The sequence below is a fragment of the Gigantopelta aegis genome, chromosome 8 (genome assembly GCF_016097555.1).
Source record: "Gigantopelta aegis isolate Gae_Host chromosome 8, Gae_host_genome, whole genome shotgun sequence".
NCBI classification, from domain to species: Eukaryota; Metazoa; Mollusca; class Gastropoda; order Neomphalida; family Peltospiridae; genus Gigantopelta; species Gigantopelta aegis.
In genome coordinates this window covers 51,897,125-52,041,303 of record NC_054706.1, presented here as the reverse complement: position 1 = coordinate 52,041,303, position 144,179 = coordinate 51,897,125, and the positions used below count along the sequence as shown (strand labels likewise).

Genomic DNA, 144,179 nt, shown 5'->3' with positions numbered 1-144,179 from the left:
TATAATTGCAAATATTCCAAAACCGTCATCAGCGGTTAACGAAGTACTATGCATGTAGTGTCATATAGCTCAAAGGGGTATACGCTTTCATTGACAAATGGTCTATATTTGGAGGATGGATAATGAACTATATATAATATATAAATATAGATTATTGCAAGAGTGGGAGTGCCATACCGAATTTATGAAACACGTTTGGGAACTGTTTTATTCTTCCGAGCGATAGCGAAGGGCATACAACAATTCCCAAGTGAGTTTCATAAATTTCATATGGCACTTCAGCGAGTGTTATAATAATTTATTTATTATCAACAAACTGTGATTTACATATGGTTGTAATCCCTTCACAATCGGTGTTATTAAACATTCTGAGCCGTCAATTACAGAGAAGCTGAATAATGTCAATTTAACAGCAACGACTGCCGCAAGCTTGCACCTGCCAAAGCAACCATAGTGACGTCAGAAGTGTGCCATAGCAGTGTTTGCAATATATTATGACCCATCCCATAAAGTAAGCGTGGGAAGATACGATATTTATGTAACTGTTTACTGTAGACCATGTGGGTAATATAGATAAACATACATACATACATACATACATACATACATACATGCATGGCAACGGCATGGGACAATTTGTGAGGCCAGAAAGGATTTAATTATCCCCTGCGCCAGTGCGTTAATATATATGTATGTAACAGTCAACCTCGACAAACGTACAATATACAGATATTCATACATCAATACATACAGTGCGTTAATATCTATGCATATAATAGTCACACCTGACATACATACAGTATATAGATATCCATACAGCAATACATACTAGCCAGTGCCAGGTTTGCCCACTGTTTCATGCACGTGAGTGAGATCAACCGCGTAGCGTGTAGGCCCCATGCATATGGTTGAGCTAAAAAGCACTCTGTTTAAGGATGTCTCGATAGCTCAGAACGTATCGTGGCAAGCCTGCGAAGTTGCGGGCAATTCGGCGCCACAGTTTCGAGTCCCAGCAACGGCATCAGACAATTTGTGATGCACGGCAGGATTTAATTATCCTCTACGCCAGTGCGTTAATATCCATGTATGTAATAGTCAAACCTGACATACCTACAATATATAGATACATGTAGTCATACAGCATACTTTTTATGGATGCCTCAATGGCTCAGTGCGCATCGTGGTTGATCTGCGGTTTGACGGCGATTCGGTGCCACAGGTTCGAGTCCCAGCAACGGCATGGGGCAATTTGTGAGGCCAGAAAGGATTTAATTATCCCTTGCGCCAGTGCGTTAATATATATGTATGTAAAAGTCAACCTCGACATACATACAATATATAGATATTCATACATCAATACATACATACATACATACATGAATAGAAACCCTTTTTAATAAATAAATAAACTATAGCTAATCTTTAATTCTTGTCATTAAAGTCACTGACTCTAGTGTTGGAAGTATATACCGTTTCTCTTTCAAATAAACTTCGTTTTGAGCTAGTGTAAACACCAGGACTATCAAATAAAAAACATTGAAATTATCCAAATTGATAATTTAAACCCAAATTATCAATAGTGTCTAACTTAATGGAAAAAAGCTGCAATATTCAACAATATTTTACATTGCCTAAAAATGAAACTGTTCCAATGTATTTACTCTATGAGGATAATTTAAAAAAAAAACCCACCCCAACAAATAGAAAATAAACTAAACTAAAATAATAATAATAATTGATACATAATATGTACCAGGATAATTTACAGGAGGGTTGTATAAATAACAATTCATATCAACGTATAAAATATAATGCCTAAATACTAGAGAGTCGGTGCCTTTAAATCTACGAAAATGTACTACGTCATATTTACTTCATAAACCCAAACAGTTTTATACTCACTTCTTAATCGTGAGCTGCAGCAAATTGCCCGCCGTTAGGATCAGTTCCTGACCTTCCGAATGACTCAAGTTGATTGCGTTGGTGTTGCCAATTTTCACGATGACGTCACCGTGGCCGAGTGCGCTAGCTGCCACGCTCCCGGGGGTAACCTAAAACGACCAAAGAAAATCAAAGGTCAGCGTCCGTAATGTACTCAAGTCACTGCCGAGGCTCAGAGGGTTGCTGTTACCAGGTGTGCGAAATTCAGGCTCTACAATTTCCGTAGATTTACCGAGATTACACGGAAGTATCACGGAGGAGTACTGTCAGATAAGAGCCATCATTAGAAGGACGTAAGTAGCATTGTTGAGAGGAACATGATATGGTAACAGCAGAGAGGTAATCTTGGGGGACCAAGTCCTTGCATTTTATCGGTAAATTAAGTTTGGATTAAGAGCAGTTTTAGAAATAACAAGGAGAAGGAAAGGAATGTTAGGTTAACGACACCTCAGTACATTGTTTTATTCAACATCTACTGGTATTATAGGTGCCAATGACATGGTAAATGGAATTGATGACGCAATGGTGAAGCCAACACGTTAAATGTCTGGTTCATGCAGGTTTGGGTTCCAAACGCCGACTTCAACCCTAGCGTTCACGGGTCGTGTTTAAATCTTAACTGGATATAAAAAATTAAAATAATTTAAAAGGATTAAAAAAATGAATGAATGAATGAATGAATGAATATGGTAATTATTGCATTTGATTTGTAGTATCTGAAAAAAGTGCTCATATTTCCTAATTACTGGCCTTATTATTGTGATGCTATTTGGCACAGGGATGTATTTATCTAGACCGAGCAGGCACGTTCGCTAGACTAGTTTACGTGCTTCACGTTAAACCAAAATAACCACACCAGTAACCAGTCAAATAGTTCGCGAACATAAAGTGTCACTCGCTGTCTCTGAATACAAGACAAACGTTACCTATATTCTATCACATGTAAATCTGCACAAAAACTACAGCAAAACCAACGTATATTGTTCACAAGACACGTCCCTTCATTACAAATCCTTCTGATTCCTGCTACGGTTTTCGAGTATTTTGTTTCCACCTTCGACAACGAGGATGGATATAATATATTTACACAGTATCCATTTCGCCTTTAGTCATCTTCTGTACGAGCTAGGCTCAGCTACAATGTGTATATCTGGCTGTGGAAATTCATCATTAGTCAGCTATTCCCAGTTTTCACACTGGAATCAAAACAACAGCAGCAGCAGCAAAATTAATTCATTTCGTGCTTATATCCAATTAAGGTTCAAGCACGCTGTCCTGGGTACACATCTCAGCTATCTGGGCTGTCTGTCCAGGACAGTGGGTTAGTTGTTAATTGTTAGTGGTTAGTGAGAGAGAAGAGGGTGTAGTGGCATTACACCTACCCACTGAGCCTTTAAGAACTCGCTCTGGGTTGGAGCCGGTACCGGGCTGCGAACCCTGTACCTACCAGCCTGTAGTACGATGGCTTAACCACTGCGCCACCGAGGCCGGCAGCAGCAGCAACAACGACAAAATAAACAAAACAACAATAATAAAACGAACAAAACTACCAGAACACCAACAACAATAATATGAAGAAAACAAAACAAAGAAAACAGCAGCAGCAACAACAGCAGCAGCAACAACAACTACAATTGTTATATTTTATTATTTATTAAGTATAATCATTTGTTTGGTATGTTCACCTTTCTTATGTAGTTCGTACCATATATATTCTGTTTAGATTATATTTGTAACATCGTATTGCATTGATAACCATGCAGGGGGTGGATATAGCGCAGTGGTAAGCGTTCGCTTGGTGCGCGGTCGGTTTTGGATCGATCCCCGTTAGTGGCCCATTGGGTTATTTCTCGTTCCATGACGAGTATATCAAAGGCTGTGGTATGTGTTATCCTGTCTGTGGGATGCTGCAAATAAAGGATCCCTCGCTACTAATGGAAAAATGTAGCGGGTTTCCTCTCTATGACTGTGTCAAAATGACCATATGTTTGACATCCAATAGCCGATGATTAATACATCAATGTGCTCTAGTGGTGTCGTTAAAGAAAACAAACTTTGATAACCATGGAATGCATTTAGTACATTTTAGCCTACGGCTGATTACAGATTAGGCATAATAAATAAATTGATTGATTGAATAACAGCAATAGAACCAGTAACAAGCACAGTAACACATAAATTATGTTAGATTTTTTAAAGACCTGTCAGTGTTTTATTACAATTTAATTGATTATTTTTTAAAAATAGATATGGATTGACTTTATTTTTGGGGTCGTTATCATTTAATAAATTTGATAAGACAAGCTACGTGCATACAAAATGTCTATGAGAGAACAAGAAAACATAGATATGTAATTTGCAATTAATATTTCAACCTTCCCTTCTTATTATTGATTTTCTTATTTATTAATGTCTTAATAATTAAAATGGTGAGTTCTAGCTGAAACAAATTCATTGCCTGTATATATCGGTGTTGAAATGCTGAAACATAATCTTTCTAAATGAAATTTTGTGTGAGAAGGGGAATTCTCTTCAGCTGATTTTACTTATATATATTAAACTTGTTAATTCATTTTGTTGTTGGTTTGGCAGCCAAAATCTACCTATAGTTAAACTCCCATCCATTCACACATCCGTTAATCCACCCTCTACCAGATCATCCATCGTCTACATTAACATCCATCCGTCTACATGACCACCCACCATCCATCACATCATCCATCCATCCATTCATACACACATCGAGCAATAGATCCACACATCCATCCATTCTTCAAATCATTCATCCATCTATCCATCAAATCATCTATTCATCCGTCCTGTGAATCCACCAATCCATTCATCCATATATCCATCTATCCATCCATAGATTCATACACCATCCATCCATTCATCAAATTATTTTTCCATCCATTCATCCATCATTCAATCATCCATCCATCAATCCATCCACCCATCATTCGTGCATCCATCCATCCATCCTTCAATCCATCCATCCATCCATCCATCCATACATCCAATCATCTCCCATCCATCCAATCATCCATCCATCAATCCATCTATCCATCCATCCATCCATCCATCTATCTAACCAACCGGCCAGCCACATAATCCGTCCGTCCATCTTTGTTTTTTGGAACCTTAGATTTTCCGTGGCCAAAATCTCAAATCTCAGCAAGTTATTTAGTTTCTGATTCTGATTGATGAACGCGTCTGGGTTATCTGTAGCTCTGAATAAGAAGCAGCGTTTTTGTCTGTTTAAAGCACGACAGGTGAGTACGACGAATCCAGAAGGAAACTGGCTGTCTGTTGTACTTAGCTAATCAACGTACCTCGACCATAAACCACAACTAGCGTTTACCACCTGTCCAGTGAACATGGGTTTTATTCACTCGTGGTTAAAATCAGTGTAAATCAACCAATGTCCTAAATTCTCATAAGCCTTAAAACATTTTATAAAAATCAAGCATACTTTTGGTTCCTATTCTCAAAATATAGTTTGTAGAATGCGAAATCACCTTTAGTTCTATGGATGAATGCATGCAGGCATGGATAAATGAATGAACGAATGAATAAATACATACATGGTTTAATGAATGAATTAATGTTTGACACGCGCAAAATATTATTGTCAGTGGAAAAATAATAAATTAATTCATGTTTAATTGTTTTTTGTCTTAAAAATTTAGAGAGCTTAAGTTGTTAAATGACGTCCATTAAAGATGCGTTTTTGGTACCATAATCCATTTATTTAAAGTACAAATAAAATAGTTCTAGACTCTAGAGTTCTCAAGGCCATATTTCAGATTTCACGTTTATTATGGTTTTCATGTGTTTGCCGATGGGACGCCGTCGGTCACCAACGTTTTTTCATTTGGATTTTCTACAATTGGTAAAGTTTGTTCAATCTCAAGGCGCTCTAAGATGGATCTGGCAACACTAACCTATGTGTTCTGCTGTCTGTGAGTCTGTACCACAGGGACATTCATCGGTATTGGGAAATCTTGAGTCTAGAGAGGACAGAGGAGACAGCATTGCCGATGATTACTTGTGCTCTGTCCAGGGTTCCTAAGTCATCCTGATTACATTTTGCAACCTCGTATGGGTATTCCAGCTGGTGTTGAAGTGATTCCTTTTAATGGGTTTGACTTCCCGGCATATTGCTGACTTTTGTTTCCTTCTTTTACTTGTCTACCTAATTTTGCATTTCTTGGCACGCGACAATTGGATGGTATGCAATAAATAATCCTGCTTGTTCTGTTGACTAGCTCTTGGAATTCACTCTACTGTACAACACGATTTATTCATTGTCTTTGGTTAGAAGTATCTGTAGCAGCGATCTACAGTGTGACCATGAAGCAAGTTCAAATCATGTCTTTTGCAGTATTTCCATTTGGATATTGGCACTAAACCTATGACAATTCCGAATAGTGTGAACTTTGAATAACCTTGTTATAATGGTAAGTCTAATATCTAACTAATGTATTATCGGCCTTGGTATATTAGTTATTTCGAACTAGTTCTTAACAAAAATACTTTCTAACAAGAAAAAAAAGAAAAGAACGAGGAGCAGGTGATGCGACAATGGAGAGAAGGAAAATGGAAGACTAGGAGAAAATAAGAAAAATAAGTAGACGGAGGCGGAAGAAGAGAACGGAGAGCAAATAGTGAAGCGAAAAGAAGAAGTAAGGGAAATATATGAAGATAAAGGATGAACAGAAGAACACCATGAAGAATTAATTAATATATAATGAGACTCGAACATGAAAAATGTATTGGCCATTGTGTGTCAAAAAACGTATGCATATGAAAGAAGAAGAGAAAAAAGAAGACGAAGAAAAGAAAAAGAAGAAGAAGTTGACCAACAACAACAACAACAACAATAACAAAATCAACAACAATAACAACGCTCAAGGTCTTTCTTTTTTTAAAACCTATTATCTAAAGACATCGGATAAATGTCAAACAGTGTAGCATTCAACATGTTATTAGTGAGTGACACTGGCCACTCTCTCTATCAATCAGTTAGGAGGTAGAGAAAATGTTAGCAAAACAAGCGAAACGGATCCAAACAACTCCTGCCTGGCTTTTCCAGACGCGTCCAATATTGAATAACGCTTGGCCAACTTTGTAAGAAGAAGAAGCAGTAGAAATCTGTTCTGTAGTGTACACGTTTGCCTCATTTGCTTCTCGTTCTGGGGCGAGTTGCACATGTTGGTGTATTGCGTGTCTGTATTACATAAACTCAGAAACACACGGTAAACAATCGTGGCGTGACGCACGCAGAACTTATCATACGTTGTCTGCAAAGAAATTTCAACATACCAAGTCTTTATTTATAAATAAAACAATCTGGTTAAAGTGCGTGCTCTTGCGGCGGATACAGAGGAATCTAAAATAGCCATAAAGGTATTCTAAAACCCTGTAAACCCGCACCCCCAACCCTCTATGTTTTTTCTTTCCGGAAGATTTAATCTTAGGAAGTATTAATTTTCATCTATGTAGACACTTTCTACAACCGTTGATTAAACAGTGTGTCATGAAACTAAAGTTTAGCCATACCTAGCCAGTGTGCGGGGGCACAGAAAATAAAAAGTGATCTTACATGTTATAATACTTTACCTTGATTTTAACCGCACCCCCCCCCCCCCCCCCCCCCCCCCTCACACACGCACTCCGGTTATGAGCTAGGAATACTTTTTGTTCCGTAGATGTAAGTCTAAACTGGGACTGGGACTTTAACTCCAAATACACCCACACACACCACACACACACACACACACACACACACCACACACACACATATACCACACACACACACACCACACACACACACACACACCACACACACATACCACACCCACACACACATACACACAGACACACACACACACCACACCTACACATACACCACACACACAGACACACACACACACACACACACCACACACACACACCACACACACAGACACAAACACACACACAGACACACACACACAGACACACAGACACACACACAAACACATACACACACACAGACACAGACATGCACACATACACACACACACAGACACACACACACACAGTCACACACACAGACATAGACACACAGACACAGACACAGACACACACACACAGACACACACACATATATATACACACACACACACACACAGACAGACACACACACACACAGCACACACACACACACACACATACAGACACACAGACACACACAGACACACACACACACACACACACACACACACACCACTAAAAACCCGCAGTATTTTACTAATCGAATGTAATGAGTCATAATTATGTTTTCCTGTACTAAAAGTATTCCAAACGCTCGTGTTGTTAAAAATAACAAAAAGAGACAGTTCTGTGTTTTGCGCTCATCCGTACCAAAAATGGGTCTGTAAATTTAAATGACATTCGTAGTATAGGAAGCTGGTTTACTATACTAAGGCCAAAAAAAAAGTTTAACAATTTGGTACTATTGCATTATACTTGAACCCCAAGCAACATTCATTAACATGACAATTACGCATTTTATTTTGTATTGAAAATCTCCTGACAAAATATGATGATTCATCAGTTCAATCCAGTGTTTGATTTGACATTAAAAGTACCGAGGTTTCTTTTATTTAAGCACACTTACCAAATTGCTAAACCTTTTTATCTTAGTGTGTATTCAAGAACATCTATGTGAATGTTTACAAATGCATCGGAATGTTGCTATTACTCAGACAACTAGATATGGCGGTCTGTGTGCACTGCTGGAGGTTTTTTTAATGAGAAAATTGCAGCGAGTTTTACTTCTAATACCATTTGTGAAATACATATTACTTTCAACAAAGTCTTTGCTGAAAGGACTGCTTTGTTGCGGAGCTGTTCAGTGTTTAGATTTGCTCAATATTCATTACTGCAGATGTAGGTTCCCTACACTTGCAGTCGAGATAGATATGCCATGATCCGGCATTTCAGAAGTCCAAAGATGTCGCCATGAGATTGGACGACTGTAATCGTCTGTTATGAGACTAGCATTAACGACTTGATAAGCAGACGACTGTCGAAAACGCCGCCTGGTGCTCTTCTCAGACTATCAAATGTCACGACGGAATTGGCCAACTAGACAGTTGCGATGTAATTCCCCAACTCCCGACGGGTACGCTATGTTTAACAACTAATCGGTCGTAGGTGTTGAATCGAGTTTTTAAAAAAGTGTTCAGACTAGCCGTCCCCCCTCCTGACCCGGACTTCTTAGTCACTGGCGAAGTCAGAGGTTAAGCCCGAGACAGGCGTGTTCGAAACCTTCGTGGTATATGGTTATGGCGCTCTCTCTCTCTCTCTCTCTCTCTCTCTCTCTCTCTCTCTCTCTCTCTCTCTCTCTCTCTCTCTCTCTCTCTCTCTCTCTCTCACTCAACCTGGTTGTAGAATTAATTGGTCTATATAAACTTGGATTTTTTCCCCCGTAACACCCAATACATCAAATGCCGATCTACAGGTTCTATCCTGACTTTGGGAAGTTTCATTGTTCTGTCTGTCCCTCTTTGTCTGTCTGTCTGTCTGTCTGTCTGCCTGCCTGCCTGCCTGCCTGCCTGCCTGCCTGTCTCTCTGTGTCGGCCCCTCTCTCTTTCGCCACTCCCCCTCTCTCTGTAGTCTCCTCTCTGTGTCGCCGCCACCACCTCTCTCTCTCTCTCTCTCTCTCTCTCTCTCTCTCTCTCTCTCTCTCTCTCTCTCTCTCTCTCTCTCTCTCTCTCTCTCTCTCTCTCTTGACTGGACAGTCGTAGGAATCAAAGAGATCGGCGAGTTGGCCAACTCCGTCGTGACAGTTGGTAGTCTGAGTCTTGCATTACAAACACTATAATAATAACAATTCGTCTGTCCGGTTTCGTAACTATAGTTTCTCCCTAACCCCTTCTATTCGTGATTTAATAAGGATAATTTATCATGCAATAATACGACAGCTGACTAAATATGTCTTATTGCAGGCAGACATTTTACTTCAGCTTTTCCCCACTATAAGATACCAAATATAGCATACAAACAATATTATATAAGATAAATTCTTTATGGAGTTATAAATAGTTGGAATTACCATTTAATCACAAACGTTTTCTAATATATTTATTGCGGGGGTTGTATTCGGATAGTTTTTTTTTTTTTGTACTATTATTTTAATAAATCTTTCAAATTGCTCACAGCCACTTTGTTCAGAGAGAGAGAGAGAGAGAGAGAGAGAGAGAGAGAGAGAGAGAGAGAGAGAGAGAGAGAGAGAGAGAGATCCTAACAAAAAACACCGACTACGTCATAGTTAACAACCAAAAACACAAACACAAACAATATCAATAACAAAACAAAAACCCCACCCCCACCACCCAAAAAAGAAAAAAAGAAAGAAAAAAGAACAACAAACAAACAACATCAAACCTCAAAATATACCCCCACCTCACCCACAAATATAAAAGCCACCCCTAAAACAACGCATTAGTTTACTAACTAGTCGAAAGTAATGAATAATAATTTTCCTGTACTACAAATATTCCAGACACACGCACTGTTCACATTAAATGCATGCATGTTACACATCAAGGACAAAATAAGAATCATTGGAAAAACAAACGTATATGTCATTCTTAAAAAAACCCAAACATATTTAAAGGGACATACCCTAGTTTTTAAACACTAAGGTATATGTTTTACTATTACAGCCATTTTTTGATAACCGAAATCATACTTTACTTAAATTTTATTGTTTAGTTTATCCATTTCCGTACTTTCGAAGTGTTTTTGGTCATCCTGGTATATTTTAATATCACAAAATGCATTTCTCATATTTTAAAAAACGCGCGTGCGTCTGAGAAGTAACAGTTATGGAGTTGGAATTTTAGTCTATTTTTAGAGGTTATTTCACCATTTCAAAGTCACAGACTCGTGTTTCACTCAGTTGTAACTTTATCCAAATGTGTTACAGGTTTGTAGATGAAATAAACTTAATGTTAATTTTGACGGGTTAAAACTAGGGTCTGTCCCTTTAAGAATTTCAAAAGATAAAATACTGACATCTGTATATTGACTAGACTAAATGCGTATTAGAAAGAAAAAAAACCCGTCTAAAATGTATAGCTGCAGAGGATGGAAAGTATTTTCCAAACATCTATTATTATATATACTGATTCAGCATATAAAACATAATACTAGTACTCTCGATCTCGATCTATATCCATATCCCATAATCAGATTTTGTGTGGAGTTCGGAGGATGTCCCCGGGTTAGGCGTGCCTTACATTTTAATAGATAAGCAATGTGCCAAGAATTTGTCCTAGTTGAAGCTTAAAAACAGTCATATCTAATATCTGTGACTAACAAAAACCCGTAAACAAGAGATTCTGAATACTGGATATTTCAGAATACTGAAGATGACATTGATGCTTGCGCCCTGATTATCTGGGCCCTCGATATACGCCCCATTACCCAACTGTTCACTTTAACATAACTATTATCAGGTTGTGTTAGTCTTATTTAATGCTGTATAATAAGTTAACCATTTCAGTTAGTGTGTACATGAGATACAAATTTCCCTGTTACACAAACTGCACGAACGTGGCGTGGTGCCAAACAGAAGGTTTCCAAGCCGCCGAGCTGCGATTCCAATCAGGTCATAACAAAACGATAAGAAAGAAAAGGGAAAAAAAAAGAAAGAAGCGAAAACACTGCCGCGTTGTAATGTGGTGGTTGTTTTAAAGTGCCTTGACTGGGTTCATAAATAGTGTATACACAGAAATATGCTACCTGATATTAATCTTCTTAAGTTGATTTGTGAAAACAGGGGCGGATCTAAAATGACTATTACTCTGGGATAGGGCATATTATGCTGTCGCAAATAAAGTTTGCTTTGTTTAACATAACTTGAGGATATCATTATTAATATCGGCTATTGAATGTCAGACCTTTGTTAATTCTGTTAATTTATATCTTCTTAAAGGAAACCCTCTGTCTATTTTTTTCCATTAACAGTAAGGGATCTTGTATATTCAGTTTCCCACAGACCAGTCGTGAAGCAGAGACGGGGATAAGAAAACACAAATCAGAGAATGGGACCACCGAGGAGATTTGATCCTAAGACACAGGCACCTCAGGCGAGCGCTTCACCGACAGAGATAAATCACACTGTGAAATAACCAATATTCTAAACAGAAATATGACCTGAGTTTGCTATTATAAGATGTTTTTTAAAACTAATAGAGCCTTTTGAAAGACTTAGAGTACATATTAGATAGATAATAACTAGTTAACGACGTAGGATATGGGCTTCATCCTGTAAAGGTAAGAATGCAGTCCATACAAATTAAGGGGGAAAGTTGTTATTCCTGTTATTTCACCTACATTGTACGACAACCTAGAGGTCAAATTAGCGATTTTGTAGTGTAGATATTCATGTGATGTCACACGCATAATAACTTTGCATTAATCGTTCATTATAATCTGTCAATAGAAACAGTGGTTGCAGGATAAATATATTTTCTTGCTTAGAAAATCAGTGTCTGTACACACTAAGTGTTTCTGGTCGTCTTAAAATTCGTAGCAAGTCTAAATGAATTTTACCTCCTGTTGTATAAACATTGATATATTACGAAGTAAAATGAAGTTCAAGACATCACCAACATTAGGACGAGTCGACCAAAAACACATTGGACGCACACAGATACATGTATGCTGAACAAGAACAATATAATATTATATATTAATGTAAAAACTACTATTTTAGTCGTTGAAAACGATCTGTTAGTCAGAAACTTGATACAATCTTTACAAGAAACATTCTGTAGTCATAGTGGGTGTGGAAGAGAGAAAAATATGGTTTTTCCACAGGCTCCCGTCGGTTCTACATCTGCCAATAACATATGCTGATAGATATCAGGGCTGTTCTAAAAAACAAAGGAAATATGTGTGTAAAGCGATATTTTACTGTATGTTCACAATTAAATACATAGCTGGTGATGATTCACGGGATGCAGCAAACAACGCTGGCATGCAGATCTTACTATGAAACAAGAGTACCGGTGAGTTACACGATACACCCGTCATGAGTTTGACTGAAAACCATAGATATTAATGAATATGTTACGGGTATGATTCAATTCTAATTATGTGAAATGTTTGCAACGGGATGGATGAACGGTTTGTTTTGGACCAACTACTGATGATACTGTATCCATTGGAGAAGGTGCTGTCTGATTAATGAAGTTATTGTTCTTTATTAGAAAGGGAAATTTTGTTTAGCATTTTCTTCAAAGGCCGAACAAGATTTTCCTATGATGTTCAGAATATAGACAAATTATTTGATTTATTTGTAACACAGTGACCTAGTAATTGTAGGTGACACACCACCATCCCAAGTTGTTCCTACATGTGAGGTTTGATGACCCTATATGGATCTATATGCAACATATTGTCCGGACAAGGATTTACTGTTATGTACAGTAGACCGTGAAAAATAGGTCACAGTGACCAAGTAACAGTACGCGACACGCCGTCATCACAAGTTGTTTCTACATGTGAGGTTTGATGGTCCTGTATGCATATGTATGCAAAATATGGTCCGGACAAGAATTTACTGTAATGTGCAGTAGACCGTGAAAGGTAGGTCACAGTGACCTAGTAATAGTACGCAACACACCGCCATCCCAAGTTGTTCCTACATGTGAGGTTTGATGGCCCTGTATGGATCTGTATGCAAGATATGGTCTGGACACGGATTTACTGTTATGTGCAGTAGACCGTGAAAATAGGTCACAGTGACTTAGTAATAATATGCGACACCCCGCCATCCCAAGTTGTTCCTACATGTGAGGTTTTATGGTCCTGTATGCATCTCTGTGCAAGATATGGTACGGACAAGAAAAGGTTAACAGACGGACGGACGGACGGTCGGACGGACAACGCCATACCATAATACGACCCATTATATACAGGCGTATACAGAGTGGGTAGAGGTGCCATGTTAATGAAAAATAATGGTAAAAACGGATACTTTTGCATTAAAAGGGTGGAGGTGTAGGATCTTTGGATCAGAAATCGGCTCGTATGGGGACTATTTCAAGAACCACTAATCTGTAAGTACAGGCTAAACGCCCGTTTCGTGACCCATATACAGATACCTGCTGCATGTAACACAGGAAATACTTCTGGAATCGATCTGGAATTGTTTACCACTGAAATAATTCACTACAAGACGTGTTTACAACAACCACTCCAACAGAGTATTGCTGCTTTGCATCAAAACATAAAAACGAGACGAGAGCTGTAAAGGTGTAACCGAACAACACAATTCCACCATCCTACTCGAACAAATGTCGACTAGGACAAATCATACTTTCTGCGGCGCAAATTTATTTTTGCGGACATTTTCTGTATTAAATTTAAGATATAACACGTACACACAAATGTAGATACGGTGAAACCAAAATCAACATGATGTCACCAATGGGTGGAAGGGGTCTGACATTAAATCGAGCTATTCATAGAGAAGATTCTTGACCTGCAACCTGTCCACATTTGAGGGAAGGGTAGGTGACGGGGAAGGGTGCTCTTTACATAGGCGTCATAAGAAAAGTTTGTTTTGTTTAACGACACCACTAGAGCAAATTGATATATTAACCATCGGCTATTGGATGTCAGACATTTGGTAATTTTGACATATATTCTTAGAGAAGAAAACCCGCTACATTAGTAGCAAGGGATCTTTTATATGCACCACCCCACAGACAGGATCGCACATGCTACGGCCATATGATATACCAGTCATGGTGCACTGGCTGGAACGAGAAATAGCCCAATGGGCCCACCGACGGGCATCGATCCTAGATCGACCACGCATCAAGCGAGCGCTTTACCACTAGGCTACGTCCCGCCCCTAGCCGTCATAAGACTGCTGGGCCGATTATATATTAATTCGCCTTTCAAATGGGAAGGGTGGGTAAACTTCTCAGTAGAATGTCAGTGCCTCCTGCCTCCCCACTTCTGACGCTTTTTGTTTCAGGCAATCAACACGAATTGACCTTCATCCATACACGTTAAAAGGACCTGGCCAAATACTACCCAGGGATGTCTTTCCACTGAAAAGATACCACCAGTGTTGGTAGAATTACTGAAAGGACATTAAAAATAACTCCAGCAGGATGACCTGAATAGTTACAGAGCAATGCCAGCCAAGTCAATACCGCATCCTCAAACGTGCGTTAACAAAACTAATCGCTAAATCCTCGTGACCGAATTGTGATACGAAAATATATTTTCTAAAAGCCTGAGCCGAGTGCAGGCAGACGGCCTCAGACCACAATTAATTTCGCTATATGTTTCTATATAGCCTTAGTGGCTATAACATTTTTATTAATATCAGCAGGCCCGTGAAGTTTTGTATGTACCTTTGCTTGCATGGGGGACACATATCCTGAAAAGGACAACCCCTGTTGTCCAGCTCTTTCTCCCAGCATATTGGTTTAAACAGACCCACCCTCTAAACCAGGCCGGAGTACACCCATTTTACACAAAAAGCACTACTTTTGCATGGGCCGGAATTACCACAAACAAGTCTTCAATGTCAGCAAGTTACACATGTTTACAAACTACATGCTATCCCCTGTCAGTTCAGTCAAACAGTTGCCACTTCATAGCTGTCTGCCATGAAATAATCACAGTCAAACAGCAGACTACTTGCGCGGTCAAATTTCCGGATTTTGGACAACCAAATGGGAAGATAACTGTAATCTGAGGCCAGACCAAGCAGGAAAACGGTCTCTAGGCTGGTTTATGCGCTCCACGTTAAACCAAATGACATAATCGGAGACCAGTTAATTTGTTCGCGAACGTTGGCGTCGGTCGTTGTCGCTGAACACTCAGCTGGGTTCCATAAAATCTGCAACGGACGCAGATCGATACACACCGACTCAGACCATCTGCGACTGTATTCCCATAAAGATATAAAAAGAAAGAAAGAAATGTTTTATTTAACGACGCACTCAACACAGTTTATTTACGGTTATATGGCGTCAGACATATGGTTAAGGACCACACATATTTTGAGAGAAAACCCGCTGTCGCCACTACATGGGCTACTCTTTCCGATTAGCAGCAAAGGATCTTTTATTTGCGCTTCCCACAGGCAGGATAGCACAAGCCATGGCCTTTGTTGAACCAGTTATGGATCACTGGTCGGTGCAAGTGGTTTACACCTACCCAATGAGCCTTGCGGCGCACTCACTCAGGGTTTGGAGTCGGTATCTGGATTAAAAATCCCATGCCTCGACTGGGATCCGAACCCAGTACCTACCAGCCTGTAGACCGATGGCCTAACCACTACGCCACCGAGGCCGGTCCCCATAAAGATGTCTTTCATCTACATCGGTTAAGAGCTACAATTCGGCAAACAAAGTCAACATTACTCAAATAGCTCCATTTCGTTTTGATGAAACGTTCCAAATTATACGCCAAGTTACCTCATGAAAACTACGCTATTTTTTTATACTTTGGATCTAATCATGCGCCCATGACAGGCGTGCGCTACAACAGCTTGCTCTGAATGTGCACGTTCAACCCTATGACCTGACCTGCACTAGTCTTCGTCGATAGAGCAACCTGCGACTGGTTTTATGAAAACCAGGCTAAGTCATAAGTCATAGTACCCATATCAGGGATTTGATAATTATAAGAAGAGAAAATAAGTAACTGGTAAACTTATTAAATTATAAAATGGCAATATTACCACTTCATAGAAAGTCTAGCTTAGAAACGTTTATGAAGCGACTCTAGACTTCAGAAGAGTTTCCAAATTTTACATGCTGCTTGTACTAATGCCACTATAAATATTAAAGCCTTTAATCTGACTCTTAAATGTTTTTACTTTATTTTTTATGTTATTTATTTTTAAAGCATGAAGCCAGATTAAGAATATGTTGATAAACTGCGGGAACTCTTCTTTTGCCAGGAGTTAAAAACGATTTCCAGTTGCTAAATCTGGAAACTGTGTGTATCCATATCTAAAATAGCATTCATTTATCTTCATGTTATTTTTTCATTCAACCCTGGAATCTGGCTTTCGTGATACAGAGTAGAAGATTTTTCAAGTTTTATTTCCAGTATTAACTGCACTTTAAAAACATTCAAGTTGGTTGGAGATGTAAACGATGTAATTGAAATGAAACACAAACTTTAATATTGAACTATAAGCCACTTCCTGTTGGTGCCAACATATTTAACATAATATTAAAGATTGAGCAGATCATGGATACATCTTCCACTTGGGGTGTGGTTGGCTGTAGAATTTAATCCCCACCCCAATGGACCCACTGGTTTATTTTGCGAGCCAACCAATCCCCCGTGACTTGTATATCAAATACTGTACAATGATGCGATACTCATTTCAAATTAAAAGCTCAAATGATCTTTTAAAACTTGAAATCTCTATACTATTCATATATTAAAGTCAGTCTCGAGCATTTCAAATCAAATCTAATTTATTTTGCTGAAATAGTTTTATGCAAAAAAAGGCTAAAATCAGATAAAAATCACATTCCTGACTGTGGTATGTACTGTTCTGCCTGTGGGAAGTGCTGACAGGTAATAACAGTACTGAATGTTAGTCTATGCTGCAGTTAATCCATCGATTTATGCTCATAAGGTAGATCACTCTCCATCATTCTCCGTTGCAGTATTTTCCTCATATGTTTATGTTCTGACCCGTGATATTTATAATTGTGCACAGTTCTTTAATCTGTGTTTTAGTTTAACTTTTGAATTTGTACATTAATATTGATCATCACTTCATTTTCACATTTACCTTAGTTTAACATCCAATAGCCGATGATTTTCCATGCTGAGGTGTCTTTAAACATTCATTCTGAATGATTCATTCATTCATTAAAATATACATTCATTCATTCATTTATCCATTCAGTCATTCCTCTCTAGTACTGTATGTGAAATTACCAAATGTTTGACATCCAATAGCTGATGTGCTCTAATGGTGTCGTTAAACAAAACAACCTTTAACTTTAATGAATGAATGAATGAATTCATTCATTCATATATTTATGTTTGAATAATGCCAAAAAGTTGTGAAAACTTAAAGCAATCAAGAATTTGAATTTGAATTTAAAAACCCCCACATCTTTGTTCAGACAGCTAAAATAATTATATTTCGTACTCAGAACAGAGAGTTTGAACCCTTGATGATACAAGAGCAAAAAGAAAAAAAGAAAAATAAATAAACTAGTTGGCTAATATCACGTGGGTTCTTTTCTGTGTTACAATTGTCTTGAGTTTGAATCTTTGATGATACAAGTAAAAAACAAGAGAGTTGGCTAATATCATGTTGGTTCTTTTCTGTTCTTTTTTGTCTTCAGTAACACCGCGAACTTTGACATTCGCTTCTACATCTGATTCTATTAGACACGTTCCCAGTATTGCATTAACCCGTTATACGCGTGCCACTTGGCGGTGTATGTTCTTATTAATATTAAATCACGCAGGTCATTTGATACACACTTCACAACGAGAGTGGCGGCGTCCTGCACAACCATCAAAGAAACACTCCAACGTGGCCCTTGGTGGAATTAAAGAAAAACAAACAAATTGAGGAGTTGGCCTCTCTCCTCTGACTTAAGGCAAGCAGAGACTCGTATGGATGACATCTGTTTTATATAGACTTTTTGGTTATTGCAGGTTTATTCTAATGACTAGCCCTAAGGTGTGTTCTTAAAGCTACAATATCACCTCATCACCATTCAGGTTATTGCAAGTTCATTCTAACGACTACCCGAAGGTGTCTTCTTAAAGCTACAATATCACCTCATCACCATTCAGGTTATTGCAAGTTCATTTTAACGACTAACCCTAAGGTGTGTTCTTAAAGCTACAATATCACCTCATCACCATTCAGGTTATTGCAAGTTCATTCTAACGACAACCCTAAGACGTGTTCTTAAAGCTACAATATCACCTCATCACCATTCAGGTTATTGCAAGTTCATTCTAACGACTACCCGAAGGCGTGTTCTTAAAGCTACAATATCACCTCATCACCATTCAGGTTATTGCAAGTTCATTCTAACGACTATCCTAAGGTGCGTTCTTAAAGCTACAATATCACCTCATCACCATTCAGGTTATTGCAAGTTCATTCTAACGACTATCCTAAGGTGCGTTCTTAAAGCTACAATATCACCTCATCACCATTCAGGTTATTGCAAGTTCATTCTAACGACTATCCTAAGGTGCGTTCTTAAAACTACAATATCACCTCATCACCATTCAGGTTATTGCAAGTTCATTCTAACGACTATCCTAAGGTGCGTTCTTAAAGCTACAATATCACCTCATTACCATTCAGGTTATTGCAAGTTCATTCTAACGACTATCCTAAGGTGCGTTCTTAAAGCTACAATATCACCTCATCACCATTCAGGTTATTGCAAGTTCATTCTAACGACTATCCTAAGGCGTGTTCTTAAAGCTACAATATCACCTCATCACCATTCAGGTTATTGCAAGTCCATTCTAACAACTACCCGAAGGTGTCTTCTTGAAGCTACAATATCACCTCATCACCATTCAGGTTATTGCAAGTTCATTTTAACGACTATCCTAAGGTGCGTTCTTAAAGCTACAATATCACCTCATCACCATTCAGGTTATTGCAAGTTCATTCTAACGACTATCCTAAGGTGCGTTCTTAAAGCTACAATATCACCTCATCACCATTCAGGTTATTGCAAGTTCATTCTAACGACTATCCTAAGGTGCGTTCTTAAAGCTACAATATCACCTCATCACCATTCAGGTTATTGCAAGTTCATTCTAACGACTATCCTAAGACGTGTTCTTAAAGCTACAATATCACCTCATCACCATTCAGGTTATTGCAAGTCCATTCTAACGACTACCCGAAGGTGTCTTCTTAAAGCTACAATATCACCTCATCACCATTCAGGTTATTGCAAGTTCATTCTAACGACTATCCTAAGGTGCGTTCTTAAAGCTACAATATCACCTCATCACCATTCAGGTTATTGCAAGTTCATTCTAACGACTATCCTAAGGTGCGTTCTTAAAGCTACAATATCACCTCATCACCATTCAGGTTATTGCAAGTTCATTCTAACGACTATCCTAAGGTGCGTTCTTAAAGCTACAATATCACCTCATCACCATTCAGGTTATTGCAAGTTCATTCTAACGACTATCCTAAGGCGTGTTATTAAAGCTACAATATCACCTCATCACCATTCAGGTTATTGCAAGTCCATTCTAACAACTACCCGAAGGTGTCTTCTTGAAGCTACAATATCACCTCATCACCATTCAGGTTATTGCAAGTTCATTTTAACGACTATCCTAAGGTGCGTTCTTAAAGCTACAATATCACCTCATCACCATTCAGGTTATTGCAAGTTCATTCTAACGACTATCCTAAGGTGCGTTCTTAAAGCTACAATATCACCTCATCACCATTCAGGTTATTGCAAGTTCATTCTAACGACTATCCTAAGGTGCGTTCTTAAAGCTACAATATCACCTCATCACCATTCAGGTTATTGCAAGTTCATTCTAACGACTATCCTAAGGCGTGTTCTTAAAGCTACAATATCACCTCATCACCATTCAGGTTATTGCAAGTTCATTCTAACGACTATCCTAAGGCGCGTTCTTAAAGCTACAATATCACCTCATCACCATTCAGGTTATTGCAAGTTCATTCTAACGACTATCCTAAGGTGCGTTCTTAAAGCTACAATATCACCTCATCACCATTCAGGTTATTGCAAGTTCATTCTAACGACTATCCTAAGGTGCGTTCTTAAAGCTACAATATCACCTCATCACCATTCAGGTTATTGCAAGTTCATTCTAACGACTATCCTAAGATGCGTTCTTAAAGCTACAATATCACCTCATCACCATTCAGGTTATTGCAAGTTCATTCTAACGACTATCCTAAGGTGCGTTCTTAAAGCTACAATCTCACCTAACCATCATATCATATTGTTTATTAAAAAAAGTTAAAGTTGTTTTGTTGAACGACACCACTAGAGCACATTTATTTATTAACCATCGGCTATTGGATGTCAGACATTTGGTAATTTGAATATATAGTCTTAGATAGAAGACCCGATACATTTTTCCAGGAATAGTTTTTATACACCATCCCACAGACAGCATAACACATACCACGACCTTTGATATATCAGATGTGGTGCACTGGCTGGAACGAGAAATATCCTAATAGGTCCACAGACGGTGATCGATCCTAGACCGACCTCATCTCAGGCGAGCGTTTTACGTCCTGCCCCTATTATTTACTAATGCAAAACACAAACATAGCTACATTTATAATAAGAGTGTATATGTTCGCTATCAAGGTTGCACAGCACCATTTACTTTTTAATAATATATTCGATAACGCTGAGAGAGCTATGTGACTGGTATTTTTAAGAAGTACAGCCGCTTGGTAAATACCATGCAAAAACAAAAAATCAATATATTCGATAACGTTGAGAGAGCTATGTGACTGGTATTTTTAAGAAGTACAGCCGCTTGGTAAATACCATGCAAAAACAAAAAATCAATATATTCGATAACGTTGAGAAAGCTATGTGACTGGTATTTTTAAGAAGTACAGTCGCTTGGTAAATACCATGCAAAAACCAAAAATCAATATATTCGATAACGTTGAGAGAGCTATGTGACTGGTATTTTTAAGAAGTACAGTCGCTTGGTAAATACCATGCAAAAACAAAAAATCAATATAAGTTGACAATAAAAATTCTGAGTTATCCATCCATAAGCCAGAGCACCATCTCATTTTCCTTTTATGTAAGTGGTAACATACCACATGCACGGTTGTTATCATTTAGTACTAAACATAAAAAGTACCTTAAAAAAAGAAGATTATTTAAATACCACAGAGGTCATCCTATTTGTGAACAATAAAGAAAGTTTTGAAAGAGCATTTCAATATTTTGTCATTTTGTAATGAAGAACTACTTCCTAAACCGGACTACACCACCCACAGACAGGATAGTACATACCACGGCCTTTGTTATACAAAGCTGGCTGAACTTACCCTGTTAAATATTCTTATCTGACATATATATGTTTCCGAGTACGTCACATTTCCGAAAGGTATCGTGTGACCTTTCTCAAACAGTGGGATACCGTGATTATGTGATATACAATATTGGTTAACAGCCTGTTTCATTCAGTCTTGCCTTTTATTTCGCGACACTGCACTTTACGTAGAGTTCCAACATAATTTCCAGATGTACTCGGGCTATATACCAATGCCTATGACAGAGTTAAAGCAGGCAGGGCAATGTGGGAATTTTCGGTTGAATGAATAACAGAAGCCATTATGTAACCGGCAGTGGAACAGTGCAGTCTTCCGGTATCTTAATCGGACATTGCACGTGGCCACCTGGCGGTAAAGGGGAATGCACTTCGTTTGAGTCTTATCGAACCGTGTTGAACTTAAAGTACCATGGTCATAGATTGCATAATATTACTTTCTCGACAACAATTTCTGTTAATTTTTCTGTTGTAACACAATATATATTTATTTATCTATTTTATTAACATAGCTTTCATGGATGGGGAGCTACATTTACTCTTTACATTTTAACACCTCAGCACATTTTCAGTTGATAAATCTACGGTTTGTTGATGTCAAAACATACGGTATTTATGACACTTAATTTAATATGGATGAAACAAACCTTCTAATTAGCACCACTGGGTCTTTCTTTTATTTATACGCAATTCCTAAAAAACAGAGAGAGAGAGAGAGAGAGAGAGAGAGAGAGAGAGAGAGAGAGAGAGAGAGAGAGAGAGAGAGAGAGAGAGAGAGAGAGAGGAGAGAGAGAGAGAGAGAGAGAGAGAGAGAGAGAGAGAGAGAGAGAGAGAGAGAGAGAGAGAGAGAGAGAGAGAGAGAGAGAGAGAGAGAGAGAGAGAGAGAGAGATGGAAGGGGAGGGGTGGTGGTAAGTCCTGCTCATTAGTAAGCCCAAGCAAACGTTCTACCACTGAGCTACATTCCGTTCAACCAACCATTCCAAAAATGCATATTCCTTCGGGTTTTTAAAAACAACAACTGTACACTCATACTTAATGCTATTTCTGTTGGAGGAGATATACGCCTACGTGAACAAGGCGCCAAGTTCTCGAGCTGAAATTCCAACAAGTCGTACACTACACGTGCCGGTGCCGTGCACTAGAATAGCTACACAGAGGATACACACTGTTGATGTATCTTGAAATAACTGACGAGTGGTGTTGGTAAAACCTGACTTCATCAAACGACTGTTGATACTAGAGAGTGTGTGTGGCTTATTGGTCCTCAATAAATCGTACTTCGTGCAGTGTACGTACTTATAAACTACAAAACAGGCGCGTGTGCAAGAATTTTAGCAAGGGGAGGGAGCTATGTTAAGCGATGTTTATAGGGGGAAGGGTCAAGACATTAACCCATCCCCCGAACTGTGGCGGGCGATCTTTATAGCGGGAAGGGTCAAGACATGCTCCCCCAGAACTGTGGCAAGCGACGTTTATGGGGGAAGGATCAAGACATTAACCCATCCTCCGAAGTGTGGCGAGCGACGTTTATAGGGGAAGGGTCAAGACATGCTCCCCCCCCCCCGAACTGTGCCGAGAGACGTTTATAGGGGAAGGGTCAAGACATGCTCCCCCCCACCCCACCCCCCACCCCCCCGAACTGTGCCGAGCGACGTTTATAGGGGAAGGGTCAAGACATGCTCCCCCATAAAATGAAGTAAAAAAAGAAGAAAATGTTCTTGAGCGAAAAGTGAGGGTGGGATAATTTTGACCCCCGAAACCCACCCCTTGAACACGTCTCTGCTAAATTACACACGCACACACTAGCAAGTCACATCTAAGTAACTACCGTACAACAATATGTGGCATCATAATTTATATACTCAACAACTAAAAAAACGCAAATATTTTAATATATAATTATACTTTTTCATAAGAGTAATTCTGCAAACAGACTATCAACAAGAGCCTTTTAGTATTAACAAGACACTGATAATAGACCTCTTTCACATTCCCATTGCGCATGTGCGCGAAGAGTACCGTCCCTTGCCGAATTGGACGGTATCGAGGCTATATACAAATTGGGGGGCATGCTCGACAGTTGTCATGAGCGTCGTGATTAGCTTCGTAGGAGCTGTGAATCTCTAGCGACTAACGTACACATTTCGTATAAGATGTTAAAATGCCTGCGAAAAACGGTCTACTAAAGTTTAGATCGGAATGGTTTGAGACCAAAAGCAGTGAAACAGTAACTTAGACGAAGTCTCTGGAGCCGCCTGCCTGTCAAGGGTATTTTAACAACGCAAAATTAAAAGATTCATACAATAAAATTAACTTTAGTGGAATGTGTTTTTTTACTTTTAACAATTAGAATTATAGTTAAATACTCACGCGGATTTCCAGTGATGTTTAATTCTCCACATGTATCAGTAGTCAAAATTTAATCAAATATGCCTCCCCTTCCCTCTAAAACTCCCAACAAAACCTACAACTTAGCAGACGTCGGAAACCGAGTAAACGCGGCTCAAAGTTTGACATCACATGTGAACGCGGAAGTAAAAGTTGACATACTGTTTTTGTTGTTTGTTTTGAAGAATTCAGATGCTTCTTTACATGAAGATCAGTTTGAAGTAAACATATATCTGTATGTACAATAGTGTTTGGTTACTATTTTGTATTTTGAACATTGGTCGAGATCGTTAGCGATACCATCAGCACTTTGATACACATTTACAAGTACAGGGAGAAGTCCTATATACCCATATGATATGCAAGTATCACACGTTTTTATAACGTACATGATTATATATAACATAAAGTGCAGCAACTTTTCCAGAGTGGTAGACACATGCAACCCGATACGATCCTAATTTGATGTTTGGTCTAACTTATGAATATTGTATATAATTTCAGGCCCGTAGCCAGCATGATTAGCGGATGGGGGGGGGGGGGGGGGGGGAGGAATCGAAATTTCATGTAAACGGAACTCATCAAACGAGAGCGTCGAAGGCGCGGAGCCGTAGACGGGAGGGGGGGGGGGAAGGGGGTTTCCCCAGATATATATATATATATATATATATATATATATAGACCCCTTGCCAAACAATATATATATATATATATAAATATATATATATATATATATATATATATATATATATATATATATATATATATAGACCCCTTGCCAAACAATGAGATGACGCCGGTTACACTCGAGAATAATACACGAACTTTTGTTGCGAAATATACGTTAATAAGTTGCATTAAGTTGTGGTATGCATGTAAAATGGCCTGGTCACAGAGCCACGACAAGAAACCGTTTGTTTTCAGTCGTACCAATGTATTTATTATAAATGATTCATGGCATACTTCTCACATCCCACAAACAGGATAGCATACACGACGTCCTTTGATATATCATTGGCTGGGACGGGAAATAACCAGACACAAAAACTAATTGGATTCACAGGCCCGTAGCCAGGATTTTGAGGGGGGGGGGGGGGGGGAGAGACATTTTTCAAGGCGAAAACGGGTATTTTTAGTGCAATTCCTTCCAAAAAAAATTTTGTTGTCTTTCTTTATTTAGGTAACTGTTTAAGGTAGCTTACTAGTACTTGCTATTATGCAAGTCGTTGGTTTCTTTAATATTTGTGTCACATGATGCTACGTATATATAATATAGTACGCATGGCTCCATTTTATTATTGTAATTCATTCTCTTTTTTTTGTTTAGGCCAAGAACTTTTCAGTCACCCCTCTTCCGCCCTGGGCCAAACCACTGTCCTTGCCAGAGGAAGGGGCCGGCGGGAGGGGGGGGGGGGATGTTTCAAAGTTCAAGTTGTAAATGCATTGGTTTACTTCAGTCCCCATTGCCACAGACTGAATTGGCGGCGAAGTGCAGCACTCCAAACTTATCTTCCCTATTACAACTAACAAACAATCACTTGTATTCAGTAGCAGTCACAAAAAACGCAAACCAGACCTAAAACGTGTTGCATTCCAGACTTATTTAAATTTCTCTTGCAAGCTCAGTAGAGAGACAAACAAGCCCGCTAACCTCGTTTCTAGTACAAGCATGCTATTTAAGTTGGAGTTGCAGAGTTCTTGAAAGCATATAACTCTACCAGAGAAAAGTAAAGCCGGTTCGTGTTCTTTCCTACGCCACCGAATGGTATAAAGGGATTAGAATAACGTTATTGTGTCCGTCCTTTCTGCACATAAAATATTAATTCATTCATCCGTCTGTCGTCCGTCTGACCGACTGCGCAAACGCAGAGACACACAAAAACAGAGAGAGAGAGAGAGAGAGAGAGAGAGAGAGAGAGAGAGAGAGAGAGAGAGAGAGAGAGAGAGAGAGCAAAAAGGCATATAAAAAACAAGAGTAAAAAAAACCCCATCAGTTTAAACTAAAAACACCCCCCCCCCAAAAAAAAAACCCCTCACCAACAGCAACAAACAAATACCAACCAAAGCAACAATATCCCAACCCCCCCAATCCCCGAAAAAACCCCACCAAACACCCAACAAAAAACATCAACAACAAACAAGCACCACAGACGGCTTTTTAACTAAGTAAACAATAAAGTTATTAGTTTACTTCAGATACTAAGTACATCACCAGCTTTATGAAGAGAATGCTAAACGTATCTAGCGTTACCGCTTGGTGTGTGTTTGATATGTGCCTTTCTCACCATTGAAACAACTACTGTCTTGCCACACAGTTACAGTATCATTTACTAAAATGTAAAATACAAGTACAACTATAGTGTTAGAAAACCTGCCGGGTTTTGCTACCAACGATTATCGTCAATAGCTTTCTTTCATGTTTTTTAAAACTGAAATAATGCCCCAGCTATGAGTGTAAAAGTAATAATAATAATAATAATAATAATAATAATACACATGCATCATACATGTGACGCAGTTTAGCTATTATAGCTAAAGAATATCAAAGAATTATGACGTGCGATGGAAAGACAAGTAATAAGGATAATATTTCCTAAATGATAACAACAACAAAATACCTATATCAACCCACAACCACCCCCTAAAAAACAACAACAACAAAAAAAAAACCCACCAACCAACAACAAACAGACACCCCACCCCACCCAAACCTCCCAAACGTGTGACTTTCAAGTGCTTAAAATATAGTTTGATGTATGTTTTGTCAAACGTTTTTTGTTTGTTTATTTGGTTTGTTGTTGTTTTTTGTTATTTAAAATCTATTGTGACATTCCTCATTTGTTCACACAGCTGCTAGTTGTCAGTATAACCAGGATTATGACGTCAACCAACCTAACAACCGATATTTAAAAAAAAAAAAAAAAAAAAACCCCCCCCCCCCCCCAACAAAAACGGAAGTATATTGAACTACTAGAATGTGGGAGCGGGTATGTAAGACAGGTAGCACTAAACCAAATAACGTCCGGCTGGGTCAAAGTTCGAGGTGCACCGTAAAGAAATTAACACCACGAGTCCTGTGATTGGTGATAAATGTTAGTGTGTTGGTTGTGAAAAAAAAAAGTTTCATCTGAGAAACTTTTTTCAATGCAATTTCATTTCATCTAGTACCACTGTGTCAAGTAACCTTGTGCTTGAAACATGTAAAAAAAAAAGTACACAAATATTGTGCGAAACTAGGGGTGTTGTTAAAACATCTGTTTCGAGCGAAAATGAGCCATGAAAGGTACCATTTTCTTTAATTAACACTTTGAGGTAGGGGTTGCAGTACTGATATTTATGGGTCATAGTTTGGTTGATATATTGCATATAGTGTTTTAAAACACAAACGTTAACATGGTCGCCTATGGGATATTTTTTGGTATAGTACAACCTAGAGAGGCAGAGCACTCGTTTGGGTTGCAATGCAGTCATTACTTTAATCGATACCAGCAATAGGAATAGAACGATTCACCATACTTAAATGTACATTCTCAAAGTTACAAGCGCCATTCTTCGCTATTTATAGAGCAAATTGATTAATTAATCCTCGGCTACTGGATGTCAAACATATGGTAATTATGACACGTAGTCTTCAGAGGAAGCCCGCTATACCTTTTCCATTATCGTCAATGGATCTTTTACATGTGCTTTCCCATAGACAGGACAGCATATTACTTATTTATATATAAAATCGGTCCGCCAAGGGGATTCGAAGCACCACAGGCGAGCGCTCCACCGACTGAGTCAGATCCTGACCTATTTCGCTAGTTTTTCATGCTACAAATTAAAGTGACATATCCTAGTTTTTAAACACTAAGGCATATTTTTCACTATTAGAGCTGTTTTTGATAATTGAAATCAATCTTTACTTAGATTTTATTGTTTTATTGGTTCCGATCATCTTGCTGTTTTCAATATCACAAAATGCATTTTTCATATTTTTAAAAACGCATATACGTCTGAGAAGAAACTATTATGGAGTCGAGTTTTAGTCTATTGTTTTTTTAACCGTTTTCAACGTCACAAACTCTTATTTCACTCTGTTGTAACTCTATCCAAATGTGTTACATGTTTGTAGATTAACTAAACTTAGTGGCAATTTTTACGGGTTGAAACTAGATTCTGCGACTTTAAGCAACACCATACATAATATTTGCATAATTATCTCAAGATTATCCAAATTGTAATGTGTTGCCACTCGGCGTAAACAGTGGTCTTCTCCAGAATGCGTGGCGAAAAATATGAAGTTACAAAGCAAGTTTACCTCGCATATGAATTGAAATAGTCAAAATGCTGATACAATTCAAATTCAAACTGCCGTCATTCGTTAACATGTATGATACTCATATTGGACTTTGCAACAGTATAAATTTATAAATAGTAATAAATGAAAATTAATTATTTGGATATATTTTTTTTGGGCATGTAATTCAAGTTATAATCATTACATTTCACAAGACAAATTACGAAATATTTGTGTCATTTTACTACTTTAAGACTGCCCCTTTAATTAGGTGAAGTATATAAATATTTTGTTTTGCGAAATAATCGATTACTAGCGCTTTTATTCTTTACAATATTTTTATTGAATTTAATTTCCAGAAGAAAATAAGCGTATTTTAGTTAAATCCACAGTAAAGCGATTATTTTAGTTAATGCTGACAGTAGAAATCTGATTCAGTAATAGAACACCTAGATCATGTGCAATGTGTTATTTTTCGTTCTAGCCAATAGCCCACGTCTATGTTAAAGACTGTGGCATGTTCTATCCTGTATTAAGAACATGCAAATAAAATATGTTATTCAGAAGGAATAACGTACTTGAGAACAAAAGGATTCTTCCTGAATAGTATAGTAATAACAGTAAAGAAAGAAATGTTTTATTTAAAGACGCACTCAACACATTTTATTTACGGTTATATGGCGTCAGACATATGGTTAAGGACCACACAGATATTGAGAGAGGAAACCCGCTGTCGCCACTTCATGGGCTACTCTTTTCGATTAGAAGCAAGGGATATTTTATATGCACCATCCCACAGACAGGGTAGTACATACTACGGCCTTTGATATACCAGTCGTGGTGCACTGGCTGGAACGAGAAATAACCCAATGGGCCCACCGACGGTGATCGATCCCAGACCGACCGCGCATCGAGCGAGCGCTTTACCACTGGACTACGTCCCGCCCCTAGTATTAACAGTGTACACGCATTTGGCATCCATCCCAGTGTTCGCTGGCGGACAGTAACTCAGTACATGTACAAGAATATTCGCATGAACAGTTTGTTTGTTTGTTTTGTTTAACGACACCACTGGAGCACATTGATTAATTAATCATCGGCTATTGGATGTCAAACATTTGGTCATTCTGACTCGTAGTCATCAGAGGAAACCCATTTTCCCCACAGACAATGTTACATGAAAGCACATACCACGGCTTTTGTCCAGTTGTGGTGCACTGGTTATGTACTTACAGTAGGCCACGATTACTATTAAAGTGAATGTGCTCCAGTGGTGTCGTTAAATAAAACAAACTTTATCTTTCTTCTGTCGCTATCACAAACACAGTCGCAGTTACAGAGTGCTAGACAACAAATAGCCGTAGTTACTATATGCGCTGAGGTGTCGTTAAACACTAGTAGCCCAGTGGTAAGGCGCTCGCTTGATGCGCGGTCGGTTTGGGATCGATCCCCGTCGGTGGGCTCGTTGGGTTATTTCTCGCTCCAGCCAGTGCACCACGACTGGTACATCAAAGGCCGTGGTATGTACTATCCTGTCTATGGGATGGTGCATATAAAAGATCCCTTGCTGCTAATCGAAAAGAGTAGCCCATGAAGTGGCGACAGCGGGTTTCCTCTCTCAATATCTGTGTGGTCCTTAACCATATGTCCGACGCCATATAACCGTAAATAAAATGTGTTGAGTACGTCGTTAAATAAAACATTTCTTTCTTTCTTTCCTTCTGAATAACATATTTTATATGCATTTTCGTTAAATAAAACATTTCCTTCCTTCCTTCCTTTAAACACTACTTCCCTCCTTTTTATCCCCAGTAGTAGCTGATCAGAAACGTACTGGCATACCCTTGCAGTTAAACCAACATTACTAACTGTTGAAAGTACAGTAAAGTACTCTTATAACGAACCGAAAGGGGCCATGACAGCTGGTTCGTTATAGCAGTAGTTAGTTGTACACATTTGCATAAGTCTTTTTTAAAATTAATGGTATAGTGAAATAAAACGGAACTATGCAGTAGTTCGTTCTAAACATGTTCGTTGTAAGTGTAGGGCGGGATTTAGCTCAGTCGGTTGAGCACTCGCTTGAGGTGCTTGTGTCGCAGGATAAAACCACCTCGGTGGATCCATTCAACTGACTGGGATTTTTTCTCGTTCCAACCAGTGCACCACAACTGGTCAAAGGCCGTGGTATGTGCTTTCCTGTCTGTGGGAAAATGCATATAAAAGATCCCTTGCTGCATTAAGAAAAATGTAGCTGGTTTCTTCTGTCAGAAATACCAAATGTGTGACATCCAATAGCCGATAATTAATTAATGAATATGCTCTAATAGTGTTGTTAAATAAAAAAAACTTTTGTAAGTGTACTTTATTATATATATATATATATATATATATGTGTGTGTGTGTGTGTGTGTGTGTGTATATGTGTATGTGTGTGTGTATATATATATGTGTGTGTGTGTGTGTGTGTGTGTGTGTGTGCGTGCGTGTGTGTGCGTGGTATATATATATATATATATATATATATGTGTGTGTGTGTGGGGGGGGGGGGATTTACAAATTTACTGGCAGCTATTTATTTTACCATAATATTGTTATCAGCTTCGTGAATTAGTACCACTGATAGAATAGTAAACAAGACGAGTTGTTAATGTAACTGAGAAATAATAGGGACAGGCGAGAGAGTGCTTCTGAATCTCTGCCTGACCCGTTTGACCTCTAATGTCTTGGAATCTCAGAACTCACAACCTTGAAACTATCAAAAGATGCGCAGCAGACGATAAGTCACGTGATCCACCGGCATTAAGTAACTCGATAGGAGAGGAAGGTAGGAATCGCCGTGATATTTCGCATCTAACGTGTATAAGACAATTATATGAGGTGTCCACAGTATATGAGATATTATATTTAAAATAGTAAAGAAATAAAATGAAAAATTATTGGTATATTACAAACAAAAATAGATCTAAACGTCGAAAAGATCGCCATGCTTCATTATATGGTCATGCTGGATTAAAAAAAAAAAAAAAAAAAATCCTAAAAACTTTTATAACTTTTTCTTACTTACCCTTTGAACAGAAAGAGGTAGCCCGTATTCCCTACCCCCTTGAAGCCGAAATCCCCACGGTATCTCGGGACCTGATCTCTGTAACCATATCGTTTCCATGGTTAACACTCTTCCCACACCGTGTCTGGGCTCCTGGAAGTAAGATGGAAGGCGTACATTCAACTGATGAGAGAAATACAGAGAGAGAGAGAGAGAGAGAGCGCAAAGATGCTCCTCTTGTCTAAATTTAGATAATTTCGTTTCCATGCCAACAAACCCGAAGTTCTTCTGTAACTTACCATGACTGTTACCGTGTGTTGTTGTTTAAAGTGATCTCTAAAACCCACCCGGAGAGTCCCGGGGGTGAACACGAGTGATCCGAGCGTGCCCGGGTGATAGCGCCACCTATGTCGTCTGCCTTCTCCGGAGGAGAAGAAACACGATACGCCAACTGTCTTGCGGAATGAGTTATTATTATTTACCTCTACTACGGCTCGCAGGAATTAATTAGCAGAAGGATTCCAGCTACACGTTGTGCCGGTACCGATCAGGAATGATGTACAGACGTGGGATTGGTTATTGAGGTTCATATTTTGTTTAAATAACATTGCAATTGATAAAGAATTTGATATTTGTTTTACAGAAGAAGGAAAAAAGTTTCACGACTAAGCACTCAAGGACAAAAGTGTACGTTATATGTCCTACTGTATATGATTAAAAATACAAATCTGGCTTGTGACCTGCACCCCCCCCCCCATAGACACTGTGCGCCCCCCCTCCATATATCGTTCATCTGTCTTCTCTCACTCAGTCTCTTATTCTCTCTCATTATCTCTCTGACTTTCTCTCACTCTCTATTTGTCTGTCTATCGTTCTTTTTTCTCTCTCTGACTTTCTCTCACTCTCTATTTGTCTGTCTATCGTTCTTTTCTCTCTCTCTGACTTTCTCTCACTCTCTATTTGTTTGTCTATCGTTCTTTTTTCTCTCTCTGACTTTCTCTCACTCTCTATTTGTCTGTCTATCGTTCTGTTTTCTCTGTCTCTCGCTGTCTCTTTATTTCTCTTTTCCTGTGTTTCTGTTTCTGTTTCCCTCTGTCTTACGACACAGAGGAGATGTGCTAAGGCTCTGAGATTACCCATGGTTTATTCCAGTTTATAATTATAGATAACCTGCTATCATCATTCTCTTATAGAACCACTTGGAAGGGTATCAGAATTTGACATAAGAGATTTCTTACCTACCTCAGGACGCATTTTCCCGCCCACCGTATTACCCCCCCCCCCCCCCCCCCACCCGGTGACCTCTCCATCACATCTGCCTAGTAACCCTTACTAATGCCCACTCATCCATTAACGTATCCATCTACCCTCTTTCCATGCAATAATACATCCGTCCTCAAACATACAACCCCCCACCCCATCCCCCACGCCGCATACAAAGAACACCTGAATTAAAAGAACATAATTAAGCAATGCAAAGCATTTCAGTAAACCACTGCTTTGAATTAGAGTACTGTAACTCACATTAATTAAACTAGCATAAAATAAAACACACTTAAAGGGACATTCCTGAGTTTGCAGAAAGTTTTAAGATGTGATCGACTAACAGAGACTTTTTAACGATTGTAATTACATATCAAATATATTTTTTTGCATAAAATATTAGTGGCTGTATATTAAACGTGTTTCTGGTCGTTCTAATATTTGTACTAGGTTAAATTTCATTTTATTTCCTAAAATATTTTTTGTTCGAAATTATTTGAAGACAAAATCCAGTTTGGGCTTCTTACAAATATTAAGACGACCAGAAACATATTGAATATACAGACACTGATATTCTAAACAAGAAAATATATTTATCACGTAAGTTTAATCGGAGAAATATTTTATTAGTCGGAAACATCTTACAATGCAGCAAACTCAGGAATGTCCCTTTAAGCTAAACTAAACTAAAACACAATCAAAACTAAACACTACCTACCAGACAACTCACTTTAATAATTTCATTTTGATCCGGAGGCTTTACGCTAGCTTCTTCTATCTTCATCGTATTTCCTCTTCGCGGTCTTCGAATATTTCTCACGCAGTGGGGTGGTTTGACGCTTTAAATTAAATGTAGGTACACTAGTTTTATTGTCCATTCATAGGTAGACATATCTCGTAGAAATCGGAAACCACGGGTCGTCACGTGACCCAACCCCAGCCAGTTATGCGCGAACAGATTTGTCAGACAGGAAATAGTTTTGGTGTCATCTCACGAAACAGAATGTAGTAACTGAGATTAAAAGTAGATAACTCAACTGACGTGTAATGTGAGGTAGGGTCAATGAACCTCTTTAAATCCAGTTATTTCCCGTTCCAACTTGTGCTCCACGACTAGTATATCAAAAGTCACGATATGTGTCCTCCTGCATCCTGTATAATATAAGGAAATGCAAATAAGAAATAACAGATATTCAGAAAGGAGTACTGTACGAGGACGTAACGGGTTTCTTCTCTAACTAAAAAAAATACCGTAATGTTTGATACTTCATATCAGTTTTCTGGGGGCGGGTTTTAGCTCCGTCGGTTGAGCTCTCGCCTGAGGTGCTTGCGTCGCAGGATCGAACCACCTCGGTGGATCCATTCAGTTGATTGGGTTGGTTTCTTGTTCCAGCCAGTGCACCACAACTGGTCAAAGGCCGTGGTATGTGTTTCCCTGTCTGTGGGAAAGTGCATATAAAAGATCCCTTACTGGTAATGAAAACAAATGTAGCGGGTTTCCTCTGATGACTGCGTCTGAGAATTACCAAATGTTTGACATCCAGTAACCGATGATTAATTAATCAATGTGCTCTAGTAGTGTCGTTAAACAAAACAAACAAACTTAAACCGTGTTCGGAGGTGTGGTTCAACACACGCTTTTTTCCCTTACCTCGCGAAGCAACAGAGTTTTTGGTATCACACTTGAAATATGTTCATGAGTAAATGGTTAACTTCACGTCAGCTTAAACGACGAAGCAGGTTTCCAACTTGAAGTGCACTTATTGACCCATATTCAGCGAGTGCGGTTGAAGGGTGAGTAACAGTAATAGTGAATGAAACAAGACAAATGTTTGGAAGTGAGAAATATGGCTGCTCATGCATATCAGTGCGAGAGTCAAATGACTGAAAGATCACGAAGAATGAGGTATGATGCAATTTTTATATAAATAATAATATCACGCATATTTTTGTCAATTTGTGAATAAAATATTAGACTACTTAGGTGACATTTGATATGTTAGTAATCCACAATACAAAAGAAAGCAGTCATTCAAGCAAAGACACAATACGAAAAACAAAATAAAGTAAATAAAATAAACGAACAAACGAACGAACGGATGATTGAATGAATCAATGAAAAGGAGAGAGGGAAACAGTAACAAACGACACAGACAGACAGACAGACAGACAGACAGACACACACACACACACACACACACACACACACACACACACACACACACACACACACACATACATACATACATACATACATACATATATATATATATATATATATATATATATAGATATAGAGAGAGAGAGAGAGAGAGAGAGAGAGAGAGAGAGAGAGAGAGAGAGAGAGAGAGAGAGATAGAGAGGGAGGGAGACACACACAGAAACCAAACTCGCTGGGAGACAGACATGAGCAAAAAAAAAAAAAAACGATTGCCGCATTAAAACGCATTAAAAGTACTTCGCCTTCAAAAAGATCTTTTTCGCCTTGATGGAAATAAACTGACGATAATCTGCGGCAATCTACTCACTAGTATCTTATTTGTTTTGTTTATCGACACCACTAGAGAACATTGATTTATGGATTGGGGGTTCAGGAATCGAAAGCCTGCTGAAGCAAATTTTATCTTTTTTCCCCCCAATTTATTTTCCTGGGGACTCGACTCCCCCTATAAACTTCGCTCTCCATGTTCTAACCCCCACACCCTGCTAAAATTCCGGCACACTCGCCTAATTACATATTAAATATATTTTCTTGTTTAGAATATCAGTGTGTTTATCGTGCGCTATTTAAATGTATGTAGCAGTCAATCACTAAATTCATTTTACTTCGTAAGATATATATATTTTTTGTACGTACAAAATTATTGGAAGGCCAAACCTGGTTTCGAATACTACAAACACCTTGTTTATACAGACACTGATATTCTAAACAGGAAAATAGTTTTAATATGTAACTTTAGTCATTAAACTTGGATCATAACCACGTTACAACGGTAGAAAACTCGACAGTCCCAGATTGAATACCGTATCTTTGCACAATACTGATTCAAAAAACAAATTGTGACAGAGCCAAGAGGGTAAGTAGGCATAACTCACTGTTTTGTACTTTGCCTACGTAGTGAAGAGCTGATCGTGACTACTCCAATTCCAACTGGTCCCAACTCCAACTGGTCTCAACTCCAACTGGAGGAGGGTTGCCGCCGTATAAGTCTTACTAGTACAGGCGCCAACCTCACCCCCCCCCCCAAAAAAAAAAAAAAAAAAAAAAAAAAAAAACCCACAAAAAAACCCCCACCCTATCTACATACAGCCTCCATAAGTAAAAATGCGCACATATGTGTACAATAATTATATTAAAAAACCCGACATTTAAAAAAAAAAAAAAAAAAAAAAAAAAAAAAAAAAAAAAAAATACAGCGCAAATTATTTTTAGGGAGCATCAGTGCTATCGAGTTTTATTTTAGTTTGACGTAATAATTGACATATTTTAAAAAATAACTGACAGTTTCTGCAATTTTTGAAGTTTAATAGACAATAATTTGGCGAATTGTTTTGCTCACCCAGAGCTAGCCCTGGAGAATATCAACAATACATTTGTGTCCGATCACCGCTGTAATCACTGACACTGAAAGGGTATCGGGCAGTCATACCTATATGCATTCCACAACAACCATTCTCCCACCTTGAGCAGTATGTACTTCGTGGATGTCCAAGGTGCGGGACGTAGCCCAGTGGTAAAGCACTCGCTTGATGGGCGGCCGGTTTGGGATCGATCCCCGTCTGTGAGCCCATTGGGCTATTTCTCGTTCCAGCCAGTGCACCACGACTGGTATATCAAAGGCCGTGGTATGTGCTACCATGTCTGTGGGATGGTGTATATAAAAGATCCCTTGCTGCTAATCGGAAAGAGTAGCCCATTGCGTGGCGGCAGCGGGTTTCCTCTCTCATTATCTGAGTGGTCCTTAACCGTATGCCTGACGCCATATAACCGTAATTAAAATGTGTCGAGTGCGTCGTTAAATAAAACATTCCTTCCTTCGTGAATGTCCACTGTTTAGCAAAATGAAACATTGTCGGTAAACACATTAATTAGCTGAATATTTTAAGTACCGCACGATGCCCCGTAAAATACAAGGTACATAGTGAATAGGTGAATACTATCTGGAATGATCGACACACGGCTGATTTCTTCATTAAATTGATTACTAATGGGTATTCATTTTGTAAGGCAATATGACGAATTATTTATTCCTAGAATAAGAACCGTAACTGCGAAAACGCCAGAGTATTTTTTAACTATGTAATTATTTCCCTTTTAATACTAAGTATAAATATTATTCATGTCGTAAAGTAAAAATGCCAAGAATAAGAACGGTAACTCCGAATATGTTAAAGAGTGTTTTTAACTATGTAACTATTTCCCTTTAATTTTCTTTTAATAACAATAAATTTCAACTTTTAGTGACAGTTATTTTATTATGTGAATCCAGTTTGGAATATTTGCGTGGAATTTACACACACACACACACACGCACGCACGCACACACATACGCACCACGCGCACACACGCACCACATATACCATACGTACACGCACTCATGTACATACATGCGTATAATAAAATCTACCTTAATTAACTGTCTGTCTCTGTCTGTCTGTCTGTCTGTCTGTCTGTCTCTCTCTCTCTTTCTCTCTCTCTCTCTCTCTCTCTCTCTCTCTCTCTCTCTCTCTCTCTCTCTCTCCCCCCCCCCCCCCCCCCCCCCCCCGTAATGATCAGCAAATAATTGACTTTTGACTTTAAAACGTAAACATGCGATGTGATTTTAAAATATAATTACAATAAATAACTTTAATAATAATTTTTGTAAAATATGTGATTTGAATAAGAACTATTTTGTTCTGGTGCATAGATAATCTAGGCTAAGGTTATAGACGACAAGACAATCAATACGCGTGGATATACTACTATGTAAAACGTTAAAGTTGTTCATATTATGTAGGATTTCTGGGTAAAAAACCCAAAAACCCGCCTTGTTACTGGAGTAAGATATCGGCTTTATACTACTCAGGTGCATTCGCCATTGTAACCTTCACTAGATAAAGCCGATATCTTTAAAACAGTAACCAGTTATTCTCTATATTAGAGAACAATAATAAAGGGTCTTCAACAATGCAATGCAATGCAATACAAATACAATACAAAAATACAATACAATACAATACAATACAAGCTTTATTGCAACCATTGTATGAGTACACTGGTTAAGGGGACAAATTCCCATTTAATAAAAAAAGAGAAAGCAAACATATGAATTAGTTATAACAACAGTAAACCACAGAGATTGAATATACGTATAAACGATATCTGGAGTGGGGTGGTGGTGTTAGGTGGTGGGGACACGATCTCTTGTGGGTCACAGACTGCATAGTGGGTTGGTGGGAAACACAAGCAATATTGTTTTTTAACTTTTATTTATATAGATTAGGACAAACAACAGTTACATTTTCGTCTTCAAGTGGAGGTACCCCGCTCGCCACTTCCTACGAGACCGAACATCAAGATAAAAAGGTACTTTTAAACTTAAAAATAAACTTTTCGTATATTTTATTCAGGGCAGGTGGAAATACTACTGTCCTTACAAGGAGAAAGGAAGGAAGGAAATGTGTTATTTAACGACACACTCAACACGTTTTATTTACGGTTATATGGCGTCAGATATATGGTTAAGGACCACACAGATATTGAGAGAGGAAACCCGCTGTTGCCACTTTTTTTTATTAGCAGCAAGGGATCTTTTATATGTACCATCCCACAGACAGGGTAGTACATACCACGGCCTTTGTTACACCAGTTGTGGGGCAACAGACGGGCATCGATCCTAAACTGACCACGAATCAACCAAGCGCTGTACCACTTGACTACGTCCCGCCCATTTGCAAGGAAAAATGCAATCACTGAAGCTTTATTGCTTGCAGGCATGTGCTGTTGTATCTAGGCCATTTCGGAATGAATGTTGTTAATCAGATGATAATAGCTTTGCCCCAATCCATCATAGTTTGGTATCATTCCCGATTCCTAAGTCGTTGACGCGGCATTGGTAAGATTAAACATTCCCCACCCCACCCCCACTCCCATCCCCATTTGAATAAACTAACAACTTCAACTGCTTAGACCCACACAAGACACAGTTATCTCCCTTACTCTATATTATTTTTTTTCACAATGAACGACTGGATCAATGAACGAGCAAAAAAAAGAGCGGATTAACGATAGGTCAAACAGAATGAAACAATTTGCAAACGAGCCACTCAGTAAGCAAACAGCCAAGCAATAAAGACAGTCAGTCAAGCAAGCAAGCAAGCAAGCAAGCAACCAAAAATCAATCAATCAAGCAAGCAAGCAGCCAGTTTGCCATCCATCCATCCAGCCAGCCAGCCAACCAATGACTCTCCACTAGGAAGGAAATGTTTTATTTCACGACGCACTCAACACATTTTATTTACGGTTATATGGCATCGGACATATGGTTAAGGACCACACAGATATTGAGGGAGGAAACCCGCTGTCGCTACTTTATGGGCTACTCTTTTCGATTAGCAGCAAGGGCTCTTTTATATGCACCATCCCACAGACAGGATAGCACATACCACAGCCTTTGATATACCAGTCGTGGCGCACTGGCGGGGATCGATCCCAAACTGACCACGCATTGAGCGAGCTCTCTACCACTGGGCTACACCTCGCCCCTCCACTATGTGTCTGTTTTATTGTTATTACGACCTACAGCAGGGTTCGAAATTGGCAGAAATTCCCGCCGGGCATTTGGTCCGGCATGCTACAAATCCTTCCGATCCGAATCAAAACCTGCCGGACCAAATAGCCTACGATCATAGAATAAAAATTCAAAATAATTGCCCATCCAACCCGTGGTGATGTTGACGGGGAAAAAAGCCCTGGTCGGGAAGACAGTATTTCGACCTCTGCAATGTCTAGACCATCTTATTAGAAAATTGATGCTGCTACATAGACTTTTTTTCAGTTGCAAGCAAGATTATACAATACAACAGAATATAATACTATGACATCATTAGTATATCAGTCATGATACATTATAAGACTCCATCATATTATGCGGTCATGTGGGATAGAAAAAGTACACCCGAGGTGGTGAAAATTTCGACCTGGGACGAGGCTTGCCGAGTCCCATGGTCGAAATTTTCACCACCTCGGGTGTACTTTTTCTATCCCACATGACCGCATATGATGGAGTCTTTTTCTCTCATTTATTCGCTAAATAAACCATTATTTTACACGAACAGACAAAGATGGCTGAACAAGTAACTTTTTTATTTGACGTGTTTGTTTCATGTGTTAAATAATAAAATTTAACACTACAAATTAACAAGATAGCTTTTAAAATGAAGGTTTTAATAACAAAATATTAATTTAAACCTGTGTCTAATGATCACACGTCACCACCTCACATTAATATGACGTCATACATTACCAACAACGTCATGTTAAACGCAAGCGCGTAATATCCCATGTAAGATTATAAGACTCCATCATATGCGGACATGTGGGATAGAAAAAGTACACCCAAGGTGGTGAAAATTTCGACCTGGGACGAGGCTTGCCTAATAGTTTCTTTGTTTTGTTTAACGACACCACTAGAGCACATTTTTTTATTATTAATCATCGGTTATTGGATGTCAAACATTTCTCGATAGAGAGAAAACCCGCTTTTTTTTTTTTCTCCTTTAGTAGCAATACAAAATATCCAACAGACAGGATAGCACATATCAGGGCCTTAGATATACCAGTCATCGAGCACTGGCATGGAACGAGAAATAACCCATTGAGGCCACTGACGGGGATCGATCCTAGACCGACTGCGGATCAGGCGAGCACTCTTTACCACTGGGCTACTTTCCGCCCTCCGCCAGTTCAATACGATTACATTACTACACCCGTGATATACATAGGTTTCTGTCCGCCTACTCATTTGTCCATTCACCCGTCGACATTCGTGCCTTTCTTGTTAAAAACAAACTAGTATTATAGGTAGCAATATATACCAACACATGCATCGGAAACGCTGGTGGGGAGGTCGGTACCGACAACAAGTTATGGATATGCTTATGACTATAATAGCATATCATACGGTTAAAGTTTGAAGAACGCCTTAAACGTTTAATAGTACATTAAATATTAATATGAACTATGTCTGCCAATCATGACATATTAGGGGCGAGGCGTATCCCAGGGGTAAAGCGCTCGCTTGATGCGCGGGTGGACTATTTCTCGCTCCAACAGGTGCACCACGACTGGTACATCAAAGGCTATGTGCTATCCTGTCTGTGGGATGGTGCATACAAAAGATCCGTTGCTACTAATCGAAAAGAGTAGCCCATGAAGTGGCGACAGCGGATTTCCTCTCTCTCTCTCTCTATCTGTGTGATCCTTAACCATATGTCCGACGCCATGACTTGCCGTAAAGTGTTGTTTCATCCGGCCAGTAATTCAATTCCTGTAATTTAATTTGATCTAGTAACAGTGTACCGAGTACTATTATACTTTAAACATTAAAATAGGTTGTAATATTTATATCTATGGTATATATCTTGACGTAGCCCAGTGGTAAAGCGCTCGCATGATGAGCAGTCTGTTTTAGATCGATCCCCGTCGGTGGGCCCATTGGGCTATTTCTCGTTCCAGCCAATGCACAAACGACTGGTATACCAAAAAACCGTGGTATGTGCTATCCAGTCTGTGGGGGTGATGCATATAAAAGACCTCATGCTACTTTGGAAAAATGTAGCAGATTTCCTCTCTAAAAAAAATTTACGAAATGTTTGATATCCAATAGCCGATGATTAATAAATCAATGTGCTCTAGTGGTGTCATTCAACAAAACCAACTTTAATTTGATTAAAACGTTGCATGAAACAGATTTAGCCAGACATGTTAATAGTGTCGCCTGTGATAATCGATTTGTTGGTACACACCCTGTGCAGTCATTTCAATCGGTGCACAATCACTAAACAATAAATATTTTACCCTCCCCCCCCCCCCCCCACCACCCCCCTTGGCCCAAAGCCCCGTTGACTGTAACTACCCTCTCAATACTTTCCTTTTATACCGTACTGTACTCTCTGCGTTCTTCATAAATTGTTTTTGGTTTTAAAGTATCATAAAGCGTGTTATCTGTACGTCTGTATCAAGGGAATCTCAACAGAGGCTCGTTGTTTGTTTACTTTATGCAAGACCTGACCGCCTGGAAGTGAGAACCGGTGTGTTATGTTGTACTTCAAGAACGGCGCCGCACGTGTAGAAAACGCACTGATGTTAGGCTGCGTTACCACACCGCGACTTGTAGTAACGATGTGGAGAATACTCCGAGGGGTGTAGCTCAGTGGTAGAGCACTCGCCTGATGTCCGATAGCAAAGGAAAGGAATTTAATAATTATTAAAACCGGTCTCGGTGGTGTCGTAGTTAAGCCATCGGACATAAGGCTGGTAGATACAGGGTTCGCAGCCCGGCTCCCACTCAGAGCGAGCTTTAACGTCTTAATGGGTAGCCCAGATAGCTTAGGTGTGTGCCCAGGACAGCGTGCTTGAACCTTAATTGGATATAAGCACAAAAATAAGTTGAAATGATTTTTTTATTTAAATTTTAATAACAAATGATCACATTTTAAATTACGGCCATTTGATGTCTAACATGATTATTTTGACATTTAATTCAGAGGAAACCCGCTGCTGCCACATAGGCTACACTGAAACAGCAAGGGATCTTTTATATGCGAACGCTGTGCCAGATATACGATGGGTCACATAATCGATCGTCCTCTATGCACTTGTGTTTTCCACGTGGTATGTACTGTCCTGTCTAGGCCTATATCTACTGGTAAAATATCATTTGCTGCTTTATTAACAGGAGTAGCCTATGTGGCAGCAACATCTTTTCTTCTTCTTCTTCCTCTTCTCTCTCTCTCTCTCTCTCTCTCTCTCTCTCTCTCTCTCTCTCTCTCTGTCTCTCTCTATTTCTGTCTCTCTATCTGTCTCTCTTTCTCTGACTCTCTCTTTGTCTCTCTCTGTCTCTCTGTCTCTCTCGTTCTCTCTCTGTCTCTCTGTCTCTCTCTCTCTCTCTCTCTCTCTCTCTCTCTCTCTCTCTCTCTCTCTCTCTCTCTCTCTCTCTCCCTCAACTATGGAAATAACGAAATGTTTGACACCAAACAGATGTAGTTTAAGAAAAGAGTGTTCTGAAGTATCGTTAAGACTAAATATTCCTTTTTTCCCCAGCTGCATTAAAGTCGATATGCACCTAATTTTAAACAGAGCCGTTAATACTATCAACCCTGCCATTAGTGATATATGTAACGGTGTTTGTTCTGAAATTAATAGTTAAAGTTTAAAATACTTAAAGTTTGTTTTGTTTAATTACACCATTAAAGCACATTGATTTATTAATCATCGGCTATTGGATGTCAAATATTTAGTAATTTTGACTTATAGCCTTCAAAGGAAATCCGCTATGGGTTTTTGTTGTTTTTTTTGTTTTGTTTTTTGTTAGAAGCAAGGGATCTTTTATATGCACTTACTCACAGACAGAACGATCATAAATATATACCACCAGATGCAGGGCACAGGTTGGTTCGGGAAAATCAAAGAATGGGTCCATCAATTCTAAACCGACCAAGGAGGTTCGATTCTGTGATGAAAGTACGCCAGGCGAACACTCTACCGACTAAGCTAAATCCTACAATTTTGTTTCATCATTTCATTTTAACTTATTTTCGTGCTTATATCCATTTAAGGTTCCACCAAGCTGTGTCCTGGGTACACACCTCAGCTATCTGGGCTGTCTGTCCGGGATAGTGGGTTAGTTGTTAGCTGTTAGTGAAAGAGAAGAGGGTGTAGTGGTCGTACACCTACCCAATGAGTCTTTAAAACTCGCTCTGGGTGGGAGCCAGTACCGGGCTGCGAACCCAGTACCTACCAGCCTTATGTCCGATGACTCAACCACGACACCACCGAGGACGGTTTTCTTTCATCCAGTACCAGTCTTAAGTACCTATGTAGACAAAGATGTATAATTATGCGAAGTGTTTAAAAATAAGCGTTCAGTGCTTTTCATTATCTGTTATTCAGTTGAACGCCACGTTTTGAAAAAGTCATATGTTAGGTGTTTTACGTCAGTGTTTAGCAACCACTCAAGATACTAGCAATAAATAACAGATAATTGCATTCTACAGTTCAAATTAGATGATTTGAGAATATAGTTATGAAGGTAGATGTTTAAAACAGATGGCTGAGCTGTAAACAAAAAATCACCGTGTGAAGGTAAGTACTTGTAACTTGTAGACTGGAGTCGAGTTGTCCCTCAATATTAGCGCGTTCGCTTAAAGGGACAGTCCTGAGTGTGTCGCTATTGTTAAGATGTTGCGGACTACCAGAGGCGTTTCAAGGACAACACATTAGAATTAAATACATTTTCATGTATAAAATATCAGTGTCTGTATATTTAAATGTGTTTCTGATCGTCCCAGTATTGTACTAGCTGACACTTCGTTTCGTTTCCCAATATATAAATGTTTTCGTACGTACGAAATTGTTGGGAAGGAAGGAAGGAAATGTTTTATTTAACGACGCACTCAACACATTTTATTTACGGTTAAACCAAATCCAGTTTGGGCTAAATACAAATAATAGGACAACAAGAAACACTGAATATACAGACACCTATATCCTAAAGAAGGAATAATATTTAGTATGTCATTTTAGTCGTTAAAATATTACAATGGCAACAAACTCAGGACTGTCCCTTTAAGTGTGGTGTGTTTAGTTTCGATCACCTTTTGTGTCTTTTTACAACATTTATTCCTCTGTCCTAACCAGTGCTTTACAACTGATATGTATCAAAAACCGTGGTGTATGCCTTGTCTAAGACTGCGATCAGATTTATCCGTTTGCAGATTTATCCACTTTAGCAGAAGTTGTCTACTGTCCGTCAAATTTGATTTTATGAAATCAGCGAGTGCCAACAGATCTGATTTGTCTATCCCACCTTCCGCACACTTACTCCCAATCGAATTTGGCGGACGACGGATAACTTATGCGGAAGCGGATGCGGATGAAAAAGAAAAAAACCCCGAATAAATCTGACCGCGGTCTTACGAAAAGATCCCTCGCTCTTTTCTGCATGAGTAGACTATGTGACGGAAGCGGGTGTGCTTTCACTTTTGTTTCTCGGCCAAGTGTTGAAATATCCATATAGCCTAGTCGAAAACAGTTTATCATATTGTTGTTAAACATAAGTTACTTTATTAGCTACAATATTGCAGGATCGATCGATCGACCAAAAGAAAGAAAGAGAGAAATGTTTTATTTAACGACGCACTCAACACATTTTATTTACGGTTATATGGCGTCAGACATATGGTTACGGACCAGACAGATATTGAGAGAGGAAACCCGCTGTCGCCACTTCATGGGCTACTCTTATATATGCACCATCCCACAAACAGGGTAGTACATACCACGGCCTTTGATATGCCAGTCGTGGTGCACCGGCTGGAACGAGAAATAGGGTCCATACTAGTGCCGACTACTGGGATGTTAAAGACCGTTGTATGTACTATACTGTCTGTGAGAAGATGGATATAAAAAATCCTTTGTGTTTTATCGCCAGGAGCAACCTATGTGCAGGCACGGCGGAAGCAAGTGGAAACTGAAGGGGCGGGGTGGGTATGTGTGTTTGTGGGGTGGGGTGGGGTGGGTGGATACTGACTGTGATCGAGTACGCAAAGCAAAGTTTCTAGGGGGTTCGGGGGGTATGCTCCCCCGTAAAATTTTGAAAACTAGATGCCCCGAAATTAAATTTCCTACATTCTACATGCAAAATTCATATCTGCCTTAAAGGGACAGACCCTAGTTTTTAAACACTAAGGCATAATTTTCACTATTAGAGCTGTTTATGATAACTAAAATCAAACATTACTTATATTTTATTCCTTAGATTATCCATTTCCGTACAACCGAAGTGTTTCTTGTTATCCTAATACCACAAAATGCACTTTTCATATTTTTAAAAACGCACGTGCATCTGAGAAGTAACAGTTATGGAGACGCGTGTTAATCTACTTTAAAGGGTATTTCAACGCCACAGAGTTTTGTTTCACTTTGTTGTATCCTAATTTGTTACAAGTTTGTCAAATAACCAAACTTAGTGTCCATTTTTACGGGTAGAAACTAGGGGAAAATATGCCTTAGTCTTTAAAAAAACTAGGGTCTATCCCTTTAAGATTTACAACCAATACATTTTTTTATTCAAAATTATTGAGCGGGGGAGGGGCGGCTAGAGCGGCGGCAGAGGGTTTCCTTTATTTCTCTCTGTCGACAAAATGTCAAAATAACCACAAGTGTAGACACCAAATAGCCGTAGTTTAAAATGTTCTGAAGTGTCGATAAACAAATATTCCTTTCTTTTTCTTTCTTTGCTGCAAACCGTTACGACAAATCGCACAGTGAGAATGCACATTTAGCAGGCAAAAGTGTGGGCGGGAGTGGTAACTTTACAGAAAGCAGACAGAAGATCTGGCATCGGTTACCTGATCATCTCGTCAGGTAAAAGAGAGACAGAGAGAGAAAAAAAACCCAGAAGGTGGCGTTAAGTCATTTGACTCCGCCTTCAAACACTTTTATAACAAAGTCTAAACAAACACGCCGATGGCAGTGTTACAAGTTAAAGTCAGGGGTTACTAATATGTCTTGGATTTTGTTATCACAATACATAGTTTGTTATAATTACTTATTTACTAACAAATTTACCGTCCCTAACACTTGTTTCTGAACCTCAACACACCACTGCAAAGGGCAAGCATTCAGTTTCACGGAAAGCTGGTAGTGTCTTAATTGGAAATGGGGATGAGCCGGGGGTACAGGAGATAACGGCGTGAAACCCGATCCCTCGATGCACGTACGTCAGTTCTGTAATATATTTGGCTACCTAGCAACTTGGCATCTTCCATCAGAAGTGATTTGCATACGTGGGATTCCATTACCCCATGCGAAAACGCGCCTCGTTTTGAAGGGCTTTCCTCGAGCTCACGCGCTTGTCTGTTTTCGCCCTCCATGCTGGACCGGGTGTCGTCTGCTGGTAGTATCGTGATGGCGTAGAGAAGAAGACAAAATGTCCGGCACGCAACTGCTACAGGTTCGCCTGTTCCGAGACTCCTTCAACACACCCTGGGGCTTCCGTCTTCAGGGGGGCAGGGACTTGAACCAGCCCCTCTCCGTCCAGAGGGTGAGTCTTCTTTAAGATTCTTGTAACGTCGGCTTACCTTTTATAGTATCGGCTGCTCCTACGGAGCTCAGGTATAATGAGTGATGAAGGTAAGCGAAAAATAACACGACCAACTAGCGCTTGTTTCCAGGATTAGAACCTAACCCGAGCCTCTCTTCCAAAATTATTGCAGGATTTTTGCGTTCTCAGAGAAAAGGTAAGTGTCACAGTCTTCTTAATTAATGTTTGACAAACTTGTCGCGCATGCCGACCAAATTCGACTATCAGACGACAGATATCATAAGCTATCTTTCCAGCACGGTCAGATTTCCCCAAAAATTAAAAGCAGACGTGAAATCGAACACCACTTGTTGTTTGGAGAAGCGAATCTGTTTTTCAGCCCGGTGGCTGTTTGTGCTTTATCAAAAAAAAAGTTACATCATCAACCGCTACCTCTCTATAATCTTTTCGGCACGTGCCGTTCCGGAAGTCAAAATCATCACCAGCATGACTAGACTGACCTTCAAGGCCTGACCACTGATATATTTTATCAAAAGTGTGCGATTCTCATCAGAGATAAGGATCCGGTATTTTGGATTTTTTTCCAAGTCGGGCGTGGAAAGCGGCTGCCGCTGTAACTTTCGCCTTTTAAGAATGACAGCTGTCGATCGACTTCACCTGGGCTCTATTTAACGATCGTTGTTTTAAGGAGGAAGATCATTAACGATGTGAATGAAATATAAACTAGATTGTCGGTTAAAGAGGGCTGGGCGGATTTGTCTAAAATTAGATACGTGTTTCCCAAACGTTTATGTTTCGTTACTTATATTTTCATTAGCATGAGCATTTACAGCCGTTCTTATTTCATATTTCCGTATATAATGTTTTTTCATTTCCATCGCTGCAAAACGTTACATATTTAGTTCTTAATAGATGTATGTGTGTTGCCATTAATTTGTTAGAAAATTTATTTTGAGTTTTTACAAATTGGTAAACCTTATTTTTCTCAATGAATCTGACAGTGTAATGTTAACATATTTTAATAATTGACATTGTCATACTGACCTGGGGCAATACATTTTAAAAAATAAAATAAAAAGAAATTAAACTTTTAAATCGAATTTTATTAGTACACGTATGATATAAATTTAATATTAAACGTATTCTAAACAATATACGATACAACCTGTCTAGAACGGCCATTCATCGTCATAAATATTCATACGTTTTGATTGCACAGTTCTAGACCAAATCTAAGACTAACAATACGGTGTCACCTGTGTTTTAGTTTAGGCCTTTGCTATTACATCACGAAAACCTTGATCATTGAAAAGATTATGTCGTAAATTATCTCCTGAATATTGAAATATTTTGAAAGACCCTGCATATTATAAACATTGAGAAAAAAAGTAATAATAATAATAATAATAATAATAATAATAATAATAAAAAATAATTAATAAAGAAGGCGTGAAAGAGTTGGTTTCCGGGAACATGCCATTTTAGGGTCGGTCGGATTAAAAAAAAACCCAAACAACTTTTTACTACATTTATACTCTTTTCATCTGCATATTAATTTTTAAAATTGACACCTCTAACCCCCCAACATCCCCCCCCCCCCCCCCCCCCCCCCCCCCACGAGCAACAACATTTATTTTTTTAAATTAGTGTCTGCACTTTTTGGTAGGTGTGGTTGAATTCCCGGAAGCAATTTTTGTTTAACAGATCGGCACGGCTGTTTGGTATTTAATTATTACAACACTTGCCCCGTGTTCAGAAATAGTGAGCGACGCTAACGTTCGCGAACTATAGTATTTAACTGGTTACCGATGTGGTCATTTGGTATAACGCGAAGCACATAAAGCAGTCTTACGAAACAAATTTTGTGTGTGCTCTATCTGACGGAACGCAGCCCAGGTCTAAATACGGAGAGAGAAGCCACTCTGACCGTACCCCATAAAGTAGTTTTACTGTTATATAGATTTTTCCATGAGCAGGACAACACATACTATGTGTTATATAGATTTTCTTATGGGCAGGACAACACATACCATGATATTGGGTAGAATAGAAGTGCTCTAGAAGCATTTGTTGAGATATGCACTTGTACACAAGTAGCGCAGATTAAGTTACTTTAAATTCGCCAGTAACATCTTAAAGTTCTGCACTTTACTTACAGGGACCGGGATGTAGCTCAGTGGTAGAGCGCTCGCCTGAGATGCGATGGGTTGCAGGATCCATCGTTCTCAGCGCACCTTTGTACATCTAAAGTCGTGCTGTGTACTATTCCGTCTACGGGAAAGTGCACACAGAAGATCCATTGCTGCTCGTTAGGAGTAGCTTATGTGGCGGCAGTGGGTTCTCTCTCTCTCTCTCTCTCTCTCTCTCTCTCTCTCTCTCTCTCTCTCTCTCTCTCTCTCTCTCTCTCTCTCTCTCTCTCTCTCTCAAAATAACTATACGTTAGACGTGCACCAAATGGCTGTAATTTAAAAATATGCTGAGGTGTCATTAAACCAATATTCCTTTTCTTTCCTTGTACCAATATAAATGGAGATATGGAAACAATTATGTCTCGTTAAGCTGAGGCCGTATAATGCATAATTGTTTTTCTATTATGCAGGATACTGAATTTTATTTTGTTAGTATACTGAATTTTATTTTGTTAGTACACTGAATTTTATTTTGTTAGTATACTGAATTGTTTAAATTGTTTATGAACACTTCTCCCCAGACATTTGTGTGTGTGTGTGTGTATGTGTGTGTGTGTGTGTGTGTGTGTGTGTGTGTGTGTGTTTGTATGTATGTATGTGTGTATGTATGTGTGTATGTTGTCATTGATTGATTAATTGATTTTCATCCATTGATTCATTCATTCAGACATTCAGACATGCCTGCATTCATGATGGCATTGATTGATTAATTCGTTAGTTAGTTGATTGGCTGATTGAATGATTGAATGATTGCTAGGTTGAATGATTCTTTCGTCCGTCCGTCCGTTCATCCGTTCGTTCGTTCGTATATTCATTGATTGATTGATTGATTCATGTGTACAATGTTTTTTTTTGTACAAACGTACATTAATTGTTTGTAAATTGTCAACTACCATGGTATATTTTTTATTTTAAACACATTCAGTTATCGTTTTCTCTGTAGTGACTAGTATTCTTAAGTTGCGGTCATATGACACATACATCATTTTCAGAGCAGGGTGGGTGGGTGCTGATTGCAATACTAGTACCATATTCTGAGAGTTCCAGTGCTGCAGGACTATACATTTGGTCCAGTCAAGTGATTTCTGTTTCACTGTCCCGCTCGTCTGCCTCGTTTTGTGAAGGTCAATGTCAGGCAAGGTTGAATACATGCATGGAACATATCTTATTAGTTCAGCAGGAGAACGCTTCACTATGCTTCCATATCCTTAAAAACCATCACCAAAAAAACTCTGGAAGAGTGATGAGATTTTATTTCACACGATATGTAACAACTCTGTTATGTAGTGTAAACAGTTCGTGATAACTGCGAATCAGATTTCTACGCCTTGTCAGTTTTTCTGCGTTTGTATAAATTGTATAGTTACTGTATTATGTATGTGGATTCAAAGTCTACAGAAAATGAGTATTTTCGTCCAATGGATCATTTGAAAAGAGTTGTAGAAAGCGAGTGTTCTTTTAGAATAAGTTGGGGGTGGTGGTGGGGGGGGGGGGGGGGGGGGGGGTTAGGTCCAAGGTGACCGTAATGAAAAATTCCGGTTTATGGTTTGTTTTGTTTAACGACAACACTCGAGCACAGTGCTTTATTATTCATCGGCTATAAGATGTCAACTATTTGGTAATTGTGACTTATAGATAGGAAACCCGCTACATTTTCCCATTAGTAACAAAGGATCTTTTATATGCTCCATCCCAGAGACAGGACAGCACATACCATATTTTTTGATATACCAGTTGTGATGCACTGTCTGGAACGAGAAAAAAGCCCAATAGGCCCATCGACAAGTCTACAGAAGATGAATATTTTCTTCCAATGGATCATTCAAAAGAGTCTCGGCAAAAGTGCTTGTTTGTTTTTTTAAATGGATCTCAAGAACAGAATTTTTTGAGATTTAAGGTGACCATAATATAAAACTGCGGTCTACGTCTTTTGGTTTCGTTTAGGATTCCCCACACCTTAAGCTAATTGCCCGAGGCCGAAATTTCTCTCTGTTATAAATCAAGTTCTCAAAATATGTATCGAATGCCCCTGAAAGATTCTGTAAACAGCTAACTGTTGGCTTTTCAACTACAGGGCAACATTAGGAATGGACGCTATGTTTTGACACTGGTTCTGTATGTTTAATTACCCGATGTTTCCTCCATGCCATCCATTCACTGGCGTAAACACGGAGAGGATCGTTTTAGCAGAAGATACTACCCGTGCAATTATAACAGCAAAGAAAAAGAGAAATAAAGAAGAGAGAGAAAAAAAAGTGCCGAACCAACGGTTTCTGTGAGGAATGTAGCATACTGAAATAGCACAAGGACGTGTGGTTACATGCTGTTTAGGTGCTCAAGCAGAAACGTCTAAAGGTGCGTCATCACAGTGCAAATTGTAGAAACGATTTGTAGCACAGAATAATATCTGTATTTTTGGAAACGCCAATCATGTTAGTATACCGTATAGGAATACAAAATATGAAAACACCAAGACAATTAGGAATTATCGTATTTCCTTTGGCCGACCGCGCATTATGCGAGCGCTTTACCCCTGGGCTGCGTCTCGCTCCAAATTGTATATTAATGATGTTCCTACAAGTCGTATTTCAAGAACGCACCTTATGTAAGACTATCGCCTATACGTATATCGCCTCTATGTAATTGCTTTTCAACTGTGTGTGTGTTCATGCCAGAATCACAAGCGAGCGCTTATTAATAATCTGACACGTTCGGTAATAACTTCCCTTCTTCTATTAAAATCTCTCTGGTTATCTTTTATTACTCATATATATCTGATAACAAGTTGTATGTGGTCGTTAGGGGGCGGGATGTGGTGTGATGGTAGAACGCTCAACTCTGGTGGGTCATAGGATTGATCACTCTCGGCGGACTTACACAGATCCATGGCTCCTCCAGAGGTTTAGACCATTGACAACAGCTCTACGGAGTCCATTGTCCTGGGTCCTTGCTTCAACCTGTAACCAGGTGTATCCCGTCTTCCCGGTGTACGCCTGAAGGTCAATTAGCCATGTATATTTTTCCGCCGGATTTATTTCTGTCCCATCCTGTGTGCCACGACTGGTACACCAAAAGGCCGTGGTATGTGCTGTCTTGTCTATTGAAGGAGGAGTATTAAAACGATACCTACCTGCAGTTCGGTGGGTGTAGGCAATGTGGCGGCAGCAGGTTTCTTCTATCATTATCTCGCCCCCCCCCCCCAACCTGTGCCCTACGACTGGTATATCAAAGGCCGTAGTATGTGATATGCTATCTGTTGAAAAGTGTATATAAATGACCCCTTGTTGGTAGCTGGTTTCCACTGAAGACGTGTCACAATTACGATAAGTTTGACATCCAATAACCGATGATTAATTAACCAATGTGCTCTAGTGGTATCGTTAAACAAATCAAACATTAACTGTCATTGTTAAGGTGTTTTTAACCATTAAATTATGTGTGGAAGCTGGTAGGCGGACTCAATACCTACCAAGTTGAAGACCGATGAGTTAACCATTGAGCCATAGTTAGTTTAGTTTGTTTAACAACAACACTAGAGCATATTGATTTATTAATCATCGGATATTGGATATCAAACATTTGGTAATTTTGACATATAGTCTGAAAGAGAAACCCGCTACATTTTTCCATTAGTAATAAAGAATCTTTTATATGCACCATCCCACAGACAGGATAGCACATGCCACGGCCTTTAATATACCAGTCGTGGTGCACTGGCTGGAACGAGAAATAGATCAATGAGTCCACCGACAGCGATCGACCCCCAAACCGACCGTGCATCAAGCGAGCGCTTTACAACTGGGCTACATCCCCCCATCCCCACCCCACCCCCACTGCGCCATAAAGACCGGTCGTACGTAAAATTAAGTTCCTTTTAGATAGGTAAGTAGGTTAAAGAAACGGACCCTATTTTTAACACACCACGGCATATGTTTCAACTATTAGAACCATTAATGACAATTGAATTGAAACATTACTTAGATTTTACTGTTTAGATTATTATTCAATTCCGTACATCCGAAGTGTTTCTGGTCATCCTGGTGTTTGGGAACGCGACGTAGCCCAGTGGAAAACGCTCGCTTGATGTGCCGTCTGTTTAGGATTGATCCTCGTCGGTGGGCCCATTGGGCTATATTTCGTTCCGGCCAGTGCTCCACAACTGGTGTAACAAAGGCCGTAGTATGTATTATCCTATGTGTGGGATGGTGCATTTAAAAGATCCCTTACTGCTAGTCGAAAAGAGTAGCCCATGAAGTGGCGACAGCGGGTTTCCTCTCTCTATATATGTGTGGTCCTTAACCATATGTCTGACGCCATATAACCGTAAATAAAATGTGTTGAGTGCGTCGTTAAATAAAACATTTCCTTCCTTCCTATCCTTCCTGGTGTTTATAACATGCGTACCTCTGACGATTAACTGTCATGAAGATGAGCACTAGTCTATTTTTAAGGGTATTGCCCCGTTTCAACATCACAGACTCTTGTTTCACTTCATAATGTTGTAACTTTATACAATGTTTGTAGATGAACCAAACTAGGTGTCCTTTTTAATTGGTTGAAACCAGGGCCCGTGACTTTAAGCGTGTGAATATTGATTAACTTTAAACACACGTAATGAGGTGGAGGATACGGGTCACAGTGATCTATATTTGACCAATTTAAATACACGCATAAATACATGCTGGCTGGAAACATGAAATACAACCCACAGCACTGTGCGCTGTCTCAAACTCGACAATCGTAGATGAATCGTAAATAAATGTCAGACCAGTCTGTTTGCGCTTTTTACCGGCCCAGATCGGTGGATGGAACAACCATACCAACGGAGTGACAGGCACGTTGATTTATTGAAGCATGCCGACGTGTTACTTTCTAGGGTGTGCATTTGTCTGTGTTATCAAACTCAGCAGGCAGCACCATGCTGCAATGCTACAAAATAACGTTAAAAAATCCCAGACGTGCAGTTGCGAACTGTCCTAAAGGTGCATTAATACAGCACGACTTACAATTACGATCAAATCGATGATGACGTAATACTATCATATTCCATTACGGTTCAAGCACATTTTCAATGACACATCTTGGTCACATCTGGCTGTCTAGGTCAAGGGTTAGGCTACTAATATTGGATTAATATCAGATAAGAAACCTGATGTAGCCACATGGACTACGAGACAGCGAGTCTTCGTTTAATTAGTGGTGTGTAACCATTTACACACAGGAGCGGGGCGTTGCCCATTGGCAAAGCGCTCGCCTGATGCGCGGTCGATCTGGGCTGAATCCCCATTAGTGGGTCCATTGGGCTATTTCTCGTTCCAGTCAGTGCACTACGACTGGTACATCAGAGGCCTGGTATGTGCAATCTAGTCTGTGGGATGGTGCATATAAAATATCCCTTGCTGGTAATGGAACAATGTTGGACATCCAATAGCCGATGATTAATAAATCAATGTGCTCTAGTGGTGTCGTTAAACAAAACAAACTTTTAACGTCCATTAGCAGACCAAAACCTTTTTTTTTTGCTTTCTGCTAGTTTCGCCATCCCCCACCCCCTTAAGCCAAAACTATAGATTTTTAGTTTTTATTAATTAATGTAAATACTAATGAGGTTACAAGAACTTATAGAATTGTTGTGATGGTTTTTATGTGCTTTTAATAAGAAGTTATTATTACTATAGCATATATTTTCTAAACGTTATTAACATGGTGTTTTCATAGTGCTTTGTAATTGTTTACGACGTGCTTTCCGAGTGCTTTTAACGAGATCTTATGTAATGCTCTCTAAATGTTATTAACGGCCTCGGTGGCGTAGTGGTTAGGCCATCGGTCTACAGACTGGTAGGTACTGGGTTCGGATCCCAGTCGAGGCATGGGATTTTTAATCCAGATACCGACTCTGAGTGAGTGCTCCGCAAGGCTCAATGGGTAGGTGTAAACCACTTGCACCAACCAGTGATCCATAACGGGTTCAACAAAGGCCATGGTTTGTGCTATCCTGCCTGTGGGAAGCGCAAATAAAAGATCCCTTGCTGCTAATCGGAAAGAGTAGCCCATGTAGTGGCGACAGCGGGTTTCCTCTCAAAATCTGTGTGGTCCTTAACCATATGTTTGACGCCATATAACCGTAAATAAAATGTGTTGAGTGCGTCGTTAAATAAAACATTTCTTTCTTTCTCTAAATGCTATTAATCATAAGTGTTCCCAAATGCTTTTAATCATATTCTTTCAAAATGCTTTTAATGAGATAGTCATTACGCTAATTCATTTATTTACCTAAACTTAGACACTATAAGTAAAAGCCATTAAACGCGTCTTATTTCCTATGACCAGTCGTAAACCGGTTACGTGTTACAGATCGTTATTGCAAGTCGCATTGTGTGAACAGACCTTAAGGTCTGTGCTTCCACATTTACCCTTATAAATAGGTGTTTGATCTCGCAATAGGAATCTTCCGTTTTGGTTTATTCGGGCACAACAGGAGATGTTCTCATGTTTTGTCTGAGTGGCGAAAAAAGTCTAAAAGCGATATGTCTTCTGTTGTGCAAAGTATGCAATTTATTTGTGGCAATTGCGTTTGTTTAGCTCATAAAAGCCGGTATTTTACCTTGGCGTTGAGGTGTCTTTAAAGGGACTGTCCTGAGTTTGCAGCCATTGTAAGATGTTTGCGATACCAGAGCCTTGTTGGCGACTACTATTTCATACCAAATACATTTTCTTGTTTGGAATAGCAATGTCTGTATATCGAATGTGTTTGCGGTCGTATGCTAATGTTTGTAGCACTCAGTGTATACCTTAATTCGTGATATATATATATATATATATATATATATATATATATATATATATATATATATATATATATATATATATATATTTTTTTTTTTTTTTTTTTTTTTTTTTTTTACGAAATTATTGGGAGGTAAAAAAAATCCAGTTTGTGCTACTACAAGCATTAGGACAACAACAAACACCTTGTAAATACAGACACTGATATTTTAAAGAAGAAAATGTATTTAATTTGTATGTTATGTAATCGAAAAGGCTCTATTGGTTGGAAACATTTTACAGTGGTTGTAATCTCAGGACAGTCTCTTTAAGCAAACATTCATTCTGTATGTGTTTTCCACCCATAAACTAGAAATTAAGGCTATATCAAAATGGTCTGTGCATTATATATACTTCCAAGATATATTATACCAGTCAAACCACACACAGTGTCAGAGGCAATCGAATACTTTACACATTAATGTTATAAAAGATGTTTGTTTGAATGAAAAAATGTATTCTGTTCAGATAAAAGGAAAACCTGAGAGTTACTACTCTTTGATAATTTATCTCGTGAACGAAGCTAGCCAGCTCTGGGGGAATGTTAAACGTTTACGAACCCGCCAGAACGGAAACAAACATTGACTATTGGATTCTGATAAAAGTGATATGAATGCCAAAACCTCTGTGAACGGAAAATTCTTTACAATTTGGTTAATTTTTAAGAACTATACGCTATTTTTAACGTTACCATTGCTTTTATTTTCATTCGTTCGTTCGTTCGTTCGTTCATTCATTCGTTCGTTCGTTCGTACGTTCGTCCGTCCGTCCACCCACCCACCCACCCACCCATTCCTTCATTCATTCATTCCATCCATCCATCCATCCATCTCCATCCATCCATCCATCCATGCATCCATATATCCATCAATCCATCAATTCATTCATTTATACTTTAATGATATCCACTGCAGGAAATAGGCACATTAACAGGGTTTTGTATTTTTGTACCTATAAATTCTCCCATTAATTTTGTTTATTCAACGTTCATTACGAAACTGTAACTAATATGTATGCCATGGAATACCTTAGCTATCATGTTTACCAAAGTAAAGAAAGTTCTGCTAACCGCCTCTCGGATGTGATACAGAGGAATGAAACCGGTTTCGGTTCCTCTAACTCGAAGCAGATGGCACAATCCACAATGTGAAATGTCAGGTGTTCGGTGCACACGATTGATGTTCAGATACGAATGCTACACCTAACTTGGAATAGTCAGGACTGTGACGGCCCTGTTGCCATATATTCTTGTTTTGTTAAAATATCGAACACTAGGTGCTGGAATATCGAATTTCCATAGTTATTAAGGAAACAGGACTTCTGCTGCTTTTCCGCCAAGGAATTTAGTTCAGCTTCAATGGGTTTTTTTAATGGTCATGGGCGTACGGGCTCCCATTTTTGCAGGGGGAAAGGCTGATTTTTGCCCGAATTAAACGGAAATTGATTGCAACATTTATTCATATTATAATTACAACCAAACAGCTATGTCGGGTTGCAAACAAATCACTATGGATTTTTACATGGATTACAACCAGTAATGTGGGTAGAGTGATGGAAATGAATCGTGAAAAGGTTTCAGGTCTGCTAATTTTGCCCGAATATCTCTCGTTTTTGCCCGAATTTGATGATTTCTTCCATCAATGGGGGAGGGTATGTGTGTGGAGGAAAGTGACATTGTCAATTCTAAATTCTGTATACTATTTCACATCAATCCATCAAGCGATCCATACACCCACCCATCCATGCATCCATCCATCGACCGTCAGGCAACCATTTAATCATGCAACCAACCAACCAACCAACTAAGCAACCAACTAAAATGCACGAACCAGTCAGTCATCTAAAGATCAATGTGAATTCCTTTATCAGCCTAACATTAGCTCTCGCCAGTGTACTTGCACCTAGTATCGTGTTACTATAACAAATGCCGCCGTGCCAAAGAACCAAGTAAAAAAAAATGCATCCAGCCACATGAACATGTTCTGTCCAAAGCTACCGGCAAATGGGTTCCTCGCTACCTGGCTCGTACGTTGCCATTTGTAAGACATTTTATAGCTGGGGCGCTAGCGTGGTAAGCTACATGGTGCTGGTTTGGTCAGATCCTTGTGTGTTAATATTGAAAAGGTGAAAGGGTACATATGTCTACAGGCATCAAATATAAAACGTCTTTCTACTGTTTTAACAAACAAAACACACAAAAACACACAAAACCCCCCAACAATAAAGCAAAAGCAACATCCTAAACAGTATGATTGTTGAGGCCATGACCCCCATACATTTTGCCCCCACCCCCAATCCTCCACCGTCTGGCTACGCCAGTACAAACAAGAACAACAAGAATAACAACATAAATAAATAAATAAAAACATAAAAACATAAACATAAAAACAAACAACATAAACATAAAAACAAACAACAACATAAACAAAATTAACAACAACAAAACGAATTCAATTATTGTTGTCAAAAACGGTTGGTTTTCATACCTGGTACTTCACAGACAGTATAGTTTTGCAAACGTTGGTTCTGTGTCACTTTAACATAAAACGATCATATCAAAAAGATGTCATTATATTTAGTAAAGAAGTCACTAGTTGTAGTTCTGTTGTAGATGTTGGATTTCAAATCAAAGATGACTAATTCCACAGGCATGTTCAAACGGGTAAACAATCATAGTTGCTCGCTAGACGTTTTTTGTTGCGCCTAACGTTAGATGAATATGATATGATAGAACTAAGAAGATGATGGTACCAATCAAATAGTTTGCGAGAGCTCGGCCTTCTGCCCGAAGTTCAGCCAGAAAACGTTATCTAATGATCGCGAACTATTCGATTGGTTCCCGACGTAACCATTTGGTTTACTGTGAAGCAGAAAAATGTCCGCTAAAACTGGTTTATGCGCATAAACCAGTTTAGCAGACGTTTTTCTACTCGGTCTCACCCCAGCCAATCTGATTAAATTATCTCTACTGGGTCTACCAGTAGATCTAATAGCATTGCGTGGACTCCCATGTCCAGGTGACATTTCATCTATAAATAACAATTTAAATATTGACCAATTACACTTCGCCTTTTATAGCATTATTCGGGAGCATACAAATTCTAAAAATATCGGGCGAGACTATTTATACAATAGGCGAACTTGTCTATTTCAACATTTAAAAACAGGAGGAAAAGTGCAGTAATAAACTCTGGATTGTATACTAGTATAAACAGATTTTATGGCTATAGCATTACGGTTTTTGTTATATAAAATTTTATATTGCAATTAATTTCCGGCATACTTCGTAATTCACCCTAATCATTTCGTATACCCTCGGCATAATCCCGAATGTTTTCAAATTCTTTTCAAAACACTGGCATGATTTTGCAAGTAAGGTTTTGATTGGTCGAATGAAAGGTCAACTGGACATGAGCTCCAACGGTCTGCTGTTAGATCCACATGTAATAGTGGAGCTAATTTTAATTAGATTGCACCCCAGCTTCGTGCCACAAGTTCAGCCAGCAAACGTTTAGCTAACGATCGCGAACTGTTTGATTGGTTCCAGACGTGACCATTTGGTTTACCGTGAAGCACATAAACCAGTCTAGCGGACGTTTTTCTGCTCGCTCTGGCTGAACTCACCCAAGCCTCCTGCCCTAAGTTCAGCCAGCAACCGTTTAGCTAACGATCACGAACTGTTCGATTGGTTCACGACGTGACCATTCGGGGTTTACTGTGAAGCAGAAAAACTGGTTTATGCGCATAAACCAGACTAGCAGACGTTTTTCTGTTCGGCCTGGCTGAAATCAGCCCTGAACACGCCACAAGTACAATGATGGATTACCTAACTAAAGGCACTTCATCATCTTACAACAGTGTATGACTTTTCTTTCTAAAACTTACGTTAGTCCCTTGCTTGAAGTAGTAAATGCTTCAGATCAAATCACGTTCAATTTATTTCTTCTGAATGTTTACTAGTAATGACGTGCAGATATGTCCGGCAACTCCACAACTAACAATGTTCAAGGTTACACACCACCATTCTATTTTGCAGTATCTATGTGAGAATACGTTTTGTGAAAAACGGAACAAGAGGGCTATCAATCTGATTGAAATCAGCTCTGTTGGTATACCAGTGCAGCTGATGTTAATCAGATTGATATGGCTATGTGAGTGCTATTCATAGGACGTACAGTCGCTTGATAACTACCTCTGAAAATGTGTAAATGCTTGGACTGAACCTTAAACATTTTAACTATGAATAGGATGCATTTCTAAAAGGCACTTAAAACAAAACACACAACAAAACCCACAGAATGTATCGAGTTTCTTAGACATAGTCGTACGGGCTCCCATTTCTTTTGGAGGGTTGCAGGCTAATGTTTGCCCGAATTAAACAACAATGCCCGAATCTGGATAACAACGTTTACTCATATTAGCATCACTACCAAACAGCTATATAGGGTTGCAAACATATTATCACGCATTTTTACACGAGATTAAACTAATATTGTAGAGAAATTATGTAAATACACAGTGAAAAAGTTTCAGGCCAGTTAATTTTGCTCGAATTTCCCTATCGTTTTTTGGCTCGAATATGAGGATTTGCTTCAGCACAAGGATAGCAGTTCCCCCGTGACGCCTCCCCCCCCCCCCACCCCGTCTCGTATACTTACGAGCTTTTATTGAATATTACTCCTGTCATTGGAACAACCAAGAATACACAAGATTTCAACCATATTGTGGCGCCTTTAACTCAATTAATTAATTAGTTATTGTAAGTAGAGCTTAAATCTTATGCAAAGTAATATTTTGATTCAATTATATATGCTAATTTGTTTAAAGGTACATAACACGCTTAACATAAACCCGACAATGCCACTTTAAGGCAATACACCACCATTTGTCGCGTCGTTACTTGCTGTAGCAGCTTAATATAGTCCGGTTAAGGAAATATTTCCTCATAAAAATAAATACTACAAAACTCTGATATGCCTTTTGAAATATTTCTTTGATGATTACAAGTAGATTAACCTCTGTCGTATTTAAATAACCCGTTTGTTTGAAGCAACTTGTAATACTAACTTTTAACAACTACAAGTGGTATAGTGCCACTTGTATAACAGCAACGCGGGACAGTACTCTGATATATAATGAGGGTGGCTGACTGAAAAATGCCGTGGTCGACCTATGTTGATTTTTTTTTACACAGTACTTGTCAGTTGAGAGCATTCCCTAAAATTAGTAGTCACATGACGCTATCGACAGTGTTGTATTTTTCACAGAATATATTCTAACATAGAAATTCGATTGAAGTGCTTGGGGGTAATTAATGGTGTGGAACCTTAAGCGTGGAGATCATCGCAAAGATGGGCTTTTGATACAAGACCTTCAGATGACGACGGAATGTGGATCTAATCGGCCTGGTTATGGCATACACGTGTTCGCCGTTACGGCTAGTGTTTCCACACAAATGCCACGGCTATTTGTAGATCGGCGGAACACACTGTGTACATGTTACTCGACCGAACAGACTTACTGCACCTGCATATCAAACGACGTTACACCGGCTTCCAGAACCAGGGACCGGCAAGGTTTAGCCTGAGCCGTATTTCTTGTGTTCTTCTCCTGCAGTTTGCACCCTGATACTAGCTCGAGTCACCTCCAGCCCCTTATTGATATTGATATGTATACAGGCCCGAAGGATGGATTTTCAAAGTGTGTGTGTGTGTGTGGGGGGGGGGGGGGGGGGGGGCTAATTTTTATGGTTGCATAAGGAAAATTAAAACATATTAACCCCCTTCATAGCGATTCTGGCGTATTTTCGGCTTATTACATGAGACATTTAAAGCCCGAAATAAAAACTGGCGAAAAAAGTAGGGAGACTGAGCCACCCTAGCCCCCCCCCCCACCCCCCACCCCCACCCCCGGCTCCTACGGGCCTGGTATATCAATAAGGTGAGGGATGGAGGTGACCCAGGCTACGGTGACACATTCTGTCATTTCTGAGAATTGGCAGTTTATTAATTTGTTTTGAAGACAATGTAGGATTTAAATAATGTTTCAGGCTTGCGATTCTTCCTTCCATTCTCCTGCTGGGGGGGGGGGGGGGGGGGCGTAGCCCAACGGTAAAGCTCTCGCTTGATGCGCGGTCGGTCTAAGATTGAGCCCCGTCTGTGGGCCCATCGGGCTATTTCTCTTTCCAGATAGTGCTCCACAACTAGTATAACAAACGGTCGTGGTATGTACTATCCTGTCTGTGGGATAGTGCCTATAATAGATCCCTTGTATCTACAATCAAAACGAGTAGCACATGGCGTGGCTGCAGGGGTTTTTCTATCTGATTAGCTCTGTGGTAATTAAAATATGTTGCGCTTCGTTAAATGAAACATTCCTTCTTTCCCCCTCTAGTACCGATTATTTTAGGAGGGCGATTCTCCCACACAACATTTTGAGGAGTGTGATTCCATACCCCTCTCTCCTACGCATTTTGATGAGTGTAATTTCCCACACTCCTGCGTTTTTCCAAACCGAAAGTCTGCTATACCCGTCACCATTCACAGATAAACAATAATTCATTTTGCTGTGCCCTTAATATAGATGCAGAAATACACCATTAGAGTAGCCAAGATTTTATAATTGGGAAGCCACCCACATTGGCCGTATTACAATTGGAATACTAAAGCAGTCATTTATTTCATTAGTCACTATGCTGAAGCGGTGGTGGATCTAAGGGGGGTCACAGGGACCCGCCCCCTACATTTTGCGACAGTTGGAGAATCCGATGGTAAATGATACGCATGGGGCCCCGTAAATGGATATTTTGGATCCGCCACTGTGAAGTTCTGTTCCGATCAGTTATCTGTCTTTAATGGCAAGCTTCTGCAGTTCCTTATCGTGATTACTGGTGATGGTGTTTCTATGTTCTAAACAATCAAAATAATTACAAAAATCCACATAAAAATATATCAGACTCCTTCCCAAGAAACACCCTCCCAAAATCCCCCCACGCACACACACCAAACCACCAGTAAACCCCAGTGTCCGCCTCATCCCGCCCACGTTAGATTATGCCAGGAACATTGTTCCGAACAATCGTTATTCGACTTATCGTAGTAATCATAAATAATGCGTACAACTGGCGAAACTGATATAGTGACAGCGAGAGAACGCGAACATTAGCTGACGTCAGCAGAAAACATCCATCCCGTAGGTAAGAGTTGATAGTCCGTAGATAATTGTATAATAAACACCGACTATTCCCGGATGGCCATTGATACTTCTACAAGCGCAGTTCGGCTGCCTCTGTGCAGATATCACCAGTTCTGCTGAACAGACAGAGGTGGATCACTTCACCGGTTCATTCGGTTGATTATGGCGCTGATGATGAAACTAGTTTTAATCAAATTAATGTACATTAGGGCAATTCCGCGGTAACTGACGTTACATCTGCAGGCAATTTTGAATTTAAAAAACTTGGGGCTTTTTGGTTACTTTTGTATCCAAGAACATCTTGCTGTTAGGTTCTTATTTGAAGTCTTAGACCATAGGCTACGTAATGCTGCAACACAAATTCATCAGGCTAAATTAAGTGGCTATTTAATTAATCATAACTGATGTTACACAAAATGTAACCTTTTTGTAACGTCAGTAACGGTAAATTAAATGGCCATTTTTTATGTTAGAAGTCTGTAAAGTAGCTTACGCATGGATGTAATAGTGACGAAAATACAGAAATTGGAAATTCAGAAGAAAAAACCCACGTAACGTCAGTTACCACAAATTACCCATTTTACGTATGACCAACCAGACCACGTGCATGTAAAGTAACTGGAGCTACCGCTTTTTTTGCCAAGACTAAGTTCAATACATAGGTTTTGTTACGGCCAGTCGCTAACGAGTTAACTGATTACTTCCCTAAGCGCAACCCATGCAAGTGCTGTCCCTCAACGTGACGCAGGGCTGGCAATATTTTCGTGGATTTTTCCGGGAGAATACAGCACACAATAATCAGTATTTCAGTTTTAGAACTGGTTTAGTAAAATAATTATCTGTGATATTTATACAATGTTTTTTTATGCATTCTATTTAGATGTTGCTCTTAGTATGATCGACAGCTCTACACACTGTTTTTAAGTTTTAATCATAAATGTTTTTGTTCACAGTATGTCTTTTATCTGGCGTATTGTTGATTCTTTCACTCAAGTGAACTTTGTGCTAGAGTCGTTAAACATTGATTCATTGATTCACTCGCTCGTTCACTCACTCATTCATTTATGTCTTCGCTAAGCGCACCCCCACCCCAAACAATTCAGGCACGGATCCGGGGTGAGTGTGTGTGTTTGTTTGTTGAGGTGGTCCGAATCCCTCTGCATGTAGACACACCCTACCCTTGCAAAAATGTCTGGATCCGCATCTACAATTGCCAGCTAGCGAGAGTTCCGTAAAGCGGCGGCGATACGCTCATCTCAAATGAACGCGTAACATAGCTGATGTCTTCATGATGGCATGGAATTAAACCAATTAGTCAAACCTGTGTTAAACATCCAGCTAATTCAATGTTAGATCATGATCCCTAAAGACAGCGTGCCGTTTAATACAGCCAAAGTTGTGCCAAATCTGATGATGTCCTATAAAGGCAGATGACTGCCTAAAGGCGTGGATTTCTAACAGAGGCGCCTACCGAATGCCTGAAGCTGCCTTGACACTAATTATATTAGTGTATTTTTATGTATGTGGTATTTTATTCAGGTGCGTTTTTCCTCAGTAAATTGTAAAAAACAGGAATATTATATAAATAGAAAAATGCACAAGTGTTCTTTGCACGTTCAAAATATCTTCTCATAATATTGTTAATTTTATACATTTCAATATTGCAATAATAGCGAGGCAACAGATAAACTTCCATCTGAACCCTAAGTGATTGTTTTAATAAGGTCATTTTGATAGAAAACGTTAAAGTTTCTGAAAAACAACATGCAAAAAATACCCCCCCCCCCCCCCCCCCCCCCCCCGTCCAGAAAGTACAACATAGCTCATTCAATATGCAACAGGATTTCAAAGATGGAAGTACCTCTGGTGTAGAATTATGGGATAGGTCACATGTCGTGGATGAGTCTGTGCAAAAAAACTAACAAAAACCCCCACCCCAAAACCTCCTTATCATGTTACTAACTAAGACCTCTGTTATTTCAATTTAGTCACATACATTATAACAGTAAGTGGTTATTTGATTTAACGGGGTTATTTTTATTTATTATTAATTTTTTATATCAACAAGTTGTATAATACATAGGCCTATTTCGAAATTTGGCATCTAGTTATCAAGCAACAATCTTAGACTTTATTTTTGCAATTCCCCATAGCCTCATATAACTGTCAGTATCTTTGTAAACATTTTCTTTTGTATCTTTTTCAAGTTCTTTTTTTTTCAATTTTATGCCTGGTATAAAAGTCATCCATGGCACTTGCTGTTGGCAGCAGTCGCGTGTTTATTGTCTGGGACGTTATCACCTATCTTACGGTTTTTCACTGCAACAGGCTGAGTAGGTTTTTGAATCTTGGCCAAAAGTTCCTCCGCTTTCAAGGTGAGCTCGACACGATGTAAACTTGGGCATTAACTTGAAGAGTTTACTTAATCAAAACAACAGCGCCGCATACTTCCGCGTCGTCTAGCTGTTTATCCATGCAGGCAATTACTTCATAAAAATATCTTGGCTGGGTTTTTTTAACCATTTTAATTAAAACCTTAAGACGTTATGTTGTTTGTCTACATGACAAATCAAAGAGGCTGGGAAGAGGGGCGGTGGAAGGAATAGGTAGAATGTGACTCGGTCTCGGTCCTAGGGTGCAAAGGAGGTTTGAAATCTAGACACTTTTGAATGTTAGAGACACTTTTTATTGTTAGCATCAAAAGCTGAACCTGGCCAATGTTCATCTGCACCTCTGATAGAGCTTGTGTTGTTTGTCTGAGCAGTGTTTTGACAACAGCGTCTTCTCGCCCTCTTGGACAAAAACAAAATGTATAAAAACAAAACAATTACAGCAAAAATCCGCAACCAACCCCCGGTCCCGGAAATGCCCCCCCCCCCCCCCCCCCCCCCCCCCGGCGATGTCAGAGATCAGATCCGGGATGGGTGTGCCTGAACCTCTTTTGGATATGGGCACGTTAAATGAGTTTCCCATTCCCATCCAACCAACCAACAAACCAAGCCAAGCCAAGCCAAACCAAACCAAAGAAACATACGCCATAGCCGCCATAGTTTGGTGAGAAAAAAAAACCCAGGCTGGACCAGACGAAAATTCTTGAGTATTTTGCAACGTTCCTACAACACCTGGAAACTGTCAAAATGCACCTGTCGTATATACTTGAGACACTTTATCCGTACGTACTAATGGCGTTTTATTTATTGTACAACTCATTAAAACATAAGTATTTTCTAAAGGCAAATAGCAAATTGTAATATTTTCAGGAAACACTGTACCTTTTTTCCATTTACCCTTTCACCACAGACTGTGAATGCGAAATAAATTACTATCTTGCAATTTTGTAAATTTTTCATACATGTAATTAAGATTGAAACATACTATCCTTGGCACACGCCAACTATTATTTAGTTGTTTATTTTTAGTGGTTAATCAGGAAGAAGTTACACCTCCAAACTAAATTACTGAAACTCACCGTGGTAGGAGTCGGTATTATGATACGAACTCAGTAATTACCAGCTTTAACAACTGGGACGCCAAGAGATTTTTCTATTTAGTCTCAGGGCTATATGTTAAGGTTTGTCCACAAGTAGTTTTGGGTGTAGGACAAGTATATGTTCAGAATTACAATGCAATGACAAAACAGTCATTTATTGCTTAATTTAAATCTGTGATATGTTTAACAGTTTTGCTTGAATCAAATGAATGTTATGTTGCGTAACAAGAATCGACTTGCAAGTTGTCCAACTCTTTCAGCATAAGCATTTGAGAGGGACAGGCACATTGCAGACGGGAAAAGTAAAATGGGGATTGATTTACTCGTTCTTTAGAACAAATGTATGTTGAAAGATAATGTAGAGCACTGTTAGTCGCAGGTATTATATTACCAGACCCTTAATAACTCGCTTGATGCGCGGTCGGTTTGGGATCGATCCCTGTCGGTGGACCCATTCGGCTATTTCTCGTTCCAGCCAGTGCACCACGACTGGTATATCAAAGGCTGTGGTATGTGTTATTCTGTCTGTGGGATGGTGCGTATAAAAGATCCCTTGCTACTAATAAAAAAACAAAACGTAGCGGGTTTCCTCTCTAAGACTATATGTCAAAATTACCAAATGTTTGACATCCAATAGCCGATGATTCATAGATCAATGTAATCTAGTGGTGTCGTTAAAAAAAGACCCTTAATAACTGCTGATTAAATTACATTCTAAGGTGTTAAACAAACACTTTTTCCAATCCCTGTCTAAAAGTGACTGTCCTCGTTACGTTCCAAAGATCCATTGCAATGAACTATGAGAAACACCAGCCCCAAGTTCAGCCAGCTAACGGTTCACTAACGTTTGCGAACTATTTTAGTGGTTCCTGGCGTGGCCATTTAGTTTACCGGTTTAACGAACGTTTTTCTGCTCGATGTGGTTGAACTCAGGACCCGTGCTTATAAGAGTTTAGAGTCCAGACTCAAATTAAATCCTTAACGACGTCACACACATACAATTTGTATGACGTTGCCATGGCATTAAAGTCACAGGCTCTATTAGACTCTAGTCTAGACTCTAAACTTTATAAATATAACCACGGGCCCTGGACAAACAGTAACACGCTGGATTTGCTTAAATTCATTGATAAATTTAAGCTGCAGCAAGACGTAAATACTACACAATTTAACGGTAAAAAGCTTTAATAGCCGATAGTTTTACACTATCAAATGACGTAAAACGTAAATACTACACAATTTAACGGTACAAAGCTTTAATAGCCGATAGTTTTACACTGCCAAATGACTGGAGTCAGTGCGTTTAAACTGCCACGCTTTCTTGAAGATATAGAACATCTGCCGTTGCCAGACCCACAACACCAGTCCACTGTACAGAATTTGGCGCACTATCCAGGTGTTGGTGCTCTTTTAACATGCAATTAGGTTAATAGCTGCTGTACGGAGAACACTTGCATGGTAGTCGTCCTTTTTTCCCCCTGCAGACATATTGGTTTGGTTAGGTGAAGAAAGCGCGAAGAAATGGATAACTTAAATTGCTTTTCCGTGCTAAAACGGTCTTCAATTAGGCGTGAGGTGTTTAGTTGCGATCGTGAAATGCGAGGTGATATTTAGTTGCGAGCGATAGTCCTGTTTGATAAAGAGTCTTCTTGGAGATCCGCAATTAATTGGTTATGTGTAGACTTGTACAGATAAAGAGTTTAATATTAAGAGCACAATCTCAGATGATAATGATAATAATGGTGGTGGTGGTGATGATGATGATGATGCTAATGATTATTATGCTTATGGTGATGGTGATGGTGATGGTGATGGTGGAGGTGATGATGATGCTTATGGTGATGGTGATGGTGGAGGTGATGATGATGCTTATGGTGATGGTGATGGTGATGGTGATGGTGGTGGTAATGGTGATGGTGGTGGTGGTGATGATGATGATGATGATGATGATGATAATGAAGCTATGATGATTATGCTTATGATTATGGTGATGATGATGATGATGGTGATCGTGATGATGATGGTGGTATTGGTGATGGTGTGGTGGTGCTAGTAAACTTGACGATGACCTGTCTTAATGACGTAGTTGTTGCGAAATCGACGTTAACCCTGGAAGATACCGTGTTGGTATCCTGGTATCGGCTCCCACCCAAAGTGTATTTTTACAACTCGGTGGAAGTTGTAAGACCACCATACCGACTATTAACCCTCTGGTACTGAGGTGTATGCCGAGGATTGTGTCTTTGAACCGTAACTGAATATATGCATGATTAGGGCTTAGTTGTTTGTCCTTGAAAATATCAGCTGATTTGTGCTAGAACGGAAATTCGCGACAGCGGGTTTCCTCTCAAAATCTGTGTGGTCCTTAACCATATGTCTGACGCCATATTTCCTTTCTTCCCAAATCACATTGATGCCACTTTACTTGTTTTATGCCATCATGGTAGTTTTTCGTCTTTTTATAGCTATCCAATTTAAATAAATACATGTGTACACATAATCTAGACCCTGTCCATGGTCTGCTACTAGAATACAAGAAAGAAATGTTTTATTTAACGACGCACTCAACACATTTTATTTACGGTTATATGGTGTCAGACATATGGTTAAGGACCACATAGATATTGAGAGATAAACCCGCTGTCGCCACTTCATGGGCTACTCTTTCCGATTAGCAGCAATGGATCTTTTATATGCACCATCCCACAGACATAATAGTACATACCACGGCCTTTGATATACCAGTCGTGGTGCACTGGCTGGAACGAGAAATAGCCCAAATGGGCCCACCGACGGGGATCGATCCCACACCGACCGCGCATCGAGCGAACGCTGTACCACTGGGCTACGTCCCGCCCCGATACTAGACTACAAGTGCTAGTGAGTTCTCCGTCTGCAAAACAACCAGTGCCACATGCACTTAATTACCGATATCATTCACGCAAGGTGCATAACTCCAGTAAAGACATTGGCGACGTTCCAGATTACGTTCAGCGACAACGAGCTACACTAACGTTCGCGAACGTTCCGACGGGTTCCCCGTGTGTGAGATCATTCATTATAACTTGACGCGCAAAAAAAAAACTAGCATAGCGAACGTTTCATGCTCTAAATAGCTGAATTCATTCAATATTTTTTTTTTCAAGTTTGTTTTCGATGTGGTCGTTCAAGTAGCACTAAACCAAATAACTTCCGGTTTCGTCAAATTTAATAGAGCAGTTAAAACTACAGTCCTGTCATTAGTGATATATTTGACAGTGTTGTCAAAAATAGTTTTATCTGGACAGTAAATGTATGTATAACCAAAACTTTCGGCTGGGTCAAAATTTAATAGAGCGATTGATACTGACAGTCCTGCCAATGGTGATAAATGTGACAGAGTTTGTTGTCAAAAAATTGTTTTATCCGACCAGTGAATGTATAACCAAATAACTTCCGGATGGGTCAAAGTTCGAAGTGATCCTAACATTTAATACAGCAATTAACACTAACAGTCCTGATAAATGTGACAGTGTTTGTTGTCAAAATAGCTTTATTTTTGCAGTGAATGTGCGTAATTTTATTTTATCTATTACCACTGTGTCAAGTAGCCTTGTACTTGAAACATGAATTGGATACCTGTAAAACTGAATAGTAATTTTTTTTGTCCTTTTGTGCGAAACTAGGGATGTTGTAAAATCATCCGGTTATGTTGAAAATAAGCCATGAAAGATTCCACTTTCTTCAATTAATACTTTGGAGTAGAAGTTGTGGTATTCACATTTATGAGTCATGTTTTGGTTTATATATTGCATATAGTGTTTTTAAACCACATACGTTATAACACTGTATAATAAAACCTTCAATTAAAGTGAAACGCAAAAAAAAACCCCACCTAGTCTAACGAGCGTTATCTGATCTGTAGGTCTAGATAAACGCAACCCTGCTATGCTCTGAAGACGTGATACTTGGTTTATGGTCTGCAACATGCGCATCTTACATGAAAAATGAATTATGGCACATTGTTGGCAAACCCCGTACGTTGTTACCTAGGTCCGAAAGCTGCCGCAACAATCACAAGGTCACATGCTGAGGCTCCTCGGCATGATTGCTAATTAAATGTATCCTACCATAACATTTCTTGTGTGGTGATTATTACTGATGTTTAACTTATATTGATTGAATTATTGGTTTCAAAATTTGATTTATTTTATCTTGTTCAAAAGTAAAGATGCCGTAAGATATATAATTGCAAACAGCAAATATGTAATTAATATCGGTCCTTATTAAAATCGTTTTACCTCTAATGACTTTGAAATTACTGTTATGTATTAAATACAACAGTCGAAGAAAATATATTAGGTTTGTGATTAGCACATGAAGTCTACGATTTGGTTTTAATTTAAAAGGGACTAAGAACTGAGTTTATCTTTAGCATTTCATCCAAAACAGCTCAGAACATCCTTTAATTGCAATGTGGGAATTTTGGGGATTTGTATATTTCGGCTTATATACCTCGCAAAAGTGATATAATTTGTCAAGGGCCACTTTGGGGGCCCACTCATTTCTCCTTGATAAATTAATATGTGGATCTCAGCTCACAATTGTTAGTGTTTTTTTAACACCAGCAAACCTATGAGGTATACAATAAAAAATAATAGCATACATGCGACTACTACCTCTTTCTCACTGTCAATATTTCCTGATATTACTGATCCATCCATCTATTCATCCACCAATCCATCCATCCATCCATCCATCCATCCATTCATTTATTTTCTTGTTTAAATACACACTTTAGGTTCTAAAAACACTTTTTGGGAGACACCCATCTTAACAATCTAGGCTATATGTTTAGGATAGAGTTTTATGATTAATGAGAGAGAAATAAGTATAGTCTTGGTATACATCCTAACTGAAGTGAATACTCTCTCTAAGTTGGAGCCCGGTACTGGGGCATGAACTCAACACCTACCAGCCTTAAAGCCGGTGGCTAGCTAAACTTGTACGCCACCGTGACTTGTATGATCCCGTTCTTTAACCGGGGTGAGTTCAGCCAACCGTTTATCTCTAACGCTTGCTGGACTTGTCTTCTTCGACCGTGGTTTATCTGGGGTAATTAGCAGCAGCGTATGTACACAGCAGGCTGGTCGGCAGGTTACTGTTTAAGAATTAGTCGCACATGCTGGACTACCAATGTAGGATAGAGAACGAGCCGGAGTATTCAAAGAATGTCAGCCATTTTAGACTACTTCCGTTTGCAAATGGTATAAGCCGGAAATGCATGCAATGGGTGGTGGTGGCAGCGGTGGCGGTGGTGGTGGTGGTAGTGGTGTGTGTGTGTGTGTGTGTGTGTGTGTGTGTGTGTGTGTGTTGTTGGATGTATATAGGGGTAGGTGTAGGAAAAAAAGAATGTTATCGACACTTCTACCCATTGTTTAATCATCAACTTATTGCACATGGCAGTTATGCCTAAGCGTGGAAGTGCTAGCTCAGCCAGACTTGATATGCGCACGTACATATATACACGCATGTACACACGCACTGTAACAGACATACGCACACATACATACATACATACACACGCACATACAGATACGATAGATAAAGCACCGTGGTGGTCATTTACACAATTATGTCAAAGGATAAAGAAACATAACTAGTGACGGTCTTGCCTTATGGTTTTCTGTTACTTTTGTCTATTGTATATCGGTGCGCTCTAGATAGGATAGGGTATCATATTAACGTGCCTATACCCAATTAAGGTTCATGCACGTCTTTTCCGGGCATAATCTCTGACTTCCCCATGACTGGGTCCGATACAAAAAGGAGGGCGAAGTGAGTGGGTTTTGAGCAGAATTTGGACTAGCAATTAGTGAAAACATTATATCACTAAATTAATATTTGTGTTGCGTTATCTGCAGGTGTTCTCAAACAGTCCAGCTGAAGGGGAACTGCAACGCGGCGACGTCATCGTTCAGATCGGAGGGAAAGCTGGCGCGGACCTGACTCACAAACAAGCACAGGACTGTATCAAGTTTGGTGGAGGACAGATCCAGTTGGTAATTAACAGGTGAAAAAAACATCATTAAGTTATACGTATATTATAGTTACAACGCCAGAACTAACCACTAAATACTCTCCAGAGAGGTCAGACTATGCACACAGCTAACGCTGATCAATGCGGAGTAGCAGGTGTGTTGTACGGATGGCCACAAGAGGCAAGCGTCTGTCGCGGTTGGAGAGACAAGGACCGGGATGTGAAGGTGAACAACGAAAGACGTTGAAAGATAGGAGTAGCTACCAAATCGGGAAGAAATGAAAATCATAGGAGATGTAGGAAAAGCGGAAGTCTGATTAAAAAACAGCACAAAAACAAAACAAAAAATAGACAGACAGACAAAAAGCATGCATATTTTCAACACAAATACTCTGTAGGTTTGGTTTTTACATCAGAACAGTATACCCGTCATTCATTACAGCCAACATACGATTCCTCTGTTGTGAACGTTTGTTTCATGCACAAAAAGGATACGTATATAACTGTATAATTGTATAAACTTGCGACGTGTTTAGATTATTAGAAACATAAAATGTCCAATCTCAAGCAATTTATAAAGAAGTTAATTTTCCTTTTTCTTTTCAGACCAGCTCCAGGTCGTATTCATAATCAACCTTCACCAGCACCTCAGGTAAATGATTAAATTAGTATGCATCCATGTATCAATATACATGACGACCTACTGAGAGATAATATTGGACTGGGAGGTCCAGTAAATTAGTCATGGAATAGTATGTCTTCCTGAAAGAAGAGCAGATCAGCAATGTTTTATTGGGTGAATAAGCTACCTGATGAAAGGTTTTAAGACCTGGTTAGATTTACATTTGCCCAAGGATGTTATTATGATTCAAGCGCGTTTATAGTACGCACATACTTTGATATTGACATAGTGCCTGTTCTTCCGACTATTATTTATGTAGTGGAACAGGTGCTATAAAGCGACAACCTGGTTGTAGAATGAACTCTATAAACTCGGATCCCCCCCCCCCCCCCCCCCCCCCCGTAACAACCATTACATCAAATGGCGATCTACAGGTTCTATCCTGACTTTGGGAAAGGGCATATAAAAATTTCATTGTTCTGTCTCTGTCCCTATTTGTCTGTCTGTCTGTCTGGCTGGCTGGCTGCCTGCCTGTCTGTCTCTCTCTCTGTCGCCCCCTCTCTCTCTATCGCCTCCTCTCTGTATCGCCGCCACTCTCTCTCTCTCTCTCTCTCTCTCTCTCTCTCTCTCTCTCTCTCTCTCTCTCTCTCTCTCTCTCTCTCTCTCTCTCTACCTCCCACTCTCTTTCTCCATTTTGACCAAACTATGTGATGAAACCATATGTTGGACATCAAATAGTAATATTTTAAAATGTAAATATTAGCTAAAGTCAGTCATTAAACATACATGCCTTCCTTTTCTTCTTTTTCTTTAGGTAATTCGCACCCAGCAACCGAAAGCACCAACGATCAACAAAACCATGCCACAAAAGGCACCAGCGCCGTCAGGCTTCCAGCCGAAGAAGGTTACACTGAGCAAGCTCGGCGGAGGCGGACCGGATTTCGGCACAGACTACACTCACCCGCAGAGCCTGGCCCCGCAGAGACAGTCGTCCAGACCTCTAGGACCCCAGAGCCAGATGTTGAACAAGGTCCAGGAGACCTTGGACCACATCGTCCTGTCGCCACGTACTCCAGAATCTTATCAGCAGCAACCGTCATTTTTCAGCCCACCTCCTCAACAAGCCCCTCCTGCATCAGGTCAGGCTTTCCGTCCTCCCCAGACAACCTCTTTCCAACCTAACATGTCATACGCTTCCCCTACCCCACAAAACCCGCCCTATCAACCCACGTTTCAGGTTCTGGCTCAATACGAGGCCCAGGAAGAGGAGGAGGAGTTTGTCCCGGTCTGGGAAAGGAGGAAAGCTTTTATGAAAGACCCACCTCGACCGCCAAAGTTCCGACCCCGGAAACCCGGTACGCCATGCTGCGTAGCAGATAGTCTTTAGAAAATTAAATCTAGGAAATGTAACTCTACAAAGACACTTGCTGGTCGCCAAATGAAACCATTCTACTTGATAGAGTTAGGCAGTATGGTGCTAATTTCAATTTTTTTAAAATGTAAATATTTTTAAAAACAAATGACTTTAAACTCCATTGTGTGGTTCGCTAGACAGTGTAGGAATATAACGTAAAAGAAAGAAAAAACCAGATGCATTGCGCTTTAATGCATCGTATATAGAATTAAAGCCCTTTAATAATTCTTGCCCCCTGTTTTAAATATTAAAGCCATGCACTGTTTTTGCATAATTGGTCAGTTAATGGAAAGTTAATATTTACTTTTAAAACATCTTAATAATTCATTATTAATTCATTTCAACTTATATCCAATTAAGGTTCAAGCACGCTGTCCTGGACACACCGCGGCTATCTGGGCTGTCTGTCCAGGACAATGAGGTAGTTGTTAGTGAGAGAGAATAAGGTGTAGTGGTCTTACACCTACCCACGAAGTCGTTAGAAGTCACTCTGGGTGGGAGCCGGTACTGGGCTGCGAACCCAATATCTACCAGCCTTATATTCGATGACTTAAACCACGACACCACCGAGGCCGGTCTGACCTTAATAATTAAAATTATTCACGTGACATCCAGCATAACTGTTTTTTTTTTTTTTTTTTTGTTCGTGCGAACATTTTCATTCATTTTGTAAACATATACTTCGTCTTAATAATGCCAGCAAGTGTCTTTTTAATTAACGAAGATTTTTTAATTATAAAGTTTTATAATATAAAGAAAAACTTAAAGATAACAAAATGATGAATTAAGAAATACTATTCACTTTTTCTTTTAAAATTATTAAGTGCTCAGTTAAACTTTTAAAAATTAATTATCAAGACAAAAACCTATCTCATTATTGTTATTTGTAATTGTTAGTATACTTTCAGAGAATATTGATTATATTTTGAAACAACATACATTAAATATAAAATATATTTTACAAAACTAATTATGTTTATGCACATATTCTGTTAAGTATGCTTCGTTACTTAGGAACTGTTTCGGCTGTCAACCATACGGATTTTACTACCATGAATTAATTGCACAAGGATTTTACTACCATGAATTAATAGCTAACTGTAGCTAGCTTGTTCTCGGGTATTCTAAACCTTGGGGCAATTAACTTTTTGTTTTGACTCATCCCCCGTCCATTACAAGGCGTGAGTGACAAAAAAAAAAAGAGGTTAAAATGGCTACCCTCTTTCTTTAGCACTTCCGGTAAGATGTAAAACAGATTTGTTTCCCCTCTAACGTAATTTTTTAATTTGGTTCTTCTAATTTGTGCGTTACAGGCTAATTAATCTTTTATCAGCGGTTCTATCCAAGACAGGTGTTTCTTGCTACAGTATTCATTACTTATGCTTATGAAGAACGTAATCAAACCGCACTGAAATAAAAGTAGAAATTTTAAAGTTTTAATACGTAAGAAGCTCTAATAAAATAATTATTTTCTCGATAATCACTGATTTACTAAATAAATACAATGTACGTGTTTCTAAGTCTATTTGTAATGTCGCATGTGGAAAAACTAAATGTCATAAATACTAAATATTTTTTTACAGAAATCAAGTTACGAAACTGATGTCGTAATTTACGTTTATATTTTTTCTTCTTCTTTTTTTTTAGTCTTTTATTTTTAACTGATATATTTCATCTGTTATCTAGTGAAATATATACATCAGTTGAGCTAGGATTTTGTCATTTTATGTAGACTTAGACATAAGGGGGGGGGGGGGGGGGAAGACAATACTTTCAACCACAACGCTAATAAAGAGAGTAGCTGATTTGTGTTTTTGTCATTTATGTCTTGAGACGACTCCCGCTTCTGCTTTATTTCCCCTGAATTTCATGTCCTTATTCAACTGGCCATTAAACGTCCTTCCGGTTCACATCCTGTGTGTTTTCCTTACCACGTGTGCTGTGTCTGACGTCATATGTGTTTTCATATTTGCAGATTGCACGATTAAAAGAAGCGTTATTCTGAATCGACGTGTTTTCGCTGCTTCTGTTTCCGATCTTTGTTTGATATGTGTTTGGTTTAGGTTTTTTTAATTTCGTTTTCCTTTGTGAATAATTATTATTTATTTTGAATACATTCAATTCGTGGACAGGATTATACTGTATGACACAAAAACACGACAAACCAAATTAACTATTTCTGTCAGTTTATGCAAATTGCTGTTACTGTAGCAATAATGTAATGTTAAAAAGACATGTATATTATATCCATTTTTTAATGTGAATAATGTTTGAAAGACGGCCATTTTTATATGTCGTCTAGTATACATGTCTATAATATGTATATTTTGTTCTTGTGAGTCACAATACATATTACTAAGTAACATTACCTGTAGCTTAATTTCGTATAGCCTACCTATAGGCCTATTTGCTCTTTCTTCTAAAGTATTTCTGAACTTGCAGTATCGCATTTTTTGTGTGTTTTTTAGTTTGTGATTAATTAAACAAGTATTAAGCGAAGTTTGACTGGTTCTTTATAACAATAATAACATTTCTACCATAAACGTTTATAATTAAAGATGCAAATACAATTTGTTCAGGGTGATTTAAAGCTACGTGCTTTTTACGTAGTTTTTTCTTTAAAACCCAGAAGCACTAATAGTGCGGTCGATTTATTAAACAGCAATATATGTGCTTTGAATATTGCTTTAAAATGTGTTCCAATTGTAATTTATTTTTACTTAGTTTACCTTCTATTTCATTTTAATTTTAATTTATATTTTATAGATTTATTTTTTGTAATGTTTGCACGGAAATGTGTGCAAGTACTAACGCTAATTACTATTACATATTAATACTCCATAATCTTGGACATCATGTGGTTACATCATAATAATAATTACCAACAAAACGACATTTAGCGAAAGGAAAATTGTATCTCTGCACAAGTTAGAGTCAAAGAGAAGTTTTCACAAGCTCATGACTGCTGGCATGAATCAGTCATGTAGGTCATCTATAGGTACCATTTCTATTTTTAAAAAAACAACCCGCATTGTCGTTAATATTCTAACATCAGTTATATCTATTATACAGTCGTACAGCAACCGAAGCCGACCCCGAAGGTGCCGAAACCGTTCGGAAAGCATCCCGACGCTTGCAAGTTCGGAATCGACTACTCCCAGGTCCCGAGAACATCGCAGGCCACGTGGACGCCCCAGCCTGCGAGACCGCTGTCCCAGGAGATCGTGCAGTGTGAGCCGACCGGCTACACGGTAAACGATGAGAAACCCGCGTGGCGCGAGACGCTTCGAGCCAGCGGCGTCAGGCCGTGGGACATGGATCTCGACTACAACTACATGAAGCCCGAAGTCAGGTCTGAACCTTATAACCCCATCCCCAGCAGCCCGCCCCCGGGGCTCATCGCCCCGTCCTTCGATTCGTTCACGCCCACCGTAACATCGTCGGTTGACATGGCGGCCGACGGCGACGAAGGCACGCGCATAATGCACCTTCAGTATAACTCCCCGATGAAGTTGTACTCGGAACCAAACGTCAAAGAGGTCATGGCCGGTCAAATCAAAAAGAACCCGTAAGTCTCGGTTTGACCTCGAGTGACACGTAGATGATAGTTGGCTTTGTAGCAGACGCCCCCCCCCCCCCCCCGCCACCTCCACCCACCAGCTCCACCCACCAGACGCTCTGTTGACTTTTCTCGTGTGCTTCGTAGCGTCGATACCGCCGCCATCTTGCCTGACGTAACACGTCGTTGATGACGTGTTTGTCATTCCGAGCCGTCACGCAGTCCAGCTGTAAATAGTATCGAGTAATAGTTCTAGAGCTTGGTTTGTGGAACCCCAATCTATAATGGTTTGCCAGACGATTTATTTTATTTTATTTTATTTTTTGTCACGGACATTATTATATGGGGTATGTATTTTACAGTTACAAGAGAGGAAACAATTACCCCATTAACCAACACAGTTTGACAAAATGATTGTTCCACCGACCCGCTAAAACCACAGGTAACCCCAACCAATAATGCCGAGTGTGCTAATGCTATGTCATATAATTTATATATGTAACTATAGTATTTCTGATTGAGCGTACCTGTGGCTACAATTACACGCAAGCCAACCATTCCAAAAAGCCAATCCATTTTACTTCCAGACAAACAAAAGAACTCACCATGACTACCAAGAAAAATAGCTAACAAAAACATAATCCGAACCGTTGAAATTTTGTTTCATTGTTTTACTTTAAAATCCTAATATTTACGATAATGTTTCTCTATCGAGTGTTAATGTGAACTGTCATAACATTCCCACTGTGTTTTCCTTTGACGTTTCCACTAAGCATCTTTCATATAAGTATATACAATTCTATTGTCAAGTATATATTTTAAAAAATGGTATTCAGTTGTTTTTGAAATCGAATCTTATCTTGCCTTCTATCCGAGCATTTGTTCAAGCCCAGTTCTAACTACTTGGAAGCCATTCGATTTGAACCAGAATTCGCGCTCGGAACACCTCGACCGATTACGCCAATGTCATTCGAAGAATCGGCCGAGGAATTCCAAATGGTATTATGTGTTCCGACTTTACACGAAGTAAAGTGCTATTCGTCTGCACGGAGTTCCCTGCAAAAGTAAAGATGATATCACTGATCAGTTAAAAGTAATTAAAATTATTTTCTGATTTTTTTTTTAACTTTCAAATCTTCGGCCAATGTGTTACGAAAACATCCGAGTTTCGAAATACATAGGTCTCGCGAAGATACGAGTTCAGTGGTTTCCTTCATTCATTTCACGTTATTTTCGTGCTTATATCCAATTAAGGTTCAAGCACGCTGTCCTGGGCACACGCCTCAGCTATCTGGGCTGTCTGTCCAGGACAGCAGGTTAGTTGTTAGTTGGTTAGTGAGAAAGAAAGAAGAGGGTGTAGTTGCCTTACACTTACCCATTGAGCCCCTAAGAACTCGCTCTGGGTTGGAGCCGGTACCGGGCTGCGAACCCTGTACCTACTAGCCTGTAGTCCGACGACTTAACCACTGCTCCACCGATGCCGGTAATGGTTTCCGAACGCGTTCCGGTAAATAGATCTGGGAACGTAAGCTCTGAGCGCAGTGTCAAGAATCGATGTTGTCTCTATACTTTACGTTGTATCGTAATTTGTTTGTTTACACTCTCTTTTTCACGTATCTAACCCCCTACACTTGGTTTTGTCCTATATTTAACCCTTTTGGGGCAAAAGAAAAATCCGAATCTCTTAACTTATTATATAGTGCAACCCGTAGTGACGATTTTGGAAGTGGGGGGTGGGGGGGGGGGGGGGGGGGGGGGGCACTGACGGATCGGGTACAAACTATATCAGATTTTGGTTACAATGGCAAACATTAATGTGATAAAAAAAAAAAGTCTCACAAGTGGGGGGTACGGTTCAGTTCAGTTGGCCTGTTGCAGTCATAGTAGAACATTGAAGAACTCGGCATGGACAAACAGTCCTTTTCAAGTTTCATGTTTCGAAATCATTCCGGAAAATATTTGTCGCCTGCATTTTGAAACAGTCCTCCATCACTCCATGAACTGGTACAAGTCTTGATGATTTCAACCAGTGGTCCACGACTGGTATCTAAACATAATCAGTAGTATATACATGATGTTCTGTCTGAAGGGACCGTCAACATAAAAAGATGTGTTACCAGAGGCGGATCGGGCCCTAAATTTTACGACAGTTATAATTTTATTATATATTAATTTTCATTTTTTTTTTTACGATCCCCTCCAAACCTCCCCCAAAGTTCCATTGGCATTTCGCCTCATGTCATTGGGGCCTCCTAAATGGATTTTCTGGATCCGCCACTGGTTATGGCTAACCAAAAATGGTATCCTCAGTAGCAGTTACGGCTGTCTTCTTTCACACGCTAGGATATGCGTCACAATTACAAAATTTATGAATTTTTTTTTTTTACAGAGGTATGTCTTTTTCATCTCAACCAGTGCCCCACCACTGGCATATCGAAGGCCGCAGTACGTTTTTCTGTATGTGAGATAATGCATATAAAGGATCCCTTGCTACTAATGAAAAAAGAAAATGTAGCGGGTTTCCTCCAATACGACCTACATGTCAAAATTATCAAATGCTTGACATTCACTAGCCATATGATTAATGTGCTCCATTGGTGTCGTCAAACAAATCAAACTTTAAAGTTTTAAAAACATTTTTCATCTGGTTGTTTTGACTTTGCTTACCTGTGTTTAAATGGCCACCACGACTGTGTAGCCGTTCATGCGTGCACGTGAGTGAAACCTCTTGATGTGTGTCATTCCACAGTGAGTCCGCGCCAAGACAAGGTCCGGAGAAACCGCAGCGGAACCCGGCGAGTGCCGGGGGTGGTCCTGTAGCTCCGCCGCTGCTGTCCCCGGACGCCCCCAAAGTGGTCCACCTGCAGTATAACTCACCTATAAGTCTGTATTCGGACCAGAACATACAGGAGACGTTCAGAGGTCAAACCCAGGCAATAGTGGCGTAAGTTCTACAACACCTTGCCTGATCGCCTCTCATAACATCACCCGGGCAGTACTAACGCCGAATTAACATCCTGACTTATGGGCGAAATATAATAAACAAACACACAACTAACACGGATTTGCTAAAAAAATAAATGTGTATCAGACTCCTTTGTGGATTAGAATAGTAATGAAATGCTGTATAACTAAACATCACTAACAAGGACATCCAATGTCGTAATGTGCAGTGCTCTTATTCATGTCTGTCAAAAGAAACAATAATAATAATAATAATAATAACAGCCCACCTTGTTGCATATTAAATCTAAAGTGTTCATCGTTAGACTTTAACAAGGTAGATTGTACGTATTAGTATATTAACACAATCTCTTTAAGCGACAATGTTATCTTATTCATCGAACGGATAAACTAACTATCCTCATCACAGCTATACTTATTCTAATGAGCTCTGTCCGGCGCTAGGTTTGCTTTAGTAAACTAGTCTGGGAGTGGCAGTCCTCTTTGTGGCTATGAAAGACGGATGAAATCTCCAGTAAAGGATCTCCTCGGGAGTGGCTGTGACGAGGCTCTGAATAGAGATTAATGGAATCATCCACTATTTTCCCCCCAAAAAACATTCGACGAAAATACGGCCCTGATCATGTGCTATGGTTTTATCGTTCAGATATGTGTACATAGTTCATATATACCTTTTGTGTAATTATATTTCGATTATCAAAAATAAACAACGGAGACACACCGGATAATGAAATTCCCCAACCCCAAATTGAACTGATCAGGTATCTCAATGGCTACTATATGGGGAGTCTTCACCGGATGACAAATATGACCGACTATTCATTTCGTAGATGGCTTCGATCTGGTATGTCGTAACTTCACTCTGACAAACATAACCAATTCAACCAGAATGCTCCAAATGTTTAAACCGAAATGATTCTGAAGTAACAAAGTAATTTCCATGACAACTCACAACAATCAAATTTGCACAGGTACCTAGGGTGATGTGGAAGGAGGTGGAGATGTGAGCAACCGTGGGCGCGCGCGCGCGCGTTTGCCGGTGGTGGTTGTGGTGGTGATGTGTGTATGTGCGTGTGTGTGTGTGTGTGCGTGTGTGTGTGTTTGCCAGTGGGAATGGGGGGGGGGGTGTATCAGCATATATTCTCAACAGACAACAGGCGTGTTTATTTTTCAATACAGTTAATCATATTTATAAAACCTTTAAAAGACCACCTAAGGAATCTATAACTCAAAGTTTGTATGATCAGTATACATTTTAAAAGGGTACACAATGAATTTCTTTTTATGTGTTTCTGTAAACAGATCGTTGTTATAAACGATGGGTAATACATCAGTCAGCGAAAAACACACTGTGCGGTGTACCCCTTACACACCTACGTGTTTGTCGATTTATAACAGTAGTCATGGCTAAAGCCTGGTCGGGTCATCGAAAATTCCTGTACTTTACATCATAGTTATTTGCGTATTACCGAATCTTTGTTTACCCTAGTTAACTTTTAACCATGGCAATGCTTACATGTGTAGATGTGTAGACGTGTTTGTATTTTGCATGTACATAGCATCGTGTTTCCACATTGCAAATCGTATTTGTGGATATTTGTTTTACCAAGTTCAAAATATAAACGTTTTTCTGTATATGTTATTTTGTTGTTGAAACTTATGTTCGTTCCGTCGATGGGAATCCAGTACCCTCACCATTGTTCTTTTAAAGGTATTGATTTAAGTTCAGTGTCAGCGTAAATTTTGATCACCGTATATACATTCACTTAGGTGCACATACGTCACCACTGGTCCAACGTTTGACATCGCCATCGCTGGATCCAGGGTGAAGAGATTGATGTGAACTATCCCGTTACTTATAAATAATTGACCATTCAGGTCAAGATCAGTCGGTCAAAGGGTCACCAAGCATGCTCTCCGACTATCCAACCAACCATCCATTTGACACGTGCTTAGACCCATTGTAGGTTCAAGCATGTCTGTCTATGAGACATCCTTCGAGTTAAGAAATGTGCCCAGACAATGGATGCTCCCTAAAACATGCTTTATGAAATGTGCTGCCAAAAAAAAAATGTTATCTCAAAGATTCTACCTGAAACTTGCTCCCTAAAACAGGCTACCTGAAATAGTCTCCCTAAAAACTACCCCTTAACACCTGCTCCCGGAAACACACAACTTTAAACAGGCTTCTTAAAACAGTTTAGCGTATTCTTGTTGTGACTCTCGGTTACATTCTATATTTAATTTTAGATAATTATCCATCCATTTAATACTGTGTATTTCTGCCAATTAAATCCGTATAGCCATCATATGTTTTAAATACTCGACTGTCATATACGTGTATGTGTTGGTTTTAGCATGGAGTATGGTGTAGGTATAGATCATGTTTATAACTAGATCGTCTTGCTTGTAGTGATATGCTGATGATGGCAGAGATGATGATGGTGATGATAATGATGGTACTAATACTAATTGTTATGATGATGATGATGATGGTGATGATGATGATTATTATTATTATGCCTATTTTTATTGTTTTTCTTCTTGATACTGTTATTTGTACACATTAAACGCATTCTATACATTTTTAACAAAGATACCTTTATATTTATCATCGTATATGGATTAATATTTGTTGTATAATGGTGTGTTAGAAAACGATATCTTAGTTAGTTTCTGTCCCAAAAGGTAAGTTGAGATTGACGTCATAAAATAGCAAGGTTATCTGGTTGTACTTGTCTTCGAGACATATTAAAGGGACATTCCTGAGTTTGCTGCAATTTGTAAGATGTTATCGACTAACAGAGACTTTTTAGCGACTGTAATTACATATCAAATATATGTGTCTGCATACAATATTAGTGGATGTATATTAAACTTGTTCCTGATCGTTCTAATATTTGTACTAGGTTAAATTTCATTTTATTTCCTAAAATATATAAATCTAGTTTGGGCTTTTTACAAATAGTAAGACGACCAGAAACACATCGAATATACAGACACTGATATTCTAAACAAGAAAATATATTTGATATGAAAGTTTAATCGTAGAAATATTTTATTAGTCGGAAACATCTTACAATGCAAACTCTGGAATGTCCCTTTAAATACAACATAGTTAAAATCTCCTGAAATAACTGTGTAGGTTTTTTTTACCTTACATAAATGCAATTTGTACTATGACGACGATTTTATGATTTGGATAATATATATATATGTTTAATGAACAATGAATGTATGTATAATTGGTTTTAATATGCATAGACAAAACTACCAACACTAATGTCGGTAATTGAATTGCATTTTAATTAATTATTATTTATTTTATAATCATGGTCTGGATTATTATTGCTGCTGTAATCAGAGTGAACGAACCGACAGCGACTCCCACCCCCACCCCCAAAAAGAAAACAAAATGAATAAAGTTTGATTTAAGTTTTCTTTGGTTAGGCAATCATTCGTTATTGACCAAGTCTTTCAGAAGGTGCAATGTCTAGATGCCCAGTCGTGGGTCAGGAAATATTGAAATATTTGTGTCATTTCGTTTATCACATAACTTTATATGTAGTTTCCTGTTGATTTGAATCTATATAATGATCAAATGAATAACTAATATAATGTCTTCTGTTTATTTTCATTCTATATCCTGTCGGTATATCTGTGGAAAGGAATGTGTCATTCTGATAAAATATGATGTAAACAGAAAACCGGAATTGTATTGCCAGATGACTTGGTTTTAATTTAAGATCAATATTTTACCTGCTTCAACAAACGATAAAAGTCATGGTATCTAGGAATATCAATGGCAAAGGTGTTGAATTAAGCTAATGTCAAATGTCGTATAAATATATTGTAACAATCATTTACAATAATTTGAATATGCATTATTATCAAATTAATTCATCAAATAATAAATTTAGAATGATGTTGCGTTTATAAACATGAGCTATATAATCATTTATCAGATATCCTTTACAAATTGTGTCAAATATACAAACACGTGACCAACGTCTCCGGGAACTCAACATGTATCTTAAAACGCGAGGTTATCCAAAACAGCTAATATCAGATAGTATCGAAAAGGCGGTAGTATTAGATAGAAAATATCTTTTAAAACCAAAACAAATCGTTTCAGCGAAAAGGCCGCTGGCATTTGTATCCACCCATAACCCGCAGAACCCCGATATATATAAAAAGATCTAGTCAGAATTGCACATTCTATTGCAGACTCTATTTCAATTATAAATAGTAAGAGACAAAGCAAAAACTTGAAACAGATATGACAAAAGCACGATTTGAATCTACAACAGTAGAACATAAATGCAGTGTCAAAAAGTGTAACCGAAGTAACTGTGGTACATGCCAACATATTTTAGAAGGCACACATATAGAATTCAACCACAAAGGTTTATTTTGGGTACACAGGGATATGGATTGTTCCGTTAACAATGTTATTTATGTAATTACATGCCAAGGTTGCAAAGAACAATACATTGGTCATACCAATCAGCTGAGAGCCAGAGTACGCGTACACAAACAGCAAATAAAACAACCTGAAACAAGATGCATACCCTTGAGTTCACATTTAAATACATGTGCGGCACAAAAAGATATTAAATTCACCATTTTCCCATTTTATCACATAGATACCAATGATGAAATGAAAAGAAAGACAAAGAAAATGTATTTTATTAAAAAATTTTGTCCACTTCTTAATGCTCTTCGTTAGATAAAAGCAACAATGACGTAATTAAATCAATCCCCTTCTACTACAGTAACGTCATAATATGTATGACGTCATATTTAGCAGTTATTTAGCAGATCCTTTCTGAAGATAACATTGAAACATGTAAAAGGATCATTATTTCTTTAAATTGTTTTTTAAAATACATATATACTGTACACTTGTTTTCTTTTATCATTTTTATATATATATATATATATATATAGTTAAACTTCGATACCTCAAGGTCAATGTCTCGAAAACGTCGATCTTTCAAAATGACGCGCCAGACCCGGCCAAAATCCTATATAATATTTAAAAAACACAAGGTGTAAATTGGCAGGTTTATAACCTATTGCATTGATTCGCATGACATTTGACAGCCCGCGACTAGTAATAATAGACATTAAAAATTGGAACCTCGAAAACTCGAAAATCTCGATCTCTCATATTAATTTCTTGTCCCAGAATATAGATCTGCATTTTTAAAATTGAAAAGGAAAATATTTTCTTTCTTTAACAGTCAAGCTGCACCTCAGCAGCAGCAGCAGCAGCAGCAGCAGCAGCAGCAGCAGGTGCAGCAGCCACAGAAACCAGCGCAGGCCCCAAAACCAGGCGACCGTGACTGGAATCAGTCGGCCGTGTATCGCATGATCCACGAGGAGAAGACGAGGACCACGACGACGTATATGCCACAACAGCAACAACATCAACAACAGCAACCACAGCAACAGCACTATCAGCCAGCGGCACCGCCAGCGCCGCGACCACAACAACAGAGTTACCAACCAGCTGCTACGCAGCCCAGCTACAATATGGCGGGTTTGGATGACGAACTCGGCGTGTCTGATTTTTGAGCAACGCGCTGTAACTTTTGAAGTGCTGTATAAAAAATATAAATAACAACATTCATAAATATGGCGTACGAGTCTGATAAAACTGCTGTACAAGTTTTACGATAATAACCTTTGATTACGAACTGAAAATATGTAGAGCTGGAGAAAAGTGACCCGAACAAAACTGCTTTCGGAAATCATCGGGTGTGTTCGTGATCTGGAATGTTCATTAATATGCGTCTACGAACATTTCCGACGCTTTCCGATTGACAATTTTTGTTATTTCACAGGGCCTGCTATAGAGTTAACTACTCTGTTTTGTTTTTATGAATTATGCTTGGTGTTTCTTGTAACTTATTTTTCCTTAATTTAATAAGTTATTTCTTGGGCCGAGGACGCGAAAACTGTGCAATATTGTTAGGTTGGTAAATTCCTACATTATAGTGTTGTCCTCAGACATACCTGTTTTGTCGTCTGTATTTCGAATGTTTCGAGTTTAAGAAGTTTGTAAGAAAGTTGGGTTTATTAATATCCACTGTTTTCTGCAATTTCGTGTTCTTTTATATTTTGTAGATTACGAGGTAATAAAAACAGAATTTCTAGTCATCCATGTAAAATATTCTTGTATTTACATATTGAAAATACAGTGCAATGTATAAACATGATATTAAAATACATTTTCTAAATATACAAGACACAAATTTTATCTCTATTTTCTGAGAGGTTTTCTTCTTCTTTTTTTTTTTTACACCAAATACAACGAACTTTCCATCCATGCATTCCTAATCCACTGGAAAGAAATTGAAAATTGATATAATTTTTTGAAGAACACGAAATGTATAAAGGAATGTTATCATCAACTGAATATGTCTGGCTAATGAGTGACGTACACCAGTGCATACGTAATTAATGTTAGTTTGTGTAAATCTGTAATTGAAACTCAAACTAGTTTTAACTAAATGAAGCATATGTTAAAAAAATCAAATAAAAAATATTTATCACGGAATTAAAAAAACAAAATGCAATTAACGTTTAGTGTTGCTGCGGGACAGGCATTTATCAATTCCTGTTTTGCCACAATCAGAATTTATAACTAAAGGGTGACAACTCGTTTCTTAGCAAGCGTTGTCATAACTGTGCACGCTTATTCGCTCACAATGGGTGTATTAAAAAGTTAAAACAAATGCTTATGGCGCCCATTTGTACAGAAAGAAAAGAGAAAGGAAAGAGAAAGAATTAGAAGCGAATCTACACTGACATTTGCTGATTCAGAGAATTGAGATACTAAGAGTTCCAGTTTGCTAACTAACTTTGTATAACGCTTCGAGCATCTCTGCATGCTGAGACGTCATGTTAAATCTAGTGTTTCCTCTTTATATATATGACATGTACATTTGTGTTTCGACGTTTGGAGTGTTCACCATGTAGATATTTAGAAGAAAAAAACAACATTATTAAGATGGGTGCTTCGTTTGGTGTTTCTTTGTTTCCAATTAAATATTGAGTGAAAACTATGATTAACTGTTGTTTACTATTATTATACTGTGTCGAGGTTGCGGAGGAATACCCACAAACAGAGAGAGAGCATGCTTATGACTAAAGCGAGGTTTGTAGAACCTCTTTCGCTGTATTGTATGTCAACCTTCACCAAATAAACTGTGATCAATGACGTTTGTGTTTTGTGGTGGGGTTTTTTAATGCCACATTATTACAACATGAATTATTATAAATTAAAGTAAAATGTTTCACATTGATTTATTAATCATTGGCTATTGGATGTCAAACATTTGGTAATTTTGACATATAATCTTAGAGAGGAAACCCGCTACATGTCCATTAGTAGCAAGGGATCTTTTATATGCACAGACAGGATATCACATACCAAGACATTTGATATACCAGTCGTGGTGCACTTGCTAAAACAAGAAATAGCCCAATGGGTTCACCGAGGGGATCGATCCCAGACCAATATATATATATATTATTATTTTTCCCTCAAACTGTAGGAGGACTGCCACTTCTATAGCGCTCGCCAGAACAGATTCCAAGGATATTTCTATCGCTTCCGCTATCAACTGAAAGTCTGAATGCGCACACGGGCGTGCACAGAATAATATTTCATGAAAGAAACTAAGTATTTGACACAAATATTGCACAAAGTATTCGGAGAGAAATCTGTTTAATGCGCCATTTGTTCAAGCTATAGTGACCATACTTTATATTTGGAGTCCGGTTGTGGAGATAAAAAAAACCCGCTGTCTCTGTCAAGTCTTCATTGAAACCCCAAAGCTTGACAGCCAGCGTTGCACGTTTGGCCAGTGCTTTATCCTAGCTTCACCGTAGAGGGGGCAGAACTGCTGGATGTTCTCTGGGGACTGTGGTTCTGTTTGACATGGACATTCATCAGTGTCTGCCAGTGACCGGTTCTTAGCCTGAAAATGGTTGTCTCTTGGTATCTCTCCAGATGATGGATTGGATCCTTGGTTGTAGCGTGGGTGCATCGGAACTTTCTCTTAATTATGTTTTTTGTCACTCTGAAGGAGATTGGATGATTTGGCTGTTCCATTGTGCTTTATTTCTTTGCCAGCCTGTCAGCATGTTCATTCCCTGCAATACCACGATGTGCTGGAACCCACTGGACTACAACTTGTGTATATAAATGCGCCATTCGTATGAGATGTTTTGCAAAATGGGCCCAATAATGAAATATAAGAAATGGAAGGCAGGCCAATACTGTATTCAAGGATGGAAGGACTTAAATCTTTGATATTAAATTTAATGTAGTTGCCAGTGGGAAAATGCATTTACAAAATACATCTATGTTATTTGGAAGAACTAGCCCGTTTGTCAAGGACTTCTTCCCTCTTTCTTTGCTGATTAATCAATGTACTGCGCGTCTTTTAAAACGTATCCCCTTCGTCTGTGGTATACTGGTTACATGTACTCGTAATCGTAACCGATGCTCATAGAGACAAACACGGAACGATTACTGCTAAAACAACGGAAAGAACGTTTACTGCAAACCCCAGAAACTATTTAAAATATGAAATAACTATATATTCCTTCACTGATGGGTTTGGTCTCAAGCGGGAGTCTGAACTGAACTGAACTTTATTTATACTCTGGCCGTAATTCAACGGCAAATGAGGAACATTGTAAAAAATATATGTAAATAAATAAATAAATGACAAGATGGCACATCAGAAATTCAAACGTGTAAAACACCAAATGTATATCTATGGGTTTATATTTGCATTTGAAGACATACATTGCATATACAAATAAAATAAAATCGTAAAAACAGATTGCAGCCATGGGACTTTACTTCATCTGTTTTTCCTTTTTTTCTTTTTTTTACAGAAACCTGCTTTCTGAGAACAATAGTTTTTTTTTTACAGTCAAATAGAATTCTTAATTTATAAACATTTAGTCAAGACTGGCAACACTTTGGAAGTAGTTTTTCCTTTCATCTTTACAAAAGGACAACACACATTATATAATGAAATTGATCACCAATTAGTACACAGAAAGCATGTTTTTTCCATCTGCCTTTTTGAATGGGAAGATAATGATTTGAGAGTCGAAAGTGTAATAATGGTAATCAATGTTTTTTCTCTAAATTGGTCTCGAACACAGTATTTAATTTAAACAGTCGATAACAAAATACTTTAGATGATTTAATAAGGTACAAATAAGGTCATTAAGAAATAATGAAAAAGGAAAAGGTGATACATTTCAACCTTGCCTGACGCCTATACAACATGGAAAATAATCTCTATAATCACCTGTAACAGTCACACATGATCTAATATGTTGATACATACTGTGAATAACATTACAACATTTATCTGTTATACCATTTTTCACTACTTTATCCATAGTCCAACGCTTCACACAGATTAACTTCCATTTTACATTGTACTCCAAGTACATTTTGTTCTACCAAGTTAACTTGAAAAAACCATTTCACCGGGGGACGAGACATGACACTGATCCAAAACATCAAAGGGTTCCGAGGGGTCGTTATTAAACCTTTCTTAGGCGCGGATCCAAAGGGTAGTGGTGAGGTACGCACCCCTCTCCGAAATTCACAACGTCCCCGAAAACCCCTGTGCTTAGCAGATGAATACAATAATTCGGTTTTTAGTGGGGAACATGTAAACTGTAATATCTTGCTTAGTTTTATATTTCTATGAACGATTACCATATGATACATGTTAGTTTGCCTTTTAATTATATAGATGCCTTTTTTCAACGTTGCACCCCCTCCCTTGAACAATTTCTGCAGCAATCCCTGCACCTTTCCTTTCCTTTTCTGTAGATCACATACATTAGGTAAGAAATACTATTCTGCTCAGTAAGGGCTGGTACAGTAATGATGACACGGTGCTGCATAGGGAGGCACTTTGTTTACCACAGGAAAACACGAACAACTTGCAACCATACACACATTTAAATGTTGTTGGTAGGTTGATATTCACACTGAATACACCTGTCAAACGCCAGCAATGCTCTTGAGCGTAAAGAAGTTGATATGGATTAGAAATTGATGTCTGTTGTTATGGTAACGAATGCAGCATGTTTCTCCACGGATCTATTCAATACACTGGCTCTTCTAAGTCAACCAGAGCTGCTTTGTTGTATATTTTAGCCTCCATGTCTTCTTGGTCGACCTGGCGTTTCGTTAGATTCTTGCTTTCTTCTTCCCTGACCCTTTTCAGCATTTGTTTGTTCCTACGATTCTAAAAACAAAGAGAACGGAAATCGGTTAATAAATCAGCCATGTTGTGTCTGTTTGTATGTGTTTAAAAGTAAATAAATGTGTGGTTTTGTTGTTAAATATGTTTTAAAAAACGAATCCGCAAATCTGAACGACAAACCCGTATTCCCTGATCAAAATCATATCTCTGCATTTGCAGAGTCGAAAGGACATTAGGCAAAGTCGTGATTCCATGATTCATTATCGGGTGCTTGTGCTTAAGTGGACCGCGATTCCTCTAGGTGATCCGGAACAGGATGTTTTATTCCTCCTGTCACGCATGGAGGACCGCGATTCCTCTAGGTGATCCGGAACAGGGTGTTTTATTCCTCCTGTCACGCATGGAGGACCGCTATTCCTCTAGGTGATCCGGAACAGGTGTTTTATTCCTCCTGTCACGCATGTAGGACCGCCACTCCTAAGACTAACTCAGAGAACCCAAACATGGACAAGATGGAGCGCAGTGGAATATATACGATCGTATGCACTCATGAATCACTATAAAAACAGTGATGATATCAAGTGTTGGCGAAAGATGAGCATATCCTGCCTCACCGGTGGCACCCATCATGAGCACAGCCTGCAGTCATCAAGTTCATAGTTGAAATGTACAGGACTTTCACAAAAAAAGAGATATGAAAACGCATGTACAAGGTCAAAATAGGTTATTGCATCAGCCGTCATTCTAGTCAGTGATGCGTCATATCGTGAAATGGCATCGGAGTGTTTACCATAACAAATGTTTGAAGGGAAACAGGTAACGCACGTGTTCATTTTAATAAAAATTATAAAAGTCAATAATTACTTTTTGATCATATACACACAGTCGTACCCACTAACCTTATCTTTCAGTTCATCTGTGTCCCTTCGAATGAAAATAAACAGTATTGCGTCCCTTTATTTGGATTGGTTTAATATTTAAAACGGTCTTCGAACACATGTTTATCAAATATAAATATCCAACATCAATTCACATTCATAAAATATATAATTAAAGCTACTGATTTACAAAAACTCCCAAAATATACAGAAATACTGTCAATATATTATAATTCACTTGTGTAATGCCATTCCAAACCATATTGTCTTTGTGTGGTAGTATACTACAATTGAAAGCCATAACGCTTTTTGGCGTGCTTATCCAAGGATAAGGTACTAATTGTCCAATACTTCTATCTGTAAATACAATTTTGTGTTCAGATTTTGATAACATAATGTATAGGTGTGCCATTCATATAATAAATGTTAGTGTAATATATTTGTAAAATATGGTGTTGCGTTTCACTAAAATCGGTTTTCTTTCTCTTACTATCATGATGGCCTTAATTAAAAAGGCAAGGTTCAGCCATATGGCCACTGAGCCTAGTAGGGGCATGGAGATCCAGTCATAAAAGTCTGCCCACGGCTTGAAGAAGTCATTGCGGAAAAGCGTTGAGACAGCATTCTGCAAAGCGATGGCTACCTGGGCGGCTAAACACGCCAGTATGTATTTATCCTGTGAACAAATGAAAGTAAAATTAGTATCATATATAAATATGAATGCAAGTGTATTAGTATAGAAGTAGTGTATTCAGTGTCTTGGTTCAAACATGTCTAACATGTACACACTCGACAAACAGAATTAGTTTAAAATCCACTATACATTATAAACCATGGTGATGATTATGATGATGATGACAACGATGATTATACACATACACATATACATATACATATGTGTATATATATATATATATATATATATACACACACACACACACACACAATACACACACACACACACACACACACACACACACACACACACACACACACACACACACACACATATGTATATATATATTCAGTCATTATACACTCTCCAGTTATAATTATGGAATATCGATAATGTTCTCTTTCATCTGACAGGTTCCAAATGCCTGATAATATATAATGACATATGTTATAGACAAACTTGTAACACAGACTGATATATTCAAACACTTTTTTAAAAACCCACGCCGCAAGCATATAACACAGAGACAAAGACATTTTTGTTAGGACATCACAAACATATAGATGATGATAATACTGAGATGGATGGAGAAGCCTCAGTATTTTCCTTTCGGTACGGGACTACTTGACAGGGCCGTGCTCCACGTTTGCTGTCAGTTGAGCTATCTCGGTATTACCCGAGCCCGGAGTACATAAAACCAGTGCATGTGCATGCCGGGTAATCATCCCCCCACCCCAATTTGGGGTCATACACTCGGGAGACACACCCATAATCGCACCCGTGAAGTGGGATAAACTAGATGTATATGACCTAGCACCTCCCCACTGAGCCTAACGATGCACTCACTCAAAGAGTTGTAGCCGGTATTGGCTGGTGGTTTACGAACCCAGTACCTTCCAGACTCAAGTCCGATGTGTTCAAACACTTACCAGGAATGTTAGATACGATATCACTGGCAGTCTGTTCGCAATGGCAGACTTGAAGGCAACTGATGTCAGCAGTAGAGTGACAGTGACGGTCAGTTTGTCTCCTGTCGCGTTCGAATCAAGAGTTCCTGACGTGAATGTCAGGCCCATTATTACTGCCTGCAACGAAAATAGTTGAAAATATAGGTAGCAACGAAAATAGTTGAAAATAAAGGCAGCAACGAAAATAGTTGAAACTAAAGGCAGCAACGTAAATAGTTGAAAATAAAGGCAGCAACGTAAATAGTTGAACTAAAGGCAACAACGTAAATAGTTGAAAATAAAGGTATTCTTTATTTTGTAAAATACTAATGTTTGAGCATGCGTGCGTATGCGTTTGTGTGTGTTTCTTTTCCTGTTCCTGTTTCAGTCGCCCTGCTTTACCTACCTGCTTGCTCTCTGTCTCTCTCTCTCTCTCTCTCTCTCTCTCTCTCTCTCTCTCTCTCTCTCTCTGTGTCTCTCTCTCTATCTATCTATCACACCCCCTCTCTCTGTGTGTCTCTCTATCTATCTCACCCCCCCTCTCTCTCTCTCTCTCTCCGTGTGTGTGTGTGTGCGAGAGTGTGTGTGTGTTTGTCTGTTTGTCTGCTTGCCAGACTGTGTGTCTCTTTGGCTGTCTCTCATTCATTCAGTTAAAACGTTTCACGCAATATTCGGGGCACTTAAGGTATCTCACCACTATTATTTTTACATTTTACATAGCTGATTATACAAACATTAGAGGATTTAGCAATTAAACAGGAAATACAATGTTTAACTTTCTACTTTAGAAGAAGATAATAGCCACTTTGACGTCATTCTACTTCTACTAAAATAATAACAAGTTCGCCATCTAGAGTTTGAAATATTACCATTCTTTACATCAAGGGATGTCAGGCGTGAGAAGCAACACCAGTAGACAGATAACACACTACATGATATGGAATTAGGTTCTAGATGCAGTAATGAACTCTGTCTTTCCAACATAACAATCAAATCAGTTCCAATTCTAATAAAATAAAATAAAGAAAGATGGCACTCTTTTCAATTGAACTATCCTCGCTTACAAGCCAGTCATTAGGAGCATAATTCTTTAACAGTGGTCTCAAGATTTATATGGTGTAGACATAAAAATATATACTCACAGTAATAAGGATTACGTTAACGAAATAAAACTTCCATCTCCTTCTGGCATATAGTGTGATTTGGAACTTCTTGTTTTGCCTGAGAATCTTTGATTTGATGTCTGCAAAATTAAGTATTTACTAACATCATGCCTTAGATATTGGCCAGCAACACAGTGACTAAAAGTCTTAATATGAGAAACATGTTTGTTGAGACATCAAAACCGTATATTATTTTTTCCCTCGTTCTATCATTGTTTAATTTTTTGTCCATCTCATCAGTACGTCAAATAAGTAATATGCAAATAAAGTATTCTACTAGTATCGCCACGCAAAAGTAAAGTTTGACAACTTTACTCTGGAGACAAGCTATACAGCAAACAGGATAACAAATTTAAAGACAGTTGTCATGTATTTTACATAGTGATTTATTTTCATTTCAGCCTTAATGGGATCAAAATATGTGCGGGGTACAATAACCCAAACATGCAAATGCGATTATACGAGTTTTGTTTCCAAATCAGCGCATGACAACACAAGTTCAAGGCTGTCAGTAGCGGGGACATGACTCCCCTAATTTAAAGTGATAAAAAAAACCCCCGAAATATCAACCTTAACAGAAATCATTTAAGGGCATCTACTTTGAAACATTTAACAGAATAACATGACCCTACCCATCTACCTCCCATATACCTTGTAGCTTTCCACAACTCGCCCACCATTCCCACCTCATTGAAAACAAATGTATCACCACCGAGATGAAAATAATGAACCATTCTATTCTTGAGATGAAAGGTACAGTCAAACCTTTTGTTCTGTTTGATCGCTGAGCAGTTGAATTCTGAAGTCTTTTTTTGAGACCGCTTAATTGAGCTAACTTTGATTTAGGCTTTGGGAAAGTAACTGCAAGACAAAAAGATTAGAAAATAATGATTTAAAGAGTAGTATAATGACACAGATACACAGAGTAAATAATAAATAGTTTGAAATCTTAGGAATTTATTTTAAAAATATATTTTCATTAAATTAATGTGGTTGATCATCTGGGTTGACACTAATTAATTCCAAGATACTTATTTTGAACTTATTCTACAATAAAAATAAAAATACAACAGAATGATCTGTTCTTAAATATCATTTTTTGCATAGTCATGTGGGGAGGGATGCCGCACCCAAAACCCCGTCTCATACGAATATGGTAAACATTATTTATAGATACCAAAAATATCTAGGCTTGTTTAATACCCAACCTTGTTCACTGTTTGTCAAACTTGGATCTGGCTTTGTCTGATTTGCATTTATGTCAGTTATCTTTCTTCGAAATCTGTCATCACCCAACAATCTCTTAGCAACTGAAACGAAAACCGTGATATTTCAATACATGTAGCAGAATTGAATCAATACTTACCCACAGTAAATATTGACTAATCTGAAACCACAAGAAACCATTTTCAGTACAGTAAATATTACAAACTATTTATTGATCATATAATATTGATTTCCTATGTTTGAGTTTATGATGCTCGTCAGTTTCGATATATATTTAATTTCAGTATTGCTAGTTTCTTATCTATTAAAAAGGAAAGGCTACGTACGATTTAATTTCAATTGCAGACTACCATATTAATGTATCTTTACATCTGTACAATACAGACATTAATTATTCACAAAGCTTTTATGCTATGTAAATATAATACAACTGAATGCTTTAAAAATAAAATTTTGGTAATCAGCATCACGGTTAATACTATTCAGAGAGAGAGAGAGAGAGAGAGAGAGAGAGAGAGAGAGAGAGAGAGAGAGAGAGAGAGAGAGAGAGAGAGAGAGAGAGAGAGAGAGAGAGAGAGAGAGAGAGAGCAGAGAGAGGAGGAGAGTGGAGAGAGAGAGAGGGGGTAGGAAGAGGAGAGGCAGAGAGAGGTGGGGATGAGACAGAGAGAGAGAGAGCGGAGAGGAGAGAGAGAGAGAGAGAGAGAGAGAGAGAGGTGGTGGCAGCGACACAGAGGAGGCGGAGTGGCGAAAGAGAGAGGGGGCTACAGAGAGAGAGAGAGAGAGAGAGAGAGAGAGAGAGAGAGAGAGAGAGAGAGAGAGAGAGAGAGAGAGAGAGAGACACACACACACACAGAGAGAGAGAGAGAGAGAGAGAGAGAGAGAGAGAGAGAGAGAGAGAGAGAGAGAGAGAGAGAGAGAGAGAGAGAGATTTTCGGGGGAAGGAGAAGTTGCTGGTTAGCTAGATAGGACAAGTGCCTGATAATTGTAACGGTAATGGTATTTCTGGTGTACAGCACTTTTTATAGCTTAATAATACGAGAAGAGAATTTTCACGAGTTTAGATATCATTTACCATTTGACCGGGTTTTGTCTGGTTTATTCTGAAGTGCATTTTTATCGACTATTTTTCTTTGAAATGTTTCATCCAATATCCATTCCTTGGCAGCTGGAAAAAAAAGGTAGCATGATTAAAAAAAAAAATTCAACTAATTTATGTATTGTTTTATAAGCACCGGGTATGTGTTTCTGCTGGTAGATTATTAGTCTGTGAGCACACCACAAGGCACAAACCCTGTTGCACATAAAGTACGTAGCAAAAGTTCTTTATTTTCAGTTATGTATCAAACTGTGTAAACTACTCAATACTTTATTCATTGTTCGAAGTAATTGTTCTGTTAATTTTCAAGTATTTTTGTTAAAACAAAACCTGACATTATTTTTATTCAGTTACGGCGATTATAAAGGACTATATATTTAATTTTATTAGCTCTATTTGTCAAACTGTGATTATATGTCAGATTTAACACAAATAATATCAATGGTTAGTATTCATTAACATAATAGCTTGCATGATATTTTTACGAAAAGTATTTTCTTCTATTTGACTGAATCATATGATAACAAATACCTTTGAATGCGAGTGCAAGTGCGAATAATTTTTACATACTCATATACCACTAGAGTTTCGAGCATGTCCGTCCCGGGGCCTGTCACTGGATAGCCAGTGACTTGTTCCGGGACAGAAAAAATTAAGGGAACAATTTTGAAATTTACATCCAAAAATTAAATAGTGGGCCTTTAAAATTTCGATGAGCATCTCTAATTAAAATAATTAATAAAACAAATTCTACCCATTAAATTTGGTCGCTAGAGTAGGTCGGGCGGTCAAAAAGAAATTAGATAGATAGATAACTAGTTTAACGTGTTCGTATACCACTAGGGTTTCGAACACGCCCATCCCGAGTCCGACCTCCGATAAGATTGGTGCCCTGACTTGTGGTGGGGGGGGGGGGGGGGGGGGGGGGGGGGGGGGGGGGGGGTGTTGGTGTTGTTGTTTGAAAATGGACAGAATTTTTAAAATAATAATTAGTAAAAGAAATTAGTACCTTTGAACACAGATTCGAATTCAACGACGTTCTCGGTATGTCTACCTCCCTTTATTGTCACCTCGGTTTCCGGCCTCCGTGATGATACCTCAACGTGCAGTTTCTTGAAGAGTAATGAATATGCATTAAGCATTAAAGCTGCAATCTCATCCTCGAATCTTATAGTGTTCATAATTTTCTAATGCTAAATATACTCAACAAAATTAATGAATGCCCAGTATATATTTTAGGTGTTTTTTTCAAATGATTGTTTTTATATATCACAAAATATATTTGTTTTTGGTTTTGCAAAGCTTGCAAAGCTTTCATTTTTTGTACATTGTTAACATAAAGTTTGTTTTGTTTAACGACATCACTAGAGCAACTTGATTTATTAATCATCGGCTATTACATGTCAAACATTTTGTAATTTTGATATACAGACATAGAGTGGGAAAAAAACGCTACACTTTTCTAGGCGTAACAAGGGATCTTTTATATGCACCATCCCACAGACAAGATAGCATATGCCACGGCATTTGATATACCAGTCGTGGTACACTGGCTAGACGAGAAATAGCATAATGGGGGTCCACCAACGGGGATCGATCCTAGATCGACCGCGTATCAGGCGAGCGCTTTATTACTAGGCTACGTCCCGTCCTGGCCAGCATTTAATCAAATAATGTTTAAAAATCGTCTGTGATAAAAATGTGCTACCTCATTATATTACTAGCAAAAAAACTGACTTAAATATCAACTGACCCTTGATTAATTTTGTTGAGTATACAACCACAACAAAGTCTAACACTAAACATGTAAACTGGCTTATTAGAGGTCGTATGGGTTTTTTTTTTTTTTTTTTTTTTTTTTTTTTTTTTTTAGATGCCGGTTTGTGAAATCATGTAATTAATCATTTTATTGCATTACTTTTGTCTAAAAATCAATCTTTAGGCATTTTCTTTGCATTTCTATTATGCCTGGTTGCAAAGATACGATAAAATGGATAATGGCGGCAATGTTGGACCCCATCTTGAATTCCCGAGTTACCTCTACGTGGATTTGCGGGGACTTTTGATATGCGTTTTATCATACTATAGGGCAACTTTCCTTAAAGGGACATTCCTGAATTTGCTGCAGTTTTTAAGGTGTTATCGACTAACAGAGGCTTTCTAACGATTGTAATTACATATCAAATATATTTTTCTGCATAAAATATTAGTGGCTGTATATTAAACGTGTTTCTAATCGTTCTAATATTTGTACTAGGTTAAATTTCAGGTTATTTCCTCAAATATTTTTTTTTCGTACGTATGAAATTATTTGAAGACAAAATCTATTCCACACGGCAAATTACATCATTAGGAAGATGGAGCATTTTCAGGGCCGTAGCTAGCGGGGGGGGGGGGGGGGGCAAGCATCCGGAAAGCATTATAGAAACTTAAAGAAAATTCTCTTCTTAACTGTTTTAGGAGTTTTAGACTATTAACTACTCAGTTGCCCCCCCCCCCCCCCCCAACAAAAAATCCTAGCTACGGCCCTGATTTTAATGACAAAAGAATATGAAATATGTGTACTTCTAACTGTATTTATTGTACTAAAATAGGCTTACGATGTTTAGTGAAATTGGGCCCTGGGCCCGTGCTTATAAAACGTTTAGAGTCCTAGACCGAATTTCACTAAACATCGTAAGTTACGTTTTGCACGTAAACGTAAATCTACGACTAAAGAGCATTTCACAAAGAAGTGTAAACGTAAGTTACGAGTAAAGTTGGACGTAAATCTAAGAGTGCCCTCGACCACAACTAGTGGCACACGTAAATTGCTACATCCACTTCGATAATTCATAAAATGGTAGGCCCCCTAACACTTGATTTTTATAAAGTGGTTAACAAATTAACTCCCTTTATTAATCCAGTGACACCCAGTTTTGTTACCTGTGTTATTCGATCCACTCAAGGCGGGATTTAGCTCAGCTGGTTGAGGTGCCTGCGTTGCATATATAGTGTTTTTAATTACATAGGTTAACATTGTTGCCTATAGGATTTTATTTGGTACAGTACAAGCATGTGTTGGTATACCGGAAACGGTGGTTTCCAAACATTATCAAGTGTATTCGTTCTTTCTTTTAAAAGTTATAAGTTTATTTTGTTTAACAAAAGTACTAGAACACATTGATTTATTAATAATCGGCTTTAGATGTCAAATTTCTGCTAAAAGGGCTGCAAAAGAAAGCAGACGTAGATTTACGTGCAACGTAAGTTAGTAGTATTTCTACGAGTGTCTTCGTGAAATGGAGTAAACGTACGCGGAGAAGTAGACGTACGACAGGTGTACGTTTTACACGTAAACGTAAATTTACGATATTTAGTGAAATAGGCTCCAGACTCGATCTCTAATGACGTCACTCGCATACAATTTGAATGGCGTTGTCATGGCATTCACGTCTGAGACTCCATTAGAGTCTCGAGTCTAGACTAAACGTTTTATAAGCACCAGACCAGGACCCATATTCACAAAAAAGTGTAAATTTACGTCTACGACTAGCACTTACGTGTGCCGTAGATTTACGTTTACGTGCAAGAAGCACCTTATTCTCAAAGATGGTCGTAAATGTAAACGTAACTTAGTTGGACGTAAATATACGATTTAACATTCTCACTGGAGTAATTAATAAAAACACATTAGAAACGATGGCAACCGGGTAAATAACAAATGCGCAAACACGCAATTTTGTTTGTCGTCTGCTAACAATAACATTGCGAACAGTGAACCATGGCATTTTGGTATTGGTGGGGTCCGCGTTTTGGTACGAACTTGAGGACATATCTTAAAAAGGAAAAGATAACTCAGGAGAAATTGGCTAAGTCGAAAAACATCCGTTCGATCACGAACAAAAATGTGTTCAATCCGTGGGCGTTCGCCATAGCAAACTGCTTCATTTTTTGGAAATTCTGCTAGTTTCCGTAAATAATAGTAAATAACGGCGATCGTGCTTGATTTATTATATGTACAACTTACATGCATGCGTTAGTTGCAACCTGACACTCTTATATTTACGTCCAACTTTACACGTAACCCGTTCGTTGTTTCGTGAATAGCTCTTTCAGTCCAGATTTACGTTTAAAAACTAGGCTTACGATATTTTGTGAATATGGGTCATACACCCATATTCACAAAAAAGTGTAAATTTACGTCTACGACTAGCACTTACGTGTGCCGGAGATTTTGCAAGAAGCACCTTCTTCCCAAAGATGGTCGTAAATGTATACGTAACTTAGTTGGACGTAAATCTACATGCTTAACATTCTCACTGGAGTAATTAAAAACAAAACACATTATAAACGATGTGCTACCGGGTAAATACAAATGCGCAAAACTCAATTTTGTTTGTCGTCTGCTAACAATAACATGCGCGAACAGTGAAACCATGGCATTTTGGGTATTGGTGGGGATCCGCGTTTTGGTACGGATCTTGAGGACATTTCTTAAAAAAGGAAAAGATGAACTCAGGAGAAATTGGCCAAGTCGAAAACATCCGTTCGATCACGAACAAAAATGTGTTCAATCCGTGGGCGTTCGCCATCGCAAACTGCTTCATTTTTTGGAAATACTGCTAGTTTCCGTAAATAATAGTAAATAACGGCGATCGTGCTTGATTTATTATATGTACACAACTTACGTGCAGCGTTAGTTGCAACTTGAGGCACTCTTATATTTACGTCTAACTTTACACGTAACTTACGTTTTCGTTGTTTCGTGAATAGCTCTTCAGTCGTAGATTTACGTTTACGTGTAAAACTAGGCTTACGATATTTTGTGAATATGGGTCCTGGTCTGTTAGTATTATTATATCTCCCAGTCTCAATCACCATATTATTAACATTCACGCAAGCATCCACCCATCCATCCACCCACCCGTCTCTACGTCCATAATTAGCTTGTGCATGGTTATTTACTGTTGTTCATTCATACATTCATTCCATTCAAGTTTTATTTTCAATTGTTCCTCGTCGTTATTTTCATGCTGAGGTGAAATTAAAATATGGAATAAAATCTAAAGGTCTAAAACCAACCTGTAAATCAAAGGGAAAATCGGACAGATCCATGATTTCGATAAATGTAGCATCGACTATGTATCCTAAAACGAGAAAACATTAATAACGGATAACTGAAAACAACTGAATATCACTAAACGTGTGTTTATTTAGTTTAACAACATCACTAGAGCTCATTGATTAAGTAATCATCGGCTATGGAATATCCAACAATTTGTAATTCTGACACGCAATGTCGAAGAAAGAAAGAAAGAAATGTTTTATTTAACGACGCACTCAACACATTTTATTTACGGATATATGGCGTCAGACATATGGTTACGGACCACACAGATATTGAGAGAGGAAACCCGCTGTCGCCACTTCATGGGCTTCTCTTTTCGATTAGAAGCAATGGATCTTTTATATGCACCATCCCACTGACAGGGTAGTACATACCACGGTCGGTGATATACCAGTCGTGGTGCACTGGTGTGAACGAGAATTAGCTCAATGGGCCCAAGGAGTCTTTTATATGCATGTTTACACAGACAGGACATCACATACCACAACCTTTGATACATCGTCGTGTGACACTGGTAGGAACGGGGGAAAAGCAATCAGAGAATTGATCTGCTGAAGAGATTTGATCCTATACCACTCAAAACACCTTGGGCGGGAGGCTACCGACTTAACTAAACTTCGCGGCCCTATAGAGAACAATGGAATACCGTTATAGACCAAGTACAATAATTATATTACCATCCGCGTAACACCAAAACAGCTATCGATTAAACATAGTGCTGAAATGTCGCTAAATATTTCTTCCTTGTTATTGAATAGCTATTTTAGCATAGGCCTACCCGTTTGCGAGAACACCGTGCGAGATTTATGATAGGTCACACGTCGATGTCCAACTCGGATCGATCTGAAGATATTTGACTGGCTGTTCTATGGCAGTGACCTACAAGCAGGTCCATAGGAACGATATTTGGAGTGAGGACACAACCTCCAATGGCGGGGGGGGCGGGGGGGGGGGGGGGGGGGGGGTAAATCACAGCCTCTATAGTGTGTCTGGACGCTTGGGTGGAACAAGCCATATAATGTTTTCTTTTATTTATATATTGTTGGAAAAAACCACGGACATTTTCGTCCTTGAGTGGGAGGAGGCACTGCCCCCTTATCTGTCCCCCCCCCCCTCCCGACACCCGATTCCTACGGGCCTGACGAGTCAAATCCAGATAATACATTAATACTATGGATAGCGATCTCTACCTACATCCGTTAAATACCATTTATCGTACAACTTGTTTAAAATATATCCAATTAATCTTTTGAAACAACACATTGTAAAGTAAAAATTGTATTTAACAGCCGCTCATGTAGTAATCTCTATACCTTTAATATTTATTCTGTGTCGGTGTTAATTTAAAACTAAACTACATCTATTACCTCCTATATCGGCCTCGGTGGCGTCGTGATTAAGCCATCGGACATAAGGCTGGTAGGTACAGAGTTCACAACTCTGTACCGGTTCTCATCTAGAGCGAGTTTTAACGACCCAATGAGTAGGTTTAAGACCACTACACCCTCTTCTCTCTCACTAACCACTAACCAGTAACTCGCTGTCCTGGACAGACAACCCAGATAGCTGAGGTGTGTGCCCAGGACAGCGTGCCTGAACCTTAAATGGATATAAGCACGAAAATAAGTTGAAATGAAATGAATTACCTCCTATAACCTTGTCTGGGTCGTCCTCAGTATCTAATATTTGATACTTGTGGTGAAACTCTGAACAGTTTGGAAAGTATATTTGTGGGTCCCAGTCTTCTACCTGTAAAATATATTTTCATCCATATTTTTTTTAGTTAGGTTGTACAATAACAAAAAAAATCTCTTAGGCGAAAATGTTAACGTATGTGGTTAAAAGCACTATACATAACAGCCAAACAATATCAATGCTACAACTCCTCTCCTGAAGTATTAACTGAAAACAGTGGAACCTATCATTGCTTATTTCGATATAACCGGATGTGTTTACAACACCCCTAGGCTACATTCGCATAAAATTGTAGCACATATAGTTTTACAGCTTATACAGACTAGATGCGGCGCGTACGTGCGGTCAGGCTAAAAAGAAAGAAAGAGATATCATTAATTTCAATGAACGCGTCTAGACTGGCTGTATGCAGTGTGTGAGATGTGTGCGTCTGCCACCATGAAATAATCGTATATGGTGTATATACCCAAAACGCTAGACGCAGACGCACCAGTCGCAACAGTCGGACCGCACGCACGCGCTGCATCCAGTATATATGAGTCTTTTGAAGAAGGAAATGTTTTATTTAACGACGCACTCAGCACATTTTATTTACGGTTATGTGACGTCGGACATATGGCTAAGGACCACGCAGATATTGAGCGAGGAAACCCGCTGTCGCCACTTCATGGGCTACTCTTTTTCGATTAGCAGCAAGGGATCTTTTATATGGACCATCCCACAGACAGGGCAGTACATACCACGGCCTTTCTTTCATCAGTTGTGGAGCACTGGCTGGAAGGAGAAATAGCCAATGGGCCCACCGATAGGAATCGATCCTAGATCGATCGCACACCAGGCGAGCACTGTACTATTGGGCTACGTCCCGCCTCTGAGCCTTTTGAGGTTCCCCACATAATACATGTTTCAAGCACAAGGCAGTTTGACGCAATGGTAGTAGTAGACCGGCCTCGGTGGCGTTGTGGTTAGGCCATCGGTCTACAGGCTGGTAGGTACTGGGTTCGGATCCCAGTCGAGGCATGGGATTTTTAATCCAGATACCGACTCCAAACCCTGAGTGAGTGCTCCGCAAGGCTCAATGGGTAGGTGTAAACCACTTGCACCGACCAGTGATCCATAACTGGTTCAACAAAGGCCATGGTTTGTGCTGTCCTGCCTGTGGGAAGCGCAAATAAAATATCCCTTGCTGCTAATCGGAAAGAGTAGCCCACGAAGTGGCGACAGCGGGTTTCCTCTCAAAATCTGTGTGGTCCTTAACCATATGTCTGACGCCATATAACCGTAAATAAAATGTGTTGAGTGCGTCGTTAAATAAAGCATTTCTTTCTTTCTTTCAATGGTAGTAGAATCTAGATGACGTAAAATTACATACAACTGCCGCCCTAGTGCTGTTTGGTAGTAATGCTAATATGAATAAATGTAGTTATCCAGACTCAGGAATTCGGGCAATGACGATTTATAATATAGTAGGGATAGAATTTTTTTTTTATAAATAAATAAATACACGTTAAATGGTTATAACAGTGACATGTATGATGAGAGTATTAGCAATATATTGTGAAAATATATCAAATTTACCTATATACAACAATTTTATTTATGTACATGTATACTAATATGTATCAAGAAGAAGAAGTTTGTTTTATTTAACGACACCACTAGAGTACATTGATTTCTAAATCATCGGCTATTGGATGTCAAACATATGGTAATTTTCATTAGAAGTAAAGGATCTTTTATATGCACCATCCCACAGACAGGACAGCACATACCATGCCCTTTGATATACCAGTCGCGGTGCACTGGCTAGAACGAAATCTGTGTCAAGTGCCTGTGGATTACTCTCCATCTTGTAAGTTGTAACAGTAATAGTAATTTCATTCCACGTACATCTAATGCCAGATCACCCACCTACATTTCAATGGTATTCGACATTTTCCGTTAAGTTACGAAAATTGCCGGAAACGTTACCATAGTAACGGCAACGTTTCTTTGTCGTGACGTCAACAATGTTGTGACGTTTTAATTAATTAATATGCTTCTTGATGTCAAAGCGATAGCACGCACTTTTTTTCTTTCTTTTTACCCCCCCCCCCCCCCCCCCCCCGCCCCCCTGCACACGGAGGTGGGGTGCATAGCCATTGGTGGAGACCGGATTTTATATTGGATTTTATATGGGAAATTCGAAATGCCCCGAAAAATCCTATGTTTAGCAGATCTATGACTATTTAATGCATTTATTGTTTTCTAGTGGGTAACGTATTAGGTCAGCTTGATATTTATGTGGAAGATTACTATACAGATAATACATGTTAGTATACTTTTGAATACTGTAGATGTCTATTTTTACAAAGCGTTCACTCCCTCCCTAGAAAAATCCTGCATGTTGTGACCATATAAAAAAATTGCTAAATTACTACCCACCCACTTTCCTCATCCGCTTAGCTTCACATCCTATTTGTGACCCCTACTTGATTTCACGCCGGATCCGCCACTGCCTTTTATTATACATGTATATTATACATGTACCTTTGTTCGAGTTTCATGCCACCATACCCCACACTACCCTATCCTAAAAAGATTTATTTGTTTTATGCTCAAGTTAATGGTACCTTCGAGGAAACTTCCGGTTTTTCGTAGGAAAAACTGAGGTGAACTTCTGCTCGAAACTCCTGCTTGTTATCGTCGATATCAATGATACTGACCTTCTCAAATTCAATCTCAATTTCAATCTGAAATATCATATATGACACCATTTAATCATTACAAACATGATAATACCCTCCCTTCCTCCTTGATCTTAAATTGTGTGGATAATCATTAATTAATCACGTAAAGCAATAATGAGAGAGACAGAGAAAGAGAGGAGAGGGAAAAGGAGAGGGAGGGAGAGGGTAGAGAGACGGAGAAAGAGAGGCAGAGGAAGAGAGATAGATACAGAGAAAGAGAGATAGGTAGGGAGAGAGAGAAGTGGAAGTGCGAGAGGAAGCGAAGGGTGAGAGGGAGACACACACACACACACACACACACACGCACAGAGAGAGAGAGAGAGACGCATACACACACACATAGTGTGTGTGTGTGAGAGAGAGAGAGAGAGAGAGAGAGAGAGAGAGAGAGAGAGAGAGAGAGAGAGAGAGAGAGGAAAGAACCTTCTGCCGCCACACAAGTTACACCTTCCGAATGATGCAACAAGGGATCTTTTATATGCATTTTCCCATAAACATGACAGTCTTGTGATTCCAAACATAATAGGGGCGATACGTAGCCCAGTGGTACAGCACTCGCGCAATGCGAGGTCGGTGTGAGATCGATCCCCGTCGGTGGGTCCATTGGGCTATTTCTCGTTCCAGCCAGTGCATCACGACTGGTATATCAAAGGCCGTGGTATGTACTATCCTGCCTGTGGGATGGTGCATATAAAATATCCCTTGCTGCTAATCGAAAAGAGTAGCCCATGAAGTGGCGACACCGGGTTTCCTCTCTCAATATCTATATGGTCCTTAACCATATGTCTGACGCCATATAACCGTAAATACAATGTGTTGAGTGTGTCGTTAAATAAAACATTTCTTTCTTTTTTCTCCAAACATAATATGCTGGGGTGTCGTTAAACATTCATTCATTCATTCATTCATTATTTATTTATTTATTTATTTATAACATTAAATATATGGGTCACTTCGGTGTACTAAAGCTAATTTAATAATGTCAGGACCTTAGTTTTAAATCACATTTTTGAACAGTTTAATATGAAAAATAGGTGAATGAGAGAAATCAGTTTCCGACTGACAGCGAGCTTGAGCTTGAAATACGGAAAATACCGAGAGTGTATCGGTTCAGGTAGAGTGTATCAGATATTATTTTCCCTTTGAATCGCAATATATTGGTAAACTGTCAGTACCACGCATGCCTAATAATAATAATGTCACACAGGTGCTTGAACAAATCGTATACATGTAGTTATTTATTTATTTATTTATTTATTTTGTTTGTGTGTTTGTTTGTTTGTTTATTTATTTATTTATTCATTCTATTTATTTTGTTTGTTTGTTTGTTTGTTTTGTTTGTTTGTTTGTTTTATTTATTTATTTATTTATTTATTTATTTATTTATTTATTTATTCATTTATGTACATGCATTTTAAAACTGATTAATTTATAGTTACATTGCCCATTGGTCCAGAGCGCTTGTCTTTAGCTTAGTAACTGGTTTAACGTGTCCATATATACCACTAGGGTTTCGAACACGCCTATCCCGAGTCCGGCCTCCGATAGGAGAGCGCTTGTCAATCATGCCATACAGAGGGGTCAATTTATACATGTATAAAGTATGTGATATCGATAAAAAATTTTTATTTGTATGACAAATGAAATACAGATATATATTTTCAATTTTTTTTCCCATTATTATTGTATTTAGTAGGGCAACTATTCGTGACATTTTACCTTTCTTTACCTTTAACATCGAAACAGCCTGGAATGTGTAAATATCTGGTGAATAAAGGATCAGTCATTCCAGTGTTATTACTGGCAACTAGAAAGCGAAAGCAAATGACACAAAAACAAAGTATGTATAAATGTTTAACGACACCCCAACACTTAAAATATACTGTTTTTTGAGTGTAAAATAAAAATCAATTGATGAAAAATGGATGGTCAATACAAACCCAGAAATTATTAAGGCTTCTTTGCCCATAAAATAAACAGTTTGAACAAAACATTTGACCTTTAAGATTATTTATTTCAAAACATTTTAAATTAATATTGAATTGAAAAGAAAAATACTCACTGGTAGGTTTTGAGCCCTTTCACCAGAGGGTGTTTTAACTCTGTATTCATTTACATTAGATCCCGTATCGGCCATCTTGGGTACTGTTTTTACTTGTTTTATTTCACCGTGAATCGTCTAACTGGATACGCGGTAACAGAAAATCCATAACTTAGCCTGGATAGACCCGTAATGACTCACAGATTCAAAAGCTTGCATTCCGACTTTTATAAAGAGCAATTTAACCGTGTGTCCTAGGGTGGGTTTCTTTCTGTGTTTGTGTTAACGTGTGCGTGCGTGTTTATTATATTGGTAAATCGATCTATATTACAGTAGCACGAATACTGTTCAAAAGAAATTCAAACGTATAGATAAATGGATCGAGAGTAGACCGTTCTTTTGTATTTATTTATCATGGGGTTTTATGAATGTATTGTGCATGTCGGTGTATGTTGTGGTATCTTTGTATATAATTGGGTGCACGACGGTTACTGGGTCTAACACAAATACAGAATCGTGTTATACTTTGTCTGAAATCAAGTGCATATGTTGTTATGAAAGGACGTGCATAATATTTTCAACTGCTCCCCCCCCCCCCCCCAACCCACTCACACTATAGTATCTATGTGTACGTGATCTGTAAAAAAGACTTACAATTCATGACGGAATATGAAATATCCATACATCAAATAACAAAATAGCTATCTCAACGGGGGAGGAAAAGAATAATAACAACAAGAACAACAACAGTAATAGTAGTAGTAGTAGTAGCAGTAGCAGTAGTAGTAGCAGCAGTAATAATTATTATAATACTACTACTATTGCTAGACTGTTAATACTACTATTAAGTTTCGAAAGTTAATTTTTTAGCCACGTAATGGCCATTTAAAATATTTAACATGTTTACAAACAGTGATGTTTATTCCACAATTACCACAAATGTGCACACATTAGTTAAACGTAGGTTATAACAATAATAATAATAATAATAATTGAGTGTCGCTTTCGCTCGTTGGATACATTTTAAAACATTTATTATATATATTTATAGATATATTATAATAATAATACTTGAGTGTCCGTTAGATACCATTTATCTCACAAGGAGTTGTTTTAAAATGTATCCAACGAGCGAAAGCGAGTTTGATACGTTTTTAAACAACGAGTTGTGAGATATCTAACGATACGAATGTATTATTCTAGGTTTTTACATATCCTAAAAAACCCAGGTTTTAAGCAAACATCTTTATCGACTAAACGTTATTTACAGCCGTCGCACTTGTAGCTGACTTACGCGTCATAGACACATGATTGTCAGGTTAACTATACGTCACAGTGTAATCGATTTCCATCGCACTGGGTTTTTGTTATTGGACGTATGGCATTGGTGACCTGGGCCAAATTTCACAAAACATCGTAAGCCTAGTTTTGCACGTAAACGTAAATCTACGACTAAAGCACAATTCTTATTACATATTTCATTCTTTTTCTTTTGCTTTAAAATACTCCAGCTTCCGTAATGATGTAATTTTCTGCGTGAAATTGATGTCAAACACGTGTAAACGCACAGCCGGTATAACTGCTAGTAGCAGACGTAAACTTACGATGTTTAGTGAAATGGGCCCCTGGTCATCACCTAGGAGCAGCCAGTCGTATGTTTTGAAATTGTTAACACACGTACATGTGTTAACAGGTATTTGTAATCAGAAATAACACATGATGTTCTCACCAACGGGTGTGTAAGATTCACTTTTTACTTAAGTCATCTTAATTAGGAACATGGGTGTGTGGATCTAGCCCAGTCAGTAGTTTAGCGCTCGCCTGAGGTCTTTGGATCCCATTATCTCATTTGGTTTTCCTGTTCCAACCAGTGTCCCACGACTGATATATCAAGGGTTATGGTATGTGCTGTCCTATCTTTGAGGAAGTGTATGTAAAGATCCCTTGCTGACAATGAACACATGTAATGTATCGGGTTTCCTCTAAGACGTAGATGTTAAATTTTTGACATCCAATTGTCATGAAAGGAAAGGGAAAGCGTATATGATTAACGAAAACCAGACTGAGTAGACCAACTTTTAATTACGGCTATTTGGTGTCTAACATATGGGTATTTCGAAACATCCATTCATTAAATCATTTCAACTTATTTTCGTGCTTATATCCAGTTAAGGTTCAAGCACGCTACCATGGGTTCACACACACGCTACACCACACACACACACACACCTCAGCTATCTGGGTTGTCTGTTCTGGGACAGTGGATTAGTGGTCAGTTGTTAGTAGTTAGTGGAAAAGCAGTCGGTATAGTGGTCCTACACCTACCCATTGAGTCGTTAAAACTCGCTCTGGGTGGAGCCCAGTACCTACCAGCCTTATGTCCGATGGTTTAACCACGACACCACCGAGGCCGGTACCTACCAGCCTTATGTCCGATGGTTTAACCACGACACCGCCGAGGCCGGTACCTACCAGCCTTATGTCCGATGGTTTAACCACGACACCGCCGAGGCCGGTACCTACCAGCCTTATGTCCGATGGTTTAACCACGACACCACCGAACCCAGTACCTACCAGCCTTATGTCCGATGGTTTAACCACGACACCACCGAACCCGGTACCTACCAGCCTTATGTCCGATGGTTTAACCACGACACCGCCGAGGCCGGTACCTACCAGCCTTATGTCCGGTACCTACCAGCCTTATGTCCGGTACCTACCAGCCTTATGTCCGATGGTTTAACCACGACACCACCGAGGCCGGTACCTACCAGCCTTATGTCCGATGGTTTAACCACGACACCGCCGAGGCCGGTACCTACCAGCCTTATGTCCGATGGTTTAACCACGACACCACCGAGGCCGATAGTACCTACCAGCCTTATGTCCGATGGTTTAACCACGACACCACCGAGGCCGGTACCCTACCAGCCTTATGTCCGATGGTTTAACCACGACACCACCGAGGCCGGTACCCACCAGCCTTATGTCCGATGGTTTAACCACGACACCACCGAGGCCGGTACCTACCAGCCTTATGTCCGATGGTTTAACCACGACACCACCGAACCCAGTACCCACCAGCCTTATGTCCGATGGTTTAACCACGACACCGCCGAGGCCGGTACCTACCAGCCTTATGTCCGATGGTTTAACCACGACACCACCACGACACCGCCGAGGCCGATACCTACCAGCCTTATGTCCGATGGTTTAACCACGACTCCACCGAACCCGGTATCTACCAGCCTTATGTCCGATGGTTTAACCACGACACCGCCGAGGCCGGTATCTACCAGCCTTATGTCCGATGGTTTAACCATGACGCCACCGAACCCAATACCTACCAGCCTTATGTCCGATGGTTTAACCACGACTCCACCGAACCCGGTATCTACCAGCGTTATGTCCGATGGTTTAACCACGACACCACCGAGGCCCGGTACCTACCAGCCTTATGTCCGATGGTTTAACCACGACACCACCGAGGCCGGTACCTACCAGCCTTATGTCCGATGGTTTAACCACGACACCGCCGAGGCCGGTACCTACCAGCCTTATGTCCGATGGTTTAACCACGACACGACCGTGGCCGGTATCTACCAGCCTTATGTCCGATGGTTTAACCACGACACGACCGTGGCCGGTATCTACACCAGCAACAAGCGACCTTTTATATGTATTTTAAAAGTACGGCTAACTGGTGTGTAATATATTTTCATGTATATATGGTACAAAGAAAAAACAAAAGCTTTCTTTAAAAGTCATTAACCACTTTTAATTTGATATTTTCGTCACATCGGGTTTCGTCAAAAAACAAACATAAAGTATAAAACTACTAAACTATAGTACACAATTTAAAGATACGTTAACAAAGATACAGGTACCCTATTTTTTATCATCTCTTTACACTTATTTGTAATAAATAACTACAAATTAATCGATTTATTCATTCATCTGTTCCTTCTTTATTTCGCTCAGACCATATCCATGGTACAAGACGTAAAATAAACATAACATATGAAATACAATGTGAGCACATTTAAACATTTAACATTTCCCATGGGACAACACAGTAATAATGAAATAATATAATATACATATACACATACACACACATAGATACATACATACATTCATACATACAAACATACATACATCAATACATAAATGCTTACATACATTCATTCATACATACATACATACATATACATAGATTCATACATTCATACATACATCAATACATACATACATACATACATACAATCACATAGAATTCGTCGCCAATACAATTTTTATACATATATTCATACATACAAACATACATACATACATCAATGCATGCATACATACATACATACATTCATCATACATACATACATTCATACATCAATACATACATACAATCACATACATACATACATACAATCACATACATACATCAATGCATGCATACATACATCAATACATACATACAATCACATATATACAATTACATACATTCATATACAGGTATATCTTGTATGTTAATTTTTTGTGTTTTTATCACATCATTTTAAAGTATTGTTTTATATATTATATACTGACAAAGATTTCATATTTTTTTACGGTGTCTGTTAAACAATATGTTCATTTTAGCAGCACTCGGATTTTTACAGTAGTAGCTAGATAAATAGCGTTTTCTTATGTCATTTAATGTACTGCAGTCAAACAAGTAAATAGAATTCGTCGCCGATACAATTTTTATTACAAATACAGTACATGTATATTCGTTCATATCGTAGTATATTCCACCGTTTTCCTCTTTCAATTGGTAGGTTATGACTACATAGTCTAAATTTAGCAAAGATACTTCTGTATTTCAAAGGAAGAATATTCAGGCATGACTCTTATATGTTCAGTTTTAAAAAATCTATAAAATAATTGCCTTTGATGACGTTTCAAAACAACTATTCCACTCTTGTATATATACATAAAACATTTTAAAAAACTCAATTTCTATCTTTCGCAATAACCATTTTTCTATTTATACTGGTATCAAACTGGTGTAACCTAATGTTATTAAATCCAGCTAAATCTAAAATATTCTTCACATTAAAAGTCCATCTCGATCTAAAAATATATGTTCCATGCATACTGAATAAAAACTTGTATATAATTGATAACTTTTGTTCTTTACTTTCAATAATTTTCTTCCAATAATTCATGATTCTTCTATATATTTCGTATTTTATTGGAAATCTCCCAAGTTCACCATATATCATAATATTTGAGGTTGTCAACGCAGAGAAGTCTTTTACAAAATGTCAAATGGACTTTTTCAACCCCAGGTGTCACAATATCGTAAAATCGGTAATATCAGACTCTCAAATAATTTCAGTTGTATATTTACATGCAAACTATGTCTTTTTGCTTTTCTAAATATTTTATAATGCTTCCTATTGACCTGATAACCCCTACCTGATAATTCGAAGTGTTGTCATGTCACTAGGAAATGAGTTGTGCGCATGACGGATGTTTGCTCAATTTTCAGGTAGGTCGTTTTCTCATTTTTCAAACATTCATTTACAGCAATAATTGTTGAGGTAGGTCGTTTTATCATTTTTCAAACATTCATTTACAGCAATAATTGTTGAACTGCATAAATAAACATAACATTTACACTTCCTGTAACGTCAAATTACCTCGTATGTTTCAATTCTCTATTCTTCGCTCCCATTCGGAACTAGCCAGCGTTTTGAACTAAATATTTTGACATAAAAAAGCAAGTAGCTGCCTACAAAGAATGTTTACACTGAAACAGTATCTGACGTCACAGTCACTAGTAGTCAGTGATGTAGATCTTCTTCAGGTCACACATAAACAAGTTATTTATTTCTGAGCCGATTGATTTGTAAATTGCACACAAAAATAGTCCTTTTTTTTCTTTTTCTTTTTCTTTTTGTTATTTCCAAAACACTTTTACTTTTCTTCTTACGTTAAACCAAACTGAAATTATTTACTGACTATAGTTTGTAATATTGTAATATTTAAAAGCCGGCATTTCAACGCCCATTAACTTCTGTGGTTCCGTCTGAGTGAGATCGGCATACAGTTGCTGAGAGACTGGGATCAGTTTTGAATATGTGCTACTGGTCCATGCAGCCAATGACAGGAAGGGAGACCAATGAGAGCTGCTACACTAGTGCTGGAAATCGGTTGGAATTTCATCATCGATCATCGGTTATAATCGGTTTGCAGAAACCGATTAACTTTCGATTACGCAATCGGTTAGATCTGTATAAACATATTATCACAATGATTTGCATTACAATGTATTTTGTAATACATCTATTGTACATATCCTACATATTACCTGTAATAACTATTTAATATTTAGTATTTGCCTAATATTTTGTTTTCACGTATACATGAAAACAAACCTCAACATTAAATCCATCATCTAAACCGGATAAACAATTACAGCTAACATTTGCCCCACATAATCGATTATGGGATTTTTTAATCGATCATCCCATCGGTAGAGCCAGTTAAATTATCGATTATAATCATCATTGGAACATCGCTATTCTACACTATATAATACTTTGTGGAGATATATCAGCAAGATCAGGAAAACATCTTATATTACATGGTTTTCAGAAACAGCTAGTTGATCAGTGACGTCTTCATTTATTTATTTTTGTAAAAAGTCATCTAGGGTGAAGGGTATTTATTTTCTTGGTGTATATATGTTAACTGAAACGCTGTGTGTAGCAGTTTTAGACACATATATTGTCGACGGTGCTTTGATTTGATGGTACACACCCTGTACCACCTTCCCCTAGTCTTAAGGCAACGATACAGCTACGGAGACTTTGTAGATGTATTATAGCCTTTTGGTCTGTTCTCCTGATAACATTTGGGTTTTTTGGTTATGTTTAACGACAGCACTGGAGCACATTGATTAATTAATCATCGGCTACTGGATGTCATTTAGTAATTCTAACATATAGTAATCAGAGGAAACCCGCTACATTTTTTTTAATGCAGCAAGGGATATTTTATATGCACCATTCCACAGACAGGATAGGACATACCACGTCCTTTGATATACCAGTCGCGGGGTGCACTAGCTGGAATGAGAAATAGCCCAATGGGCCCACCGACGGGGATCGATCCCAAACCGACCGCGCATCAATCGAGTGCTTTACCACTGGGCTACGTCCCGCCCCGTCCTGATCACGAATGCAGCCCAGTTTATTATGAATCTTCTTTTGATGCTTGCTCTTCCACATCTTCTAGAGTTAGTGCGCTGTTGTTTCCTGGGTTGACGTTTTGTTTCGTTTCATTTCTTTTTTCTTCCTTCAATTCTTTCTTATCATCTCGCTTATCTTCTTTCTTATCAGATTTACCTGTTCCCTTAACTTCTTGAAGCTTCTGTTTGTTTCTAAGAACCTAAAAATTAAATCACATAAAAAAGAGTCATGTTGTGTTTTATTTGTTTTATTGTAAATGCACGTGTGGTTTGTCTTTTTTTAAATCAAATTATATGAAAATGTAATTTTCGTTAACGTGGAAAGAATATGTATGAAAAGCTATTTACAAAAATAAGTTGATAAATTGTAAGTAACATACAACAATAATATAGAATTAAAAATGAAGTTAATGCTTTTGTCATGTTATTCAATTAAAAACCATGATGGTTTTTGTATGTTGTACCATTCATAGGTTACTGTAATAAAATTCAAAATCATGCTGACTTGTATCGTGTGTTATAATTGGAAATTATAATATATTTGTTCACATTTACACTTCAAATCCATGATTTGTTGATGTGCACTTGTTTGTATAGTATACTATATTTCAAAATATTTGTGGTCTTTTTTATCCATTTCTAGGATAGTGTATCATACACCCAAAATGTGTTTGCACGCTAGTCCAACCAATCTAATTAAAATTAGCTCCACTATTACATGTGGATCTAACACCAGCCAGTTGGAGCTCATGTCCACCAATCAAAACCTTACTTGCAGAATCCTGCCAGTGATTTAAAACTAACAACACTGCGTAGTCCCCAATGTCCAGGTAACATTTCGTCTGTAAATAATAATTTAAATATTGACCAATCACACTTCGCCTTTTATAACGTTATTTGGGAGCATACAAATTCTAAAAATATCGGGCGAGTCTATTTTAGTGGCCGCAGTACAGCGAACCATACTAATACGTACGGGGTGGGTTATCAGTCTTCAGTTTTACATTACAAATTATTTATTTTATAAAATAAAACATGTTTTAAGGCATTCGTAATTCACACGAAACATGTCGTATACCCTCAGGATAATTCGGAATGTTTTCAAATTATGTTTTAATCACTGGCAGGATTCTGCAAGTAAGGTTTTGATTGGTGGACATGAGCTCCAACTGGCTGGTGTTAGATCCACATGTAATAGTGGAGCTAATTTTAATTAGATTGTAGTCCAACCAGACCTGTCAACCCTCCCGGATTCCGCGGGAGTCTCCCGGTATTTGATCAAATCTCCCGCAAACTTGCGCGGGAGACAATTTCTCCTATTAAATGACATTTTTGTAAGCATAAACAAAATAAAATCGATCCCCTTTCACCAAACTAACATAAGGGAAGTAACTCCGCCTTTTGTTCTCTCATTCGGAAAACGTTGGCTACTTTCGGTTTCCGAGAATGTAACAAGCCGAATTGTCCCGACTGTTTAACGTTTGCCGAAGTGAGAATTGTGGGATATTATATTGTTTAAAAAAGCACATGGTGTTTATAACATGACGTGTTATTATGTTTGAAGCGTGTTGCCGCTGATTCAACAGGCTGCGTCTTAACATTCAGTGTTGCCATATATAAAACCATCCAATTTAGTCCTAGTAACGCCTCTGAATTGTAAAACGTCTTCCCACTAGATTACATAATGCAACTATGACGAGTCTGAAGTGCCAGACTAGCCCAGAGTTGACAGTGATGCACACGATGCATGTTAAAATCACATGTCTGATGTTACTCATTCACTTCAACTTATTTTCGTTCTTATATCCAATTAAGGTTCAAGCACGCTGTCCTGGGCACACACCTCAGCTATCTAGGGTGTCTGTCCAGGACAGTGGGTTAGTTGTTAGTTGGTTAGTGGTTAGTGAGAGAGAAGAGGGTGTAGTGGCCTTACACCTAACCATTGGAGCCGGTACCGGGCTGTGAACCCTGTACCTACATGTACCAGCTTCTAGTCCGATGGCTTAAAAACTACGCCACTGAGCCGGTTCTGATGTCACAGCAAGATAACGAAAAGACTAATTAGCTATATAAACATACTTGTGTCAGTTACTTTTGTATGTTTGTGCAGTAAAATGTTGTTAACAAGCGTACAAGAGAGTACAATTAATAAATGTTGTTTGACATAAAGTTACTCACGGAAATGGGAGTAATTCCGGTATATTTCACACGATGTCAGTAATGAGGTTTTACTTGTGATTAGTGGAAATACAATGTTTATTGCATCATTATAATGATTTTAAATAAGTACCACGCCACTGTTCCTCATTATAGTAAAAACTGAATATTAATTTATAAGATTTATATAAATTAGGTACTAATGATGATGTAATGTAACCTGCAAGTGTAATACCGTAAATGTACTAATTAATTTTTTTATTTCTTGTTCGTGTTCTTAACAATTTTGGATAAAAGAGTTATTTTTAAAAATATGTATTAAATAATAATAATATTTAAAGTTTTTTTTTTTTTTTAATAATAATAATAATATATATATATATATATATATATATATATATATATATATATATATATATATATATATATATATATTTATTTATTTATTTAATGCCAAGATCTAAGGTTAACAAGTATATATGACTTTATGTAGTGTTCATATGACTTACTGTAATAATTTTTTTTTAAACCTTGTGATTTTGGGTTAAATTGTGTAAATTTAAAAAATCTGCTTTTTGACAAAATCTCCTGCTTTTTAAACACACACCTGCTTTCTCTTGACTAAAGGTTGACAGGTCTGTAATAAACGAGTTACCACATATTGTCAAATTTATGTTCAGGGTAAAATAATTTTGACTTTTTTACGAACTTTAGCGAGTGACATATGAAAATTGTTTCACGGAATGAAATAGAAAATAATCCATGGGTGACCGTTAGATAACATTTATTTTACAATGAGTTACGATTGAAGTGGATATGTTTTTAAGCAGCCGGTTGTACGGTAAATAGTACCTTATAATTACGAACATGGGTGTAGTATTCTGGTTCTCATATACCTAAAAACAAAAACAAAGGTTACACTACTTAAACAGCTTTTCTATGTTGCTAATTTTAGTGCACTCGCGTTTCTATAGACAACTTATATGTGTGATACTAAAATTCTCACACAGTATTCTTTCTCTTCGGTGAGTGTAAAAGTTAAAGTTGAAAGTTGTTTTTGTTTAACGACACCACCAGAGCACATTGATTAATTAATCATTGGCTGTTGGATGTCAAACATTTGGTAATTATGTCTCGCAGTCATCAGAGGAAACCCGCTACATTTTTTTCATTAGCAGCAAGGGCTCTTTTATATGCAATTTTCCTCAGACAGCAAATCACATACCAAGGCCTTTGACCAGTTGTAGTGCACTGTGAATGGATCCACTGAGGTGGTTCAATCCTTCGACGCAAGCACCTCAAGCGAGCGCTCAAACGACTGATCTAAATCCCTCCCGTGTGTAAGACAAATAACTCCCCCACCGGTCGTGGTATGTGCTATCCTGTCTATGGGATAGTGCATATAAAAGATCCTTTGCTGCTAATCGAAAAGAGTAGCCCATGACGTGGTGACAGCATTCTGAAAAGCGATGGCTACCTGGATGCCAATGCACGACAGCACGTATTGATCCTGTGAACAAATGAAATTACATATAATGAAGCCCAAGTACTCTGACGGTAACAGACTTAGACGGACCGTCAGAGACCAATCTATTTAAATTCTGCGAAATCGCTGCCTACCAAACGGAAGACAAAAATTCCCGCTCTAATACAACAACAATCCTATGTTTGACGTTAAAGGGACTGTCTTGAGTTTCTTGCATTGTAAGATGTTTCCGACTAATAAAATATTTTAACGTCTAAAAATACGCATTAAATATAGTTTCTTGTTTAGAATATCAATGTCTGTATATTAATGTGTTTCTAGTAGTCTTAATATTTGAAAGAAGCACAAATTGGATTTTGTCGTCAATTAATTTCGTATGTACATTTTTTTTTTAAGAAATAAAATTAAATTTAACCTAGTACACACATTAGAACGATTAGAAATACGTTTAATATACAGGCACTAATATTTTATGCAGAAAAATATCTTTGCACCATTTCAAAAGTCTGTGTTAGTCGATAACATCTTTAAAATTGCAACAAACTCAGGACTGTCCCTTTAAATACCGTTATAACGATCATTTTCGAGCTCCCTGATAACAAATATATCACATATTAATCACTAATACACATACTACAGGAAGAAATCAGTCAACAAATACGTATTTAACCAGGACATTATTGAAAGGGGTTCCTGTCGGGTTTATATAGATTGCGCAGAATTTATATAGATTGGTTTCTGACGGTAAGAGAGTGTTAATAACTGTCCAAATGTCCGTCTAGCTCCCTTACCTTCAGAGTACTCGGGCTACATATAATAATGAGTAGCAGGACAATTGTGTACATATTTAATATTGGCCTTAAGCACACTGCGCAGATTCTGAAAACACTCAATGTATACTCTGTATATAGTCAGTACATATAATCTGCGCAAACTGCGAACAAAAGTTAAAGTTTGCTTTGTTTAACGACACCACTAAGAGTACTTGCTAGTGGGTATATACCACCAAATCAAATCAAATCTCATAGACGACAATAGTAACATATGTGACTGAAATTGCATCGTATCAATCTTCATATACACCACGGATATAAATATTACCACCCCTCACCCTTAAAGTAAATCAGAAAAACAATGGGGGGTCAAGCTGCTCATTTTAGAGATAACGGGTAGCGTGTAAACTTAGTTCCGCACAAAATGTTAGTACTTTTTGTTTTTTACAGGTACCCCATATATGTTTCAAGTACAAGGCTACTTGACACAGTGGTACTAGATGAAATAAAATTGCATACATTTTCGACCCAGATGAAACTAATACATTTTTGACAACCAATACAATCATATTTATCGCCAATGACAGAACTTGTGATATTAACCGCTCTATCAAAAGTTCAGTGCACCTCGAAATTTGACCTAGCCGGAAGTTATTTGGTTATTATTTATTGACAACCATGTAATAATAATTATACGTTTACATACGAGGAATGTTAGGTAGGAGATCACCGGCAGTCTGGTTGTAATAGCAGACTTGAAGGCAACTGATGTCAGCAGTAAAGTCACTGTCACGGACAGTTTGTCCCCTGTTGCATCCAGTCCAAGAGCTCCTGATGTGAACGTCAAACCCATTATTAGAAACTGCAATATATAAGGAAAACCGTACAGCTCTGCGCCCAATTTCACAAAACATCGTAAGCCATTGTTGTATGTAAACGTAAATCTACGACTTATTACTATTATAGTACAACAAATATTGTTAGAAATACACATATTTCATTTTCGTTTGTCTTTAAAATGCTCAATCTTCCGTAATGATGCATTTTTTTTTGCGTGAAATAGACGCCAAACCCGTGTAAACGCACGACCGGTATAACTGCTAGTTTCGGACGTAAACTTACTATGTTAAGTGACATAGGCTCATGTTCTTCATTTAGTAATGTACTAATGTGTAAGAAGTGCGTGCATGCGTGTCTGTATTTCTCTCTCTTGCTGTACTTTATCCAGGTCTCTCTCTCTCTCTCGCTCTCTCGCTCTCTCTCTCAACACCACGTGTTTTGTAGCCATTGTTATTTTCATTTATTTTCGTGAACATATCTTATCTAGTTAACGCTCAAGAATTACCCATCTTGTCTTAGCCACTCACCTCAGCTACCTAGGATGTCTATCCCGAACAGGAGTTGATGATTTGGCGTTAGGGATTAACGAGACAGAACTCTGTATAGTGGCCTTACAACGCCCACTGATCATGAGCCGTTAAAGGGACAGACACTAGTTTTTAAATACTAAGGCATATTTTTCACTATTAGAGCCGTTTATGATCACTGAAATCAAACATTACTTATATTTTATTGTTTAGATTATCCATTTCCGTACAATTGAAATGTTTCTGGTCATCCTGGTGTTCTAATACAATATGTTTAAAAACGCACGTGCGTCTGAGTAGTAATGATTATTGGATCGCGTTTTAGTCTATTTTAAGGGTATTTTAACGTCAGACTCTTGTTTCACTCTATTGTATTCAAATTTGTTACAGGTTTGTAAATTAACCAAACTTAGTGTCCATTTTTACGGGTTGAAACTAGGGTCTAGGTGAAAAATATGGTCTGTCCCTTTAAATCTCACTATGGATGGGAACCAGTAGGGGCGGATCCAGGATTTTGTAATGGGGAGTGGGGTGGAGGGGTATCACAAAATTATAGAAAGGGCACAGTGTAATATATTTGCACCGTGTTATTTTCCATTGGATACATGGTACTGGTGACTTGGTCATCATTTAGGAGCAGCCAGTCGTATGTATTGAAATGTTAACACACGTACGTGTGTAAACAACCCATGTGTTATCAAAAATAACGCATGAGGGTCTCACCAACGGGTGTGTAAAAAATGAATGAAACAAACGTACTCACATTGATAAAGATGACGTTAAAGAAATAAAACTTCCACTGTCTCCTGGCATACAACGTGATTTTGAACTTCTTATTCTGTTTCAGAATGTTTGCTCTGATAACTGAAAAATCAAGATCGCGTTGTGGGTACACGTTGCATACTGAGAGATCTATAGAATAGATTATATGTGAACATGCGGGATAGAAGACATTTCAATCTGGAAATTTCAATCTGGGACGAAGCCGCCAGTAATATGTCTTTAAATTGTTATCACACGTATGTGTATTATTAGTACGTGTTATCATAAACAACGATAGATGTCCTCGCCAACGGATGTGTAACAAAATAGTTTAAAGTCTGTATGTCTTATATCAAACTAAAATTGAGATCCAGTTTAAAAAGATTAAGGTCATTGATATTGATGATGCCAGGCAGGAATTCCGGGCAGAAGGTAGTTTGACATTTTCCTACATAAAACCACAATTTTCTGCGAAGGTACCATTATCGAGGTTCCAATCCCAACCTGTACATGCACGTTAATTTCGTCACGATACAGTCAAAACGTTGTTTGTTTTGTTTAACGACACCACTAGAGCACATGGGTATACTAATCATCGGCTATTGGTGATTTTTGACATAATAGTCTTCAGAGGAAACCCACGCATCCTGAGGTGCAAGTAGAATGTTACCCAGGCGCCAATTTTAATCATTTTCGGACCATGGCCTCAAATTATAAGGGCAAGTCTCAACCCGAAACCATTGTTCTTAACATTGGTATAAACTCAAAAGATCAAAATCCAACCAGTGCAATAAATCAGTTGCGAAACATGATAAGCTCGATTCGGAAATGTTTCACTAGGTCAAAAATACTTTTTATCGAGCTTAACTTTTCGGACAGACTTTTGGCTAGTCAAAAAACCTGCCTCAACCAAATAAATTTGGCTGCAAAAACAATGAGGAACATACAAATTATACCTGCGCTTCACGCGTGTGATTTTGAGGTTGGGCAGGACAACATTCACTGGACAGAAACAACTGCCAATAAACTTTATCGCAGTTGGATGAGGTACTTAAATTTAAACTAAGGCCGGGAAAGGGTAATGTCCACAAAATGAAACTGGCCGACTATTTTCGGCGTTCAACTGGAGAAAAAATCCCATTCACGGAAAACTCCGGCTGGTTACCCCCAAACTCTAGTGTAGATCCTGAAATCATTAAAGCTCATAAAAGGATAGTGGAAAAAGTGGGTGATATGACAGTTTACACAAATCAGCAAAATCTTTCTGTCATGGAACGTCGTGCTCTCACCAAACTACGCAAAAACCGCAAAATTGTTATAAAACCTGCAGATAAAGGGTCAGCCACTGTCATTCTATCAAGGGAGAACTATATCCGGGAAGCCCATCGACAGCTTAATAATTCAAAGTACTACAAAAAATTAGACAAAGCTATTTGGCCTGAAAATTGTAAAAAGTTCAATGCAATTATTCACTGTCTAAAAGATCAGGGACATATAAATAAAAAACAAGTAAAATATTTAGAAGCCAGGTCACAATCACAAACCCGGAAATTTTATTTACTTCCAAAAATCCACAAGCCAGTCGATACATGGACCGATATTAACACACCACCCGGTCGTCCAATCATTTCAGACTGGATCAGAATCGTACAATATTTCAGAATACATAGATTTTCACTTAAAACCAATTGCAAATAGACATGGAAGCTTCGTGAAAAACACTGAAGATCTTCTATCAAAATTATCAAAAACCAAAATCCCAAAAGATTCATTCTTGGTTACCCTTGATATTGACTACATGTACACCAACATAGGTATTGATGCGGGCATTGATTCAGTTAAGAGAGCATTCGATAAGTACCCAGATACAAACAGACCAGATACGAACATTATTGAGCTGTTAGAATTAAGCCTAAAAGGAAATGATTTTGAGTTTGATGGAGAAATGTATCAGCAAGTGTGTGGTTGTGCTATGGGCAAACGTTTTAGTCCAAACTTTGCATCTATCTATGTCGCCGAATGGGAAGAGGCTGCTTTAAAGAAATCGAGTAAAACACCTCTTTTGTACCTCAGATATCTCGACGATATACTTATCATTTGGCCACATTCTAAACAAGAATTTTGGAACTTTTTTGAGTTATTAAATCAACAGGATGACAATATCAAACTTAAGGCCACCATATCGGATAAATCAGTTGACTTTTTGGATGTAACAATTTATAAAGGTACACAGTTTGAAACATCAGGTTACCTAGACTACAAAGTGTTTTTCAAACCAACAGACACACACCAACTTCTCCACTGTAAGTCTTTTCACCCATGCCACACCTTTAAAGGCATTGTTAAATCTCAGATTATTAGATTTCACAGAAATTCGAGTAACAAACAGAATTTCAATGAGGCTTGTTCACTTTTATTTAGTGCTTTAAAACCTAGGGGATATTCAAAACGGTTTTTAAGAAAAATTAAATCTGAAACTGTTCGAGAATTAGAAAATCCCTTTAGGGCAACTGAAGACTATAAACCATACAAACTTCAGCATAACCAATCACCTCAAATAAGCACTGGCTCCTCTACTACTTGTGCCAAAACCAGGTGTAGACTTCACAACTTACTTAAAACGCAGTCGACTTTCAAAAGTCAACAGACCAAAATTGAATATCAAATTCGGACAGACATGAACTGTGATTCGAAAAATGTAGTATATCTAATCACCTGTAATTTATGTAAAAAACAGTACGTAGGACAAACGCAAAACCAACTGAGAATTAGAGCAGTTTGTCACAAGTATGATATTTGGCATGAAGTTGACACCCCTGTCGCCAATCACTTCAATTTACCTGACCATTCGTTAGATGAAAATTTTGAAATAATTCCAATTGAACAACCCCTGATACTTGGTTCAAAAGACGAAACAGACCTCTTGAGACTTGAACGAGAGGCCTTCTGGATTCGTACATTACAGACAAAACAGCCATTTGGAATCAACGTTGAATCTGGTAAAGCTGTAAAAAGAGATAAAATAATTTTTCCAATAATTTACAGTCGACGTAGCGTTGATATTGGTAAACTTATGAAGGAGGAGTTTTTAAATCTGCAAACTGTTATGAAAAACCCTATTACAGCACGTCCGGTTATTGCATATAGAAAAAATCCAAGTCTCAAGGATATCTTAGTCTCCACCCGACTACACGCCGCTTAAGCCTCTAAGCCAATCCATTTTTCAGTGGTTGGTTTGTTGTTATCCCTTTCCTAACAATTTTTTAAAAACAAATACATCGTATCCGGCTGTAAACAAAACATAGTACTAGCCAAATAAATTTAAAACAAGACCGAAAAACAGTTATATTTTGTATATCACAACGGTCAATTTAAAATCAATTTCGAATCCCTGGGGCAAAATTAGAAAATAACATTTTTTTAGTTTTAAAAAATTCCTGAGCCAGTGCGTTCATTCATTCTTAAATACATACATGCGAGTGCCAGGTATTCATTTTTGTTCCCATTAAAATCATATATCTCTGGTTTTTTAACACTGTCGACGAATCCGAAGTACTAATTAAAATATCTCTGGGTTCTGTTTTTTTTATTTTTTAGATTAATATTTTGGCGCTTTTTAATACTTTTTCACCAAATATGTAAATGTTGTTTAAAACTTTTTTTGAAGTCAAATTTCCTACTTTTTTTTGTTTTGTTTTGTTTTGATCAATATTTCAATTTTTTTTATATTTTTTTTTCAAAACATTCTTTGGTTTTATTATTCAATTCCAAATCATCAGTTACAAGTCATACATGCCTGCACATTGCAAGATGTAAGAGATACCACCATTGATCAATTACTGTTAAGCAAACAAAAGAAAATGTACCTACTTAGCACCCAAGGAGTGAACTCACCCATTGTCACCATTGGTGTAATAGGCCTCTAGGAAGGTGACGTTAATTGCTAACAACAATCAGTTCAGTCAACTTACATGGCCTCTTAATTAATTACAAACATCACAGTGAACAGACCACTCACCAATTTGACATGTTTGACTCAATATTTGCTTTAAAGGCCTTCAGCCCAGTCCTACTTCGGATTCGTTATTTTGGCTCTGATGAAGCGCAAATTAGCGAAACTAGTTAGCCAGCCAGACAGTGATTCTTTTTTTGTGAGGATATTTTTTGTTTTTTATTGCCGGAAACATTTTCACAGTAACGTCAACGTCTTTGTCGTGACGTTTTAATGAATTAATATGCTTATTGATGTCAAAGGATAGAACGCACGTTTTTTTTCTTCTTTTTAAAAAAAAAAAAAAATGTTTTTTTTTTTTTTTTTTTATATGTGAGAATAGTATCGCTGTTTGACATTTATGATCATATTTAAATTTAAAATGTGCACTGATCTAATCCTACCTAATGACGACTGCTAACTACTGTGCTGTGCTGTTCTGTTCTGTTCTGTTCTGGATATTTCTGAACAGAGGTAAGTGTTTCAATGTTTGTTTGTTTAATAGAACTGTTGCAGGCGCGCGTGTGCGCGTGTGTGTGTGTGTGTGTGTGTGGGGGGGGGGGGGTCTAGACTGTGACGATCGAATTGTAGGGAGGGATCTAGTTCACCAAGGTAAACATCTACGGTCCGTTTTTTAACATTTTGACATTTATTGGACCCGATCAGCAATAAATATCACAATAATAAATATAGTGCCGGAGACGTTTATCTTGATGAACTAGGAGGGATCGAGACATGCTCCAACGGAAAACTTCCGGTTTTTCGTAGGAAAAACTGAGGTGAACTTCTGCTGCTCGAAACTCCTGCTTGTTAACTTCGATATCAATAATACTGACCTTCTCAATTTCAATCTCAATTTCAATCTGAAATATCATATATGACACCATTTAATCATTACAAACATGATAATACCCTCCCCTCCTCCTTGATCTTAAATTGTGTGGATAATCATTAATTAATCACGTAAAGCAATAATGAGAGAGAGACAGACAGAGAAAGAGAGGAAGAGGGAAGAGAGACAGAGAAAGGGAGAGAGATAAAGAGAGAAAGGTAGGGAGAGAGGGAAAAGTGAAAGTGCGGGAGAAAGCGAAGGGTGAGAGGGAGACTCACACAGAGAGAGAGAGAGAGAGAGAGAGAGAGAGAGAGAGAGAGAGAGAGAGAGAGAGAGAGAGAGAGAGAGAGAGAGAGAGAGAGAGAGAGAGAGAGAGAGAGAGAGAGACAGAGAGAGAGACCCGCACAGAGAGAGAGAGAGAGAGAGAGAGAGAGAGAGAAAGAGAGGGAAGAAAGAACCTGCTGCTGCCCCACAAGTTACACCTTCCGAATGCAACATACCTGAGATGTGTTGTAATGAGATAATATTTAATAAACTGTCCGTCTGTCTGTTCAATTTTATTTGCTTGGCTTTCGTTACACTGTAATCCCCGTCTTGTGATTTCAATCATAATATGCTGGGGTGTCGTTTAACATTCGTTCATTCATTCATTCCAAAACATACGTAGGGATGGGTATTATCATAATACTTGTATCGCGTTATATCACGATATGGGTTTCCTCTATCACGATACGTAGGTTATCTGCATCATCTTCTTTATAGTTATATTCGTGTTTATTTTCAATTAGGGTTCAAGCACGCTGTCCTGGGTTGTTAGTGATAGAGAAGTTGGTGGAGTGGCTTTTTCACTTACCCATTGAGTCGTTAAACTCACTCAAGCAGGAGGGACGTACCCCAGTGGTAAAGCGTTCGCATGGTGCGCGGTCAATCTAGGATCGATCCCGGTCGGTGGACGCATTGATCTATTAGGGCCATTGCACCACGACTGGTATATCAAAGGCTGTGGGATGGTGCATATGAAAGATTCCTTGGTACTAATTTTAAAAATGTAGCGGCTTTACTCTTTAATACTATGTCAGAATTACCAAACTGGCCGATGATTAATAAATAAATTAAATAAATGTGCTCTAGTGGTGTCGTTAAACAAAAGTAACTTTTTAAACTCGTTCATGGTGGGTGCCGGTGCCAGAATGCGAACCCAGAACCTAGCACACTTAAGTCCAATGATTTAACCAAAATACCGTCGTGGCCGGTGTCATGACACGTGTCATAATATACTATTTACACAAATAAAGAAAATACTTAATATCAATACAAGTCCAAGTTTATTATCTATAACATTAAATATATCGGTCACTTCGGTGTACTAAAGCTAATTTAACCCTGCGCGTGCTGTAACCTCACCGTGGTGCAGGGGTGTAACATTCTCTTTGAGAATGGCCAATACAGCACAAAATTGAAAATTTGAGTAAAAGTCAGTATCTATCTGTGATATTTAAAAAAAACAAAATTGTACAGTTCTTTACACTGTTTTTATTTAAATCTTGAATTCTTATATTGATGTTGATCATCACTTTATTTGTTTGCATTACCATAGTTTGACACCCAATAGCCGATGTATTTTTCGTGCTGGGGTGTCGTTAAACATTCATTCAGTTAAGAAAAGCAGTCGAATGAGAGAAATCAGATTCCGACTGACAGCGAGCTTGAGCTTGAAATACGGAAAATACCGAGAGTGTATCGGTTCAGGTAGAGTGTATCAGATATTATTTTCCCTTTGAATCGCAATATATTGGTAAACTGTCAGTACCACGCATGCCTAATAATAATAATGTCACACAGGTGCTTGAACAAATCGTATACATGTAGTTATTTATTTATTTATTTTATTTTATTTTATTTATTTATTTATTTATTTGCTTGTTTGCTTGTTTGTTTGTTTGTTTATTTATTTATTTATTTATTTATTTTATTTTATTTTATTTATTTGCTTGTTTGCTTGTTTGCTTGTTTCTTTGTTTGTTTGTTTATTTATTTATTTATTTATTTATTTATTCATGTACATGCATTTTAAAATTAATTAATTTATAGTTAGTTTGCCCATTGGTCCTGGGCACTTGTCTTTAGCTTAGTAACTGGTTTAACGTGTCCATATATACCACTAGGGTTTCGAACACGCCTATCCCGAGTCCGGCCTCCGATAGGAGAGCGCTTGTCAATCATGCCATACAGAGGGGTCAATTTATACATGTATAGAGTATGTGATATCGATAAAGCGGCAAAGCGCTCGCTTGATGCGCGGTCGGTTTGGGATCGATCCCCGTCAGTGGGCTATTTCTCGCTCCAGCCGTAGTATGTGCTATCCTGTCTATGGGATGGTGCATATAAAAGATCCCTTGCTGCTAATCAAAAAGAGTAGCCCATGAAGTGACGACAGTGGTGGTCCTTAAACCATATGTCCGACGCCATATAACTGTAAATGAAATGTGTTGAATGCGTCGTTAAATAAAACATTCCCTTCTTCACCGTGAATCGCCTAAATGGATACGCGATGACAGAAAATCCATAACTTAGCCTGGATAGATTCGTAATGACTCACAGATTCAAAACCTTGCATTCCAACTTTTATAAAGAGCAATTTAACCGTGTGTCCCAGCGTGGGTTTCTTTCTGTGTTTGTGTTTACGTGTGCGTGCGTGTTTATTATATTGGTAAATCGATCAGTAGTACAGAAGCACGAATACTGTTCAAATGAAAATTCAAATGTATAGATAAATGGATCGAGAGTAGACCGTCCCTTTGTATTTATTTAGCATGGCGTTTTTTGTATGTATTGTGCACGCACACGTCTGTTGTGACAGTATGTTTGTATATAATTAGGTGCTCAACGATTACTGGGCCTAACACAAATACAGAATCGTATTATACTTTGTCTGAAATCAAATGCATATGCTGTTATGAAAGGACGTGCATATTATTTTCAGCTGCCCCCTCACCCCCCCCCCCCCCCTCACCCCCTCAACCCACTCACACTATAGTATCTATGTGTACGTGATCTTTAAAAAAGACTATAACAATTCACGACAGAATATGAAATGTCCATGAATCAAATAACAAAATAACTAACTCAACGGGGGAGGGAAAGAATAACAAGAACAGTAATAATAATAATAATAATAATAATAGTAGTAGTAGTAGTAGTACTAGTACTACTAAAAGTAATAATAATTATTATAGTACTACCACTATTGCTAGACTGTTAGTACTACTATTAAGTTTCGGAAGTTTTTGAATATTTAACATGTTTACAAACAATGATGTTTATTCCACAATTACCACAAATGTGGTTAAACGTAGGTTTTATTATTAGTATTATTATTATTTTGTGTTTGTTTGTTATATTGATTTTTTGTGGGGTTTTATTTTTCCCGAGGGGACGAGGTCTCGAACACCTTCTAGCCATTGTAACGAACTGCCTCGGTGATATAAATAAATATAACGCAGATTCACATTTTACTTATCTCCTCTTAGTTAGCAACTGGGGTGTGTGTGGATCTAGCCCAGTCAGTAGTATAGCGCTCGCCCGAGGTCTTTGGATCTTAGGACCGGTGAACCCATTATCGGAATTGGTTATCCTGTTCCAACCAGTGTCCCACGACTGATGGGTGTATACTACCAAATCAAATCCCATAGACGACAATAGTAAAACTCCTACCTGCAGCGTATCAATCGACATAAACGCCATGGATATAAATACTACCCCCCCCCACCCCCACCCCCCAACCTTAAAGTGAATCAGAAAAACATGGGGGTCAAGCTGCTCATTTCTGAGATAACGGGTAGCATCTATGACTACCCTAGTTCCGCACAAAATTCGAGTACTTTTACCCCATACATGTTGCAAGCACAAGGCTATTTGACACAGTGGTACCGTACTAGATGAAATAAAATGGCATACATTTTTGCCCAGATCTAACTATTTTCTTTTACAACCAACACACTCACATTTATCACCAATCACAGGACTTGTGGTGTTCACTTCTCTACCAAAAGTTTAACTTTGACCCAGCCAGAAGTTATTTGGTTTAGTACTACCTGATATATAAAAATTCGTGGTATGTGTTGTCCTGTCTGTGAGGAAGTGCATGTAAAAGATCCCTTGCTGATAATGGAAACATGTCGGGTTTCCTCTAACACTAGATGTTAAATGTTTGACATCAAATAGCGATGGAAGGAAAGGGAAGGCGTATTTGATTAACGAAAACTAGACAGACCAACTTTTAATTCTGGCTATTTGGTGTCTAACATATGGGTATTTCGAAACATCCATTCATTAATTCATTTCAACTTATTTTCGTGTTTATATCCAGTTAAGGTTCAAGCACGCTATCCTGGGCACACACACCTCAGCTATCTGGGTTGTCTGTCCAGTACAGTGGAAGGAAAGGGAAGGCGTATTTGACTAGACCGAGACCAACTTTTAATTCTGGCTATTTGGTGTCTAACATATGGGTATTTCGAAACATCCATTCATTAATTCATTTCAACTTATTTTCGTGCTTATATCCAGTTAAGGTTCAAGCACGCTATCCTGGGCACACACACCTCAGCTATCTGGGTTGTCTGTTCAGTACAGTGGGTTAGTGGTCAGTTGTTGGTGGTTAGTGGAAAAGCAGTCGGTATAGTGGTCCTACACCTACCCATTGAGTCGTTAAAACTCGCTCTGGGTGGAGCCCAGTACCTACCAGCCTTATGTCCGATGGTTTAACCACGACTCCACCGAGGCCGGTACCTACCAGCCTTATGTCCGATGGTTTAACCACGACTCCACCGAGGCCGGTACCTACCTGTAAAAAAGACTTACAATTCATGACGGAATATGAAATATCCATACATCAAATAACAAAATAGCTATCTCAACGGGGGAGGAAAAGAATAATAACAACAAGAACAACAACAGTAGTAGTAGTAGTAGCAGTAGCAGTAGTAGTAGCAGCAGTAATAATTATTATAATACTACTACTATTGCTAGACTGTTAATACTACTATTAAGTTTCGAAAGTTAATTTTTTAGCCACGTAATGGCCATTTAAAATATTTAACATGTTTACAAACAGTGATGTTTATTCCACAATTACCACAAATGTGCACACATTAGTTAAACGTAGGTTATAATAATAATAATAATAATAATTGAGTGTCGCTTTCGCTCGTTGGATACATTTTAAAACATTTATTATATATATTTATAGATATATTATAATAATAATACTTGAGTGTCCGTTAGATACCATTTATCTCACAAGGAGTTGTTTTAAAATGTATCCAACGAGCGAAAGCGAGTTTGATACGTTTTTAAACAACGAGTTGTGAGATATCTAACGATACGAATGTATTATTCTATTTTTTACATATCCTAAAAAACCCAGGTTTTAAGCAAACATCTTTATCGACTAAACGTTATTTACAGCCGTCGCACTTGTAGCTGACTTACGCGTCATAGACACATGATTGTCAGGTTAACTATACGTCACAGTGTAATCGATTTCCATCGCACTGGGTTTTTGTTATTGGACGTATGGCATTGGTGACCTGGGCCAAATTTCACAAAACATCGTAAGCCTAGTTTTGCACGTAAACGTAAATCTACGACTAAAGCACAATTCTTATTACATATTTCATTTTCTTTTGTCTTTAAAATACTCCAGCTTCCGTAATGATGTAATTTTCTGCGTGAAATTGATGTCAAACACGTGTAAACGCACAACCGGTATAACTGCTAGTAGCAGACGTAAACTTACGATGTTTAGTAAAATGGGCCCCTGGTCATCACCTAGGAGCAGCCAGTCGTATGTTTTGAAATTGTTAACACACGTACATGTGTTAACAGGTATTTGTAATCAGAAATAACACATGATGTTCTCACCAACGGGTGTGTAAGATTCACTTTTTACTTAAGTCATCTTAATTAGGAACATGGGTGTGTGGATCTAGCCCAGTCAGTAGTTTAGCGCTCGCCTGAGGTCTTTGGATCCCATTATCTCATTTGGTTTTCCTGTTCCAACCAGTGTCCCACGACTGATATATCAAGGGTTATGGTATGTGCTGTCCTATCTTTGAGGAAGTGTATGTAAAGATCCCTTGCTGACAATGAACACATGTAATGTATCGGGTTTCCTCTAAGACGTAGATGTTAAATTTTTGACATCCAATTGTCATGAAAGGAAAGGGAAAGCGTATATGATTAACGAAAACCAGACTGAGTAGACCAACTTTTAATTACGGCTATTTGGTGTCTAACATATGGGTATTTCGAAACATCCATTCATTAAATCATTTCAACTTATTTTCGTGCTTATATCCAGTTAAGGTTCAAGCACGCTACCATGGGCACACACACACACACACACACACACACACACACACACACACCTCAGCTATCTGGGTTGTCTATCTGGGACAGTGGATTAGTGGTCAGTTGTTAGTAGTTAGTAAAGAGCAGTCGGTGTAGTGGTCTTACATCTACACATTGAGTCGTTAAAACTCGCTCTGGGTGGAGCTCAGTACCTACCAGCCTTATGTCCAATGGTTTAACCACGACACCGCCGAGGCCGATATCTACCAGCCTTATGTCCGATGGTTTAACCACGACACCGCCGAGGCCGATACCTACCATCCTTATGTCCGATGGTTTAACCACGACACCGCCGAGACCGATATCTACCAGCCTTATGTCCGATGGTTTAACCACGACACCACCGAACCCAGTATCTACCAGCCTTATGTCCGATGGTTTAACCACGACACAGCCGAGGCCGGTATCTACCAGCCTTATGTCCGATGGTTTAACCACGACACCGCCGAGGCCGGTACCTACCAGCCTTATGTCCGATGGTTTAACCACGACAACGCCGAGGCCGGTACCTACCAGCCTTATGTCCGATGGTTTAACCACGACACCACCGAGGCCCGTACCTACCAGCCTTATGTCCGATGGTTTAACCACGACACCACCGAGGCCGATATCTACCAGCCTTATGTCCGATGGTTTAACCACGACACCACCGAGGCCGATAGTATCTACCAGCCTTATGTCCGATGGTTTAACCACGACACCGCCGAGGCCGATAGTACCTACCAGCCTTATGTCCGATGGCTTAACCACGACACCACCGAGGCCGATAGTACCTACCAGCCTTATGTCCGATGGCTTAACCACGACACCACCGAGGCCGGTATCTACCAGCCTTATGTCCGATGGCTTAACCACGACACCACCGAGGCCGGTATCTACCAGCCTTATGTCCGATGGCTTAACCACGATACCACCGAGGCCGATAGTACCTACCAGCCTTATGTCCGATAGCTTAACCACGACACCACCGAGGCCGGTATCTACCAGCCTTATGTCCGATGGCTTAACCACGACACCACCGAGGCCGATAGTACCTACCAGCCTTATGTCCGATGGCTTAACCACGACACCACCGAGGCTGGTATCTACCAGCCTTATGTCCGATGGCTTAACCACGACACCACCGAGGCCGATAGTACCTACCAGCCTTATGCCCGATGGCTTAACCACGACACCACCGAGGCCGATAGTATCTACCAGCGTTATGTCCGATGGTTTAACCACGACACCACCGAGGCCGATAGTACCTACCAGCCTTATGTCCGATGGCTTAACCACGACACCACCGAGGCTGGAATCTACCAGCCTTATGTCCGATGGCTTAACCACGACACCACCGAGGCCGATAGTACCTACCAGCCTTATGCCCGATGGCTTAACCACGACACCACCGAGGCCGATAGTATCTACCAGCGTTATGTCCGATGGTTTAACCACGACACCACCGAGGCCGATAGTATCTACCAGCCTTATGTCCGATGGTTTAACCACGACACCACCGAGGCCGGTACCTACCAGCCTTATGTCCGATGGCTTAACAACAACACCACCGAACCCAGTACCTACCAGCCTTATGTCCGATGATTTAACCACGACACCACCGAGGCCGGTATCTACCAGCCTTATGTCCGATGGTTTAACCACGACACCACCGAGGCCGATATCTACCAGCCTTATGTCCGATGGTTTAACAACGACACCACCGAGGCCGATATCTACCAGCCTTATGTCCGATGGTTTAACCACGACACCACCGAGGCCGATATCTACCAGCCTTATGTCCGATGGTTTAACCACGACACCACCGAGGCCGATATCTACCAGCCTTATGTCCGATGGTTTAACCACGACACCACCGAGGCCAGTATCTACCAGCCTTATGTCCGATGGTTTAACCACGACACCACCGAGGCCGATATCTACCAGCCTTATGTCCGATGATTTAACCACGACACCACCGAGGCCAGTATCTACCAGCCTTATGTCCGATGGTTTAACCACGACACCACCGAGGCCGATATCTACCAGCCTTATGTCCGATGGTTTAACCACGACACCGCCGAGGCCGATATCTACCAGCCTTATGTCCGATGGTTTAACCACGACACAGCCGAGGCCGATACCTACCAGCTTTATGTCCGATGGTTTAACCACGACACCACCGAGGCCAGTATCTACCAGCCTTATGTCCGATGGTTTAACCACGACACCACCGAGGCCGATATCTACCAGCCTTATGTCCGATGGTTTAACAACGACACCACCGAGGCCGATATCTACCAGCCTTATGTCCGATGATTTAACCACGACACCACCGAGGCCGATATCTACCAGCCTTATGTCCGATGATTTAACCACGACACCACCGAGGCCAGTATCTACCAGCCTTATGTCCGATGGTTTAACCACGACACCACCGAGGCCGATATCTACCAGCCTTATGTCCGATGGTTTAACAACGACACCACCGAGGCCGATATCTACCAGCCTTATGTCCGATGGTTTAACCACGACAGAACCGAGGCCGATATCTACCAGCCTTATGTCCGATGGTTTAACCACGACACCACCGAGGCCGATATCTACCAGCCTTATGTCCGATGGTTTAACCACGACACCACCGAGGCCAGTATCTACCAGCCTTATGTCCGATGGTTTAACCACGACACCACCGAGGCCGATATCTACCAGCGTTATGTCCGATGGTTTAACCACGACACCACCGAGGCCGATAGTACCTACCAGCCTTATGTCCGATGGCTTAACCACGACACCATCTACGACACCAGCTACCATCTACGACACCATCTACTGTCCAGTAACAAGCGACCTTTTATATGTATTTTAAAAGTACGGCTAATTTGCATGCCGACCAACTTTACGGAATTTTCCTTGACGATTCTACCGGTCCGATGGTTTAACCGACCACCGAGGCCTATTACGGAATTTTCCGAAATATCCGGAATTTTCATCACGTACTCGGAATTCCTGAATTGATGCCAAATATTCGGAATATTTTTGAAATTCACTCGAATTTTTTGTTTAATTTTTAATTTTTTTTTTTTTTTTTTAAGGAAACTAATTTTTAATACATTCTACATTCTTAGAATTAAATATCTGTATCACTCATTTCAACCTGAGCTCCGTTTTGTCTAGTTTTGTGCCATTACCAAGGCGTGTGTCTATTGTTAACAGCCGACCAATGAAAATGTCGAGTAAACTGAAGCCATGTATGAAAATTTTCTTTCTTATTTTTCATAGTCGAATAGTTTATGTATTCGTTTTAAAGACATTTTAAATATCATAGACTTATGTTCCTACGGGGCCGGCATCGGTTCTATGGCGATGCATGCAATTTTGTCACCGTGGATGAAAACATGAATAGTATATATATATTATATAAAACAGAAGAACGCTGCGATCGTACAAAAACATGCAACATTTGACTAAATAATGTTTAGCCACCACTAATCTATGACGCATACATAACATTAATATTTTTACCAATGTTATTTTATTCAAGTAAGTTAAACAATAATGTGGGTAGTGGTTTCGTCCCCGAACCAGTTCGCTACAAATCAGTTCGACCCCACTACACGCATATGATGAAATACTGCATATCAGGCAATGTACCTACTTAAAAATAACATTGGTCCCAAGTTTGTTTGTCACTTTATTACTAATCTGTAGATGGGAGTCTTAAACTGTAATACAATATTTGCTAATAAAGTGGGTTTTTAAGGCCTTAAAGGGGATTTTGTGTCAACTTGTTGATGAATTTTGGTGTGGTTGTGTGTGGGGAGAAGGTCTTTTTATGTAGAAGTTCAAATTCACATATACATAATTATATACTCATTTGTATTGTGATTTTGCAAATATATGCCAAACATGACATTTGTTTGCGCTGTTTAAAATTATTTTCATGAAATGGTGTTTTCGCGCGCTTTAATTTTTTTTTTAGAAAAGAGCGTTCTGCGCATAAAAATTAAAATGGTCGCCCTGAATTTGTGTGTAATATATTATCATGTATATATGGTACAAAGAAAAAAACAACAACAAAAGATTCCTTTAAAAGTCATTAACCACTTTTAATCTGATATTTTCGCCACATAGGGTTTCGTCAAGAAAGAAATAAAAAATAATATAAAACTACTAATCTATAGTACTTAACACACTTTAAAGATACGTTAACACAGATGCAGGTGCCCTATTTTCTTATTTCTTTACACTTATTTGTAAAAAAAATAGCTACAAATTAATCGATTTATTCATTAATCTACTCCTGTCTTTCGCTCAGACCATATCCATGGTACATGAGGTAAAATAAACATATCATATGCAATACGATACAAAATAATATAATATATACATATACATACACATACATACATTGAGACAGTTTAAACATTTCAAACACAATACATACAAATAACATTTAATATATGATGTTTAAGTCAAAAGTAATAATGAGAATCAAAATATATACATATATACAGTATACATACAGCCATACATACATACATACATACATACATACGTACATACATACATGAGGAAATACATATTTTAATACTACATACATAAATGCATACAAACATCAATACATACAAATATACATACAAACATACATACATACATACAACAATACACACACACACACACACACACACACACACACACATGCATACATTACACACATTACACACACATACATACATACATACAATCACATACATTCATATTCAGGTATGTCTCATATATTAAATTATCGTATTTTTAACACTGTTTTATATATTATATACTGACAAATATTTCATATTTGTTTACTCGGATTTTTACAGTAGTAGCGAGATAAATAGCGTTTTCTTATGTCATTTAATGTACTGCAGTCAAACAAGTAAATAGAATTCGTCGCCGATACAATTTTTATTACAAATACAGTACATGTATATTCGTTCGTATCGTAGTATATTCCACCGTCTTCCTCTTTCAATTGGTAGGTTATGACTACATAGTCTAAATTTAGCAAAGATACTTCTGTATTTCAAAGGAAGAATATTCAGGCATGACTCATTAATATTCAGTTTTAAATAACCTTTGATGACGTTTCAAAACAACTATTCTACTCTTGTATATATACATGTAACTAATTATAAACAATTTCTATATTTTGCAATAACCATTTTTCTATTTATACTGGTATCAAACTAGTGTAAGCAAATGTTGCTAAATACAGCTAAATCTAAAATACTCTTCACATTACAAGTCCACCTTGATTTAAAATAAAAAAATATAATGTTCATACATAGTGGATAAAACTTGTATATAATAACTGATAACTTTTGTTCTTTACTTTCAATAATTTTCTTCCAATAATTAACTCGCGTGGACATATCGATCGGACTTTAAACTTTTAGATCTGCGTTCAAAATTTTATGTCGAAATTACTTTTTTTTTAAATATTATTAAATAGTCCGATCCTTTCTTCTTTCTCTTATTTAATTTTGGACTGTCCTTCTAAAATGCTCCAAATTATATAAATATTCGGCCGAGCAGTCAATTCTTTTTTATTTTTGGCTTGTAACCTTTTTATTTTTTTTATTTATTCTATTAACTTTTTTACTAATTGCTAGTTTCAAATTTCTGCCCATTTTCAACCCCCCCCCCCCCCCCCCCCCCCCCACCCCTCCATCCCGAGTCAGGCCACCGATCTTATCGGAGGTCGGACTCGGGATAGGCGTGTTCGAAACCCTAGTGGTATATGGGCACGTTAAACTAGTTATCATCATCATCCAATAATTAATGATTCTTCTATATATTTTGTAATTTGTAAGTTCACCATACATCATAAAATTTGGGGTTGAGTTGTCAACGCAGAGAAGTTTTTTGCAAAATGTCAAATGGACGTTTTGAACCCCAGGTGCCACAATATCGTAAAATCGGTAATATCATACTCTCAAATAGTCTCATTTGTATATTTAAATGCAAGCTATGTCTTCTTGCTTTTCTATATAATTTGATCATGCTACCATGTTTCATATTGACCTAATAACCCCTACCTGATAATTCAAAGTGTTATCATGTTACTTGGAAATGAGTTGTGCGCATGACGCATGTTTGCTCAATTTCCAGGTAGGTCGTTTTCTCCCTTTTCAATGATCTATTTACAGCAATAATTGTTGAACTGCATGAATAAATATAACATTTACACTTCCTGTAAAGTCAAATTATCTCTTATTTTTCAATTCTCCATTATTCGCACCCATTCGGAAGTAGCCAGCGTTTTAAATTAAACATTATGAAACAAAAAGGCAAGTAGTTTCCTACAAAGAATATTTACACTGGAACAGAGTCTGACGTCACAGTCACTAGGAGACAGTGATGTAGATCTTCTTCAGGTCACACATAAACTTGAGTTTATTTTAACAGAAAAAGGTGCAAAAATTGCAATGTTGTAACACAGCAGACTTTGAAATATAATAAAAATATTTTATTTAAAATTTGGAAACACACAACTCTTAGGCTGGCTATGCCATTCCCAAGATGCTTTCCGGTACCTGCTATTGTCCGACTACCGGTAGTAGTTGCTACACGATAAAACTAATAGTTTCTATACCGCTTTTGACTGAAACATATTACAAAAATATAACTTGAAAGCTGAAGCTCGCCTGTTACACAGTTATCTAAACCTCGCCAAATAACCACGATATCAAAACGTAGTAACCTGATATTCTATATATATCATACCCAGAGAGTAGACCGTCCCTGTGTATTTATTTATCATGGCGTTTTTGTATGTATTGTGCACGTCAGTGTATGTTATTGTATGCTTGTATATAATTAGGTGCTCAACAATTACTGGGCCTAACGCAAATACAGAATCGTGTTATACTTTGTCTGAAATCAAGTGCATATGCTGTTATGAAAGGGGAGCATAATAATTCAGCTGCGCCCCCACCCACCCCAAGCAACCCTCTCAAACTAAAGCATATGGGTGTAAGTGACCTTTAACAAAAGACTTTTGTGACAGAATAATAGTAAGCTGCACAATTCAAAAATTACATTTTTAGCTACGAAATGTGAGCCCGTACGCCTATGCAAGAGCTCACAGAGTTTCCACAAGGTCCGTTTGTGACAAGGCGTGTGTTGATGAGTCGTCGTATTCTCTGGTGCCAAACATATCTCCCTTCTGTTTGCTGAAAACGTTCAGCGATCTTTGGAAACATCACGGCAAGACCCGTAGTTACTTCTGAATTCATTTTCCCAACTATAGCCGTGATAGTGTCACAGTGCTTAATTTCAGCTTTGTAACAATACGGGGCGGAACGTAGCCCAGATGCGCGGTCGGTCTAGGATCGATCCCCGTCGGTGGATCCATGGGCTATGTCTCGTTCCAGCCAGTGCACCACAACTGGTATATCAAAGGCCGTGGTTTGTGATATCCTGTCTGCGGGATGGTGCATATAAAAGATCCCTTGCCACTGATGGAAAAGATGTAGCATGTTTCCTCTCTAAGACTATGTCAAAATTACCAAATGCTTGACATCCAATAGCCGATGATTAACACATCAATGTGCTCTAGAGGTGTCGTTAAACAAAACAAACTTTTGTACCAATACAGTTTATATATTTAGTTTTACATGTACAATTAACAATTATCTAACTGGTAATCTGACGTCTGTCATCTAAACGTTAATATGGTCTCCACTTGGATGGCGACCTACCAACCAGACCAATTTGTGTCTTGCAATAATAATAATAATATGTTACGAGCAATTAAAAACACAATGCGTTTTAATTGTTGTCTCGGGCATTGCAAACATCTTAACGGGTACATGGATACGTGTTTAGTATGTGTCTTATAAACAGAGAACAATACATGAGTGGCCGTTAGATACCATTTATCTAACAACGAGTTGTTTTAAAATGTATCTAACGAGCGAAAGCGAGTTTGGTGTGTTTTTAAACAACAATAAATTTTCGATTTTAATCGATCATTGGAACATCACTAATCTACACTGTATAATATACTCTTCAAAAGAAGAAACGCAAAACCACATTGTCGTAACATTTGGAGAATTGATTTAATTATTGAATGGTGAGTCCGATAATTACCAAATGTTGCAGGATTGTTCACAATTCACTCTAGTCCATTGTGAGTAAGTGATAGGACACACCACCAAGGTCAAGGTCATCTGGAGTCAATACCGGGTGTGGCCTCCGCGTGTGTTGACAACTGCCTGGCACCGCCTGCCCATTGAAGCAACCAGAGTACGGATGACGTCCCGGGGGATGGTGGCCCACTCGGCCTGCAAGGCTGCTGCCAGCTCGGGCAGGGTCTGGGGCTGTGGTTGTCGCTGTCGGAGGCGTCGGTCCAACTCGTCCCATAGATGCTCAATTGGGTTCAAATCCGGTGATATCGATGGCCAAGGAAGGACATTAATGTTGTTGTTCTGTAGGAAAGCCGTTGTGAGACGTGCTGTGTGAGGCCTGGCGTTGTCATGTTGGAACACTGCGTTGGCGTTGGCCATAACTGGAAAGATGTGTGGCCGGAGGATCTGGTCAATGTAGCCCTGTGCATTCAGGTTGCCCTGCACGTGGACCAGGTCAGTTCTGCCAGTGTGTGAGATGGCTGCCCACACCATGACACTACCCCCGCCGAATCTGTCCACTTCCTGCACGCAGTTTGCCGCATAACGTTCACCACGACGCCTATACACGCGACATCTTCCATCATGACGTCGGAGCAGAAATCGGGACTCGTCACTGAACCACACCTGTCTCCATCGCAGTTGAGGCCATTGTCGATGAATCTGGCACCACTGCAGTCGGAGTCGACGGTGTTGTGGTGTTAAGATGACACCTCGAACTGGACGTCTGGCACGAATTCCTACCTCACGTAGGCGGTTCCGTACGGTCTGGTCGGATATCCTGCGCAAACCTGGTATTGCTGCGGCTGTGGAGGTGGCAGTAGTCAATCGTTCCCGAAGATGGTGTACCCGGATGTAGCGGTCCTGCCCGGGGGTAGTGACCCGTGGTCGACCGGATCTAGGGAGGTCACGTGTTGATCCATGTTGCTGGTAACGGTCCCACAGTCTGGAGATGGTGCTTGGGGACACATGGAATGCCCTGGCAACGGCCGTTCTGGATTCGCCTGCGTCTAGTCGGCCGATGGCATTGTTTCTCTGCGGTTCACTGAGACGTGGCATGTCCTGGATTGTCAACTGTCGGCCAGATACAGAGGCCAGGCAAGCGAACACCCTGCACTTTTATACTGTCGGTGTTCATGTTGCACGTGCAGACAACGCACGTGCAGTGGTGACATGGTTTGCACGTGACTGCGTTTTTGCGAATATTCACATTTTGGAACTTTATTGTACAGTAGCTGCGTTTTATCGAATGTAACCGTGGGAATGTGTTTGGGACATGCAATGACCTTATATTCACAAAGCATGAACCGGTAGGAAACATAAAATCGGAGTTATAACCCATTTGTACCCTTTTGCGTTTCTTTTTTTGAAGAGTATACTTTGTGGAGATATATTATCAAGATCAGGAAAACATCTTATATTACATGGTTTTCAAAAACAGCAAGTTGATAAGTGAAGTCTTAATATTTTTGTAAAATGTCATCTAGGGTGAAGGGTGGTAGTATTTATTTTCATGGTGTATATATGTTAACTGAAACGCTGCGTGTAGCAATTTT

At 38.7% G+C, this 144,179-nt stretch overlaps 3 protein-coding genes across 5 annotated transcripts in view; 1 reads left to right on the top strand and 2 right to left on the bottom strand.

The window, feature by feature from the left end:
- The window catches only part of LOC121378442 (extensin-like), a 65,269-nt gene extending 33,077 nt beyond the window's left edge, over positions 1-32,192 (bottom strand). Inside the window, exons 1-3 of the mRNA XM_041506613.1 lie at positions 32,085-32,192; positions 31,807-31,938; positions 1,903-2,051 (exon numbers count right to left, since the gene is read on the bottom strand). Of these exons, the coding sequence (XP_041362547.1) occupies positions 1,903-2,051; positions 31,807-31,938; positions 32,085-32,087 (284 nt within the window). The 5' untranslated portion in view covers positions 32,088-32,192. The remainder of the gene's footprint in view (positions 1-1,902; positions 2,052-31,806; positions 31,939-32,084) is intronic.
- A 14,939-nt stretch (positions 32,193-47,131) lies between these two features.
- LOC121378623 (LIM domain-binding protein 3-like) lies at positions 47,132-88,861 on the top strand. 3 transcript variants are annotated; one of them, XM_041506887.1, is made up of 7 exons: positions 47,133-47,357; positions 72,959-73,107; positions 73,681-73,726; positions 74,511-74,835; positions 78,183-78,462; positions 81,419-81,613; positions 86,880-88,861. In XM_041506887.1, the coding sequence occupies exons 1-7, from the start codon at positions 47,244-47,246 to the stop codon at positions 87,211-87,213; spliced, it is 1,443 nt and encodes a 480-aa protein (XP_041362821.1). In that variant the 5' UTR covers positions 47,133-47,243; the 3' UTR covers positions 87,214-88,861. The 3 variants fall into 3 exon arrangements, with proteins under 3 accessions (XP_041362820.1, XP_041362821.1, XP_041362819.1); XM_041506885.1 differs by having other exon boundaries at positions 74,511-75,051; XM_041506886.1 differs by lacking the exon at positions 81,419-81,613 and having other exon boundaries at positions 47,132-47,357; positions 74,511-75,051.
- Positions 88,862-90,287: 1,426 nt separating this feature from the next.
- LOC121379226 lies at positions 90,288-109,614 on the bottom strand. The gene is made up of 12 exons (XM_041507736.1): positions 109,476-109,614; positions 107,297-107,416; positions 104,636-104,738; positions 102,944-103,008; positions 98,889-98,991; positions 97,856-97,948; positions 96,765-96,866; positions 96,322-96,417; positions 95,536-95,636; positions 94,376-94,531; positions 93,261-93,446; positions 90,288-91,934 (listed from the first exon to the last, which is right to left on the bottom strand). Exons 1-12 carry the CDS (start codon positions 109,548-109,550, stop codon positions 91,791-91,793), a joined length of 1,344 nt encoding a protein of 447 aa, XP_041363670.1. The 5' UTR covers positions 109,551-109,614; the 3' UTR covers positions 90,288-91,790.
- Positions 109,615-144,179: the final 34,565 nt, after the last annotated feature.

Excerpts from the sequence above, each read along its gene's own strand:
- LOC121378623 (XM_041506885.1), top strand. The coding sequence starts at position 47,244 with ATGTCCGGCACGCAACTGCTACAGGTTCGCCTGTTCCGAGACTCCTTC. Across the intron at positions 47,358-72,958 it reads AGCCCCTCTCCGTCCAGAGG|GTGTTCTCAAACAGTCCAGC; the intron begins GTGAGTCTTCTT and ends CGTTATCTGCAG. Across the intron at positions 75,052-78,182 it reads GTTCCGACCCCGGAAACCCG|TCGTACAGCAACCGAAGCCG; the intron begins GTACGCCATGCT and ends TCTATTATACAG.
- LOC121379226 (XM_041507736.1), bottom strand. The coding sequence starts at position 109,550 with ATGGCCGATACGGGATCTAATGTAAATGAATACAGAGTTAAAACACCC. Across the intron at positions 103,009-104,635 it reads CCCAGACAAGGTTATAGGAG|GATACATAGTCGATGCTACA; the intron begins GTAATTCATTTC and ends TTCTCGTTTTAG. Across the intron at positions 93,447-94,375 it reads TATCGTATCTAACATTCCTG|GATAAATACATACTGGCGTG; the intron begins GTAAGTGTTTGA and ends ATTTGTTCACAG.